Source organism: Crassostrea angulata, chromosome 9 (assembly GCF_025612915.1).
Source record: "Crassostrea angulata isolate pt1a10 chromosome 9, ASM2561291v2, whole genome shotgun sequence".
Taxonomy (NCBI): domain Eukaryota; kingdom Metazoa; phylum Mollusca; class Bivalvia; order Ostreida; family Ostreidae; genus Magallana; species Magallana angulata.
In genome coordinates this window covers 24,770,940-24,915,118 of record NC_069119.1, presented here as the reverse complement: position 1 = coordinate 24,915,118, position 144,179 = coordinate 24,770,940, and the positions used below count along the sequence as shown (strand labels likewise).

At 32.3% G+C, this 144,179-nt stretch overlaps 9 protein-coding genes and 2 pseudogenes across 9 annotated transcripts; 4 read left to right on the top strand and 7 right to left on the bottom strand.

Annotated features, from left to right (window-relative positions):
• Nucleotides 1-35,263: 35,263 nt before the first annotated feature.
• On the bottom strand, nt 35,264-42,126 carry LOC128162226 (uncharacterized). Its single transcript, XM_052825401.1, has 7 exons — nt 42,063-42,126; nt 40,483-40,727; nt 40,259-40,339; nt 38,955-39,098; nt 38,482-38,671; nt 35,582-35,602; nt 35,264-35,350 (listed from the first exon to the last, which is right to left on the bottom strand). The coding sequence occupies exons 1-7, from the start codon at nt 42,066-42,068 to the stop codon at nt 35,264-35,266; spliced, it is 774 nt and encodes a 257-aa protein (XP_052681361.1). The 5' UTR covers nt 42,069-42,126.
• A 5,151-nt stretch (nt 42,127-47,277) lies between these two features.
• On the bottom strand, nt 47,278-52,991 carry LOC128164317 (uncharacterized). Its single transcript, XM_052828109.1, has 4 exons — nt 52,320-52,991; nt 49,656-49,740; nt 48,168-48,521; nt 47,278-47,516 (listed from the first exon to the last, which is right to left on the bottom strand). The coding sequence occupies exons 1-4, from the start codon at nt 52,635-52,637 to the stop codon at nt 47,278-47,280; spliced, it is 996 nt and encodes a 331-aa protein (XP_052684069.1). The 5' UTR covers nt 52,638-52,991.
• Nucleotides 52,992-57,551: 4,560 nt separating this feature from the next.
• On the top strand, nt 57,552-61,933 carry LOC128164230 (uncharacterized). Its single transcript, XM_052827996.1, has 6 exons — nt 57,552-57,780; nt 58,337-58,465; nt 58,572-58,631; nt 59,264-59,503; nt 60,163-60,363; nt 60,697-61,933. The coding sequence occupies exons 1-6, from the start codon at nt 57,663-57,665 to the stop codon at nt 61,257-61,259; spliced, it is 1,311 nt and encodes a 436-aa protein (XP_052683956.1). The 5' UTR covers nt 57,552-57,662; the 3' UTR covers nt 61,260-61,933.
• A 153-nt stretch (nt 61,934-62,086) lies between these two features.
• LOC128164231 (transforming growth factor-beta-induced protein ig-h3-like) lies at nt 62,087-68,705 on the bottom strand. The gene is made up of 6 exons (XM_052827997.1): nt 68,489-68,705; nt 67,952-68,166; nt 67,070-67,259; nt 66,595-66,696; nt 65,651-65,761; nt 62,087-62,226 (listed from the first exon to the last, which is right to left on the bottom strand). Exons 1-6 carry the CDS (start codon nt 68,703-68,705, stop codon nt 62,120-62,122), a joined length of 942 nt encoding a protein of 313 aa, XP_052683957.1. The 3' UTR covers nt 62,087-62,119.
• A 2,527-nt stretch (nt 68,706-71,232) lies between these two features.
• LOC128164232 (uncharacterized) lies at nt 71,233-74,226 on the top strand. The gene is made up of 3 exons (XM_052827998.1): nt 71,233-71,391; nt 73,483-73,666; nt 73,764-74,226. Exons 1-3 carry the CDS (start codon nt 71,302-71,304, stop codon nt 73,871-73,873), a joined length of 384 nt encoding a protein of 127 aa, XP_052683958.1. The 5' UTR covers nt 71,233-71,301; the 3' UTR covers nt 73,874-74,226.
• A 3,901-nt stretch (nt 74,227-78,127) lies between these two features.
• LOC128162225 (ficolin-2-like) lies at nt 78,128-83,682 on the top strand (the record flags this gene model as incomplete). Its single annotated transcript, XM_052825400.1, has 6 exons — nt 78,128-78,277; nt 78,460-78,478; nt 81,288-81,370; nt 81,631-81,727; nt 81,945-82,109; nt 82,693-83,682. Coding segments are annotated over 6 exons (756 nt in total), but the record flags the coding sequence as incomplete, so codon positions are not given.
• Nucleotides 83,683-89,145: 5,463 nt separating this feature from the next.
• On the bottom strand, nt 89,146-92,834 carry LOC128162224 (ficolin-2-like). Its single transcript, XM_052825399.1, has 5 exons — nt 92,795-92,834; nt 91,741-91,826; nt 91,444-91,540; nt 90,809-90,973; nt 89,146-89,474 (listed from the first exon to the last, which is right to left on the bottom strand). Exons 1-5 carry the CDS (start codon nt 92,832-92,834, stop codon nt 89,227-89,229), a joined length of 636 nt encoding a protein of 211 aa, XP_052681359.1. The 3' UTR covers nt 89,146-89,226.
• A 5,852-nt stretch (nt 92,835-98,686) lies between these two features.
• LOC128163691 (ficolin-2-like) lies at nt 98,687-102,623 on the bottom strand (annotated as a pseudogene).
• A 1,740-nt stretch (nt 102,624-104,363) lies between these two features.
• On the bottom strand, nt 104,364-124,470 carry LOC128163689 (fibrinogen-like protein 1; annotated as a pseudogene).
• Nucleotides 115,333-116,388, top strand: LOC128163688 (uncharacterized). The gene has a single exon (XM_052827322.1). The coding sequence runs from the start codon at nt 115,333-115,335 to the stop codon at nt 116,386-116,388; it is 1,056 nt and encodes a 351-aa protein (XP_052683282.1).
• Nucleotides 124,471-130,333: 5,863 nt separating the features above from the next.
• On the bottom strand, nt 130,334-136,913 carry LOC128162223 (fibrinogen-like protein A). Its single transcript, XM_052825398.1, has 6 exons — nt 136,599-136,913; nt 136,485-136,503; nt 135,035-135,117; nt 131,715-131,811; nt 131,280-131,444; nt 130,334-130,572 (listed from the first exon to the last, which is right to left on the bottom strand). The coding sequence occupies exons 1-6, from the start codon at nt 136,911-136,913 to the stop codon at nt 130,334-130,336; spliced, it is 918 nt and encodes a 305-aa protein (XP_052681358.1).
• Nucleotides 136,914-144,179: the final 7,266 nt, after the last annotated feature.

The window sequence follows — 144,179 nt, the reverse complement described above, 5'->3', positions numbered from 1 at the left end:
CATGATAATTGGTTTGATTGACTACAAGAAACAAACATGTACATGTTTCTGGTTTATCGGAAATGCCATCAATCTGCAACTCGCATACGATGAAACCATGATAAGGCAACACTGTGCCATCTGCACACTCAAGTGTTAGCAACTTGTCAACTGACTGTAATGGAATGTCAGATAAATGAGTCTCATAAAATTTTCTACTGACCGTTGAAACTGCCGAGCCAGTATCAATTAAAGACTGGGTGGGGATACCCTGAATGTACACTTGAGCCTCATTTGATGAGCCAACGAGCGTTGATATCTGTGTTGGGTTTCTCTTTCTTTCATTAAAAGGTTGTATATCATAACCAAATCTCTTGGAATGATCTAATCTGACCCTGCACTTCCAATCAGGATGACCAGATTGACCACATCTCTCACACTGTACATCATTGACAATATTTACATTAACGGGACAATTTCCCTCTGTGAAGCTCCCAAGCTGTCCCTCATTAGAAGCTTCTAACCGTTTAAATCCTCATTGGTGCGTCTATATTGTCTGTAACCTCGGTAATAATTGCCTCGCTGTGTATTGTTTCTAAATCGTCCTGTACCAAATGATCTAAAATTCCGACCACGATTCTCTGTATTGGTGTATGACCTTGGTCCCGATTGACCATTAGATTCATTCTGGGTGAAAGGTCGACTATTGCCTCTTGACCTTTTAACCTCTTTCTCCACTTCAATCATCCTTTTGTCCATATCCTCAAGTTTCTTAAGTATAGTATTTAAAGAAGAGTCAGTATCCGATATACCTATTTGGGATATTTGCGACTGCTTTTTGTTTCCTGTGGCAGTACCGGAAGCAGAGGCGGATGTTCTCAAATCCAACTCGATAGTACGTAGTTCCCTTCGCAACTCTTCAAAATCTCCTATGGTGTCATACTTGTAACGGCTTGCGTTTCTTAAGTCTATGTCACTAAGTCCTGACCATAGCTTTGTTCTCAGCATTTCATTTCTGGAATCAGAGTTGAATGTTCCTCTGTCAATACACGTCTGTATAAGATTTTCAAGTCTCATTCCATAATCTGCGACAGTTTCTCCTTCTTTTTGTTTTGCCTCATAAAACTGTTGGATTAACTTTTCACTGGGATAAATATTTCCGTAAATACCATCCAATTTTTGTAATATTTGGTCTGGAGTTGCATCAGTTGGTAACGTTAGCAGCGAACTCCTAGCCTTTCCTTTAAGCGACGAACGTATGGCTTGTAATATCAAACTTGTTGACGCTGAGCCATCTCTTATTGCGCATTTAACGTCGTTTTTCTACACCTCAAAAGACGTCTCAGATTTTTCTTCTCCAGAAAAAATTGTAAATCGAGGCCTTACATTCGTTGCATCATATAAGACACTTGTATGTCCTTCTGTAAACTGATTCTGCATTTGCGACTGATCTTCAAATTTGACGTTACGAATTTGATCTTTTGGTCTTGCACCGCCACTCTCTCTTGCGGCTGAGGGTGTACTGTGTGCAACAGGTTTCAGTATTTGATACTCATCATTAGTCAATATCTTGTAATCGGTATGTTCCGTTAGATAGTCGATCATGCGCATAATTTGCTGTTCGTTCAATTCTGCTTTCTGATCACCTCTATTTAAATGTACACTTTGATCGCCAGTTGCCATCTCTACATGCAACTATGCTTCTAAGTACACACAGATCTAAGTCTAACTTAATAAACTAAAAAAAATTCTAAACTCAAATAAACACGCCTTATTCTAATTATTCTAACTACAACTTATTGCTGCAAATAAAATGTTTGATTATCAAGCTGCAAAAAAAATTTAATTAACTTGATAAGCTGAAAAAAAAAATTTCGGTGAGTAAGCTGAAAAAAATCCAAGATGAGTAACTCGTACTAAATCAAGGACAGGTAACTCTGCAAACTTTCAGGTGAAGTCAATCATGCGTGACGGATTTTCAGACAGCACTGGTTTCAAACTGTAAACATTTTTTTTTAAATCTAACTAATTACTAAATAAGCTAACAACAACTACACATAAGCAATAGATCCTTAATAGAATAATACAAATACTATCTACAGTTGCAACTTAGATTACCTGCGAATGTGATCAAGTTAGCACGCGAATCTACACCGCTTCTAAAAAAAACGCGTATATAATCGCTAGTTATCCGAGATTTACATGTATATATTTATTTAGATGACTGACAGACTGGTCGAACCCTGTATGATGAAATTTTTTTACTCAGAAGACTCAATGTTCTGCTATACGCTGGTCAACATGGAACAATTCAGACAACTATAGATATTTAAATGAAATTCTGAACTGAATGACACTTCTACAACAACAGACTACTCAATGGACGAGACAGACAGACACACGGTATTATGTAACCTTCAACTGTTCAAACATGTACTGTCATAAAGTCAACATCGTCTTGTATAAAACGTGCAAAGAGAAGATATTAAAGGGAAGAGTGAATTGTTAGTCTGCACTTTCAAATTCACACACCCACACGGATTTAACTATGAATTCAATCTACTTTGACAAAATGTTCCCTTACAAAATAAAATTGAGCTCACAATCATACAGTTCTTCACAAATTGTTTTTTTTTTTTTAAAGTGAACAATAAAAGGAAAAATAATAGTGCACACAGGTAAATTTGACAACCTTACCGTACGCGTACTCTATATATACTACTACATGTACTGGCCAGAAAACTTATCAAACACACTGATGCATCGAAATGAGCACTACGTCACATATGCCCCCTCCACGAGAAATCATGAAGTGGGTCAATGTTCAGCTGTTCGAATCACAGGTGTCCTTGCTTGTTAACTCGTATCGGTTCACTACTTCCGATCAGCCAGGTATCGACGGTATTTCATTCAGTTGTGGCACGCCAGTTCCACGGTGAGTTGAAGTTATGACTGCGGGGTCCCAACGTGGGCGCCAAATGAAGTAGCGTTACTATTGGGCGTTGTACCAAGAATAACAATACTGATGGTTCGGATTTTCATATATATATATTCTGTGTTAAAATGAACAACCCTGAAATATACAATGAGCGTATGCCTTATAATATGCACAACATGATAATGATATAAACAATTTATACGATGTACATAATCATATGAGTTATCGCTCTTACATAAACAATTACTTCATCCATGTAATTTCTACACGTACATATGCAATATTACTAAATCATATATTTATACATTTAGAGATATATCATATATATGCATCTCTATAATAACAACAATTAATAGATTTATTTAGGTAACAAAATATTGTAATACCTGATTGTGGATCAGGGTCCACTTCAAATAATTATGACAAATGCTGTTAATCAAGTCAGGATCCTGTTAAACAATAATGTGTGCGTATAGAACACTATTTTTGATAAATACCAACAAATAATAATTTCATTATCTGCTTTCACACTTAGCATTCTCACTGAATAGTGTTTATGTAAAAACTATAGACAATCAAAAATATTACGCTATTTAATTAGAGTTTAACTGTGAATTAAAAAGTAAAAGAACTTACAGTATGAGGTCATGTCAGAAGTCGTATTTATTTGACGTATAGTCTCAGACATATAATGTCCACCTCTCCTGAGCTCGACAAAAAACTAGCCCTCACTCGAAAACTAATTGCCGCGCACCGCGCGAAAATTCTCTCAGCCAATCAACAACCAGAATTAAATATAGAATTGACCATTTGCTATTTTTAACTTTAAGGGATAACACGTATAACACAACTTTTTAATATGAATGATTTTATTATTGTAATGATAAACGTTAATTTGTAAAGCTGAAATAAAAAATGCATAAAATAATATATACGAAATTCAACACTATCACATTTTTTCAAAGCATTTTTCAAGGGAGGTTTTATATGCATTTGATCGAGAAGAAAACCAGCATTAGTACAAGTGTACAAGTTTTTAGGGATTTTGTTGTTCTTGTGGAATTTTATCATTTTGAAAATAAAATTCATGATAAGGGACTTGCGATATGAATGTTTCTCCAGTATTGTTTCTTAGCTGTATTTTTTGTTGACAAAACAAATAATACAGTTTTGTTAACAAAACAAATTTGAAACTGTTTGAAATTTTGTTGTTTTTACATATATTGGAAACCTTGCTGAGTTTTTGTGGAAGCAAAAAAAATAATAATAATAAATAAATAAAGTTTCAGTAAGTTTCAGTTGCGGAAACACTTTGTAAAAAATATGTATCCAAACAATTTATTGAGGTTATAACTATGCAGAAACTTCAAGTTTCAGTAAGTTTCCGTTACGGAAACCATTTGGATTCGTGAACAGCCGAAGTTTCAGCACTGCGGAAACTGAATGAAACTTGAAGTTTCCAAACTGAAACCTGTCGGAATCTTAAGTAACCTTCAGTTTCTGCAAAGTTTCCAAAGGGTTTCTGCAGTGCTGAAACCAGATTTTTCATCCAGTGAGTTTAGTGATAGTTTGATTCATTTTTAGTTACCTTACAAATATAGAGTGATGTAAGAAGTTTTTTTTTTCAGTTTTTGATATGTCATTCTAAAGATAAACAAGAAATATATAATGGACACAACTTTTATTTTGACAGCATAAAATTACAGGATTTTTGGTGACCACTGTCACTTCCTGAAATTAAAGGAAGTGAATATCACAATTGGTTCAAGTTAACATTTGAAAAGGGTTAGGTGGTTGTATCGTGATGTTCTGATAAGATAAAGATCTAACCAGTTATTTTATCAGAATAATCTTATCACAACGTATACCATCGTATCTAAACGGGCAACGAAATTATGACATGTCACATGAAAAAGTCTATCGCGACCTTATTTTGAAGTTAGCAAATCGCATATAGACTTGCAACTCGCATTATCGTGTATCCATACACTGAATTATTTTAAAATCCCAGGATTACATGTAGCCACAGTTTGTTAATCGCGGTGTTCGTAACAGATTCCACGATGGTGTGAACATTAAATAATATTTGCACAGTGGACCTATAAAAAGTCGATTACGATTTTTAGACGGATGCATACACCACCGATAATTTGTTGTTATATTTAAAAATAAATAATATGTTGCTCCAGCAGAATTACATTTATCAGTTAAGAGATTAAGAAATGAATTAATAAAGCCGTATTGGCTTAATCGATAACAACTTGATTAAAATTCAAATTAACAAAAGAAAAATAAATAAATAACTAGAGCAAAGCTCGTTGCAAAGCAACGAGTGGGTCTTCCGTTAATGTCGGAAGTAAAGCTGGAACTTCCTGTAAGAAGCAGAGCTCTTAAACCAATAAGAAGAGTATCTAAGATAAAAAGATGAAAAAAATCGAATTATTCCTGGTACTACTTAACAAAACCCGAATGATTTTAAGTACGATTTAACAAAAACCTTTTTGATTTCAAGAACGACTTTAAAAAAATCCGAATGTGTTAGAGTACGACTTAACAATTATTTTTGGTACGAGTTAATTTTTCTATAAACATTACGCTATATTTTAAACCAAGGACGCGGAATTAAAATTTCCGGAAAAATCAATTTTTAAACCCCGATATCTCTGTAATGCATCGTCTGATTTTAAAACGGATTTCAGTTTTAAATTAAGCTTAATAAAAGCTGCTTTGTTGCTTTATAATAAATATCAAATTTTGGTCAGAAAAGAGTTATCATAAAAAGACTTAGTAGCCCTTGTACCCCCTAATTTGTGGAGCCAGCCCCTTTTTCTTGATATCAAATAAAAGGTCTCGCTAATATAAACATATTTTGTTCTACAAGTGTTCATGAATTGTAAACCGTTCTCGAAATATATGTACAAATGTGTTTTAAGGGCCGACCCTTTAACCCCTTACCGGGGCCACTAACAACAAAATTTTTGGTTTAATATTGTTCAGAACATTATTTTGAACAACTTTTGTTCTACACTGCTTTTTAAAATATTTCTCCTTTTTCAGATATTAATGATCATAGTTTTGAGTTCTGGCCCCTTGAAACCCCTAATTACGTAATATATAACTTAGGTATGGTAATGTATAGTTGAACAGCTGTACAATGAACATTTTTGCTTCTATAATTAATAACAAAATATTGTTCAGTAAAGAGTTATTGTAAAAAGACATTAGAGCCCTTTTGGCCCCTAATTTGAGAGGAGGCCAGCCCCTTTTTCTTGATATCAAATTTAAGGTCTTGCAAATTTAAACATATTTTGTTCAACAAGTGTTCATGAAATGTTAACCGTTCTTGAGATATCTGTACGAATGTGTTTTAGGGGCCGACCCTTTAACTCCTAAATGGGGTCATAAACAAAAACATTTAAGGTTGCATATTGACAAGAACACCATTTTAAGCAACTTTTGTTCTACATTGCTTTTAAAAATATTTCTCCTTTTTCAGATATTAATGATCAAAGTTTTGAACTTCTGGCCCCTTGAAACCCCTAATTACGTAACATATGACTTAAGTATGATACTGTATAGATAAACAACTGTACAATGAACATTTTTGCTTATATAATTAATAACAAATTATTGTTCAGTAAAGAGTTATTGTAAGAGGACTTTAGAGCCCCCTTGGCCCCTTATTTGAGGGGTCAGCCCCTTTTTCTTGATATCAAAGGAAAGCTCGTGAAAATTGAAACAACTTTTGCATTACATGTTTAAACAAATTATGTGCAAATCGAAAGGTATTACAGAAAATGTGCAAAAATTTCTTGGAAAAATTTGGTGCTAATTTTCAGGTTCAGGCGAGCTTCGAGGCCTTGAGCAATTTTCATAATTGGAAGCATGGGGGTACATCTACAGACATTCATCTACAACCCCTGAAAATTTTAAGCTTCTATCTTGATTAGTTTCGGAGGAGATGCGTGGACAAAATGACCCTTAAAAATTTACAAAATCGTCTATATCTTAAACCGGAAGTGACGTCATCATGCATAAATTTAATAATATGTAGCGACGATGATGTTCTATCACTCCTGAAAATTTCGTGCAAATCGGTTGGGTAGTTTTTGAGAAATAACGCTCAAAAAAAGTCAGAAAAAGAAAAAAAAGAATAACTAGAGCAAAGCTCGTTGCAAAGCAACGAGTGGGTCTTCCGTTAATGTCGAAAGTTAAGTTGGAAGTTCCTGTAAGGAGCAGAGCTCTTAAACCAATAACAAGAGTGACTAAAATAAAAAGATGAAAAAAAAATCGAATTATTCCTGGTACGACTTAACAAAACACTAATTATTGTAAGTACGACTCAACAAAAACCTTCAAAATTTCAAGAACGACTTATTAAAAAAAAATCCGAATGTGTTCAAGTACGACTTAACAATTATTTTTGATGCAGGTTAGTTTTACTTTGAACATCACACTATTTTTGAAACCAGGGACGCGGAAACAAAATTTGCGGAAAAATTAAATTTTAAACCCCGATATCTATGTAATGCATGGTCCGATTTTCAAACGGATTTCGTATTCAGCATAACCAACTCTACAAACCTCGTAAACATTTAAAATTGAAACGGAAAATTGCAAAATTTTAAAGCGGAAACTAAATTTCAGCCTTATGTCCAAATAAAATTGATCAATGCTTCAACACAGAAAATTCCATGTCTCTATCTTCAAGCGTTTTTGAAAAACGTCCTGGACAAAATCACTTTTTTAAAATTTTAAAATTGACGTAAAGTTAAAACGGAACTGACGTTGTTTTTACAACGATCACGAGTTATGCCTCCATGTCAGACTTACTTATGGAATGAAGTCAACGTGAACAAAGATGGTATTTTGAACTTTTTATACATTATAATAGTAGCTATTCAACAAACCCATGATGTCAAAAACTAGCTGAAAAATATAAACAATGAAAATATAGTGGAATCACAGAGGTCAACAAGAACACAGGCCAGAAATTCAAACTGTAAGTTTTTGATCTACGATATGTTATTTTGATTGGCAAGTAGTTTATAATTTGTATTTGAATGAAGCACATTTTTATAATATGATTTCTCGGGACTTTTTCGACAAGAATTTCGAGAAAACCCCTTTTGAATCATGTGGTGTAATACTTAAAAATAGAATTGATTTCATTAAAACTATGTATCGGTACTCGGAATATTTGAAAAATATTTCTGTGCTTGTCGGAGATGTACGAAAACAGCCGATGGTTGAACGAGACTAAATTGAAATCTGGCGTAGGAATACATACGACTGCATATTAAATAATAAATAACTAAATTGTTCGTACTATTTAAGCTTTGACTAATTTGAAGTTTTTATAAATAAGTTACCTTTAAAAAATGCTTCAGCGTATATTACATCGAATTTGTCTATTATTTTCAAGAACTAAGTCTTGTCAGCGGTGATGATTTGTGCTTTGGTTCAAACACTGTTTCAGTTTCGGTTTGCCAGAGTAACTGCATAGGAGAGTTGATTGTATCAACTCCCAAAAAATACATGTATAATTTATTTATGGTTCAATATAAAATCTTATTGGCTCAATTAGCCCAGGTTATATACACACTAAATCATTTTGGATGGTCCGATGATTTATTGAAGGCATCAAATTCAACCATGGACTAAATAACTAAATGCAACTTAAACAACGATAAATAATAAATAATAACACTCTAGAATGTTTAAAATAGAAGGGATGCATTTCATTCATCTTAACTTAAGATTTCTATATGAAAAGCATCCAAATGGAAACCAACAGTGATAGCAGTGTCACTGAAACATGGTTAGACCAATCACCTCTGGATAGAGAAATACCCACCATTTAATTTTCCCAAATGCATATACAATGTATCAGAGTTACATATGTATCATATGTATACTAACGATAAGTTTATATTGTTGTGCATGGTTAAATTAGCACAGTTACACATATTATTTAAAGGACCATATTATAAATATTTTTTGATGAGGTGGAAAAGTAATATCAAATTGAATTTCTGAAATTGTCAATCAAATTGGGAAGTTGTAAGCCAGGGAATTATATTTATAATTTAATATTCAAATCTGGCAATTGAGCATTATTAAACAAATTTGATTGTATATTCACATGTATGATGACCATTGCAATTTCATTGCAAAATTGGAACATTTTTGAAATTATAATTAAAACTTTGTTTAGTACAAATCTTTGATGAATAACCTTCCAACATATACAAATTAAAATACACACTCTTTCAGGTGTGATTAAGGAAATGTAAAGGGATATTTTAATATGACATTAGTTTTTTTTTAAACTGAGTAAAACAAGCTCTTCTTGAAAGAAAGCAGACAATGTTTAATATTCATTAATAATTGTCTCTTGTGCATCTTGTACAAATATCAATAATGGGTGTAGTATAATGTGACCTTGATAATGTTAATCTGGAAAAGTTCAGACAATGTATTTTTATGTTTAGATACATCAGACATTTATATCTTTAAGTACAGAGCTACAGCTTCGTGATAACTGTGAAATGTAGAAAGCCTCTGGGCTTCTATTTGTATAGAATTAGGAATGTAGACATGATCTAAAGTTGTACCACCTTCTGTTGTGAAGAAGTGCACAATTTGCCTGTATCCATTTTCTTCCATAAACGTTTGTATTGGTCCTTTTAATTTTATGTCTTCGTTGAAATCTCCGAGGAAAATGCATTTTTTGGTTTGGTCTTTCATACTGTTTATGAGAGACTTTAGACAATGCAAAAACATTGTGACGTTTAACATTGGTGGTCGATAAATGGTTACAATGATTATGTCTTCCCTCAAAAACTTAACAGCTATGCATTCTATGTTTGGGACAGAAGATTTAACTATATGTTTATCTTCATTACTGTCCTGAACGTATATAGCCACACCACCTCCCTTTGAGTTTGCCAACATCTTCACTTGATCATTGCTGTCGTTATACGCCTCCTTCCTTGAAAGATGGTGAAGCTGAAAACCTTCTAGTTGTAGATGGCAGATATCTTGCTTTGGTAGCAACCATGTTTCGGTCAAACATATAATGTCAGCTTCCATAAATCGTTTGTCGAATTTCAGTTGGCTATAATGTTTGTTTAAACTTTGAATGTTATGAAGAATGATTTTTTTGCAGTTAGCAACCGGATATTGAGTTTTTTGCTTGTCAGGAAATAGCTTTGGCATGACTTCCATTGCTGATTTGACATCTGCATCAGCATACAATTTTTTGGGTAACTTCTCGCTGTTGTCTGTTTCTATGAATAAGCCCTCTTTTGATGTTACTCTCGTTAAAGCCACATACGCTTGACCTGGCGCAAACGTTCTGTCCAGATTTACGACAACTTTATTCACAGTCATCCCCTGAACCTTATGTGCTGTGCACCCCCAGGCTAATTTTAACGGAAATTGGTGCCTTACAATTGTTGTTGATTTTTTAATAAGTATTTCTTCCTGAATCCTTTCGATTAAAACCATGTTTCCAGTTTGTTTTCGTCTTCCGGTTTTTTTCCCGACATTTTTGTTATCAAAGATAACCGCTACTGCCGACACATCATTGTCTTTTCCATTTACAAAATGAGAAATGTATCCCATTACACCATTGACAAGGCCGTCTTTGACATCACAATTTCTTGTAAGCATTACTCGAGCATTAACAGCCAACAGTAATGTGCTTGAAAGACTGTCATTTTTGGTTTGGGAAGGTTGGTTTTTTAGGCAAAGTTTTCCTGTTGTTTTATTTTTTTGATAATCTTTCGCATTGATTTCTTTCAGATCGTTGCATTTGTCCATTAGCATCTTCAAATTATGTGTATTAACCTCATCGTTAGTTGAAAACACATGGAGAACATCATCTGGTCCTTCTCTTATACAATCAATAATCGTATTCAATGTTTCCATAGCTAATGGTTCTTCCTGGGTTCTCGTTCGAAGTAGGTTTAAAGCTGTTGCAAATGGTACATCATCTCGTTGACGCATTATTTCAGTCAATTCAACCTCTTGAAATAAGTCGCACCAATAATCATTTGGATAAGAGAAGTTTTCTTTATAAAGTCTTTCATCTTTTCTTTGTTTGACTGGTGGAAGTTGATAGAAATCGCCAACAGCAATGACACTAACGCCCCCAAATGGGTCTTTGCATTTTTTGATTTGCACCAACCTTTCATGGATGTAATAAAGGAGTCTCTTATACACCATCGACACTTCATCAATAACAAGAATTTGCAAGTCTGCCAGCTTTACTCTGATTTCACTTAGAGTTTGTTCTTTTAATGGCTCGTATGGGAGGGGCAAAAACTTTGTCAATGAAAATACACTGTGAATTGTACATCCACCTATGTTGAAAGCTGCTGTACCCGTAAATGCTGTAAGTAATACTGGCAAAGCTTCTGGTGATTGCATTGTTCTTGAAAAGAGGCGGGTTGCTTCATAATTTATAGCTTTAACAATCTGACTTTTCCCCGTACCTGCACCTCCCGTGAGGAATATATGAAATGCTAATGGCTTTTCATTCACAATTTTTTTCACGCACCAGTCTCTTACAAAGTAGAATACTTTTTGTTGGGTTTCATTTAAAGTTTGAACTATGTGTATCATTTCTTCATTAGAAACACAACTCTGTTGAACTTGATACAAAATATCTGCCCCGCGCGACTCGTTCTCAATGTCGGGAATAACGGTTGTATGTTCATCAGAATTTTGTAGGGTAGATCTCTCCATCAAGCATTCATCTCGACTAACTTCGGTCTCCGGACACAGATTTGCCCATGCATCTTCAGGTTCTCCAATACTTTCATACATTTCTTGAGCCTTTTCTATCACGTTCTCATTTTCGGCATAGCGAAGATGATTTGACTCTACAATCGATTTAACTGACTGAACTGATTTCTTGCCGTATAACTTCACAAATCCGTTTTCATAAAATGTCTCGTACAAATCAAAAGCCGACGGTTTTAAGTGAGTTTGATTCCGATATGGAAGGAAAAGCTGAAGCTGAGATTGGTAAAATTTCTCTGCTGTTTTTTCTACAGAAAATCGAGGATATCGAACTACGGCTTCTTTTGTTCTTGTTCTCTTTTGAATGAATCCTTTAGAGTTTTGAAGCTCAAAGACATTTTCGTTTTTTCCCTTTGGAACCTGAGATTTTGCGAGTACGCGAAAATTGGAGCAGAATTCTGCTAGACACATGTTGTTGAAAACTTCGTTATCTGGTCTGTTTTCATATCTTTCAACTATATTTGTCATCCAGATTTCATCGTTATCATCTTCTTCTTGATCATGATGTGGGCGCCTTTGCTTCATTTGAGAAAGTGGTTTCGTCATACGTGTGGGATTATCTCCAACTGGTACAAAGATGACTTTTCTTGATGCCTCTTTCATCCGTAGATTACAAACTCTGTACACCGCTTCTTGTGCTGTCACTTCTCTATGAGTCAAATAAGCAGATCCTATTTTTTTTAGGGTATGTTTTGCATCCAGATTCCCCTCTTGTGCCTCGAGTTTAGTTTGTTTTAACAACATTCCCATATCTCTCTCAGATTTTGAGATGTATGACACTATGTATACAATGCAACTGAAAGGGTCCAATATGTATTGAATGTCCATATTTGCATTCCAACATTTAAGGAGACATGGGTTATACTGGTTTGTCCACAACTCACTTGGCTGTCTTTTGAGAACAACTGTTGGTTTTTTTGATAGTTTATTAAGAGCATTTTCGTACATTTCTTGGGACAATTGAACGTTATGTAAAAGCTCTTCTGTTGTTTCAAATTCCATAGTATTGTCTTGGACCTTATCCCAGACATTTAATAATATCTCTTTTGCCCTCGATTTCCCGAGTTCTGTATTCTCTGCAGCAATTTCAGCGTCATCGTCATTGCTGTCATCGTGCATTTCTGTTATGAATGTTCGCTGTGAAGGTGGCCTTGGAAAATTAAATCTACATTCTGCTCCATTTTTTTTGCAAGATTTCGAATGTTTTTTACTATGCTGTTGAACATCGAGTACTATTTTTCTTAGTTCAGGATCTTCATCTTCATCTGGTATTGAGCATGTAATATACTTGTCAATGAAATTGGCGACTGCCTGCTTCCCGTGAACATCAATTTTAGGGGCATTTTCAACCCAAAGTAAACAATGCATGTGTGGTGAGCCTCTTTGTTGGAATTCAACCCTTTGAAAGAAATCACTTATTTTTCCGATTGGTTCTGATGGTGAATTAATCACATCTCTCTGAAAAATGTGAAATCTGTGCTCGAACATTCTAGCCACAGTAACAGGGTTACTACGCAATATTTCATTTTTATCCGTCCAATCAAGTTCATCTGGATTTCTGTCATCATTTCGTTGTCTAAGCAAAGAACTAATTGCATCATTCCATCTATACTCTGCTGATGAAAACGAGCAAAACCAGGTCGGTATTCCAAGTTGTCGAAGCATTGCAAAGAGGTCTTTCTGAGTTGCAGACCAATATGCCGGTGTGCCTCTTATTGGCTGCATAAATCTTAATGCTTCATCGTTCTTCAACAATCTTGAGAGAATCTCGGGGTTTCGAATCATGTCAGAATTTATTTTGCCTCCTTCTTGGAATTTTGTTACGGTTTTACGAATTGATATCTGAGTTTTTTCTATAACCTGATTTAGTTCCGACATGTACTGACTGAAGAATATGTAATTTGTATCCTTTGCAAATCTATCATCCGCATTCATCAATCTGTTATTGAAGTATCGAGCAAGGGTTAATCTCTTTTCTCTTGTTTCGTCAAATGAAAATTTTCCGCTTGGGAAATGCCACGGAAATGTTTTTGCTTCGTTTCCGGGTTCTTGTAACATTCGGATAGGATTATTGCCCTCTGCTGGTGCAATGTTAAAAACATCATCGAAATAGTGGTCCAATACTTCTTGTGCAATATCTACAGGTTGAAGACAAGAGTCAATTGCTATCTGTCGACTTTCACCATCATCATCAGATGTTTCGACTTGGTCTTGTTCATCAACATCGTTGCTATCAAAACTTTTTGTGTCTCTGTTGATTGCAATATCTTCGTACCAAATGTTGTTTTGTTTCAAGTAGTCAAGAGCATTGATAAGATGAGCAGGGTTCATAAACTGGTATTCATAATGACCTTTATAGCTCAGCTTCCTTTTTAATTTCACTCGCAGTAACATGTTTTCATCAGTGTTCAAAGGCAACTTTGTTGTCTTTTTCAAATCAGAGGGAACACACACCACTGGACCATGAATATTTTTTTGACCACCCTTTGGAAGAGCCATTACTTTCATGAAAGGTATATGAAGGGAAATCAAGTGTTGTTCCAAACTGTTCAAACAAGAAAGTTCCTTCGGCACTGTCTCGAGATGCATGTTATTTGCTGCAGCTTCAGGTGGAATGTTACCACTAATTATTTTACGATGACATGTATAACATATCCATTTTGAGTACTTTGTACAATTTTCTGAACAGGAAGATGTACAATCATGCAAGAACACATCTTGAATACAGACAGCAGCAACATCGGCTGAAATTTTGGTTTTTGAATACGTGTTGGCATCACATTTTTGAACTTGATTTTCAAACAATAAACGGTGGCAGCAACAACAAGCAAAATCTGGACCCCGAACAATACTTTTTTTAAACATATTTACGACTTCTTCTTGATTTTCAAGTTTAATTTTTTTGTTCTGTCTATTTTGCCTGGAATTTTCTTTCTTTCTTTTTTGAACACACGTTTTAGAGTGGTATTGTTTCTTGCCATAATCCTTCAATTTCGATCTGAAAACTTCGTCTGTGTTGTACTTTATTGAGCAATCATTAAGAAGCTTTTCTTTAAAAGTGTCATTGGTGTGATACCTAAGCTTGCTCGTATTTTTCACATGTTTTCGATGTTTTTTATCCATACAATATTTCTCTGCACTTCTCTTTTTCACAGCTTCTTTGTGTTTTGCGTTTAACTTGTACTTTTGAACACTTTTAACTTTCATGTGTTGCTTGTGTGTTTCATTCGTTTGGTACTTTTGCGTACTTCTTGTCTTGACATTTTGCCTGTGTGATTTATCAACTTTGTACTTTTGTATACTTCTAGCTTTCACACTGCATTTATGCGCTTCGTCAATTTTGTATTTAACCGTACTTCTGGTTTTCATATTTTGCCTATGTTCTTTATCATTCTGATATTTTTGTTTACTTCTTGCCTTGACTATCTCCCTATGTGTAGAATCAGAGGAGTAATTTTTGACACTTTTGGCTAGACATTTTGACCTATATATTTCATTTTTCATGTACTTTTGTACCCCCTTTTGCTTCATTGTTTCCCTGTACTTGTTATCGGCTTGGTACCTAGCAGATGCTTTTTTCAATTGGTTTTGCCTCAGAGAGTTGTCTTTGTACATATTTTGACTTCTCGCCTGTGTACTACTTCGATACGATGCAACATTTTGATATCTTTCTTTACTTGCCTCTTTCATGGAAAATCTAAAATCATCATCTTCTCTGTACCTCTGATATGCTTTTTTTAACTTCTGGTCTCTAAATTGTACATTTTCCTTGTATTTCTTCCTATACAATTCTTTCTTACTTCTAAAATCGGTACCCTCTTTCTTCGTAATAACTCTTTCACTACACCTTTTTTCTCTCTTTACAGACTTTTCATTTTCAAAATTGTTTCTTTCAGTGTTTTCAAACAGATCGGAAATGTCAATGACTACATCATAATGATTGCCATTCATGTGATTCAAATATATTCCCCCATCTTCTGGTCTGATAGACGCACATACATTCTGCACTGAATACTTTATCCATCGATCATTAGAGTATGTGTATATATCAACACACAGCATATGCGCTAATGCCAAAATTTCCAACTCAGTTGCCCAATTTCCTTTTTGCATCATAAGTGACACGTGGCTTTGAATTGTAGAATCACTAGATCTTAAAAACGTTTTAAAATCATTCTCATATCTCAGGATATGCTTGCAAACTGCAGTGCGGATTGCATTATGATGACTTTCTGATCTGGTAAGACAATAAGATATTGCTCTAAAGTAACAGTTTCCATCTCCTGTTATTTTCTGGGTCAAACTTGGCTTTTTCAATTCCCTAAGTGTTTTTTCAATGCTTTCGCCAGTTTTTGTTTCAGAATAAGGGAGTCCTAATGTTTTGCATGATTTCTGTTTTGTACTTTCTGACATTTGACAAAAGTTTAATCTGCCGTGATCTGTGTGAAGCACTGAAATCTCATCATCACTATCAACAGTATTGGGCACTTTTGGGTCAGGGATAACTTCTTCTCTGGAGAATTGTGGGGTTTTTCTAATTGGGTCTATTGTGTTCGAAATACATCTCGCTCCTGTGAGATTACACTCGACTAAATTTGTAAATCCCATTGAACTTGCAAGTCTCTTAATATGTACAAACAATTCATTGACATTGCTACATAATATTCTTGTACTCAATCCACTTTGACTTAACAGGCCTTGAGGTGACCTTGAATGGGAGTCAAATATGAAATACATGCTATTTGTTTTCCCTATCAGAAATGTATTGCCACTAAAACACACAAAACAACCATCAGATTCCAACAATGCCATCTGTAAAGCTTCATAGAGAGGATAAGCATCAAAATCTGCATAACAGGGTTCTTCATTTGCCATGCAAATAATGCTAGCTAGGGTCACTTGTGTTGTAAATTCAAATGATCTGCCAAAACAATCAAAATACTGTGGCAACTCATCTACTAATAAGTATCTGCTGTGCATTGAGGAACTCCTTTGCAAAAATGTGTACAATTCATCACCTGTGTACAAAATGTTATTCATGTCCTCTGTGCTCCACCGATAGCTTTCCTTAACCTGTGCAAATGCCAGCCCTGCTAAACAGTTAGCAACACACTGAGTACCTGCATTGTCACCGAACATAGGATGTGCCTGATGAAATGAACCCTGAATAAATGTTGCACTGTTAGTGTTCTTTAACAAACCCTGACTGTCACTGCTGCAATTTTCCCCAACGACACTAAAGTAGTCATGAGTATTGCCAGTCTTATCATCAACTAAAGTTTCACTTTTCAGTTTTCGTTTGTTTATGTTCATGCAACTTTTGTTTGTTTGTTCAAATAAACCATTGTGTTCATTTATAGCAGTATTGTTTTCTTGTTCAAATAATGCAAGATTCACCGTGACCAAGTCAGCACTGTTTTTACGTTCAGAAGCTGTTTTTAATACTGTCTTTATTTCCTCATCTTTTGATACACTGCTGGACCCTCTTAGCACAGAGGAGTCCAGCTGCGCCTGACCTGCTGGGCTAGGCTCAAAGCCTAAATCATGCCCAGGTACTCTCGCAGGAGTACAAACCCACGCTGGGGAGTCAGGGGACGGTGCCTTTGTCACGTTTTTGACAAACAGACGACTTCCCTGAGGAGATGGCAACCTCGGGGCAGGTGGATGCATTTTCACACAAGGCGAGGCCTGCATCCTGGCCAGGGGTTTTTCCTCTTTAGGTGGCAACCCCATCGAACCAAATCCCGGAAGATTACCAGGAGGAGCTAAAACAGCTCCATCTGTTGACCCGCAAAGGTCAACAGACTCAGTAGTCTCATCTGGTGGGACATCACAGGAACCCTCCTGCTGTTCTCTACTTCGTCTTTTTCTCATCTTGTCTTTTTGGCGATTACGCCTGTTATCAACCTTAGCTCTCTTGGCCATCTACAATAACAAGGAATTTGTTAAGTCAATCGATTATTGAAATGCTAATCAGAATTGGTGGGTTCTTTTTTAATCAAAGTGGTTTTTGATATTTTCTTTACTTATTTAATTACATAATGGGCAAATAACTGTCATTTAAACTGATAAAAACAAGAGGTCCATTGGTCACATAGTTCACCCTATTTTATCATTCAATTTCCTATAAAGTTTTCTGGTAAACTTTAAACACCAGTATTTGCCCGAGGGTGATGGTTTCAACATTTTATAATCTACAATATCTACTGAATTGATGCTAGATTATTAACCTTAGCACTTGGACCTTTTCATTTTTTGAGAAAATTCTTAAACATTTTCTTATATAGTTCTATGTTAAACTTTGAAACACTCTTGAGGCCGAGTATTGGTCCGGGTGTCATGATTTGAACAATTTAAATTTTTCACTATACATGTATATACAATTTAAGTGTAAATATTAGCCTTTCCAGTTCACATGATCGTGAGATGATTTTGAAAGATGAACACCATCCTTTTTTCTCACTGTTTCATATTATCTCCCCTTTTAGAAAAGGTTTAGCCCTTTATTTCAATAATTTAGAATTCCCTTCCCATAAAGATTTGTACCAGGTTTGGTTAAATTTGGCCAGGCTGTTCTAAAGAAAATGTCAAATTTGTGAAAAGTTAGCAGACAGATGAACTGACACTCACAAAAGATAACCAGGAAAGTACGCTCTAACGTTCAGTTTAGGCGAGTTAAAACTACATATTGTTGGAAATCTATTCATGAAGAATGATTATTTACAGCAAGAGGCCATGTGTGCTAAAAATTATGTTATGGTATATTTTAGTAATTTTTTAGGTTTAACATACAAATAAATGTATATATAAGTTAGCAAATAACAAATACAAAGCATAAAAAGGACACATCTATAAATATTTTTCTAAATTTTATATAGATATTGTTTGTATCTTGACAATGCATAGGGTTTATACCCATATTTTTCTTTGATCATTGCAAACTTGCTACTATAAAATAATCAGCATTGTAACATTGATGATCTAGATCATTATCAAGATTATATAATTTGCTTTTGTTGAAATTAATGCAAAGCAAGTTTAAAGAAAGGAATTGCTAAGTGGAGCTTTATCTGACAACATGAATAAGAGATAATAGTGATCAAGCATACTGAGAGTATTGCATAAGCAATACACGTCCCCTACTGGTTTGTAGAAATTGTGAAAACAATGCACTGTTATGCAGAATAACAAACCCGAACATTAAACAATTGGAATATAAAAAAATGATTTTCTCGAAAAAATATGTCAACCAGACGCAACAAAAGTGTAAACTTGATCTGTGGTTTGACATTTTGAAGCTGTTCAGCAAATCTCATATTATTCCTCAAACGCATAAAGAAAAAAAGTGTGGAAAACTGAAGTGGGACAGACAGACGGATGGACAGACGTACTGACGGACGCAGAGGAAAGCTAAAGTCACCTCAGTTAAAAACCGGTAAGGGGCTAAAAACATGTCTCAATCCCTTGGACACCTCTGTCAAGAAAATGAATGGGAACAGCAAAAACTTTAAATTTTTCTAAGTCAAAGGGACATACCTTTGTCAAATATTGTTCAATCTATTACAATAATAAAGCTAAATTTACATATTCTTATACTAAATTTGTATATCAAATTTCATTTATATGTGCAGCATCTCCTAAGAAATGGAATGGAAACTGTATATAATTGGAATGATTCCAAGTTCAATGTGCAGAACTCTGTTGAAAATTTGTTAAATGTGCCCAAAATAGAACAGAACTAGACATGTACCTACATACTCTTATCATAAATCTGTATACCAAATTTCATTTCTGTATGTGCTCTCTCTTCGAAGAAATTAATTGAAATTGTTAATGGACAGATGGAGAGCAGCAAAGCAATATGTCCTCTCTCTCTCTGAAATTGGCATAAATTTTGCTATGGGGAAGGGAATGCATTATTTAGGAATATACATGTAATTGAGGAGAACAATTTGTTTTGTGGAAATCAGAGCATATTATTGAATCTATAAATATACCGTAACTTATATCAGCGTAAATATGACACAAGTATTTATCTTCTTTAAGCCATTTCAAATTCATAATACCTCTTTTATACCCATCCAAAAGCTCAAAACATGGATATATTGAGGGTAGGGTGGTAAACATTTACAGATTGCCACGTGTATGGCTGTACAGTTTTTTATCAGAAACAAAATACATATGCTTTAAGATTTATGATTTATCTCCCATTATTTTCATACCTTAAGCATAAATGTATTTCATAATGAAACAATATAAGTACAGATCCATTGTTCTCCAGTCTGCTCTTATGGATAATTTGAGTTGACATGTGGTTTTTGAACCTAAAGTAGTATAAAGTATGAATGAACGGCTTCTGGTAATAAATGTTGGCAATATTCATCAGTGTCTTAGACAATAATCTTAAGCTGGTTTTACTGTAAGTAATTTGGGTAATTTGCCTTAAATTTGGCTACTTGATTCAATGACAATGAGATAGATTTAATCTCCTGTTGCTTCAACTTTATAGTCTAGACTATCTCTCCATTTACTCTTCTATCTCTCCATTTACTATAAAATGTTTGATTCTTACACTTAAAAGGCCTAATTCCAAAACATATTTGTTGATTTAAACTATTTACTCAGATTTTTGGCTCACACTAGTGTAGAAGAGGTCAGCATTGTTAAGTCATACATAAAATTACTGATTGAAAACTGGAAATTTAAAGGAAATTTTAATTAATATTTGATAAATTGACATCAAAATTGATGGGATTCGTCCTTTGTACATGCCGAAGAGGTAGGTAGTTTCATAAACAGGATTTTTTAAAAAAATATTGCCCATAAGCTGAACATACATACACACTAATACACATGTACAGCAGCGATGTTATATTCGCATAACGACATGATTGTACAAATGAAAAACTGTCAATGTGATATATGCACACCTCTGATATATGTACAATTGATCTGCTAAAGAACAACTTCCTATTTTGAAAACTGTAGAAGAAATTATCCGTACAATGAGGGTACCCTATATGCAATATTTTGCCAAAAAATGACTTAGTTCAAAAGCTGGTATTTTTTTCATTAATTATCGAAAATCTAAGTCTTAGCAATATGCACACCTCTGATATATGTACAATTGATCTGCAAAAGAACAACTTCCAATCTTGAAAACTGTAGTAGGAGTTACCCGTACAATGAGGGTACCCTTTTGGAAGCCGCCCTCCCACCCGCCATTTTCACTATTTTAATAACCGGATTTTTCTGTTGGAAAACCCGGTTAAAAATGTGAGCAATCTCCCCCATTACTTCAACTAAATGGCAGGTTACCCAATAAATACCAGTAACAAAAAATTCTAAACTCAAAAGTGGAAAAATCATGAAAAAACAAGATGTCATTATAATAGGGGCAAATATAAATTCTAGCAAATGATGCATCGATCATTTGGGGTAGATATGACCCACATCAGTTATACTTTATACAAAAAGAAGATTTAATACTTGATCATTTCAATGTCTACAAATGTTTGCTCAGGGGTCAATGTTAATTTACATGTCCCAAAATCTAAGATCACTGGTACATATGGTTAAATGGTTGAGATTTCAACCATTTTCAAGATAATTGGGCACTTCCAGTTTGAGGGTCACAGGACCAATCCTGGACCTTATGATGTACATAACATTTGGTGCCCCTTAACACAATGAACATTTATGGTTCCGGGTTAGTTACCTTAATGTTTTTCAGGATATTTAAGCACTTCCTAGAATTCTAGGGGGGTCAGGACCTACCTGGGGTTCATGACCTTACAACACATACAATTACCGGTATATGTCCCTTGACACAAAGAACAAGAATATACATGGTTCAGGAGTAGGGATCTCAACAGTTTTCATGATATTTGAGTACTTCCTGTTTTTGGGGGTGGGGACCACTCCCGGGGATCATGCCCTACATACTATATGATGAACCTTGACACAAGTAACAAAAATATATCTGTTGAGGTCTCAACTGTTTTCAAGATGTTTAGCAATTTCCTGTTTCGTGAGGGGTTGTTGTTGTTATTGTTGTTGTTAGGATATACATATCATTTGATGCGACATGCCAAAACAAATAAAAATATAAATGGTTTAAGGATCACAATACAGTAACAGTCAATGTATGATTCAGAAGACCCTATGTTCTAATCTCTGAAATTTTTCAAGTTATAACTATTTATCAAAGACTACTAGATTTGCAAGCCTATTTTATCCTAGATTTAGATACCACATGGTTGTCTTTGAGAAACATGATGAACAATTTCAAGGTTTAAAAACAAGACTCTACATACAGTAACACATAAACATTTTAGAAAAATATTCTCATCTACACATTGTGTCCCAATTCTTTACAAAGTTTAGGAAAATCCTGTGCCATGATAAAATGAGTTTAACCTACAAACTTTATAAATACATTAAAAAATGGCCAAAAATTTCAGTGCAAAAAAGCCAAAACTTTTAAATAAATGTATAAAGTTGAACATTCTTGTAATATGTACAACTACACAATGTGTCCGTATATCTGTACAGAGTTAAAGGATAGTAAAGTGTTTTAAAAGGATGTGCTTACAAACTATTCATTACTAAATTCAATAAATGACCAAAAGTCGAAATGCAAAATTACAAATATTACTGGAAAAATAATCTTTCAGCTCAGACGAGATGGAAATGATTTACAAAAGGACTATGTGTGGTATGGTTAAATATCTCCTCCCGATTTCAACCATATTTTAAATAGTATCGTATTAAACTCAAATCTTCATAAATCATTGTACAGAGGATGCCTATCACTTTTATTTTGATTTTAGTCAACATTGCTCATTAGTTGTTTATTTATGACGTCGCCTAAATGACGTAATTCCTGGAAATTTGCAAACAAATGAAAATATTCTCATATTTACTTTATATTTTACATTTGTAATTATAGAGCGCAGGTCTGCTCAAGTGCGATTTTAAAATATTTTTTTCTTCAGAAAGTTATACACTTTATACTAAAAAGCAGTACTTGAGCAAGCATGCGCTTGATGTTTCCCAGTCGAAAAACCATCAAAAACACCCATATTTTGCTAATAAAACAGCAATTTATCCGAATAAGGCAATCTTCATGACGTCATTTCTACATTATGATTTCTCTAAGTTGATAACCTTTTACACCCTTACTTTCAAAATGATTTTAACTATCTTTCACCTTATTTTCAAAGTTCTTTTATAAAACTTTGATTTTGGGGGCAAAAAATGCATAAAACCGCACATTATTCTTTGTGTAACAACTATTTAATACATTACCATTTTATAAGAATATGAGATCATTATTTATAAGTGTCCTTGCTGACTTTAAAGTAAAATACTCCAACATTAATTTAAAATGAGGCTTTCTTTCTTAGAAAATCAATGCTAATACATTTGTGAGAAAAAATATACAAAGACTGCCAATTCCATGAAGGTTTAGTAAAAATATACCATTAAAGTAATTTAAAATTAAAGTAAAAGAAGCATTTTTTTTTTCTTTGTCCATTCATAATTTTGTAAAACAAATTCAAAAGGTTTTTCTTCACCAAGAAATTAAACATTGTTTAATAAATCGTTTAAAAGTTCATTCTTGTTCAGCCCTGTTTCAAAAGAGACATTATTGAATAGTACATGTAACTACGTGATATCATAATTATAAAACAGAATCAAAGGCCGGAACGGCCACAAAGGCGTCGAGCTGACATTTTTTTCTTTTATATAGAATGATACCAATAATTTGAATTTCTGTACTAATAGTCATATCAAATGATAATAATTAGACTTAGAATAGAAAGTATATGAATTATGTTTTCTGCTGCTTTAAAAACAAAAATCAGTATATTTTCTTATAAATTAGGTAGTGGTGCTTTTTTAACACAATAACTCATCATAATTGCAAAAATCGAAGAAATTTCAAAGTTCAGAAATAATTTGTTTCTTTCTGCTTCAAACAGTCTTTGAACAACTTTCACAGGTTCATAATTTGAATACATTAACAGTGTGTCCCTAATTATAATATTATAACATACATTTATTTATTTAATTCCCGTTTGAAACAAGATTTCCTATGGTATGGTTGTTTACAAACAAATCCACAACACGTGCTATCAAAAATGCTCGACCAAACTAACTGCATTATCGAGTTTATTTTTGCAACGAAATTGCTAGATACATTTATCGCTTACATTTATTTTGGAGACCGTGCCCGATAACAGATGAATTTACATCTAAAATGTTATTTCTATCGGGCACGGTCTCCAATTAAAATGTAAGCGATAAACTAAAATAATATCTAGTGAATCTTTACACTTAGCCCTGATTGTATTCATCCGCCATTTCTTGATTAAGCAAATTTATTCTTATGCAATGAGTTGTCAATCACCAGGGAGGCAAAGTTGGGTTTTTTGTACACAATTTAGTTGAATAAATGGAAAAAAAAATCTTGTAATACGTTTAATACTTTAAGGAACTTATTTCTTATGTGCATCTAAATGGCGGTGCATCGCGTGAATTTTTGGACGATTGCCAATCCAGACGATCGCTAGAAGGCTGCTGAGCATTAGCTCGACGCCTTAAAAACATATTGAAATGCATTTGTATATATCCCCCCCCCCCCATCTTTTGATTTTAAAATTACATGCATTAATTAAAAGTGTAAACCTCATGACATTATCATACCATGCAAATTGTTGACTTCCTCAAGTCAATCCTCAAAATTCTCCAACATTTCAAACCAAATCATTATATCATAAAATATCATGCAAATTGTTGACTTCATCAAGTCAATCCTCAAAATTCTCAAATATTTTAAACCAAATCATTTTATCATGAAAAAATTACCCTTTACATTAATTTGTAAATGTACACGTTACTTTTTGGTTAATAGACTTGCTATTAATATGCGATTTTAATGTTTCCGTGATTAAATAATGCAACAATAATTTTCAGTAATTGTATTATTTACTCCGTTTTAAACTCATTTTAACTATGCAAAAAATAATCCTAGATGTAAATGTATATAGAGACATTTGGGAGTAATATCATTCTTTGACAGCATTGATTCTAAAATTTGGTTTTATTTTCTTTAATCCTTACACATTTTAATTCTTCCTTGGAAAGAAACATATGTTTTCTACAGAAAATACACTTAAGGTTAAAATCCATGCTGTTCATGTTTTATCATTATATTGGGCCACATAATAGCTGCACTTCTATAAATTACATGATTTATTTCATTTAAACTCTCTAAAGTACCGGTATGTCTTCTTATCTGGTTATTGACATATTAAGCTTATTGAAGATGTATCCACACCAACTTGGCAATGGCAAGTAAGATTTACCCCCTTATTAATGCTTATAAAGCATGAAATGGCATATATGTATTGGTACTCCATATTCCAATGTATTGGAAGAAAATCATTCACATTAACAAACTCAAAAGAGAACGTAGTGTTAAATAATAAATTGAAAGTACATGTACCAAAATTTACATTTGATAAGTAGCAAAGGGCAGGTTTTTTAATAAAGAGTAACACAACACTGTAGCCTAGGGGTTTGTGTCTTTGCATCACCAGAATGTCCATTGCTTCCATTCTGCATAGCTTTAAAGTCACTCATTTTATTAACCAAACACCTACTTACTTCTGAGAAAAATTGTGTAAAATTTTCTACACCATGGTTTTTCAAAGATTTTGACCATTCATATTTTGACCATTTTCTTTCTATTTCAACTTTTTATACACCCCCCCCCCCCAAAGCTAATTTTAATCATAAAGTCGAATGATAAAGTTATACCATTTGAATACCACACCTTTACATGTCATTAACTTACCAGTCTTTAGTTTACTATGTGTCTTTCACTTATTTTGTTTATTTAATCTCCATGCTCTTAAAGTTTGTCTATCAAAATTTTCACCATTGTTTTCGTGACAGAACAAATTCGAATCACAATGGCCGTCTTATCACAAACACGGGTTGTCTTTCTTATCATAAAATGGCGTTAGATCAGAGGCCTGTTCATCAGACGGACTAATGTTACACCGTAAAACACATTAAAAGAAAGATAATCTCGATGAACAGCTGTTCTCTAATTGTTTAAAATAAATAACACAATAATATTGTGGTGTAAATCTACCATAAGCAACTAGTTTATCGTGGTTATGAGTAGCTTGCCTCCAGTTTTACACTTGAAAACTTATCAGTGACAGATTCACAAACAAACTAAACTTACGCTGATAAATAACACGCAGAGATGGCCGTGTATTTCGTTACTTTTATACTATCCCCTCCAGTTGTTTCTGACGTATATTCTAACTACATTTTCTCGATCAAATCATGGTCACAGCATATTGATGGATGACGCTTTGAAAATTGGACTTTGACCTTTCCCTTTCGGTGGAACTGGTTAATGCGTACCTAGAATAATTCGATTTGGATTTATATCCCTGCATCAGTGGCTAATACTACAAACACTAACGTCGCTTTCATGCTTGAGATAATAAAGTTATAGAACGTAGTACACATGCAAAAATGGCTAAAAATGGAGTAGCCCCCCCCCCCCCCCCACTTAATTTATAGCAAAGTTAGACAAGAGACATAAATATCATAAATTTACATATTTAATTGTATGTCTCTGGTTTGACATAACCATGAAGATGACCTTTTTTTCTTTTTTGCTTGTCATGATTTTGACAAGACTAACCCTCCCCTTCTTTTAATTTGCTTTTAATGCCACTGATTGATTTAAAATTGGTAAATATGCATGAAAATGAACAATAAAGCAAATTTAATGGTATAATCATAAATAGAATATTGCAGAAATTAATGCACCTAATAGACAGCCTAAATTAATTATTTGAAACTGTTTAAATGATATGACCACTAGCAAAACTGCTCTCAATCACACTTTTTCCTTAGCACCTTATAAAGCAAATCAAAGGAAATTAAGGCTGTGCCATCATCCCCCTACTTTCAACATCCTTGTAACAGACTAAAAAGGGAAATAAGAGCTAGGCCTGATTCATCTCCAGAATTGAAGTCTTTGATCCACTCCAGTATTAGTACTGTCAAATGTTATGACATTGTATATAGTGTCTCTGCCTCAATATAAAATATGAAGCTTTAAATTTTAATCATTATAATATGCATGCAAGTTTCTTCTCATGCACTAAAATTATCATTAGAAGCTTTTAAACTGCATACCAACTCAAACAAAAAACACCCCTCTAACTAGAGATAATCATTAAAATTCATTTCATGAATCTTTACAACATTCATAAGCCTTCAAGTACAGCAACTCTCAATTTAACAAAAATATCAACAGGTACTTTATTCGAAAATGTCCTGTGCCATGCGCGGATCTAGAGGGGGGGTCGGGGGGGTCCCGACCCCCCCTGGAAAATGAAAATTTATTAAATTTACATAGCAAAATTATCGCGAAAATATGCCTCGGACCCCCCCTGGTAAACACAATTATCCTTCGGACCCCCCCTGGAAAAATTTTCTGGATCCGCGCATGCTGTGCTACCTTTAACTTTTACACTAACATCTTATGAAAACACGTTTTGTTTTCGACTTAGAAAGCTAATGCAATTCTGAAAAAAAAATATACCACATATTGCCAAATCCATCAAGGTTTAGAAAAGATATGGCCATTTAAGTGAACCCACCATTTTTACTTTCCTCTATTCAACACAGCTTTAGGTTCTCCATAGTATAACATCTTTACCTAACCTTTTAGAGGTCAATTGTTGTTCAACCTCCCTTAGTAAGAAACTTTTTTCAATACAACATACACCTACATGATATGACCATGATAAAAGAATCACATCCCTTATCCATATACATGTACATTGTAAATTAACCGACCCCCCACATCTAATCTTTTGATTTTCATAAAAAGTCATGGTTTGAAAACTTTTACATAGTTTTATGAAACTTGTGGCAATTTCTTTAAATCATTTTTTACACATATTTGAAACCAATGATACTAAATTTTGATCTTTTATTGTTTATTGAATGATTTGTAGCATTTTAATTAACTCATAAATAGACAAGTATTCCTGCATGTGTTTTCTTTTTTTATGAAAAAAGTAAGCTAATATCATATTTAGTGAATATCTTATTCATTTTGGTTTCTGGTCTCCTTTTAACCATGATGCTAACACAGTAAGACATACAAGTTTGACATTTGCCTTAAATTAAAGTAAAATTCAGACACACCTGGGTAGTGGAGACGGAGCAGAACTCCATGAAAAATGTTCAAATTTTACATGTTTTCCTACATTTTATTTACACATATACATTAACAGGTAAAAATTTGTTGTTCCTTGTTCATTTGAAAAGTAAATATCATAGCAGATGTTTTTCAAAAGTACATTTACATATTCTACATGTAATCTTAATGGTGACAATTGGAGCGATTTTCAATTATGTAAACACATATAAATATAAAATTATAAAATACAAAATAAAAGAAATATAATTGTAAATTTCTTTAAACAGCCTTAATTTTGTTTGTCATAATTTCCTATCAAACACAAACCCGAACAAGGCATGATGCTTTCTTAAAGTTCCATCACAGTAACTGTTTATGAATTATCCGATTTAATTTGAATTACCGGTAAATAGTCTGTAGAACACAAGAATATGCATGTGGGTAGAGATGACAGGTTAACCTCAACATGTAAAAACCATGTGACCTCCAATAGCTGAAATAAAAAAAATAATTAGCTGTGTTAACATACATGTACTTATAATACATGTAGCTATGTTTATATTAAAATATGCATAGTATTTCTGGGAAATGCACTGACCATGCAGTGTAATTATAGTATGACATACTCCAATACATGACATTAACATTTAGGCAGAACAACAACAAAAACATTCATATCAAGTCATAATATATAGCATTTCAAAATTTTCTTAGGCATTGACACATAATGAATTGAGAGAGAGAGAGAGAGAGAGAGAGAGAGAGAGAGAGAGAGAGTATATTAGCCATCCGAACAGCGTCAAAGTATAATCTTTTGCTAGACCATTTCTTATAAAATGAATTCTATTGGGTGTTTTTTGCTAATAAATTTAGCGAGTTTTTTTTTCTTTCTTTTCTAATTAATTACATGTTTTCAAACAATGCTATGTTTAGTGCGCATAAAATTTCATGAACAAATTTACAAACCTTTTTATTTAGGTTGCACATTGAAAAAATGAGGGATTGACAATACATGCTCATTTTGAAATTTAATGCATTGTTAATTTCCTTTACTAGACAGAGATATTTAGAAAATGACGTTGCTCTGCGACAAACATTTTCTTTGTAATACATTTTCTTACTGTAAAAATTTAGATGTAATATGCATGTAAAGTTTACCTAAAATGAAGCAATTAATATATATAAAATATAAACTGATCTATAAAAAAATTACAATGGTTCTGTGAAATAATTAAATCTTGAGAAGAATGTTTTATACTACATTGTAATAGATATCAGGGAACATTAACCTAAAATCTGAGCTTGAGATAATATGAAGTTCTTTTCATCTTGCACTCTGTTTTACATGCTAATCCTTCACGAGCGATAACCATATAAACTGAGAGCCAGGTGAAAGATCTAATTTTCATCAGATTGAATATTTACCATGTCAAATATATTCATTTAATTAAGCACAAGCCTGCATGTCTGAGTTTTTTACCTAATAAATTAACTGAAGGCGATGTGGAAAAGATTTGCTATAGCCTATTCAAATATGTAGGGTTAAGTTATCATCATGCAAACATGCACTTTAATTACAACATTCTACTCTTGTGTACCTTGGGATTACCACCCCTTTTAATAGCAATGTTTTACAGTGTGTGATGTGTTGTTCAACATGTTCAATACACAATAAGACATACATACACATAATAATGAATAGAAATTAAAAAGAGTGATGTGCAAAAAAAAAACCCACGTGAAAATACACTGGACAGATAATATTCCGAGATTCCTCTGACTTTAACGCCCGTTTTCATATTGTGACGCACGTCAAAAGCGGAGGTTAGAGTCAGAGGAATCTCGGATTAGATTTAAAAGTGCATAAACTTTGAAAAGGAAAAGTCAAAACGACATATCCTGTATTGAAACATACCTTTATAATCTGTCATTCGTCAGTAGAGCTGAATTTTCCACTATCGACGTCTTGCAGGCCATGCTTCTTTTAAAAATGTTGACACACCGCTATCAGCTGTTCACTGGCTGTTGTTTGCAGTCAAAGCATGGTGAATCGTACGATAATTATTTCGATTAAAACTAGTAAGTTTGTGTTTAATATGTAGACCACAGATTAAAATGCATTACATTAATGCATTTATTTTCAAGTAAATAATCTCAATAATATTTGAAATCTTTACAAACTCTAACGTTATATTCAGTGATCCGATCTACATTGTTTTAAGTGTTGTTCTATTATTCAACAACTGGAAGATCCGCGACTAGGCTTAAAATATCGTGATTAACCAAATTTCAAAAAAGATTTTCGATCGCTTTTTGCTGATAGAATCGGGATCTGTGTCTTCAACTCTAGCTAGGCCCTACATAGGCCCAACACGCGGAATCAAAATGTCCGGAAAAATCAATATTTAAATCCCGATATCTCTGCAATGCATCACCCGATTTTAAAACGAATTTCAGTTTTGTCTTTAGTTTTGCATACTCTATTACATGCATATTTTTATGTCTTTTAGATAGTTTTATGATCAGTACGAATTTTTTACAGCAGAAGTTTGAATTTTGCACTATTTTTAAAACCAAGAACACGGAATCAAAAATTCCGGAAAAATCAATTTTATAACCCCGATATCTCTGTAATGCTTAGTCCGATTTTAAAACGGATTTCAGTTTTGTACTCAGCATGAAAATTACCATAAGACACGTACGTTTAGTTTTTAAAATTGAAAAACATGAAAATTCAAAAAAATTGGTTTTGCTTCCAGTTTCGACCGGAAGTGTCCGAATTAAGTTTCCAGCCTTATGTCATAAGTAAATACGTAGTTCTACCTTCTGTGTAAATCTCATACCTTTATCTAAAATCAAAACTGAGAAAAGCTCCGGACAAAATCACTTTTTAAAACGTGAAAAACGTCAATATCTGACGAATTTGATGACGTCATCAAAATTTTTTTTCATATCATAGAGATCTTTCAAAAACACATAAAACCTGTAAATTTCAAAGCATTCGATGCAAGCGTTTTTGAAATATTTGAGTTGGAAAAAAAATAAAAAGAATAATAATAATAAGAATAAGAAAAAAAAGAAACCGTAGAAAAACAAAAGGGTCTTCCGTTGGAAACGGAAGACCCTAATAAGAACTAGAGCAAAGCTCGTTGCAAAGCAACGAGTGGGTCTTCCGTTGATGTCGGAAGTAAAGCTTGAAGTTCCTGTAAGAAGCAGAGCTCTTAAACCAATAACAAGAGTAAATTAAATAAAATGATGAAAAAAATCGAATTATTCCTGGTACGACTTAACAAAACCCGAATGATTTTAAGTACGACTTAACGAAAACCTTTTCGATTTCAAGAACGACTTAACAAAAAAAATCCGAATGTGTTCAAGTACGACTTAACAATTATTTTTGGAACGAGTTAACTTTACTTTCAACATTACGCTATTTTTTAAACCAAGGACGCGGAATCAAAATTTCCGGAAAAATCAATTTTTAAACACCGATATCTCTTTAATGCATCGTCCGATTTTAAAACGGATTTCAGTGTTAGATTCAGCTTGATAAGCTTTATAAAACACATATTCATTTTTGATTTTATCAGAAAATTCATTTTTTCGAAAAATTTGTTATACTTCCGGTTTCGACCGGAAAAGACGGATTTTTATTTCCAGCCTTATTGCACATGTAAATTGCCAAATTCATAATCAGAGAAAATTTCAAGACTCTATCTTAAAGCGTTTTTGAGAAATGTCGCGGACAAAATGACTTTTTTTAAAGTTTAAAAATGACGTAACGTCAAAACGGAAGTGACGTTGTTATGGAAACTTTAACATCTTTGAGGCATTATAATTGCACATAATCCCTGAAAGTTTCCTTTAAATAAGTTGAAAACTTTTTGAGTTATGAAGCCGAAAAGGAGTCAGAAAAAAAAGAAAAAGAAAAAAAACTAGAGCAAAGCTCGTTGCAAAGCAACGAGTGGGTCTTCCGTTAGTGTCGAGAGTAAAGCTAGAAGTTCCTGTAAGAAGCAGAGTTCTAAAACCAACTACAAGGGAAAATTAAAAAAAAATATTTTGAAAATATCGAATAATTCTTAGTACGACTTAACTATATCTGAATGATTTCAAGAACGAATTAACAAAATTCTTTACAATTTCGAGAACGACTTAATAAAAAAAAACCGAATGTGTTCAAGAACGAATTAACAATTTCCGAATTCTTTTAGGTACGAGTTAGTTTTACTTTGAACATTACACTTTTTTCTTAAAGCTGCTTGGTCCGATTTTATATCAAATTTTATGCACGCTTTTAAACGATGGCTATGCTTAATATATGTATAATAATAGACATCGCAGTAGTTTTACCCGTCAATTATGCCAAATTTCAATGAAGAAAAATACGTACAAAATTTGCTAACAAAACAAACGACATTAAAAGGTACCGCGTTATTTCGCCTCATGTTAAATTTCACCCCTGGCGACGAGACGGGAATGGTTGTATTACGACTTTGACATCGCTCTAAATAAAGGTCGAAATGATCAGACAAATTACAAATAAACATGTGTACGTTTTGTTCGCTAATATTTCCAAAGTCTGCTTTCTTTACAATCGATGCATAGCATGCGGGTTGAATAACCCCAATCATTCGGGGGACGAAACCAAGCGGTTTCCTTTTCTAAACATTCCCGTGATGCATTTTGGTTTGTTTTTTCGTTTGCCCAAATAGAAATTATTTTTATTTACTTTGAATATTTCTAACTTTGAAAGGAGACTGATTCTGCTGGTGTAAATAGGAGAAAGTCCATAACTTTCTGAGATAAATGATTTGTATGGAACAAATTTTGATACTGAAATTACAAAATAAATCGGACCAAGCAGCTTTAACCAAGAACGTGGAATCGAAATTTCCGGAAAACTCAATTTTTAAATCCCAAGAATGTTTGGCTTTGCATCGTCCGATTTTAAAACGGATTTCAGTTTTAAATTAAGCTTAATAAAACCTTCTTTGTTGATTTATAATTAATAGCAAATTATTGGTCAGAAAAGAGTTATTTTAAAAGACTTAATAGCCCTTCTGGCCCCTAATTTGAGGGGTCAGCCCCTTTTTCTTGATATCAAATAAAAGGTCTTGCTAATATAAACATATTTTGTTCTACAAGTATTCGTGAATTATAAACCGTTATCGAGATATCTAAACAACTGTGTTTTAGGGGCCGACCCTATAACCCCTTACCAGGGCCACTAACAACAACATTTTTGGCATCATATTGTTAAGAACATTATTTTGAACAACTTTTTTTCTACATTGTTTTTCAAAATATTTCTCCTTTTTCAAATATTAATGATCAAAGTTTTGAATTCTGGCCCCTTGAAACCCCTAATTACGTAATATATGACAGGTATGGTAATGTATAGATGAACAGCCGTACAATGAATATTTTTGCTTGTTTAATTAATAACAAATTATTATTCAGTAAAGAGTTATTATAAGAAGATGTTAGACCCCTCTTGACCCCTGATTTGAGGGGCCAGCCCCTTTTTCTTGATATCAAATTAAAGGTCTCGCAAATATAAACATATTTTGTTCAACAAATGTTCACGAAATGTTAACCGTTCTTAAGATATCTGTACACATGTGTTTTAGGGGCCGGCCCTTTATCTCCTAAATGGGGTCATAAACAAAAAAAAATTTATGGTAGCATAATGTACAGAACATTATTTTGAGCAACTTTTGTTCTACAATGCTTTTCAAAATATTTCTCCTTTTTCAGATATTAATCATCAAAGTTTTGAACTTCTGGCCCCTTGAAACCCCTAATTACGCAACATATGACTAAAGTATGGTACTGTATAGATAAACAGCTGTACAATGAACATTTCTGCTTCTATAATTAATAACAAATTATTATTCAGTAAAGCGTTATGGTAAGAAGACTTTACAACCCCCTTGGCCCCTAATTTGAGAGGCCAGCCCCTTTTTCTTGATATCAAATGAAAGCTCGTGAAAATTGAAACAACTCTTGCATTACATGTTTTAACAAAATATTTATGCATCAAAAGGTATAACGGATAATGTGCAAAAATTTCGTTAACAAATTTGATGCTAATTTTCAGGTTCAGGCGAGCTTTAAGGCCTTGAGCAATTTTTATAATTGAAAGCATGGGGGTACATCTACAGACATTCATCCACAATCCCTGAAAATGTCAAGCTTCTATCTTGATTAGTTTCGGAGTAGAAGCGTGGACAAAATGACCCTTAAAAATTTATAAAATCGTCAATATCTGAAACCGGAAGTGACGTCAACAAAAAATTTAACTAAAAACATTTATCCCCTCCGATGTCCTATAAGTCCGGAAAATTTCGTGCAAATCGGGCGAATAGTTTTTGAGAAATAAAGCTTTAAAGAAAGCAGAAAAAGAATGTTAAGAATAATAATAATAGAAAGAAACAGTAGAAAAACAAGAGGGTCTTCCGTTGGAAACGGAAGACCCTAATAATAATAAAAAGAAACCGAAGAATAACAAGAGGGTCTTCCGTTGAAAACGGAAGACCCTAATAAAGAAAAAGAAACCGTAGAATAACAAGAGGGTCTTCCGTTGGAAACGGAAGACCCTAAAAAAACAAAAACAAAACAAAAACCAGAAAACCACCTTTAAATATGCAAATTATGCATTTATATTATCATAACGTTCTTTTTATCAAAACAATAAGGTTGAGAATTATGATCTGGTTATTCTTGAAAATAAGTAATCCTAGTGAAATAACTGCAATTGAAGTTATTTCTTCTTGGATTGAGGAATCTGCAAAATTCAATTGAAATTAAACAGTGATTTACCGTGATTCAAATTTACAGACATCCTTACAAGGGTTTGAAATTAGAACTTAATATCTTGCTAAGTTTTTAGTAATCATGACAATTGTCGAATTTAATTTTTGTATGACTAACAGTTAGTAGATAAAAATGAAGAAAAAATTCGATTTTGTCCCGCCAAAATCCTAACCACGCCCGTTAAAAAAACAAAAACAAAAAGCGTATGAGATATGTGTTACCATTAGTCAATTGAACGACGGGTCTGAAAGAAATCATTAAGGTGATTAATATGATAATACAAAAGTAACAAAACTATCTTAATTTGTTCTTTTCATAATCATGATACTTATCAAATAATGCACATTGTCTCTTGCAAGTTAGAACTCGAAAAATATCATCTCAACACTACTTTGAAACGTTCACAAATAAAAGTTTAAGTTTTAAGTAATTTTGACAAGTGTCGAATTAAATTTTTGTATGACTAACAGTTAGCAGATAAAAATGATGCCCGTTAAAAAAACAAAACAAAAAGCGTATGAAATATATGTTACCGTTGGGAATGTGGGCGATGTGGTCTGAAAAAAAATCATTAAGGTGATCAATATGATAATACAAAAGTAACAAAACTATCTTAATTTGTTCTTTTCATAATCATGATACTTATCAAATAATGCACATTGTCTCTTGCAAGTTAGAACTCGAAAAATATCATCTAAACATTACTTTGAAACTTTTACAAATAAAGTTGCTTTCTCATATCACATTGCAGACTTTTTTCTGGTAGATGATTTGATTGTATCAATTACCGATGTGGCTGTAGTTGGAGTCTGAAAGAAAAAAATATGATTTAGGAATTCATTCTAGATCCAATTTGTATAGTTATATTTTTCAGAAAAATTAGTCTTCACAAAATTGTTCGAATTCGAAGGGAAAACTTGTCATCATAAGAAATAACAAGAGGCCCAGGGGCCACATAGCTCACCTGAGCAACAATTGCCTTAATTCTGATCAAATTAGCATTACAGTATCAAAATATCTTGACAACTAAGTACAGATCTTGCTAAAAAAATTTGAAAATCTGCCGATTTTTACCACCTCTTTTTTTTGGTAAATACCAAGCTCCTTTTAATGTTGTACCTTTAAGAAGATTTTTCTCTATTCCTATATACCCCCCCCCCCCCCCCCCATTTCGTGGCCCCACTTATCTCTAGGGAATCATGGTTTCATCAAACTTAAATCTGCATAACCTGTGCTTTCACACTAAGTACTGGGTTTTTTGACCGAAAACTTTCCCAGTATATTTTTAAAGATTTTCTCTATATATTCCTATGTAAAAATTCAAACCGCCATCACGGCACCGCCCTATCACTAGGGACTGTGATTTTGCAAACTTGAATTTACACTTCCAGAGGATGCCTCTACACAAGCTTAAGCTTTTCTGGCCAAATAGTCTTTAAAAAGAAGATTTTTAAGGATTATCTCTATATATTCCTTTGTAAAAATGCATCCCTCATTGTGGCCTCGCCCCACCCCTGGACTACTATTTAAACAAACTTCAATCTATACGATTTGGGAATGCTTTCACTCAAATTTGGGCTTTCCTGGCCTTATAGTTTTGAGAAGAAGATTTTTAAAAGATTTTCTCTATATATAAAAATTTATCCCCCATTGTGGCCCCGCCCTACCCCCAGGGACCATGATTTATACAAACTTGAATCTACATTATCATTGGATGGTCACACGCCAATTTGAGCTTTCTTGGCTAAAAAGTTTTTAAAAGAATTTTTTTTATAGATTTTCTCTATATATTCCTGTACAAATCTTATCCTCCAATTGTGGCCCCACCCTACCCCCGAGGACCATAATTTGAACAAACTTTAATCTACACTATCTGAGGATGCTTCCAGTCAAATTTGAGCTTTCCTGGTTTAATAGTTTTTGAGAAGAAGATTTTTAAAGATTTTCTCCATATATTCCTATGTAAAACTTGATCCCCAAATTGTGGCCCCCACCCTACGCCAGGGGACCATGATTTGAACAAACTTGAATCTACAATACCTGAGGATGTTTTTTTTTAATTTGAGCTTTTCTGGCCTGATAGTTTTTGAGAAGATTTTTAAAGATTTTCTCTATATATTCCTATGTAAAAAATTGCTCCCCCTCTTGTGGCCCCTCCCTATCTCCGGGGACCATGATTTGAACAAACTTGAATCTACACTACCTGAGGATTCTTCCATTTTAATTTGAGCTTTTCTGGCCTAATAGTTTTTGAGAAGAATATTTTTAAAGATTTTCTCTATATATTCCTATGTAAAACTTGATCCCCCTCTTGTGGCCCCTCCCTACCTCCGGGGACCATGATTTGAACAAACTTGAATTCACACTACCTGAGGATGCCTCCACACAAGTTTAAGCTTTTCAGGCCTAATAGTTTTTGAGAAGATACCAACAAATTTTCAATAATTCTCAAATATCTCCCCTTTAAAGAGGGCGTGGCCCTTCATTTGAACAAACTTGAAACCCCTTTTCCTAGTGGTGCTTTGTGCCAAATTTGGTTGAAATCTGCTCAGCTGTTCTTGAGAAGAAGATGAAAATGTGAAAAGTTTACAACGACGTCGACAACGACGACAACGACAGACAACGGACAAATTTGGCTCTGGCTTAGGTGAGCTAAAAACGAAACGTAATGTCCTCATAAAAAAAAGGCCAGATGTTGACGGCTTTTTAATAATTCAAAATTCAAATGAAATTAAAGAGTGATTTACAGTGATTCAAATTAACAGACATCCTTACAAGGGTTTGAAATTAGAGCTTAATATCTTTTTAAATAATTCTAATCCACTGATTAAAGATCTGAGAATTAAGAAATTAGTTCTGTTGAATTCTAACATTAGATTCGCGGTGGCTCAATTTTTGTGGAATTGGTGGCTACCTCTCATCCACGAATTAACATCCTCCGCAAATTAATAAAGAAGGGCTAATGAGTCATATATCTTTTCTGTAGGTACAAGATAACACACAAAAGTCCGTTCTCATGAACCATTTTGATTTGATAAATCCATGAAAAATGGCCCCAACGAATGTTAATGATTCCAAGGAATAATGATAAAATGCTGGATGGGATTTACATTTTTTGCTCGATAAATTTTCGTAAACGGCACACTAAAGGACTTTAATAAACTTTGAAATCAATTTACTTGCTAATGAAAAAGCACGAAACCATTAACACGATAGAATAAACTAAAAAAAAACCTGTTAACACTAAACGATAAACCTGATACGATTTACGCACGATATGAATAAATGATAAACGCACGATATTTTCGACTGTTTTAATTAATAGCAAAGATTTGCTCTGTTTGTTTGCTTTTAATGCACATTTAAACATAAAAATACGCGCAATAATAACTCAAATATGACACGTTGCAAATATTAACACACGTAACTACATGTATTGTTCTCAAACCTAAGACGGATTTGTGCTTTTAGTTGGAACCTAAACTACAAGGGATACAGTTTAGGGGTTTGTACTTTGTAAATGCATGTAGATTTTCGTTTAAAGAAACAAAATCATGACAGTATTCTTTTTAATTAATTCACACAAATTAAAATGTCAATAACTTTATCTTAATAAATAAAAACAAAAACTTCTACAAAAAAGAATACAAAATAAAATATCTATATTTTATTCAAGATTAAAACGTACCGTAAGATTAGTTGTTGAAACAACACAGGGAGAAAACTTGTTGCAGGAACAGCACTGTGGAAGATTAAGTTGTATCAGTCTAAATCCAAACCTTTCACAGTAGACCCAAACGTGAAATGTCCGGAAGTTGTCTTGTAGACATTTACTCATTTCAGATTCAGATCCAGTTTCAGAGCTATTGACACACGGTCTAAAAATTTAGAAAATAGTTTGTTTTCATGAAAACATTATTTCATAAAGTGATATCACAATCTCATGTAAATCTCTAGGAAAGGCTATACCAAACTACAGAATGATATCTGTTTTATGTTTTGTGTAATTTTTTAACGACTTATGATTTCGTCTTCATAATAACCATCATTATTGTTTCTAAAGATACTTATGCATGTTTTGTTAGTAAATAAAGAAGAATATTTACACCAGATAAAAAATCAGCCCCACATTAATTTCAATTAATAAAAAAATCAACTTACGATTTTTCAGAACATTTGGCATACATCACACACTGCTTTTCGGGTTGAACGACGTAACATCTCTTTCCCAAAAATTTAACCTTTGTGGGAAAAGATAGTTCTGATGGACATGAGCTTTGAAGTCCTGGTGTAGCAAAGCTTTGTCTATGTAAAAATAAAATGGATTATTTTGATTTACGAATAATTCAATATAGATTCAATATAGATAATTATCGATATACGATTACCATGTCATACCGTTATACGAGATTTAGATGAGCTTACATAAAATCAAATTGGAGGAACTAACATGTAATGATTACAATTTAATAATTACAAAATAGATATTATAATTATGCTTTTTTTTTTACCATGATTTGGTTTTTGGAATGTGTAAAAAATACCTTTGAAATGATTCTCTCTTGGACAGTTATTTGGAATAAACCAAATAAATAGCTAAATGTGTTATGCGTTTTTCTATTACTCGGTTACCGAAATAGGGATGTGAAAACCACGTAAATTTTAATTTTGTTTCAAAGATGACGATGTGTACACATTCAATTACTGTTGAATCATCCTGGTTTGTGGGGGATCGGGCCAATATCTGTGGCTATTTTGGGTAACCCTTTTCGACAAATTTACACCCCCACGAACGTATTTGCATGTTCAAGCATTCGTTTGCTATTTATTAAAATTTTTCAGAACTTGCTACCAACCAAATTGCCTCCCCACGAAACAAGTAGATTTTAGCTACCCACGAAATTTTGCCCCTTAAGAATAAATACGCTTCCTCGATTAAAATTAGCCTATGGATGGCTAATATTAAAGCATTTTGAAGCAAAAAATAGCAAGGTGAGATATATTGAACAATTGACGGTTTTCATATAAACTTTACTTCACTTTTTTGAAATTGTAAATCTAAATACATCGCATAATATCACAAATAATAAAAGATTCGAATTAACGTGGTCAGAATCAAATTAATGTTGTTTATTTCATTAATCATATTACTGAAAAAAATGCAAAATAAATGTTTTATCATATACGCACGAGTCAAAAAATTTGTACACCACCTTTTTTCAGTGAGATTTTAAAGGATAAAAATTTCATTTTTTGCATGTAACAAATTTTGCTAATTTTGAGTTAATCTGCAGTCTTTTTTTGGTTTGTATAAGTAAAACATTTACTTTACAACAATTTGTATAACATACAATACTGAACATAATTTCTGCATCATATATTTTTGCGACGCGAATGATTAAGAATTTGATTATTGATTATTGCTAACATAACGGATAAACATTATATTCCAACCATAACCTTACCTTTGATCGCATTGACGATACAGTGACTTTATGGCATATTCATCGAACGGATTTTTGTGGAGAAGATATCTAATTATGAATCTAAGTTAGAAAAAAATACATATTCTTAATTTTTTAACCGATATAATGAAACAAGTATACTTGCATTATGTTCTTACATCGTAATAAATATTTGGCCTCATAATAAAATTGCTATCTGAAAATTGATTTTTAATATATTGAACCTGATGCCAACTGATTGGTGTTCATCACTGACAGAAATGTCCACATTGTCTGGTCCCGATTCCCAACAATCGTCCTTTTTGTTAAACTCCCCCACAACAGTTTGGAAATCCTTGTTGATTTTGGCGTGGCCCGATGACCGACGACCCATATCTAGACTCTGTAATTTGTCCTGTTGCAACCCACCTTCCTCCAGAGTATGACAGAATTGAGAAAACGTCAAAACCATTACAGCCAAGCAAAAACTCTATATAAAAATCAAGTAAGAGGGCTGTATTATTGAGATCTTAATCTTATATCTTAATGCATCAATACTGTATTTGGAATACTCCTTTACTAAATCTTAGTTCTGAGCTAATTTTATATTTCTATTGTTTTCGAACTTGTAAAGAGTTAACGGTATATTAAATGGATACTTTTTGACCATCTGGCTTTAGAACATATGAATGATGTGATGAATCTGCTACCGCTTCTCATACATTTAGCTGTTGATCATGCAAATGACGACCTTTTCATTTTATTTAGACATAAAATGCTTTCTTTCTTCTTTATATAACCCGCCATAGCTGTTCCTGTAAATTCTTTATGCAATGATCTGTACATTCATATCCCACATCAAAGAAAGAAAGCATTTTATTGTTTATATTTACATCTTTCTTTTAGGAAATTAAATTGATTGTATAAGTAAGACAAATAAACTAAGTTACTATAATTGTACATCAGTACGCTAGTTTAAAGAAACCGCCAAATCTATGGGAATTTGAGTCTGACATCCTCATTGTTTAATTTATTTTATGCAGTCCGTGATTTTTCTTACATGTAAGTCGCTGTAGGTTTCGACCGATCGATAAACGGGGCGGGTAGATTTCAGTTCTGTAGTTTCCATAGAGAGCTATGAATTTGCTAAACTTTTCGTAGGAAATAGAAGGAATCATACTGTGTAGATGTAAATATCTAAAACTGGACGCTCTTGCGATGTAGCTTTGTTGACAACTTATGATGCAAATGAAATGTCCATTATTACTTACTATAGTTTGAAGACAAATCAAATAAAACGCGCAAAAACTCTTCAAGCTTCAAATTAAACATTTTTGATTGAAAAACTATTAAATGTTAATACCTTTCTAGGATCAAATAATGTTTTCAATATCATTAGTTTTGACACCAGTACTTTTTATAGCTTGAAAATTCACGCTATAATTAAATGAGAAGTTTACATATTAACTAACTTTAAATTAACTGAATAGTACTATATTTTCCATTTTTAAAATGTTACCTTAAAAAACTAACTATATTATGATGTTGTTTTTTTTCTTTATCAATCAAAATAAAAATTTGGTCGGAAACTCCATGTAGTATTTTGTAGTATATAAAAAAGTATTAAAAAAACCATTTAAAATTTCCTGAAATTAAAGAAGAAACCATGTAATGTTTTTCCAAATAGAATGCCCTATGTAATCTTTCAATTTGAATAAGTTTAGATAACTCAGCTTTTTGGGATAAAATTCATTTTTGTTTTCAAGTTACTTCCAACAAACCTTTTTGATAATGTTAAAACAAGATAAATTTAATTCATACTCACCTGCATTTTGACCAGGGATTTTATGCACCTGTTACAATAAGATAGTCCAAGATAATTGGATTCACTTTTGTTCACTAACAAAAAAACATTTTATTGATATGTTTTTATGTAGGTTTTTAGTAATAGATAGTAATCTACAAATATTACAAAGCTAATGGAAATATAATAGCATATATCTATGCTCTATTCAATTATAACGACAATATTTACGATTTATCTTATTATCAGTATATTTATCAGAAAAATGATTTTTTACCTACAATTATATATATATATATTCGTTATATTCAGTAGTATATTCTCACTATATAACTCTATATAGACAAATAGTCTGTAATATTAGCTCGTCCGAAAAATATTGACCGGTCAACATTTTTTTGATATTGACCGGCTAGGAATAATATCTAAAGAACATTCCCTCTATTTCAAATAATCGCCTCTGATTTGTTGATTCGTAAACGATGACGTAAATAACTCTTCGCGACTCCAAAACAAGGTGACGTCACAATAGACAGTCAGTCAAGGCAAGTAAACAACGGACGCGACGGTTTGCTATCATAACGGATATAAGGATTTGCGAATTACTGTGAAATGAAATCAAGTAGAACATATGTATGTTAATTCATACGGTCGGCGGAATATCACCAGTGACCGTTTGATGATGAAAATATTTTGAACTTTGCACAAAATTGAATTCGTGAATTCTTTGTTAAGCTGAGAAAATTATGACGATCTGTTTTCAATTACTTTCTTAAATTTTGGTTTGTTTCTTCATATAACAAAACAAATATTGACTGTGTTTTCGGGCAACATTGATTATATTAGCCCCCTTTGGACGAAAATATTGCCCTCCGCTTCGCGTCGGGCAATATTTCGTCCCACGGGGGCTAATATAATCAATGTTGCCCTCAACCCCAGTCAATATTTGTATAATATATATATATATATATATATATATATATATATATATATATATATATATATATATATATATATATATATATATATATATATAATGTTATTGTAAATCGATCGATAAATTCAACTTACTGCCTCATAACAGCTGACATTTTATTTCATTTTTTTTTCTCTACAGAAAGAAAATGTTGATGATTTCCCACAATCAATCAATACTTAAATTTATATATATATATATATATATATATATATATATATATATATATATATATATATATATATATATATATATATATATATATATGTATATATATATATATATATATATATTCATTGTGACATGGTAAGATGTTTGTAAATTAAAACCGGTTTAATCGTGTGCACACACCAGGAGCATATTGCAAAAGTTGTTTATGACAAGTTATTTACAAATTGTACAGCCAAGTAAACCAACCTTTCGTGGATACACAACAAGGTTGTATCTTAATGATATGTTTATGATGAATAAGAATTAATCGAACTAGTTTAATTAAGGAATGAATTCAATATTTATTTGTTTTATACGATATAAAACGGTTTGGGGCAGTTTACGCTTTATAAACCGCGAAGCGGTTTATAAAAAAGTGTAAACTGTTTCAAACTATTTTATATCGTATAAAACAAATAAATATTAAATTCATTGCTAATAATTTTATTTTCTTTACTCTTAATTGTAGATAAAAACGGTCATTCGACCTTTAAAATGACGTTTAATTGTACAAAATTCAAACGTAACGTCAGGCGTATTAATACATTGTTGACGTTAGTCTTACTATGACGTAGGCAATATTCTTTATACGATATAAAATAATTTTTTAGCCAATCAGAAAGCGCGTTACAACCAGAATTAAATTATTTGATAATGAACGTTTTCAACCATACACACTAGAGATGAGATTAACCTATGTGGTTCGTTTTCTCCTTTTTACCCCCTTTTTTTGGATTGAAAACGTTATCATCTCATTAATTAATGATAACATGTTTGCCAAAAATTTACTTCCAATACAACAATGTTAAATAAGCAATTAACAGAAGATTTAGCTTTAATTGTAACTGTTCTTGAAAGTGAAACAAGACTTACAACGTCTAAACAGTATAGCTTTACTTCAGGGAAAAATAAACGAAAACTTAATTATCAAAAGTCAAAACAGTTGTATTCACGAGGTTCAGGTAAGTAAGGTATACTCATGTGTGTGACAAACTGTCATAAAAGAGTGATAATCGCCATTAATAACCATTTTCAACTCTTGAAGATGAGCATATTTGACTGCTTTGATTTTAATCCGTTGCTGATATAAACTTCCAACAGCATCATCATCTGCAGGTGAACGAAGCTGATTCCGTCTTGGAAACTCCAAAAATTCACCCCTGTCATGATGCAACTTGTATCCAATTGTACCATCAGGTAAGTATCTCAATACCCTTAGATCGGTCACGGTAGAGTCGCCAGCTTTGCTTTCAGGTCGAATCGGCTGGTAGTAATTTAAGGAAGTGAAATCTTTAAAGAAATCATGTGTCAAATACCGCACGGTATATGGCTGAGATGGTCTACATGCCTTCATGATGTCGACATAATTTTGTGGACATTAGATCGGTTTATTGCGAAGTTTCCTCTCAGTTACACTATGAACACTGTCCACCTCCATCTGCTTGTGTCTTTTTTCCAAAATCTTTTGAATAATGCGATTTTTTTTTTATCATGTGATACTTTTAACAAGGCATTAGCTAGCACAGCATTTCTATTTTGATAAGTACATTGTAAGAAATATGTTTAGATTATCATCTTCTCAAGAATGCAATTTTTCATTTTGTGAAATTATCATGCAAGCACTCTCAATTAGTGTAGATTCTTTATTAGCATCCTCGTGTCTTCATATCTTTATATTAAGGACACCACAGTGACCTTCTTTAGCTTTTTATAATTATGGATATTAGCTAATTTTAAAAAGCTGTTTACTTTAATATGTTGAGGCCTAGGATAAGATTGATCAGTTGATGCATTTTAGATGTCTTAGACATGATGTCGAAAAATTAGGCTTCTTTCATATGTCGTATAGTTTATTTTCGAATCTTGGAATACTTGTAAGCTGTCTTGTTTTTAAACATTTTGAAATAGAACGATGCGAGGTGAGCAATATGGCCCATGGGCCTCTCGTTTATTGGACTGATTAACCATTTTATGCTGTAAAATTTTTCCACTGAATCCTTCTACTTTTCAGAGAACTGCAATTCATATACTAAATTTGAATCTTCTTCATCTGAGGAAGATCACTTTCTTCCTTCAAGTCTTCGAAAAGAGATCATACGGTTATTAATACGTGTTGTTCGTATCCCTGTAAACTTTATTCTCGCTTTTAATTATCAATTAATATTTTTGATAAATAAATAATCTTTATTATAACTTTTTATAATGAAAAACATGACTTTTTATCAAAGTAAAATTATTATGTCATTCTTTCTACCATTTGGTTGTTAATACATAAAGCCAATTATGCCAGCTTGATAACTTAAATTTTACCACGATTATTCTTTGCGAAATATACTGCAACAATCAAAAATGATAATAGCATAATGTCCTTTAGACTAGATAAAGAAATGTCTGAATGCATGCGGCGAAAGATCATCATAGCATGGTTATTTAAAAAAAAAATCAATGTTCAATGTAAAATAAAGTGTCATCTTTATTCGAGCGTTCAGGTGTGCCCAAAAACCCGTGTATTCAGTTCAAATAAACCCAGGAGTCGGACAAATATACCCGGTGAATTTTACTTACCTGTGAAGAGAAAAGTGGTTTTCAATGTTTTCTCTTCGTTTGATAAAATCCATTGAATCGCTAAATGTACCTAGTGCAAAAAGAATTGACCTTAGTGCACTGGGCTGTTGTTGGTTGGTATACAAAGGCTACTGACCTGATGCTTTACAAGCCTGACAGTCATAGTTTGGTTTGTGTGAATTTTTTTTTATCGTAAAGCAAGCAATCCAAAGCCATCCCTTCCAAACGGGTGTACGTATGAGGCTTTGCAGAAATAATTGATGATTTATATAATATTTTTTTGTCGGTTAAAAAAGAAAATCATAACAAAAAAAATTCTGATTTTTTTTTATTAGATTACATCATAAAGTTTTAGCACGTATGATATAAAAATAAAGTCAAATGGGTCATATCCATTATCAGAAAGGTCATCTAACATATAAAGGAAAATCGTACAATCTGCATTTAAATACATAGCTAGCATTTATCGTGCAGTTGACAATGTAATACGAAAGAAACCCTGACGAATAAAATCTTTTTGTTATATTTGATAATCCGAAAATAAATGAACATTTGATTGGATATATACTGTAAACCAAAGTATATTCCCGTGCGAGACATTTTGAAGAGGTGTCTATGAGCCTCATTGTCGCTAAAGGATATCGCTGCAGTCAAGTATTTGTCTTTTAGTTGAAATTTTAAAAAAAGGGCATAAATAAAGCTTGGTCGCAAAAATTAGTTTTGCTGCGAACTAGTTTATCTCATGTAAAACTCGAAATGAAGTCGTCATGAACAATAGTTGGTTTGAATAAGAAACTAACATGTATATACTCCTTTGCAACAAGCTTTTCTACATGAAAAAAAAATATTCTTCCATTTATATCATGATGTCACTTAAATTGGTTTTTCTGAAAGAACGGATATACTAGAATGGATAATAGCATCTTTACCAATGATTTTGAACGAGATCTGTGAGAATATTTTGTTTCAAGATGAAGGAGGAGGAAAGGGTCAAAACCAGTTTGATATCATTGAAACAATTTATTATAAAGTTTGATAAATTAGGTCACCCGTCCCCTAAATCTGCACATTGTAGTAAGTAGCAGTTTACTGTTTTCAGGAAGGTTCTCTCCATCGTTCAAGTTTATATTTAGGTTATTGTTAGTGTTTCTCTCCTATTTTGGAGACCCCCCCCAAAAAAAACACAAAAAAAAAAAACAAAAAAAAAAAAAAAACACAAAAAAACCCAAAACAAAACATAACAAAAACATACAAACCAACAACAACAAAAGAAAACAAGCACTTGAGACAAGAAAAATAAAACGTTGGGGCGAACCTTGCTTGAATCCTAAAGTATTTTTTTAGAGCTGCATCGATCACAACTATTTAATTGAACATATTATAACTTGAATCTGAAAGAATATAATTCAAATGGTAATTCTTAGTGAATAGTTTAACAAACAACACAAATCAAAAGGGTGATAATTATATGTATACAACAGAGTGTTAGTATAGTCCATTTCTATATTCACACACATACGAATATTGCGCCACCGTGCATTTCTTCTCCCTCGTCTGTGGGGACATGTCGTACCAGTAGAGGCAGGTGTCGGCGGCCCCTGACAAACCGTAAGTGGTACTAAATGTGGCTCCTACGTCCCTCCCGTCAATCCAGTAGTAACTGTTGGTGGTAGTGTTGAATATTCCACCCATCCAGTGGTTGAAGGAGTTGAATGGTCGATCGGCTGTGAACAACCAAAAACTTGCACAATCAAATATTCCCCACGTTCTTTTGAGGTAAAAATTCAATCGCTTGGCTTTCTTATGAATCCTTATTGAAATTCACGTCACTGAAAATTATGTTTCACTTGTCTCACTTAAATTTAAACTCTTATTTTCGCGGTGTGATAGGGTTTGTAAAATTTCAATAATTTGATCTAATTTCTTGTGCAATTAATATGAGACAATACTCGTTTTCTGTGATGCCAGCGAAGAAAAATACTTTGAAATATGTGGCGACACAGTCACGTGTTTCTTGCAGGGAAAACCGTATACAGTATAAACACACGATAATATTACATGTACCAGATAAAAAAATCCAAATGAAGAAATCTTGGATAAACCAATCTGTACTTGTTCAATAGAGTTGTATAGTTTTATAAAAAAAATCGTCAACAAGTTGCAGAAACGATAACTTTATTGGAACAACTTGTTTGAGGCAAGTTATACAAACATTATAAATGTGTTTTAACTAATTTTTAAAAGTAATACAAATAACTGTTAAAAGAACCCGATATTTTTTTCATAAAAATAATACAAATAAAACTTGTTAACTTTTTAATTAAAAAACCCGATAATTTCTATCACTCCTAGTAATTTAACTTATCGATACTTACGATCGCTGAGTATTTTCGAAAATTTGGCGGAAACATCAATAATTGCCAGATCTGCCCCAACAGTTTGACAGGCTGCGCGCGCATTTGGCCAAGATTCTTTAGGATCGGTGGTAATCTTGTGACAAAAAGGAATATTCGGATCCCATTTATAATCCGAGGGACAGGTGGGAGCCGGAGTTGTGGTGGTTGTCGTGGTTGTCGTGGTGAATGTTGGGGTGGTAGAAATGGTAGTGGTTGTCGTGGTGACTGCTGGGGTGGTAGAAATGGTAGTGGCAGTTTGTGGTAGACTTGAAGTGGTAGTTGGTTGTGGCATAGTGATGTTCAAAATACTTGCCTTTAAGAAGGCAGTAGTTCCTGAGAAAAAAAAATAGTACTACGTTTATTTTAAATCAATTTTTGTTTCATAACAAAATAATTTGGTAATTAGGATACGAAGCTGAGCTTTTCATGAACTTTAACAACCAGACACATTTGTGTGGACAACTAGTAACAAACCTATTAGTATGAGTGCCTTGTTTTGTTAAGGATGACATTTTTGAGTATGAACACAAATTTATATTACACTTTACAGTATATGTCGATTAATTTAATGGCGATTCTATCAACTTTCCAAAGATTCATATAATTATAATTCTTCAAGATATTAATTTTATCTTAAATTGTCAAAGTACAAAGCAAAGAAAGCTGGTAATCCCATTCCACAAAATACTCTTTAAAACCTTTGTTGTATCTGTAATTGCTCGTAAATATTTGCCTAAACTCAGTTTTGATCGCTAGTTCTTCCTACATCGTCTGTGCAAATTTCCCATGTCTGGTGGCCATTGTATTTTTTTTTTCAATGTAAATATGACGCCATATGCAGATGTCGAAGTATTTTAGGACTGACAAATTTAAGATGTCTAGGAACGTAAACAAAGGTCTAAAATTGATTTTCAAAAAAAGTGGTTGCGTCCGCCATGTAGCCGTCTAAATTTTGATTCGCACCGTGTAAAGAAAATTATACGGCGTTCATGGGATTCAACTTATTTATTGACAGCACATCATTTCAGTTCGAGGCAAAAAAAAAGCATAAGCGGTAGATAAAAGTGGCGTAATGGTACAAATAGTACAGTAACTTTTCTTTTAGAAAACATGGGTCTTGCGAAAATAGGACTTTTTTTTAAACAATCTTCGTTGATCGCTAAATCAATCATTAATAAATGCGCGCCATTTTGCCATTAAAAAAAAAGAATTCTGGTTTCATTATCGTAAAACTTTCTACATACATGTTAAATAATATACAGTTGAAAGAAGAAGCCGACCCTAACTTTCACGGAGGTATTTACATTTAAAATCTCTCTATCTAGGTCTTTTTCGCATTCAAGTTTTGATTTATGTCATCAGTAAGAAGCAGCGGATATTTAATTAATATGGGGAACACATATAGTAGTTTGACTGCGGATCAAGAATAACATTCTGAATTATTTTTTTTCGTAATTGCTAACTCACCATTAGTTTCACAGAGTAATCCTCCTTTGGAGAGGGGTTTACAAACACCTTGACAGTGAGAAGTTGAGCAAACTGGCGCCAAGGTCTGCAGAGAAAATAATGAACCTATTGTATCAATTTTTTTGGCAATTTTTAAAAATTTAATTAAATAATTTTATTTTGCAAGTACATGGTTGAAATTCATACAAAACTTTGTTTTGGACATTTTTATTCTTTAGAATACCAATCAGTTGCAAAACAAAAGTACAGTCAAAACAAACAAAACCACCAAAAAAAAAGTTAAAAAAAGGAAAAGGCACCTAAACAATTAATGAAATAAACATAGTAATTGGATTGAATACCGTTTTTTTTTTTTAAAAGACGAAACAAATGTCACTTTTTTTTATCAAAACTTTAAATACGATTGATTTTATTAAATGAAATATTAAAAGTGCATCTTTACTATAATGTAAAGATATTAGATTACAATAAAACAAGTTCAGTTCGATTCTCAGGAATTTGATTCAGCCTATGGTAATAGATGTAACTTATATAAATTAATTGACATTTTTGCGCTTCATAACATCGAGAAGATTTATAAATGAACGAAAAAGTAACTTAAATCTTGGTGCTTATGGAGGTTTTTCATTTACAATATTTTTTTTCTTTTGGAGTAAAATATTTCTTGTTCGATGACCATCAATTGAATTAGGCAAACATGTTTATTGATATATTTATGAAAAATCATTGAAGGGAAAAAAAAGAAAAGAATAAATGACACTGACTAAGCATTGATATGATCTGTGGAAAATGATCATGAACTTTCATTGATTGGACAGAAAGTGGGCCACACGTAATTGTAGGATACAAATCCGGTCAGTGATGAAATAGGGTCAATTGATATTATAGATTCTAATAATTTTTAGAACTCTTGATCCAAGACCTTAGAAGTAAAAAATCACATTCATGCAATGAAACTATTTAATTAGAATAAACAGAATATTGACAGTAATGATACGTTAACATGCAACATCCAATATTTTATGAATAACTATGTCAGCTTACAATAACACTATGATGAAAAAAAAAATGCTAAATGCTTTTAGACATCGATGAATGAAAAATCATTTAGAAGTTATTTCTGATCTCTCCCAAGTAGTTTTTAGGAATTATTACTACAAAAGCTTAATGTCGGATGGAGTTTAATAAGTACATTTAAAGGAAATTTGTCAATAATATACAACACATAAAATAAATGCACTGAAAAGTTTTCATGCGCATTGAATTAAATTTTCTTGTATACAAAAAACCAACACCTGTGTATTTTTTGTTCTTCCTAAACTTATAATAAAATACACAGAAAAGATTTTAAAAACTAAAATACATGTAAAACATTTCAATTGGTATTAAACACACTGCCTGATAAATATGCCAATGCCCAGATTGCATTTCTAAACCCGTTTAAAATGCACTTTCGAAAAAATCCATATATACCAAATGACAGACCATGGTCTGCAGAGAATATATTATTCACTTTTGTTTTTAGTGTGTCTAACCTGACAGGCGACCTTGTAAAAAAATATTTCATAAGAAACTGTGTTCCCATTGGAGAAATAAGTTTTCAACAGAAAATGTAGGTTTTTTTTTAAAAATCTTAATGGAATTGTATGTCTTATAGGAAAAAAGACATACCTGCAGGACTTTGATTCAGACAGGTAGATTTCCTATAGGAAAAATAAGTTTCCTATCGGCTTTTAAAATCCTATGGAAGTTTTTTTTTTAAAAAAATCCTATAGTAACTTAAATTCCCATAGAAAGATCTTTTTATTCTGGAAGGAAATTCCAAATATCCTGCAGGAAGATTGTTTTTCCTGTTGGAAAAAAATAATTTCCTGTACTAATTTTTTTTAAAGGTATATATTTCAACTGACAGGTGAGATACATTAATAACAAATGTGCATATTTAAAGTTTTCAACAATGCAGCTTATAATTGGACGGTTACAAAATTATCCAGCACAGTTTCATTTGAAAAAATATTCCAAGTGTTATTGAGTCTGTCTATTAAATATATCATATGATTGCTCCTAATGCAGAATAACGCACCCTCTTACCATCGCCCAAACCCCTCCAAAAAATACTTAAATAAAAAATAAAAAAAAATAACATGAAAAAAATATAAAATTGAAAAGTCGTGCATGAAATCACTATTCGTATTCATATACATATCGGAGAGCATTTAAAAACAAATTTTAAAAATAAAAAAACCAATCATCAATTATTGATTCTTTCTATATATAAATCATATTATCTGATTAATCTTTGTATATAATGTCCCACATACCCAAGGATATAACATCTCACATGGAATTAGCAAGACAAATGTCGAATAGACTATAAGAATGTTGTGGGTTCATCAGACTTTTTATTATAATTTTAATATTAAAGAATATTTTTTTAATATGAATTTGAAAAAAAAAGCAAATCATAGAAATCGATTGTTTTGCTATTCTTTTTATTTTTTTAAATCTGTCCAGAGAATTAATTAATTAAAAATAGAATATTTAGTTTGAATAAGACAAAATGTCAACTAAAGCAAAAACAAAATTGTATCCAATGCATATATTTTTTTTTAATTTAGGGCGTTCAGAAGAAATGGATCCCTGGAATAGATTAAAGATACTTACCATTGGTAAGTCCTGCCTTTCAATATAAATACACTCGGAATCTGGGACAAGACCGTAAGCTCCCCCAGTTTTCACTCTGTGCTGAGTACATCTCAAATCATTCCGCCAATAATTGAGGGATAAACAGGTTCTATCCCCTAAACACTCTCGCATGCACTGTTGTAGGCCGATGGTGTTCAATGTAGAAACATCGGACGGATTAAGTGCCCCAAGATCCAAGCACTGGTGGTAGGCTGTTATTGTTAAAGATTGGACAGATTCAAAGGTTGCAATCAAAACCAAAAGAGGAAACATCGCGCTAACATGTATTATTCCCATCTCTCTCTACGTCCGATATTCGGGGTATGGTTCTCTCATTCTGCCGCGCGAAATACAGCTTGTCAATGAAATGACGCTGTGCGCATTGATTAGTTTAAATAGCTTAATGAGAATAATATTTATCCTAATAAGCGAACTAATAAGTCATTCATTTTTCTTGTTTGTACGGAGAAGCAAAACACTTCATTTACAGCATGTAAATACTTTGTATATTGTTAGTCTACCACAGCAATGGTAATATTTGCAAGTAAGGTAATTGCAAATAACTTCAATGTCGTTTTTAAAGGAATTTGAAAATACGAATGATAAAATTATGTAATATTAGTGTTGTGTATACCTTTGAAGTTTGGAAACTTGTAAAAAGATACGTTTCAAAACAAATCCGCTGTGTGAAAATTGGACCTAGGTTAATTCAATAAAATCATTTAAATATAACTGTAAAGAAGATTTGTATAGGTTAATTAAAGAATGTTGAACATTTGTATATTAATGGATTTGATAGCAATGGATTGCATTGAGAGAAATTTTTTTTAAGAGTTTCATATCCGATTAGTTTCAAAGCACAGAGCCAAAAAAATGGAACATCCATTGTATTTAACCATTTATAATGTCTGTCTCTTCTCTTATGTTTGAAGTGTGGCACTTTTTTAGCAACCTATTTGTTAGAAATACACACTGTGTCGGATAATTTTATCAAATAATACATTTGTTCTATAATAAACCACTGCATAAAAATAAAAAAAAAATCATATCTTCAAAATTTATACCTTTATGTGAAAATAAATGTACTTAAAGAAAATTAATATTCTTTTTATCATTGATTGATTGTTTTAAAACTAGAATAAATGTATTTCCTTTGGGAATTTTTACATGTGGTCTTCAATGGATTTTTTGGGAAAGATTCACCATAAACATGTGTTCTTTTGGTGCTACATATGTAACATTATTATCCAATTTAATATAAATTCTGATATACTTCCTTGTGACTTTAAAAAACAATCACTCATGTAAAAATTCAAGGCTTAACTGGTTAAGGTAGGGAATGACGACTATTTTGCATTTTCATTACTGTGAAAGTTTTTCACAAAATAACTCTGTGCGACTCGTCCTTATATAATGAATGTTTCCCCAAATAAATAATTGTATGCCTACAGAAAGTGGAAATTACATACATATACACATGAATAAAGAAATGTAGTATTTCTATAATTTTTAAGACTCGAGATATCTGTTTACCAGAATTCAGTACAAATCAAACTTCGCTCCCTTTCCAAAATCAATTAATGAAAAAAAAAACCCAAATGAAAAACGATAACAAATTGTCATAATGATAATTAAAAACATTGTTGTCGCTTTTAAAGTATTCTTAATTTACGAGCATTTTGAAGGGAATTTTATTTTTTAAGCATGATATTGCACCTTACGAAAATGACACAATGAAATAATTATTTTTAAAATATTACATTGTCCCATAGCTGTTTCAAGTTGCTGCTTTGCGACGCCTGTTGGCAATCAATACAATTCCATGACCTTTTCGGTTTAAATAAGGGATAAAAGTCCTTGCTACAGCTACATGCATAACGGAATGCAATTTGAGTTGATTGGCAACTCATAGAAAGTTTCTCTCTTTTATATTTTCTCTTTGTATCTCCAGTACATAATTCATAAGAGAAACCCTTTTTTTGCTTAAAGTCTTGGGAATGAAAATAAAATACACCTAAAGGTGCGTTGGAAAATATTGAATCTACAAACTGAGAACCAATTTGGCCGACCTTATGATTGCAGAGACCAGGTCAATGCAGATGGGTTTTATTCAAATGAAAAACTACAAACAGTAACTAATTACACTAGACTTGTTTAAAGGAACATGGATTAAGAGTCTCTATATTCATTTTATGAAGTTTCTTATGCATGACAATGTATTGATCTCATTTGGAATCCAATTAAAACACGAACAACTTTTTTTTTTCAAAAGATCGACATTGAAGCTTTAATTAGTTCAATACGTACATGTTTATTTCAATTTCATTTTGTTTTTATTCTCTCTGTACAACACCATTTAAAAAAATAATGAAACAAACAGATTTTCTATGTAAGTGTTACATTAAAAGTTTAAAATCGAAGATGTTTTTTTCTCTCTCAGATTAATCACGCAATTGAGTTTGTAACAAAAAAAAAAAAAAAGGAAATAACTAAACAAACGGAGATGCTCTCATGTGGCAAAAATGTTAAATCCTCTTGACACTAGTCTTTGATATCTTCTTCACTTAACTTTACACTTAAAATTCATTAATGAAAAAAGCCTACTTGTTAAAACTATTATTCATTGCTAAATAATTAATGTTAATGAATTAATGTTAGTGATGAAAAGGTTGAAAAAAATCTTCAAAATGAACTAATTTAATCAATTTCAAAAACATTATGATCAGTATGTGTATATTTTTGTATTTTTACTACATTTTTCAAAAAGTATGTACATGTGTATTTACAATTATAATAAGTTTTTTAAAGTTTATTTTCTATTTTTAAACCACACTTAATGTTTAGTAATTCAGTATACTAATGAGTGATCCTTGAAGAACGTCGAAAAAAAGTCCGGATGATATAAAAAAAAACGTGTATTCTCTGAGATTTACATGCATACAAAATTTCAAAAAAATTACTCTGATAATTCAGGCAGAGCTTTCTAAAACAAAGTACGGTAAACATAAATACCATTATTTATATGTACCCCTGTTTCGATACATACATTGTACGTTTATGTGTCAAAACTGTTTGTCATTGCAATTCACTTGCAACACAATTTATTATGCCTAACGATTATTCTTTCAATGTTTTAGGCCATTGCAAGTTTTTTCTTTGTTTAACGTCCACCCAAAACTCAAAAACCTATCTTTCTATCGGGAAAAAACACAAACCTTAGAAAAAAACAACACAACTTTAAAAGTTCAACAAAATAAGATTTGTTATATATTTTGAAGTATTTCTTCACTTTGTAACAAAAATAACAAATACCTACTATATGATTGCCATTTTGAATGTTGTTATATTTGATTTCTGATCTGGATTTAAAAACGCGATCCTGAGCCCGACATATGAAAAAGCGATCTAATTTTATGAACAAAAATTGTGGGTTTTTTTTTTAATTTTTACATCTCAAAACCAATCCGTCCGCGGACGCTAAACATAGAAAAAACTTGGAATGGCCTTACTGCTAAAAAAAACAACAAAACACACTCACATTTACACTTATGTAAAGCGGACGGATCAAAAACCTTTGACAAGGAAAAGGATGACTGTGTTTCCTACTGAGACCAGATAAATGTTTCGAGACAAGAGACCTTAAAAAAAGTTAATAGCGATGTCCCCCCCCCCCCCCCTTCACTCGAAAAAGATTTTTCACCTCTAACACATGGACGATATTATCAACATTACCATGGATCATTATTTCAAAGGGTATAACTAAGCCTACATTACTGCAACAGTCATTATGATTATCTATACTATCCTCTGGACTGAAAATACTGGACACCTATTGCATTAAAAGTTTAAAATCAAAGATTACTGAACTTATCTAATATTATTATACATAAGTTAATAACTCTTTGATTTTTAACTTTTAATGTAACACTCATACTATTACCATTTGTATTCTCTGTCCTCAACGGTTTGTGCGTTCTGATAAATAGCGCTCAAGAGAGATGATATCATACTCTTTTTTAATACGTACGGAACAAACACCAGAGTTATTTGAAGCCTTCTGGTTTTACCTCCACTACTAATCCAAACGTTATGACCACTTCCAGACCAAGGGTTTTTGAGGAGTCAGTCTGCATATGAAAAAAAATACCGGTCAGATCTAACGTAACATTTAAAAATAAAATTTAGTTCGCCAAAAAAAAATTAAAAGGGTATTTACATTGTAACAGCAAGATAATTCTAAACATTTGAATATTTTCTACATCATAATTCTAGAAAGAAAATAAATACACTCGATCATCCAGCTCTCACGAGAGCTCTTAGATTTCTATAAAGTCGACATTGTATATATGGCTTTTTATAGCGTCTTTGTAAGCAATTCAGGGAAACGCCCTGATAAGGGAAACTTTTAAATCCAATATTGATATCAATATTTTTTTGTCGTTTAACACTTTATATTCATGCATAATTGAATGTATTGAATAACTGGTACGTTCATCATCTAAGGCCAAATATACTTTAAATGCAAGTGTAAAATTTTATTTCAGCGGCAAGTAATGTCTTTCTTATGTTATTGCATACATATATATCGATCCATGCGGACGGTAATTTAACAACCACTGTGACACCTTAGCTAAAGGTAAATTATTGATTCCACATTACAACAAAGAAGAAGATAAATGAACGTATACACACTCAATTATGAATAAACATATCGCAAAAATATAATATTTAAAATCAATTTATTTTATTTGGTGTACAAAAAAATAGATAATATAGCAAGCGCGGATCGAGGAAATTTTCCGGGGGGGGGGGGGGGTTCCGATGAATATTTTAGAGTGGTGGGTTTAAGGCATATTTTCGGTAATTTTACTATGTAGATTTAAGACTTCCGAATTTTCAAAGGAGGGAATGGGTTCACTTCGCACCCTTCTATATCTGCACATGGGTTGTATACTTTCCACACGTATATTATTATGCATAGTACAAGGCAATGGAATGGTGATTATTGGAAAGATCAATATAGCCAAATTAAATACAGCGTGCACATTGAAATAAAGTTTTTAAATCAATTACCAATCTTTGCAATTCTTTATCTTTAAGACGTAGAGCACATAGAGTAACAGAAACAATGGTCAATACCTTATCTATATATTTACCTCACCGGGATTTAAACGGATTTAAACACATGATCGGGTCTTTGAATTGAATGCGTAAATAGAACGGTATTTTAAAAACAAGTCTTCACAATAGCTACAAATATTACGCGTCATGAAAGTCAGACATGTCTAACACCTGATTTCAAAAATAATATCGGCCCGACCTATGGATGTGTTTTCGGTGCATCACGGGAAGGCAAGGAACTCGGTTTCGCCAGGGGACGGGCTTCTTGTAAAATACCCCCGCCTTCCTCCTATCGTTCCAGTGGATGAACTCACAGAAAGTAAGTTTACCACGATAATAGTCATGCGCGGATCCAGAAAGTTTTCCGGGGGTTTGGGTTCGAGGGAGATATTTAAGTCTGCTACGTGGGGCCCTATGCACATGTTTTGTAATTTTATTTATGTAAATTAAAGAAATTTGAATTTTCTTGGGGTCTGGACCCCACTTCACTCCCCTAAGGCCCCCATCCCCTCTTCTAGATCCGCGAATAATGGTCGAATGTGTAGAAATAGTTAAGCGTAACACTGACTCCTTAATTTTAAAACAAATAAAGTTTATACTCGTACATGTACTGGTTTGGAACAATTGCTCAACAGCACCCACTGTCTTGTTGCTATGGAACTTTTTAGTAGTGAGTATATATAATACATTTCCTTGTTTCATGCATGTTTACGTCTTATCATTTAGGATAAACCGTTTGTTTGTCTTAAAAAACCCCCACACACAAATCATTTTGTAACAATTTCAATCAAACAACAGGCATAATCGAGTTTTCCCTGTACCTCTGTCATACATATACTAAAATGTTTAACGTTTTTCTTTTGCCTCAATCCTAGGAGTCGATCCACCATCCTACAGGTCTTTGTTTGAAATCGCAACGAACAATAATTCACGATCACCAATTTACCAGGAATCGCCTCCATCTTTCTGGGAGCGCCAGGGGTGTCTATGTGAGAAAAATAAATGTGAGTATTTTTGACAGTTTATGAATCCCACATTTTTTTTTCAAAACTGTTACTTTAAAATTATACAAGGTCTATTGCAATAAATCCTCTCCTTCCTTTTTTACAGGTATAAAAAACTTAAAATCGGCGCTACTATTTGTAACTGGGTTAGTTTATACGTTGCAAGGTGAGATTGTATTTTCACGAAACCTAATTAATGTATTAATTAAAATAGATCTCTTTAAAAAAGTGTATTAATTTGTTAATGTATTTTACTTACAGACAGAGTAAAATTTTGTAAGTTCATTAAATCCCAATGGAGCACCGGAACTACTATTTTAAAGTAAATGTAACGTAATGCATGGAATTTCAACTTTTAATAAGTGAACATTTTGTCGCCGTTTTAATGTATTTATTAAAACTCGCCTCTTTACAAAAGTGTATTAATCTATTTTATACAGAGACAAAGCATCAGGGGGATGGGGCGGGGGGGGGGGGCTGCCACCCCCCCCCCCCCAATTTTTTTTTTGTGCAGAAAATTTTTTTCTTAAATTTACATACCAAAAATTGAAATAACATGGAGATGTCCCATTTTTTGCATAGTCTAGATTTTTTGGATGAGTCTTGCTCCCCCTTTCAAAAACGATGCTACGTGCCTGGAGTATAATTATTGTTATTAATTTATAAAATCCCAATGGACAACCGGGGTTACTATAATGTACATTAAACGTAATCGAGTTTCAACTTTAAATAATTAATAATGATTATTTGTCGCTGATAATTAAACATAAGATCGGGCTTCCATTCTCTCTTTTTTAGGCTTTATCAACATTGATAACTGCCCCCTGGAGTCCTCTCTCCCAAAGGTAATTGGAATAGAAGGAGTCTCTCTCTTCGTCTATATGATAATTCAGACGATTCTCCATTCTCTTTCTTCTAATACTCGTCCTACTGTGAGAAGAAGTGAAGAAGATATTTACAGTAAACAGCAGACCTATTTCATGTTCACCATATTCTTCGCTATATATGTCGTCTACCTGTATTTGCTATGGATCATTGGTAAGCATACAGTTGTCTCTAACATACTTTTTTAATCATGGACTATTATCAGGAATACTGTATACAGGGTTATTATCGCCCCGTGTTATTTTCGCCCCGTGTTATTATCGCCCCGTGTTATTTTCGCCCCGTGTTATTATCGCCCTGTGTTATTTTCGCCCTTCTACAATTGCAAACGGCTTCGTTCAGTCTTGATTTCGCCCAAAAAAAAAACCCAGTTGTGTTAAAAAGGTTATGAACTGAGACACATTGGAAATTGCCCGGTCTTAAATGTGCCCACTGATTATAACGAGGGCGAAGCGGGCAAAAATAAAACGGGGGCGAATATTTCCCTGCATACAGTATGCTACATTATTTCTTTAATACTGAGTCACAACTTCTTTTATTTTAAAAAAAAACCCCATATATTTCAAAGACACATGAATTTACTAGTCTTCTATAAACACTAATTCAATTTCTTTCAATATATTATGTTATTATTATAATTATATATGTTATAATTGCATACATTATTATCATAAAAGTCGTAATATCATATGGTTAGATCAAAATATAATCCTTTCACAAAACAACCTTTAAAAAACTCTATCGTTAATCACATGTGAACTTTCTTATTTTATTTCCAACGTGACCCACCTTGAACTTTCTGTCATCCTCAGGATGTTCTCTTGTTTTCGAACTACCGGAAGACTCCATTGACAGATCTAGAAAATTGGCTGGTATAGCTTTAAATGAGAGCTGGTATTGTGACGCAACATTTTATGACTCCGCCTACTACAGCAGGATTGTGCAAACTGTAATCATGGTTTTGATTGGTCTAATCATTCTATACTACTGGATGTCTGTTAACCCCAGTGAAAGTAAGTTTGAAAATTAAAGCTGTGTAATGATGTTATATAAGGGGAATGTCTCTATGGATTTTGACAATGATTTAACTCAAATCAGGCATGCATTGCTTTTTATGTAATTTTTAAAGCAGAATATGTTGTTTTAGAAAGAAATGTAAAAACATGTCGTTCCTATCAAGAGTGTCGTTTTTCAAAATCAAACTCATATTGATATTGTTTTAGAAAAATGACAACTTTATGTATTTTTGATTTTTATTCATTATCATTTTTGATTATATAGGTTGCATATGAAATTAAATAAAGTTTCTTTATAATATACTAATTGTTTAACGACTTTTATTCCAGATCAAAAGTTTCTTAAGAATAAATGGAAAGCTTGGTTTGAAATCTTGGACCATGACAAAGATGGTGTCATTACGGAACACGACATGATGAAAACCAATGAAAAACTTGAGTCCATTCGAATATATCTACGACAAAGACATTCCCCAATTGATCCTAGAAAAGCGCAGCTGTGGTGGTTTTCGTACATATTTAGAAAAGGAACTAATGGAATATCATTCGAACAGTTTGCAAATTCTCATGACGATTTCAACTCTACATACGCAAATTCATTTGAGTTCGAGTCCTATATTCGACGCTGCATAACAGATTTTTTCGACTTTTTCTCGACCCACGAGCAAGGGAGAAATCATATCATGGAAGACGAAAAGTTTGTTAACTTTTGGCATATTATAGCAGGTATACCCGAAAATCAATCACGTGACCATTTAGTATACTTTCCGAAACTACTCACAACTGGTGACTTGATGTATGCTTGGATAGGATTTCTTAAGGAGAGTAGCCGTTCTCCAGGAAAATTCTATCAGTCTCAAGCTGTTTACAAACTTCTTAAGCCAGACAAATAGAGTGTTGGACTAAGCTGAATGCTCAATGGACATATACAATACGTTTATGATTAATGTGGTATCATTTAATTGAATTCGTGGGGGCCAATTTTCTGAATTGTGAGTTATCTGTTTATTCCTGGGAATGTAATTCCGTGGATGGGCCAGTTTTTGGTTTCAGTACCAAAACTAACTCTCTCAAACTTTTTTTGTCGAGGATGTAAATTCGTCAGGGAGGACTTCCCATGAATACCACGAAAATTGATCCACTATTGAATCTATTGATTCCACGGTAAACGGTTTTACTCGCAGTATGTGTTTTAGCTGTATAGACCAATGAGGAAAAGAATTGTTTTACTGTATCAGTGGTAACAATCAGAAAGTTATAACTGTTGTAGATGTTACAAAACCTTGCTGAACTGTTAATAGATATGTTAAGTTTCGAAAAGAAATAAACTAAATATATACAGTGTAAAGAAAGAGAAAAATATTATGCTAAAGAAATCATGGAATATATTTCTAAGATTAACAAATACTTTAAATTTAAGTTGGTTCAAAGTTTTGATGTATAAATCGCTCTTAAAAATAAACAAAAGATGTGCAGAGATTTTGTATAGATACAATTATACTACAGAGTTGACTCGGTGACATGAATTGCTGTACATGTAACCTTATAAGTGTGTCAAGTACAAAGTCATTCCATATGAATTTCCGAAACGTTTATCTTTTGTATTCATTTTTTAACATAATTATCTCAACATGATATTTTTTTCGCTAGTGAAGGCCACGTTTCTTGCATCATAATTGGAAATGTTTATTTGTGATGTGTATGTGTTAAAACACAAAACACCATTGAATTAAATTCAATAAAAAACGAAAATCTAAAAGAAATCTGCTGGAACAAAGACTTTTGTTGTTAAATGCATCACGCCATTGGTTGCCGTAAAATCTGGAAGTGGTAAGAGCGCACCACTGATGGTCACATTACCTACAAAAAGATGTATGAGTCATTCTCAAAATCCGCCAAAATTTTGGTCACGGGTCAATAAAAAATTATATCAAGGAAAAATAATATAAATTTGTACATTAATATATACCACACAATATTCTGCGGTTAGCAAAACACTTTAATTCTTTTTGCATGACATGTTTAAAGAAAATTTGCCTTTTTTAATGTCCAAATTAGCATGATTTGCTAAGTCACACACTCTTTTTGTTGCACTTTCATGTGGTTTATAAATATATCCAGTACATTTTGCTCTCATTTTTTTAAATGTATGCTTTACACAATTCTTAAGAAGTACATTTAAACAATAAAAGTTTTGTAAATGTACTTGTTTTATGAAATATCAAGACTTTAATGTGTGTCACAAGAGTTTTCGTCTCTCCTGTTATGTTAATGTAAAAACAGAAAATAGAAATATTTAGAATGACCCTTTTTGGATTCAATACTTTTCATCAGCCTTAGTTTCATTTTCATGAAGCAAAGTTGTTGACGCCATTTTTTTGAAGTTCGTTGGTTTGAGGAAAATGTCCCAAATGTAAGTATGATTTACTCAGTAGAAAAAAAAACTAGTCCTTACTGTTACATTGAAAATTGACTTAAACATGAATGTAAAATGTTTTAACTTTTCTTACAAAATAACTTAACAATTTTGTTTCAAACTACTGCATCATCAACAGTGTATGGTAGACAGGAAGGGAAACAAACAACCATATATAGAGTAATTGTCTATCCTGTTATTGTCCATCCTGTTACATGTAAATTTGTAACAGGAAAGACATTTTTATATAAAAATGAGGATTTTAAGACATTTTCATTATTTATATAGCAATAACTTTTCATAAAATATTCAATAAAGTAGTATGTACAATAAATTAACCTTAAGTAAGGATTTTTGTTTTAATAGTTTATGTTATTACATAAGAAGTGATTTTGTAACAGGACAGATATATCATTGTTACAGTACGTACAAATGTCCATAATAACAGAAGAACTATGAATATTTGTTCACTTGTCAGATCAAAACATTTTTCATATCATTTTTTGTGAACAATCACTTCATATTCTGTTTTTTATTACTTACAAATAAATTTTGTTAGTTAATGATGTCAATATACATTTTTGTAACAGGAAAGACATGGACTGTTACAGGATAGACAATTAATGATTGTTTGTTTTCTTTAAACATCATGCTGATTATTATATATAATCCATAATAAAGATATATGTTTTTTAATTATATCTCAGTTGTTTACAAATCAATTCAGCATCTAGTGATTATGTATAAATATATTAAGGCATTTTAATTCAGTGTAACAGGAAGGACAATAAATTGTTTCTCAAGCAACATAATTTTTCCACCTTTTAATCAAAATATTTGATCTGCAGTTAAGTAAACTATTTTTATTTTTAAAGAACTATATCAATTTCGTTGAAAAATGAAAGTTGTCTTTTGGTATAGGTAAAAATGGGGATGTCCAATGCTGACAGACAGAGAAAATACAGGCAGAAGAGAGATGCCTCATTCTAGAGCCAGAAAAGTTAGATGGGAGTACCCACTACAAAATCATTGACAACATCTGGAAAAAAGTAACAGAAAAGTGAGACAGCCTACAGTCCATAGTCATATATAAAGCATACAAATGCTTTAAGTACTCTGTTAAATGTAATCTTTTTATTTCACTCTACATTGTCCTTCCTGTTACTTCATTTTCTTTAAAAGTTGATATTTTCTAAGGCAAATATTATTATAGGAAAAGTTTGTTTCTCTTGTATTTTACATAGTAATCAGAAATAAATCTGTTATTTAATTTAAATATCAACATCAATTTCCACTACTGACCAGATTGTGTTATTAGGAGTCTCTCCTGTTACAGTTGTAAACATTTTTCAATTTTTATTCTATATTTTTCAATAAATTTTACTTCTTCACAAATGTCTTTATATATTAGGAACACCTTAGTAAATTTTCAAGATTTTTTATATTCAGTGTTTAATCAAATGAAGATTTTGATCTGAATGTACACAAGAAGTCCCTCCTGTTGCTTATTTTGTTCTTTCCTGTTACACTTTTTACTGTAAAGATTATACAACTTTTATCATAGTATTTAATGGTATTGTTTAAGGTTCATCTATATTTTAACAGCATATTAATTGACTCCAAACTGTGAGATTGATGCTAAGTTTACTATCAATCAACTTTAAATCAGAATTATGATTTTGTAACAAGAGAGACTTGTTTAATATAACGTACTGTCTTTCCTGTTGCGAGACTCAGTCTTTCCTGTTACAGCACCATAAATATAAAAATATGTTGCATGTGTACTGTGGTTTCATTAATTTTCAAGGGCATCAATTTTCGTGGATAAAGTGAAAATCACAGTTTCAAGGATACGTAAATTCGTGGTCAATGACCCTATCAATACAAAATGTTAATAAAAATTGCACTTCAATGAACATTTAATTTCGTGGATCAACTAAACAACGAAATCCACGTAAATTGGTATTCAACGAATATTGATGAAACCATAGTATATTTCTTTTAGGTTTGGGTCTACACATATGCTTAAAGTTTCATATCTGATCAAATATAAGCACTTTGAGCTTTATACTTATCTTTTTATTCTGTAAAATTGTGAAAATAACAAACAAAATGTTTACCTGTTTGAACATTTTCAATTATATTATTGTAATTTGTATTTTGCTTCTGTTTCATTGAAAAAATGTTAGTGGTTCTTTATTTGTCATGCTTTCACAACATTGTCTGAAGAATTTTTGGAATATTTTTTTGCTTCAATTTATTAAAATTTGTATTTTCTTATGTGTAACAGGAAGGACAACATTTAAGTATGACCAGTTCTTCGATCGTGTTTTACTCAGAAATCAAATAATCTCTAGGTGGGAGTTAAGTGTTTTTGTATTCTTCAGATATGTGTTTATTGTTACAATTGAATAAAATTATTTTTCAACACAAGAGAATTCTTGATTTTTCTTCAATTTTATTTCTGCGTTTTTTGATAATGACTCGTATATTAGCATTCTGTATTTACCCAGTAGAATGATTTATTGTGCGTTGTAATTAGAAGGTATTGTGTTGATTTATGAAAAATTAACATTTGAACAGTCTGAGTTATTTAAAAAAACAGTTAATGCGTAGTGCAATCAAATCCTATAACCAAATAAAATGTTTATAAGTATTTTTTTTATTCAGAAGTTAATAATTGATAAAGTTTTTGTTGGATATTCAGAATTTTTGTTTTATATGAATTTCAACTCTTTAGATCCCCAATTTGAATTCCGTCTGCCTTGTATTTGACACAAACATAAATTTAGTTTAAAAAGAATGATGAATGAACAGACAGACAAACAAACAGACAGACAGACAGACAGACAGTCATTGGAAATATACCCTTAATGGAATCAACTTGAATTGTCTCTCCGAGGAGGGTCGTAAATTTGTCCTTTTCTCTCATTCCTTTTGTGAAATATGTTCCCGAAACAATGTGATTTTCCATTAGACCTGGATGAAAAAGACCACTTCTTGTGTTTCATTATTTAAATTCCATAACATTAATAGGTATATTTAGCCATATTACAAAGTTGCATCTGTATGTATGAATCAAGGTGACAATTAGCTCTAGTTTTCGTTCAATTTTTTTTGCACTTTATGTATGAAATTTAATAAGCAACAGTTTAAAGGGTTTACAATTGCGTATTTTCATGGGATTCTTCTATATTTGAAATATCGAGTAAGAGAAAAAAAATCATTGGAATAAAAGTACTCACTTGAAAATGAAATATTGAAGAAGGAAAACAATTTAGCAAATAAATTTATGACAAACAGAATTTTTTTAAATAATAAATTGCTTCCCTTTAGAATGGGGGAATATAGTTTTATGTATACGTGGTCTTATATTTCTGACTAAATTAAAAACCAAAAAAATTCAAAGACTTTAAGAATTTTAACAGTTTTGAATTCCGTATTCTAACATTAAAACGATAAAATAATCTTTTTTGCAACAATATTTTTTATACAAATCGATCAGAGTATTAGCGTTTTATCAATAAAAAGTTTGAAACATCAACATTAAAACTAATAAATGTAAAATATAGTATGGTACTGCAATGTTGACCGCTGAAAAAAAGGAGACAGTGATGCAGGCATTAGTATCCCCGGCACTTAGTCTTATGCATGTAATCTTATCGGAAAATATATAATTATATCTAAGATAGATCTATTAATCTTACTAAATCTTATATCATTTTGGGTGGGGGGGGGGGGTGTTGAAATAATGAGAGCTTACTGTAAACTTATGAATAAAAAAAATCTCACAAAATAATTGTTATACTCACGTCGAATGGCAGTCTTGTTTCCGATTAGTATTTGCATAGTTTTGTTGGGTAATTGTTCGAATGCCAAGTCTGTCGGAGCAAAAAGTGTGTACGGCTCTTTTTCTATACCGAAAGGATAAAAAAGAAACTTTTATAAACCGATATCATCATCTTTTTTTTTCAAATTATTAAGACACAAGTGTCACCTTACAGTTAGCATATTAATGATTATTAAACATGCATTACGCATGCAATTGTCTTTGCAAACGTACATTCATTTGAAGTCAGAAAAAAGTTTGAAAACAGTTTTTATAGAGTATATCATAATTTTTGCTTGCTTTAACTCTAACTAGATTTTGAAAAGAAAAAAAAATCTACCAAGTCAATACGCGTATTCATCATCAAAGCATTGATATCACATTGAGAATATCACAATTCTTTTTTATATTGACATTTCTTGAAAGCAGATCAAATGAATTTCACAGTTGCCACCCACTGTTTAATTTTTCTGCTAATCCGCCATCCATTAATCCGTAACCAACATAACGTGTGATTGGAGTATACGCCTGTTGAGCGAGTGTTCCTGATTCCGGAAGCAGGTACATAACACGTGACAGGAAGTGGACGATTCCATTTGAAGCTTTTATGTCAAAACTAACAATTGGACTACCAGATGCTGTTATTATCTAAAGTAAATGAATTAAAGTTTAGACCAAAATCATTTCCATTAAAAAGAAACCGAAGAAAAAATTATAGGATGAGTTGGACTTGGAGGCTAGTAAAGAATGAAAAAAAAAACAGGTTAGATTTCCCTAAAGAGTGATTAATGATCTTGGCAAGCTTTAGACTCCTTGGGATTAAGATCCCTGAAAAAAAATTACAGTTAAATAACATGAATTTATCCTTTTAAAGATGATAAATTTTGAGAATATTATTTGTGAAATGTTAAGATAAATAGATCTGCAGAGTAATTTGTTGAACATCCAGACTTTTAAAACATATTTTCCTATGGGAAAATTTTCAAACGAAAGTGAACAACTCTTTTTCTTGTTGCCAATAGAGAAAATAAATATAGATTAATTAAGCGATGAACAATTGAAAATGATGAATACTTTTCTAGGATAAATTATGAACTGTAAGGTAGATAAAGATTATTTAATATATTAATACTAATCTTCATTCACCTTTCAGTTCATCATTTTCCCATAAGTTTTCCCATAGGAAAATATCTTTCACGCTAGGTTAACAAATAATTATAAACTCACTGTATGAGCATAAAATGTATTCTTAGATATATAGTATATGTTTCCGTAAGAGCAAGTTAAATTGTTAAATACAAAAATGCTATACTGACACATTTTTTACAGATCATTAATACCTGTCCATTATGGTAGATATTCATACGGACGTCAAGATACTTGTCCTCCATTTTGTATTCAGATTTAAATTTCGCCTCGTTTTTAATAGTGCTTTTTGGATGAAGGCCATGTATGATATGGTACAGCAATAAAGTTTTGATAACAGATAGGTCCTTCTCTTCATCTGGAATTTCTTCAAAAGCCTGGTTGGATGGAATAAACACAGTCAATGGTCCTGCAAAGTACATTCTTTTTTGTATTTAGCTGTCAACTCTAAAGTATGACATATGCTTGTTCAATTAGGATCCGATGATCTCTAGATTTGGCCAGAAAATTATATTATAAATCTTTTGAACATACATAGTATACATACCGATGTTTAGACTCCATTCTCTAAAAATTTTACTCATACTCAAGTGTCAAATATTTGTATAAGTTAAATTTTCATATCAACTCTGTCTTTGAAACTTCGTTGATTCTACCTTAAAGTTTATACAACACTCTATCCTAGTTGTTTACATAGCCAAAGCACACGATCACTGTGAACAAAATTGTACCTGGTTGAGTGAAGTTCTTCGTCAAGTTTGTTTTGTGCACGTATTCCAGAAACGTTGTAGCACCAAGTTCCTCTGCGATTTCCAACACACTGGTATTATCGTTGGTCAAAGTAATATCAGTTTTCCTCGGTGAGAGCGTTAGGCTATTAAAGGGTTTGGGCAAGAATAGACATAAAATCGACGCACATAGCATGCATTTGAGACGACAACTAAACATTTTGCGAGGTCTAACAAACAGAATAGGGTCGTAATAGTTTCACTTATCAGTAGTTTGTAATTAAGACAAGGTGTCGAGGACCGATAAGACTCGACTTACGTTTAGGTCATCTTAAAATACGTCGTGATAGTGTAGTTGAAATTTCTTTTTTTCTGTAGCGTTTAGGAAAATAAAATTCTTTGAAGGCATCATTTATGCATATATCTAGTATTATTGGGGTCATTAACGCCAATTTGATGAAAAATAAGTTTCATCCGTATGTTGTTCAAACGTAATATTATACGTTTAATTATTATACATTTATGTACTCCAGAAAATCAGGTGTTGGTATTTATTTAGTATTTTATTTTACTGATTAATATAAATTATTATTATTATTATTATTATATCCTATTCCTTTTGACCTGGAGGTTAGAAGAAAGTGTGCAGCATCATCCCCAATTTATTGCAATACTGAGATCCACCTACTAATGTAACCTAACAATAGTAGTTATTCCCCTTGAATTGGCCCTTTGGCATCCTTTTCATTTAGCGACTTGTGAATGGAGTTAGTAAATAATTTTGGGGTTTAATTTATAAACTTTCATAGCTAAAATTATTTTTCGGATGTTGGCCCATTTGACAAATTGACGATTTCTTGTTGATATATCTTATTTTAAGTGTACATGTGAGATGCTTATTTGCATAGTGAAACTTGTGTATAAAGTTTCAACAGTGCAACAAAATAGAATAGCTATTGATGTTTTTACATTGAAAACAAACTAGTGTTAAATTCATAAGTTTCATTATTTTTGGTATTGCAACACATTCTAAACACCAAGCACATGTGGTATAGAATTCTGTCTTTGTAAATATTCATCATATTTCTGTTGAAAAATAAAAATTTTAAAAATAGATAACAGTGATACATTTACTTACTACATATAAGAAGGGTAGAGTACGCTTTTATTTATCCAACAAATAGAATGCATGCTCAATTAACATGTAGATCAAGGGTATAAAACATACTACCTTAATCAATCAAAATTGAAAGTATGCATATAAATCAAGATAAAACTCTTTCACCCCTCTCATCTCTCTCTCTCTCTCTCTCTCTCTCTCTCTCTCTCTCAATCTCACACCTCTTTCTCGTCCCTCTCACCCCACTTTCACCTTACTTGATTACCCACTCTCTCGTACTGCATGGCTCATAAAATTTGTCTCCATTGTCATGAGAAATATACAGACCAAGAAAGAGTAAAATAAGTATACTTTTGCATAGTATCTATACATTCAATAATACATTTATGTGCAGGATATAAATACAATGTACTTCTGCGAATAATTATAAAGATAACATCTTCGCTGTTTCAGATACGAACAATTTAAGATTATTATCAGACACATCAAATCAACAACCACATGTAGTATCGATTAGGTAAAGATTGATATTTTATATAATTCACGTAAATCATGTTGCTTGGGTGACTCTGTTCCTCTATTTTCATACATCGGGTATACCATGCATAGCCAACAAACTGGATAATTTCCATTCACCTATTATAGTATACTATAGTATATTATACTATTCACTTGTTGAATTGAAATGCTTGGATCTAGGTTGGAGGGGGGGGGGGGTCAGGTGGGTCACCCCCCCCCTTATTGAAACTTATTTTAAAATTCAGAAATTATCAGAAATAGATCATCAAGCCTCACCCCCGCCCCCGTCCATTCATTTTCCTAAAATAATTGAATTGTAATTGAAGCAAAATTTGGAATCTATAATCATTTTGCATTGGAATTACTAGTACTTATATAACAGTTACAAATATGATATTCACCAACAGGCCCATTGATTCCATACACTAAGTCTTTCATTTAGTCGAATTAAAAAAAAAATGAAAAAAAAGTTAAAAAAAAGATGAATTTACTGAAAAATAACATAAAAAGATATATATTTATTAGTTATCTAAAGAAGTTTTCTTATTCTATGAAAGGTCGTGCTTAAAATTTCAAAATAATTCAAAAAATGTGCTTATTGAATAGTGCAACATGTATATATAAACTCTCTCTCTCTCTCTCTCTCTCTCTCTCTCTCTCTCTCTCTCTCTCTCTCTCTCTCAGGTCTGTTATCGCGCAACATGAATTGTGGCAATCAGACTACGTCGCATTATGTTTCAATTACATTGGTTTTAATTCTAAAAAAAAATGATAGAAATGGAACCAGAATAAACCGGATTTTATGACCCAGAGCTCTTCCTGGATAACAATTTGAGGTCATAAGGCAACGCTAATGAATAGATGGAAATCACCATAATAAGAAAAATCGTGACATCTCTACCAATAAGTTCAAATCAGCTAAAAGCATTTACTGTAAGGACCAACGAAGCGTTTTACGGAAGTGCAGTGTAATTTGCCGATGATTAATTTTACTCATCAGGATTTGGAAGTCATCATCTGAATCCTCTTGAGAATAATCTAATTACCCTTACGGTACAGAATAAGGTTACCTCTGAAGATCTTTGGCGATAATATTATCTAGTAATTAATAGGATATCAAAGTATTTAAGAACATGAGTTTCAAGAAAAACATCGAGGTTAAAAAGTTGAAGACCGTATGTCTATTCGGGAAATTTCCTATGTTTCAAGGAATTCTTTTGATGCAATGAAATCAACGGGATCTACGGATTTAGAGAATCCATCTCAGGTATGCTTTTTTATATTTTGTTTATTAAAGTGGCTCATTACACCTAACCTTGAAATAGTTTCTTTAATCAGCAGAGAACAACTTGTTTTTTAAATATATATAGAATGATGCATAAGAACTATATAAATTTAGTAAAATTAGACAAAAAATATGCAAAATTGTTAAAAAATTGGTGATTTTCAAAAATTTGATATATTAGATGTGAACAAAAGCTATATGTGGATTCGAACTCAAAATATGCGATTCATAAGCCCGATAATTTAACAACTGAGCAATATTGTTATACACAATTTTTCAAATCCCAATCTTGTGACACAATGTTTTAAAAAGTGTAAGTCTTGATGTAGTAAGGTGAATTGACAACATTTCATCCCAACTTTCTTGGACAACAAGCGAAGGAAATAAATCAACCTAGGATAAATCTAGGCTTCCATGACAACGACAACCCTCTTTTTATGAAACTAAATACCTGTATAAATACAGGACAGTCCCGCAGTGTATTATCTGTTGAAAGTTGAGCTGGTCGCCATAAATTCATTGAGCTAATATTTACATTCACAGACAGTTAAACAATTAATGTAAATATTTTATTAATAAAGAAGCTGAGTGGTCAATACTTTCCCCATCGAATGTGCCTTAAGGATTACGTTTACTCAGGGTTTGAGATTTTAAAAAATATTTCTACAAAGTTCAATATCTGAAGTCCAAAGTTGGTTTAAAAACACAAAATAACAACGTTATTAACAAATATCGATATTGATATCCATGATTTGTTTATTTGAGGAAGATATGCTCCGACAAAAGTAGATTAAAATTGAAACAGAGGAAATTCGGAATAATTTTTTCATTTTCTTTTTTTCTTTTAAAAACTTTCTTTTGGAGCGTAATTGCAAAATTTAAGTTTCTATGTGTTTTTTCATATCATTTTACATATTTTTTGTTTGTATTTACTCGTCTATAAATTTATATCACTGACTGGCACGAGATTGGAAAAATCTTTAAAATACATAAAATCGATTCAAGATAAAATATCTCGAAATTTTTATCATTGACCTTATATAATGTTAATGTCAATATAATACAGACAATAAAACAGTTTTAGGCAATCAATGGTTTGGAGCTCCTATTAGTCAGTTTTTTGTAAAACTCGATCAAAAATGGGTACAATTTTGGAAAATGATAGAGGAAATTCAGACTAAATTAAATTTAAAATATGAGCTTGAACCGATTTGTTCAAATATAAAATAAGTAAAGCTATTCGTATTTTATCATTTCACAACCTACAAATTGTTTTATTATTTCTAATAATTAAAAAATAAAGAAAACTTTGAAAACTGGTGGAAAATTTTGACAAATTTTTACATTTTTTTCGAAAAACATTTAGAGGTCAATAGCAGAAAAAGTAGGTCATTGACCTAGTTATTTGAAAGTGAAAAATAGCACCACAATAGTGGGGCTACAATGAACAATAATTAGTTCTTCGTTCCTATTACTGGAATTTTTTTCGCCCCTGAGTAAACGTATTCCTTAATGTCTTTTTTCCATAAACTTTCATTTACATCATCGAACAATTGATATTATGAAAAACAAACAATAGAAACATTTTAGAAATTTTTATACCTATATGTAGTATTTTAGAAGAATTTGATTCGATTCCACCTCAATTAATAAATGTTTTGGTATTCTTTTACATAATGTGACAGCTACAAATTCATAATTCAAATGATTTAGGACTGACTTCCTAAAAACAATATTATTGCTCAGTGTTATGGCAAATTTGAATTGTTAAAAAAATAAATTTCGATACAATAATTACGATCACAGGAAAATGATATTGCCCTTTAAACACTTAAAAGTCTAGCTCATGTTTAACAATAAGATAAATCTTTATCTTCTGACTTCTTTAAGAGCAATACTCTTCATAAACAAAGCGAAATCTGTCTCCAGGTACCTTTTGGCCAGTAGCTTAATATGTTTAACAACAAAACAAATATTTATCTCCTGACTTCATTAAAAGCAGTGCTCTTTACAGCCTCTGTCTGAAGGTAATGTGTTTTAATCAACAAAGTGTACCATTTTTTACCCCTACAGCCCGCTCCCACGTCGTGCACCTGTAGATGTAACCCCAGAAATACCGTCACCCGCAGGATTTCCTATTGTTCCAGGAGATGGGCCACCATTATAATATCTACCTTAGTGCTCGTAACGTTTGTGATCGTGGCAATCGTTATGTTCGCTGTCCTAAACGAAACACAAGGAAAATCCAATTCCCCAGGTAAGTTCTTTCACCGATAAAACCACTTCATACCATTACAAATTGTCATTGATCGACATGGCTTTACAAAAAAAGTTTAATTTTTCTTTGGTTTCAGAGCGTCGACCGCCCATATTCTTCAGGACAACGCCATCGGCAAGGTTACCACCAAATATCACAGATGGAATCAGCAGTGGTGAGCTTTCGAGTACTGTGTCAAGTTTGTGATTTTTAACATGTTCTGCAGTCGTTCTCTGTAATCTTACGAGTAGAGGAGCGGATCTCAAAGACACAGTTTCTACATGTAACATGTCCAAACGGTCTAGATCTGCTGGTAATATTCGTGCATCGCATCAGACTGACTATTTCTAGTGCTAAAGTCGGTTCACTGAACTTGTTTTCAAACTGAACATCTTTGGCATTTTCGTAACACCAAATTGTTCCGAGTGTATGAAAACGCATGGGCTTGTCCGTACTTGTCCAAAACGCATATCTTATTCAATAATATAATGAATTTTCTTTATTGTATGCTTCATCTTCATTTCTGGTATTTGTTATGATACACTGTATACAGATACTAGTTATAAAATTTAGATTTATTGTCAATTGTTTTTGTGCATATTGATATCTGAGAAGGTAAATTTTTCAAAGAACTGAACATTTATGTATCAGTAAATGCTTTTTTTATTCAATCAAATTCGCAGTGTTATCTGCAATGAAAACTTGATGCATTTTGATATACATTTCACAAATTTTACTAATTAATGAGAAAAGGAAAATTTACAATAAAATAATTGAAAGTCAGTAGAGGTAATAAAAGGGTCAAAACTTGTAATTAAAGGGTCAGTACATGTAATAAGAGGGTCAATACATGTAATTAAAGAGTAAGTATATGTAATGAGAAGGTCAATACATGCAATAAGAGTCAGTACATGTAATAAGAGGGTCAGTACATGTTATTAGAGAGTCAGTACATGTAATAAGAGGGTCAATACATGTAATTAAAGGGTCAGTATATGTAATAAGAGGGTCAGATCATGTAATTAGAGGGACGGTACATGTAATTAGAGGGTCAGTACATGTAATAAGAGGGTCGGTACATGTAATTAGAGGGTCAGCACATGTAATAAGAGTGTCAGTCCATATTAAAAGAGGGTCAGTACATGTAATTAGAGGGTCAGTACATGTAATAAGAGGGTCAGTACATATTATAAGAGGGTCAGTACATGTAATAAGAGGGTCGGTACATGTAATTAGAGGGTCAGCACATGTAATAAGAGGGTCAGTACATAGTATAAGAGGGTCAGTACATGTAATTAGAGGGTCAGTACATGTAATTAGAGGGTCAATACATATTATAAGAGGGTCGGTACATGTAATTAGAGGGTCAGTACATGTTATTAGAGTATAAGTACATGTTATAAAAGGGCCAATTCATGTAATTAGAGAGTCAGTACATGTAATAAGAGGGTCAGGACATGTAATTAGAGTGTCAGTACATGTAATTAGAGGGTTAAGTTCATGTAATTAGAGGGTCACTACATGTCATAAGAGGGTCGGTACATGTAATTAGAGGGTCAGTACATGTAATAAGAGGGTCGGTACATGTTATTAGAGGGTCAGTTCATGTAATTAGAGGGTCAGTTCATGTAATTAGAGGGTCAGTACATGTAATAAGAGGGTCAGTTCATGTAATTAGAGAGTAAGTACATGTAATAAGAGGGTCGGTACATGTAAATAGAGAGTCAGTACATGTAATTAGAGGGTCAGAACATGTAATTAGAGAGTCAATGTAATTAGAGTAACAGTACATGTAATTAGAATGTCAGTACATGTAATTAGAGTGTCAGTGCATGTAATTAGAGAGTCAATACATGTAATTAAAGGGTCAATACATGTTATTAGAGTAGCAGTACATGTAATTAAAGAGTCATTACATGTAATTAAAGGGTCAATACATGTAATTAAATGGTCAATACATGTAATTAGAGAATCAGTACATGTAATTAGAGGGTCAGTACATGTAATAAGAGGGTTGGTACATGTTATTAGAGAGTCAGTACATGTAATTGGAGGGTCAGGTCATGTAATAAGAGGGTCAGTACATGTAATAAGAGGGTCAGAACATGTAATAAGAGAGTCAGTACATGTAATAAGAGTATCAGTACATGTAATTAGAGTGTCAGTACATGTAATTAGAGTGTCAGTACATGTAGTTAGAGAGTCAAAACATGTAATAAGAGTGTAAGTACATGTAATTAGAGTATCAGTACATAAAATTAGAGAGTCAGTACATGTAATTAGAGTGTCAAAACATGTAACTAGAGAGTCAGTACATGTAATCTATTCTGTGGTAAGTGGGGTCCTCAATACTTAAGCATACTCAATAAAGAACCATCTTTAAGACCTGGAAGTCTTCATCTGAACTTGAAAAAGGCTAAATATTTTTTCGTGGTGACAGGAGTACCGAGACATGTAATTGTCTCAGGTAGAGCAGAAACTTAAAACCCTTGTTAAGATATGTCCGTAACCTAATACCTATCATTCTTGTACACTGTGGGGGAAACTTTGGGGGGACTTCTAATAAAAAACTAAGGCTAGTTTCACAAGATAGTGCTCTGCCAACTGATTGTTGACTGAAATGTCTGGTACAGTGACTGAATGGCATTACTATGCCATTCAGTTACCTTTCAGGCACATTTCAGTTCACTGAATGACACATGTACAGTTTCATCCTATGTTTGCATGAAACGTTTTCAATTTATTCAGACCAACTACCAACATTCAAGGGTCATTTGGTCTTGTATGCTTCCACGCATGAACTGATGCTGTTATAAAAACGCTAGTGCTATGGAATCATCATTCTTGTCCACCCAGACTGGCCTTGCGGTATGACAGCCCAATTATCTGCCATCCTCATTGTGACTCATTTTTTTCTGTGACGGAGTGAAATTGTCCAAACTAGTAAAGGCTCTTTTCCTAAAAACGCTACAGGATGTCTTGAGTTTTTCCTTAAAACGCTACAGGATGTCTTGAGTTTATCCTAACGAAGGGACATGCTTGTCATCCGGCTTAGCAAGCCTAGGTTACGGTTGTGGGTAAAATCAGCTTATATCCCCAACCTTATGGAGGCGGAGTTCCCAATCTCACAGATCAAGATCTGCGTTTGAGCTCCATAACTTGTGGCGTAAATGAACTGCACCTGGGATTAGAAAATAGCGAATGGTGTATTATGTTTACACCGACCCCTGCACCTCAAAAGGGTCAATCTTGACTTCTGCACTTTCTAGGGTCAAGGTTTAAAACCCACGATCTTTAAACTTCGATTGAATTTTGAGTGAACTATGAACTTTTGAATGAACTTTGTTTGAATTTGTTGAATTATTTGAACTACATGTATCATATTATTTGATATGCGAATTTTTGAGCACGTCCTGTCAATCAGCTTTGTAGTTCAATATTTAATTCAATATTTAAAGTGCAATGATGAAGTTTAAAATCTGAGCAAAATAAAACGTCCGATGATATTATATACTACACACTGATAAATCCATTTTAACATTTAATTTAAATTTGAAAAAATAATAAACCATTGAAATTTAAAAATTACAAAATATGTGGCCATAAAATTAACCAATTAAAAGGTAACCCAATCAAAAATTAAAGAAAATGTCAGCATGCATATGAATACGCATTCACCACATACAATAAAAGTATACAAAGAAAAGTTAAGATTAAAGGTTTCATCCTTGAATCAATTTTTTATTTAAGAAAGAAATACATGAGAGATGCGAATACCGATAACAAGATTTTTCTCAGATTTAGTAGAATTGCTCAATAATTCTTGATAATGATTTTTTGGTTTGATTTTAACCTGCAGCCGAAAAGGTGAATAAAAAGAGTATGCCTATGAACCTATTATCGATCCGTGGCAAAGTTTAAATGTATTGAATTTTTGGAACAAAATGTATTCGTAAATAACTATAAGTGATGATACAAGAACTTAAAACATTCCATACACAAAAATGTTTAAATAATAGCTCCAATCTATTAAAACTATTAACATTTTGAGATCCAAAAGCAAACAAGAATCCATTAAAATACCTTGTAAAAATATCAAGTATACACTTTTTTTTGTTTAACGTGTGCTTTTACCATTCACTTTACAAAGTTTGTCAGATAAAAAAGTACGGTTTTGTCTTCGAAACTTTGTTGATTTAAGATTTTGTAATGGTCTCATGTTTGATAAATAAAACGAGTTACCCAGCTTTCCAGAATAACTCCTTAAAAGAATTGCAACCTGGATAAAACAGTATAAAAATGGGAAACATTTCTTACCTAGTTGTTGTCATCGAAATGTTCCAAATTATTTTGTCAACCTCAGTTGAAAATGACTTTTTTGTTATCCAGTCCGGCAAAATTCCCTCTACTTCCTGTCTTTTAAATGAAATTCAAATTACAAATTCAACACTCTCTCCCTGATTACAATGTGGACTATATTGCAATACATTAACACAGTGTGTTGGGATGGATATAATTGGAAACGATCAAAATACGTGCCGCCTCCTAAATGGATTTGCTGCTTTGATACCAATGCATACAGCACCGGAGCAAGCCGTGAGATACCAGAAGGTAATAAGAAGAACCTACTTGCAAACCACGACGGTTTTATAATTAAATTTAAACTTAAATGTGGCGATTACTTTTCATTAATACTTATATAAAAAATAATATAAATTATAAATATATAATATAAAATCAAAAAATATATCAACGTGTAGATTTATCTGTAATAATAGATCAATTTTTTTTAGCTGTCGAACATCAGTATAGGTAAGAATATGTTTTATAAATGTTTAAATATTTCTTTCATTCGTCGCCAGTTACCTTCAGTTTTAAACATGAAGTTGATAAATGGTAGACATTATTAATTTATTCACTTCATCTTTATTTCTTCTTTTCGGAGATTTAAAAAAAACAATATGTATAAAAAATATTTTCAATTTGACAATCGTGTACAAGTATAGTACATGTATCTAAATAGTTAATTATAATATGGATGCAAAGTCGTCATATCATAAGGAATCATTCTTATAGTATTATGAGGTGATAATTTCCGTCGGGGCGTGGTCAAGTCCAATAGAGCCCAAAGGGCTTTATGATAGATTTGATTCCTTATTACTTTTCAGCTCACCTGAGCTGAAAGCTCAAGTTAGCTTTTCTGATAACATTTTGTCTGTCGTCCGTCTGTCCGTAAACTTTTCACTTTTTCAACATCTTCTCAAGAACAACTGGGCCAATTTTAACCAAACTTGGCACAAATTAATCTTACGCAAAGGGGATTCAAAGTTGTGAAAATAAAGGGCCTTTTTCTAGGGGAGATAATTAGATATTAATGAAAAAAATGGAGAATTTTTCAAAAATCTTCTTCCCAAGAACCATTAAGCCAGAAAAGTAAGGGGGTTGAAGTTTAAATAGGAATATGCAGAGTAAAAATCAGAAATTAATCAGCCAGGAAAGCTGAAACTTGTGTGGAAGCATCCTCAGGTCGTGTAGATTCAAAGTTGTGAAAATCATGACCCCCGGGGGTAGGATGGGCCACAATGGGGGGTCGAAGTTTGCATAGGAATATATAGAGGTAGTGTAGATTCATAGTTGTGAAAACCATGATCCCTGGGGGTTGGGTAGGGCCACATGGGGAGGGTGTTAAAGTTTTACCTAGGAACATAAAGAGTAAATCTTTTCAAATTTTCTTCTCAAAAACAAATCAGCCAGGAAAGCTGAAACTTGTTTGGAAGCATCCTCAGGTAGTGTAGATTCAAAGTTGTGAAAATAATGACACCCCCGGAGTAGGGTGGGGCCACAATGGGGAGGGGAGGGGTCGAAGTTTTACATAGAAATATGTAGAGTAAATATTTAAAATAGCTTCTTCTCAGAAACTAATCAACCAGATGATTCTTTATAATTGTTAAGACTTTGGCCCCAGGACAATTCTTCGGCCTCACAAGAAGATTCAGAGTTTGATGTAGGTTTATATCCCATATATAAACAATTGTTAAGGATCTTTTTGGGAACTGCATTACTCATCATGTGATATGACTATAAAATCATCCTGTTAGAAAAGGGACAATTGATTATACACATAAGTATAAGAATATCCAGGGGGGAAAATGGATTTTATTTATACAGGATCTACATGTATTATTGTACATTGTCCAGATAGTTTGTATTATGACTCTATTAAGCTGATTTTATCATACCTATTGTTCCTCAGGTGAGCGATGTGGCCCATGGGCCTCTTGTCTTATATATTTTCCAATTTGTACACTAGTACTTTAAAACAACATTATTTAAAACCACTATTTTTTATGTAGCACATGCAATGTATTACTACGCGGCGCAGCCAATACTGTTTTCGATAATGCTTTAAGACGCGCACAATCTGTGCATTCATGTTTAATGAAATTATTGGGTTTTAGGATTCAAAATTGATTGTTATCACATACAAAGACAGTTGATAATGTAAGTAGTTCCGTATAACCTAAGAACATGTCTTATATATCAGTACTTGGCCGCCAAAAGTGATGATGCCAGATATTACACTGTGCATTTGCCTTTAGTGCTTTGTCATGCATACCTATGAAAAAAGATAACTAAAACATTTGTCCTAAGTCATCAAACATTGTGCTTAGATGGTTGTAAATTACATTTCTAATTTATAAACTAAGAAACAAAAAACAATGCATGCATTCATTTGATCGATTCGTCTTTCTTCTTTTTACCGATATGCTGATGGTTTTATTCCTTTTTTTCAATTTTATTCCATTTACAGAGTTACTTGTTCAATCATACCAAACTCGAAAGTTGTTGAAAAATTATTATGAATATTAGAAAAAAAACATGTGCATACTAGGTAATACATGTAGAAGAATAATTTCACAACAAACGTAGACTTAAAAGAAATGATTTTTGGGAATTGATTTTAATCAAATCTCCTATGCAGTTACTCTGACAAACCGAAAGTGAAACAGTGTTTGGACCTAAGCACAAATCATCACCGCTGACAAGAATTAGTTCTTGAGATTAATTGATAAATTCGAAATAATGTATGCTAAAGCATTGTTTTTCAAGGAAACATATTTATATATACCTTGAAAATACTCAGATTCAATTCAGATATTTTTTTGTAGTTGTATGTAACATTACGCCAGAGTTCAATATAGTCTCGTTCAACTCGACGTTTGGCTGTCTCCGTAAATCTCCGAAAAGCAGAGAGTCTCTCTTGCTTGTCGGAGATTAACGGTGAAAGCCGAGCGTTTGGTTGAACGAGACGAGAGTTCAATATTGCTTGGATCCGTAAATTCTCCAGAAATATTTCTATCACTGATACATAGTTTGATTGAATTAATTCTATCTTTAAATATTACTTAACATGATTCATATGGGGTTTTATCAACATTCTTAAGCTTGTGTCGAAAAAGTTCAAAAATTCATATTATAAAAATGTGCGTAATTCAAATACAGATTAGAAACTACCTGTTTTTGTCTTGCAAAATAACATATCATGTATTGATTTTAAAATATATTAACATCGATAAAATCAACTCTTGTCAGTTCTTCGGTACTTTGATTTTTCTTATAGGCACGGATTTCTATTGCTCTGTGAACCTTACAAATGGACACATCATATCTACCATCTGTAACCAAGGGACCCACCAATGGATGGTAGTTTTTATATTTCCATGTCTTATTTTTTTTTAACAAAGATGTTTCTTAGAATAAAAATTAATACAGTTTTTGCGTTTAAAAAATTGGGTATCAATGTTAAAAAAAAAAAAAGAATTGAAAAAATATTTTGTTGCGATTATTTAATATGTACTGTATCAAATTACAGTGCATAAAAGTGTTTCCCTACGTTAATTATTTTAGAACACTCAGTATTAAGTCTGTTGTAATCCATTTAACGATTTTCATTTTTACCTCAGCTCTTTCAGAGAAGAATCGACGGGTCGGTAAATTTTAGAAGAAATTGGTTTGAGTACGAAGTCGGGTTTGGATCAAGAGAGTTAGAATTTTGGTTAGGTACGTTTACAAGGAACATACAAAACTGTAAAGGCAATGTTCGTTCTTACAATCACTTTGTGCATCAGGGTTGTTTTTTTTTTAAGACAGTAATTTTTAATTCAAATCACTGATATTAATAAACATTACTTAAAATCTAATTTATACCCGCATGCTTTAAGCTACAAGTACAACCAGCCATGTAAATAGAAAATCCGTGGTTTATTTATATATGTAGGTAACAAAAACATTCATGAGCTGACAAATGATGGCTACACTTACCTTAGAATTGAAATGATGGACCATGATTGTGTTTGGAAGTATGCAGAGTATTCGACCTTTTATGTTGAATCAGCCATTTCCAAATACAGACTGCATGTTAATGGTTATACTGGCAATGCAGGTAAATCTTTTTGTATTTAGATACATATCCATATACTAGTAAACGACTTCAAGAGGTATAAACACTACTTCTTTTTTCTGCATACTGTCTCTAATTTTTATTCACTATCAAGTTATTTTTTTTACTGTTCACATATGCTTATTTGTGCGACAAATGAACATATCTTGTTTTGATTTTTTTTCTCAAAACAAACAATAAAAAAAATGTTATGGTCCAGGGAGACGTGAAATCTTGCCACGTTATCTGTATCAAGTTCATTGTTTCTTTTTTCCTCCATATTACTTTCAAAATATGTGAAAAACATATTTTGCACGGAGTAGTATTGATAATTAGCGGCTCGTACTTCTTTCTATATTTTTTGTATCGCAGCTTATATTTGGAGCTATATGATAATATAACATCAACTTGAACAAGAAAAAAACACCAACTTGAAAATAGTAATGTGAAAGAGTCATGTTGTTAAGACATGTCGGCACACCTAGGAGTTACCATGTTCTGTAATACTGCATTTAATTACATGTAAGTCGTAAACACATACTTGGGATAAAGATCGTTAAGTGTTTAACAATTATCTCTATTGCAGGAGATAGCATGGCGTTCCATAATGGGATGTTTTTCAGTACCTTTGACCGTGACAATGATCGTGGTTCACCTTATAGCTGCGCATTAGCATGGCTTGGCGGATGGTGGTATAACGATTGCCATAGATCCAACCTTAATGGAGAGTATGGAAACACAGGTGGTTCCAAAGGAATCAATTGGTATCACTGGAAAGGGTTTAATTACTCAATGAAGGAAGTCAGAATGCTGGTTCGAAAACCCTGACCTTAAAAATATGTGAGAGTATAAAACCATATGCATTGTGTTATGGAACATACATGACGTTTTTTTTTGTACAAACTCAAAGGAAAAGTTGAGTTGCAAAATTATGAATTTTACGAATATATTTTGTGTTATTGAATTTTTAGTATGGTAATTGTTTTTTTTAATTTGCTTATTAACATAGCGACCATATAATAATCATAATGGCGCTAACGAAACTATAGCACAGAAGCAACGTACTAAACTGTCAAGCCGATACTCTTTTAAGGAAAAAACGACTCGATCTTATAAAAAATCTTAACGTCCGGTAATGTTTAAACAATCCAATTTTTTCGAGCTCTGTCGGAAGGCCTGAGAAGTTGCGATTGGAATCGTAGTGTGCTTGTTTTATTTACATTAGAGGTGAAGATGGCGGTTGTTTTCCTTTTGAAAAATCGAAGCAGTACGTTGATGAATTAAAGTGTGCTTTAGTAATGAAATAATTTATGAAGACTTTTTAAAATGAATTTTAAAATCCTTGCCATTTTTAGTTAATGTTCTTCCTCACCTATTGAGGTAACTTTAGCTGCTTTCGTGTTTTTCAACACGGCGTGACAAATCCTGGTTATAGTTTACTAATATCTGTGATCATATCAGGTGACATTTAACTGACTTAACGAATTGTAATTGTACAAGTATGGTCTAGTGGCTTCTGAACGAATGTATGGTTTATTTTTTTTTCTAAAGTAGAGGAAACTTTTAATCATTTAACAAAACTTTGGGTCAAATCATTTTGCGAAAAAAGGGGGGGGGGTGTTACTGATTTATACAGCTTCTTTATTGGTCTGTTAGAAACAATTCAATTTTTTTTCGAAATGTTTGTAAAAACAACTTGCCAAATTAGCATTTATTTCAACAATATGAGAGTATACATGTTCAAGAGACTATCAAGCAAAAAAGTAGCCGGTCAGTTTCGAAAATCTTTGTTTTTTGTTTACAAAGTTGTGTGGAGAATTTTTTTATATTTTGTTTGTTCTGTAGAAAATTAATAAAACGTTTTATTTTATTGAATAATGTCTGTAGATTTTCTTCGATAATATTTTAAAATGTTGTATATTTTTGACCCTGTTCACTACAGTAAACAAAAACGTTTAAAGGTATCAGTATCTTGGAGGTATCAATATTTTGGCATTTTAAGTGAAATTACATGTTGTTTTAACTGTTGATATGTTAATAAGTTTAGTTTGACACAGATTTCTTAAAGACTTGGTATTCATTAACAAGTTTTTTTGTAGACTTTTTTTGTCAGAAATCAGAATTGAATTGAAGAAGTCTTGTCGGTTATGTTTTACTTTGAATTTTGCATTTCAAACAACTTTTCACTTAACATATAATTTGCAACTTACATTCAAGGTAGACCTAATTCTTTATTGTATATTTCCATGGAATAAAAATTGGAAATTAAATGAAAATATTTAAATAATCATCTCTTATTTTCTTAGTTGATTTTTCCTCACTGATGTAGAATGAACTAATCCGTCTTTTTTGGTACGGCTGCCATTTTAATTCAATAGCCGCGCGTAAGATGGCGCGGCCTAAAATCTTAGCAAGGAGTCAACAATTACGTGCGTTTTAGAGAAAACATCACCCTGACGAGTGACTCTTCTATTAAGAACGAGTACATACTATTTCACAAGTATTTTGTACGTACCTGAAGAACTTTGCGAGTGAAGTACGAGTTTCAACGAAAAGACCAGACTGGCTACTGTTTTGCAATAAGTATTCTTCTTTTGATCATTGAGTACATCATTCAGTAATTTTGTCAGCTACTTACAAAAAATTGGCCAAATGTGTTGCATACCTCAGTTTAAACGTATTCCGCTTTAGAGGTCTCACCTACATGAATGCGGGTGTCGTTTACCGTACTATTCGGTAGGGATGATTTTTCTGAGCTAGAAGAATACTAAGTAAACATCAACTAATAGAGTATTGCATTATTTAAAAAATTTCATATGCACATAATAAATACTACTCAATATTTAAGACCATGAAAGGAGTTCTAGTACTACACATCTGCCGTGCGTTTCTAGTGTTCAAATATAAGCATTTACACATGTATGTAATTCATTTGATATGTATGTTGCCTTTTTATGAGTGGCGTTTAAGGTTTAAGAAAACATTATAAGTCATAGTAAGAGGAAGTACATTTTGACGTCTAATCACTCCTCGAATCATTCCATCTTTTTAAACACATATTTTAAAAACAATTCTAAAATTGTGTGCGTTAATTGTACTTCATAAGCAATCATTTTTAATTTTAATGGTATACAAGAAACCCATATTCAAACAATAAACTGTATCTGAGTTGATACTGAATAATTGCATGTCTCCTTAGATAACACGTCCCTGTTATTGGAGTAAATTACACACATAAATTGCGAGAAGTGAAATGGAAAAAAATTAACTTCACATTGAATAGAACAGTAAGTTTTTATTGAATAAGCTTATAATTAGGAAGTACTTTTATACCCTTATCACTGTATGCACGTACCAAATGCATTTGTATGAAATATATATTCTCCAAAAACTATTTGCTAACAAAAAGTTTTGGCATTTCAACTTCGGTAAATACTAATAAATCATTAATACAGACAGTCAATGTTTCGCCTCGCAAAGTACCTCTCAGCAGTGTAGCGCGGTTGTCAACATGTGACATACTACGGTGTATGATGTGCGCAAGATATTAACAGAAAATCTACTGCAAAAATTAAGGATGTTTTAAAACATGTACGCCTCGACTTTTTTGTTTTGTTTATACTCTGACTCTCTTGATCCTAACCCGTTTTTGTAGTCAATCCATTTTCTTCTAAAATTTACTGACCCGTTGATTTTTCTCTGAAATAGCTGAAGTCAAATGGAAAAGTGCTAAATGGATAACAACAGAAGCAACGTATGAAAACAATATGTATTGCATTTTCATTCATAATTTTAATTTGATCACAATAAAACCTTTCTTTCATTTATACTTTGTTCCGCAACTGCAAAACTGTAAATAAATTAATTCCACGAAAGAATGAAAAAATAATAGAAAGACAGAAATTTCAAACTACAATCCATTGGTGGGTGGCCTGGTTAAAGATGGTGGGTATGATGCTCCCATTTTTTAGTTTCACAGAGCAATATGAATCCGTGCCTTTAAGAAAAAACCCTAATAATTTAAGTATACGTTTTATGTAAGTTTATTCTTACTTTATATAATTATGTGTACACTTTTCTCTTCTGAAATTCATTTTTTAAGCCACGTTTGAATCAAATACATGGAAAGAAAAAAAAAACTGGGAAAAAGAGAATGAGAAAGTGAAAATAAATGTAAAATAAAAACAATTGAATATCAAATGATTGTTGTTATTAAATAAATTGGTAACCATGAATGTATAGTTAACTTGTAACACATGTAAAAAGTGCTGTGTCATCTCTTTCTGACGACACAAGCGTGTTCTTAAAAACTAATGTTTGTAAAATATCATTTGATGTTTAAATCACAATGGACACTGAGCTACACGTAATGACGTCGGTATGGAAATCACGTGTTTAACCTCTAGCTTATGTAAATATGCTATATCGGTACAAAAACGAATAAAGATTTATAGTATTTCATTTCTTGGTGCTGAATATTTGTGAAAGTTAACATATAGTTTTATCAATTTGAGTATACATTTACTTTATAATTCGTTAAATTCGATTCTTTAATTGATTTAAATTCTGGTTCAAGATTTCAAAATATTTATATGGCAAATACGAAAGCATGATAGAAATGTGACAGATGCCCAACTGTATCACCGTCAACTTTTTTTTTTCGATTTTCATATCTGTTTAAAATTAAAGCTGAAGCAGTTTTTTTTACTCCAATGAAAAATAGTTTGTGACAACAATACAGTATATATTTCATTCAGTCGTTGTGGTTTTACAGGTACAACACATCCTTGCAAAATGTTCATCAGTACGTCTTACTTTTGTCAAATAATTGTCTTGTTGTTTTGTTATGGTTCTCTTTCAAATGATGACATACATGTTTCATTTAATAAATGACTTTTATCACAACCAGCTGTTTTATTTTATTGAAAATAATGTAATCAAAGTAATGATACTTTATTTTAAATACAGGAACATTGCAACAAAGCAAAATGCTGAGCAAAATTATTATCGACCGCAGGAGAAACAGAGAAAAGTGCAGAGCAGTTTGATTATCAGGGGCAGACAACTGTCCTTGCGTACAAAATGACAACAGCCGTTGACTAAACAAAACGTTTTTGGAATGTATTTGGATCATACACGTCAGAAAAGAGAACAGAAATTTTGCAATGTAGACAAATTAATTATCTTATCTTTTTGAGTAATATTAACTATAATTTTGTAAGTTCCAAGTACCTTGCTTGATAGCTTAAGCCCCTTTCACAATTGGCTCACGACCACTTTACACCACTTTGCGATCGAAATTTTTGAGCTTCGCACGAGCTCTCGCATACGTTGCACGAACCCTCTCATTCGTTGCATACGTTTTACTGACCGCATCAAGTCTCCTCTGAATAGTGGACATGCACACTATTCAGACGCGACCTATCGCGATCCAAATTATCGCAGTGCAACGCACGACTATTAGTACGAACGTTTTACAACGTTTTGTGTACTCGCAAGAGTGATGCACGATATTTAAAGGTCGTAAGATGAACTGCTGCTGTATATGCGTGTGTTTTGCGACCTTGAGACTGTTGCTCAACATGTCTCATGTAATTTTGCAACGTTTTACAATCATTGCACGACTTATCAGCCTCAATATGCCACTAGTATATATACCATGTATAAGCATCTCTGTTTCAGACCACAATTGACAATATACATTCATTGCATGATGGTGGGGGAAATATGAAGATTTATTACTCCAAGAAAAATCATATTTACCGAGGGCTTCGCCATATATACATTAATGCAATAAACGTTTTATTATATCGAACAACATATGATTACTAGTAAACAAAATACGTTGATTTCTAAAAATTGTTTGACTTTTCAATAGCAATAACGCCGTGATTGTTTGATTTCCTATGTTACTGTCTCACTTTTCTTTCATAATTTCGATTCATAGTTAAGTTGGTTTTGTGATATAAAGAGAATCATAATGACTAAATATTTTTGATTTAATCATTTTTGTCTGCATCCTAGGCTCATGTCGGCTTTTTCATTCCTATGAAATCGCCCTGTCACGTGACTTTCTAGACCAATCGGATATAATAGAATAATCATTTTGAGGTATAATAATAAATGATGCTGTATCTCTGTTTCTTCTTGGGCGGCATGATTTCTCGCTTTCAACTATGTCTACTGAATAGCGCCGGAAATGGGCGGTATATACCCCCTCTGACTCAATCGCACGAGCATTCGTACCATGGAACGCATGATCGCACGTCCAATCGCATTGGCGCACGTTCAATCGTCCGATCTCCTGGTATCTCTCGCGATCCTATCGCATTATCTTTCAACAGTCGCTTTCATTGCACAACAGTCGCATATAGACGCAAGATGTGTTGCAAGGTTTATTGCGTTTACATCGCACAACGCTCGCTTAGATCGTGCGAATTTCGTACGAATACTTTTTCAAATGCGATTATTTCGGCAACAGATAACGATTCATATCTAATTTTTTCGGTCGCACGAATATTTTGTCGTCTCTAATCGTGCGCCAATTGTGAAAGGGGCTTTATGAATAATAACAAATGATGGTATACAGTACTGTGTTTAATGTCTAAGACTGTTGACATGTCTACACGCAGTTTAATCGGTAAATTCTATAAAATTAAAGATATTGCCAAAAATGTGAAGGATAAATCTATCAAATATACATGTTGCACTGATATTTATTTTAAAAGGAAATAAGTGAACACTTATTTTCAGAATTTTGACATGATTAGTTAATTTTTTTTACTGAATTTACCTTGATTATTGCAGGTTTTATACTTGAAAAAATTTAAATATTTAACTAATTCCTTTGTTGACCCTTTTAAGTTGATTCAAAAAGCTTTTCCGTAAACATTTTTACAATTTCATGTATGTCTGTAATAAAATTCTAACATATGCTTTTTATTCAAATGAAACATTTCAAAACCATTCAAAGCACTGTTATACACATTTAATGATATTCTATAATATGTAAACAAAGGCAAAAAAAACCCCCAGATATACAAGACATAACCCAATATCTGAAAAAAAGAAACGTATACTTTAAATCCATAAGAGTTGGAAATTGAGATTTTCATTGATTCTAATAGATTCCATTTTTTCGGACCATCATTCTGACTTCCTTCATGGAGTAGTAAAATCCTCTCCAGGAGTTCCAATTGATGCCATTGGAAAATTCTGCGTTTCCATACTCTCCATTTAAATTAGCCTTGTGACAATATTTGTACCACCATCCTCCGCGCCTTAATTGGGCACAGTTTTCAGTATAATTATCATTGTCATTGTCAAATGTACTGAAGAACATCTCGTCATGGTACAACAAGCTGTCATCTGTATAAACATGTACAATTGAAGTTTTTCAAAAGATATACGTTCGGGTCTAGAATATTTACAGTGGTATCTAAAACATATACAGTTGTTTATGAAAGCTGCTCATTCTTGTCTTAAATATTTACACTAGTGAATAAACATCTACAGAAGTTTCTCATCGATATACTTTAGTATCTTAAAAATATAAACTAGTGTCCAAAGAATAATTATTAATGGCCATATTTTTAAAATCAACATTAGTTGGCATCAAGCGAAAGCACGTTAGACATCACGTTTTACACATTGACAGGATTGTATGTTGAAGTAAGTTTTTAAAAACTCAATTACAGAGTTTGGACATTTTATACGCTTGGCCGTGCGTCCTTTTCTCGACCCTTTTATGCATTAAAAGTTTAGTATATTTCTATAAAAAACATTATAAACGACCAAAGTTTGGTTTGAAATTTTATGATAAAGATTTCGATATACAATGTGTTTATATGTAAACCCATTTAAAATGACAAAAATGCGATTTTGGACAACCCTCGTACATGTATGAATATTTTGTCATTTAAAAATGCGAATGCATGAATATCTATTGCTATATGTTAAATAAAGGTTGTATATTTTTATTTTAAGTTGTCCAATCCAGAGTATTTGCCGACGCATGATTAACTTGATCACCCAACACTTTCCGCAATGATGTCTATTAGTCAACATACGTTCTTAAAGAGTCTTAGGAAAGAATGTTGTAAACATTAGATTTACTTTTAATATTTTTTTCCAGTGAAAGATCAACTTATAAGTAAACTGCTGGAAGTATGTGCAAAATGTTAATTGACCGGATATTTTATCTGTTCACTCAAGTATTGCTTAGGACTCGTATAACAAATTCACTACTTTTGACGACTTTTCAGTCTTTATAAGACATGCTGATCCAATTAAAATATCTAAGTTGACTTTTCTCATAAAAACATTTAAATTTATAAGGAGATGATTATATTCACTAAGTATATGATTCCTCTATTTCTTACAGAAATTGATATAATTCATAGTTCAGTAGAAACTAACAGGACTAAATTCTACAAGCACCGAATATTAAACGAAACCTTAATTGACCTAGGAGAAGTCACGGACTGCAAAAAATAATCATGATTATGTCAGACTCATATTCTCATTTAAGACAAGTTGGATTTTTCTTTTATTCAACGTACTGACATGCATAAACAATATCATAGTGAATCTAACTTACTCTTGACGCATATTTTATTAATTTTCTAAAGAAATTAATTTGTAAAATTAATCAATAAAATGAGAGGGAGAGAGGAAAAGAGAATATGTGTGAGTGTATATACCTGCATCCCCAGAATAACCATCGATATGCAGTTTATATTTCAAGCTGGCAGATTCAACATGAAAGGTCGAATACTCTGCATATTTCCAAACACCGTCATGGTCCATCATTTCTATTCGTAAATACTGATAACCATCATCTGTTAACTCATGAATGTTCCTGTTGCCTGAAATACATAGTGAAAGCATATAATTTACTTTAAACCAACTATTATTCGCGAGTACTTTATTTCGCGATTTATCCGAAATGAACTGGTTCGCGGCGACTAGTTTTCGCGACTAAACCTTATCCACACCTGTTTCTTTTATTACAACTATATGGTAAATACTGGTCCGCAGCGAGAAATATTCGCGACAAAGAGGCCCTTGTAAACCCTGCGAAAATTTCTCACACGCAAATAAAAGTTGGTTTACAGTATCTGCTCAAATTGATTATATAGAGCGATCAGAGCTGTGTGAAATCAACTTCACCATAGATAATATATTTTTGGTATAGGGATATACTATTTCAATAGGAAGTAGGATTTTCTTAATGGATACGTAGGGGCAAATAAATCAACAACGTTAATCAAATATAACATTTTAAAACTCTACGACCATCGCGACGTGATGTATCATATACATTATCACAACTTACCAAGCCAAAACTCGGATTCCAAGCATCCAAAACCGTTTTCATAATCTGTCCAGTGTCTCGTGAAATTCACTGATCCATCAAGTCGTCTCTGTATGAGCTTTTTTGTGAAAAAAAAAAACAACAAAAAAAACCCAAAAACATAAAAAAACAAAATGTTTCCGTTTTAACAACAAAACAAATAAATATCATGCCACAATAAAATCTAAATAACCTTTGTTTTCACCAATTAGAGAGAGAGAGAGAGAGAGAGAGAGAGAGAGAGAGAGAGAGAGAGAGAGAGAGCGAGATTTGATCTACCAGCCATAGGTTGGTCCCTTGATAACAGAGGGTAGATACTTGTTGTCCATTTGTTAATTGTATTTTGCAAAAGGAACCCCATCCAGCTTGAGATTAATAAGAAATATAGGTAAATATAGGTATATTTTAGTGCTCATATATGAAAAAAAATATTTCAAATGTTCATTAATATTACTTAAGCTTACATGTACACATCCAGTTAAAAAATAAATCAGCTAATTTGATTTTTTCCATATGATGTGTAATTTTTTACGTTAAAAGCAGTAGGATTTAGATTTTAGATATATGTACAAGTATCGCAAGCTATTCTCATTTGTGTAGTAAGTTATTGAAGGAAGAAATGAAGAAATCCTTATTGTTATCAGTATGGACCTAAAAAATGAATAAGTCGATTGCACATGCAAAGTAGCATTTCGGAAAATTAAAAAAAAAAGCCGCATAAATATGATCAAGCAGCTTAAATTTGCGCCTCAAAAAGTTATTTATCACAATTAGAAAATGGGTAAAATACCTTCTCTATAAACCAGGTACTGTTTTGGTATTCCAGAGATACGTTCGGTTATATCTTATGCTTGCTGACGTTGTTTGAAGTTTTAAATATGACATTTATTTGATTTCCTCACAAAACCAATAGCATAACACCCAAGCAAACAAATAGCAGTTAGTTTTTTTTATTTCAACAAAAAGAAAGAAATTATAATACCTTTTTCGATTCCTGTTAGCTACAACAAAGATAAACAATTATCGCTATGATAACGAAATAGCAAAATACATCTTTTTGCGAACATTTATAACACAGTTTTGTCTGCTCTTTTACAATATTTATTTACTTGAAATGAAAATTAAAAAAAAAGATTGTCTACGCTTCAGGAAAAATCTTTTTTTATTTGTCAAAAATGTATGCCATAACTCAAATATATTTTAAAAGATAGATAGATAGATAGATAGATAGATAGATAGATAGATAGATAGATAGATAGATAGATAGATACCTTTTGATATCTTATTACTTGCTTCGAAGTTTCATTCGATGGTTCAAAAGCAGTACACATACAAGACAAAATACGACATCGCTCCTTTCCGATGATTTCCATTCCAATGCATCGCTCGGAAGAGCTGCACTGCAATCCACATTGCAATTTTGCAGAAGTTGATGAATTCTCTACATGGAATTCGTCTATACTGCATTCAGATGACGAAATCGTGTCAGATTGTACACGATGAAAGTTATTTACCGTAATGCTTGAGAAAACCATGGGACACAATTCCAAAAAGGAAAGAGAACAAACCAACAAACAAAACAGCATTGTTACCGTCTAACGTTTCCTTTTTTCGAATTCTTTTTCGAAAATGTATATGCTTACTGCATTCGTATTGTGGGGGTTTCAAATTCTTCTTGGAAATATGAGTAATAGGTTTGAAATATTTTATATATTCAATTTATCGAAAGATCAAATGAAATGAAATTCTATTTGAAGCATACTTCTCGTATTCCGCGCCGTTCAAAATCTTATAAAATTTTGTTCAAAGACAAATATTTTTCTTTGATCATAGTTTTGGTTTATAAAAAAGAAGGATTAAACAAACGATGAATGCATAGACAGTTTTCATAGTAAATTACATTGATCAAAGAATAAATTTGAATTTATTAGTACGTCTTTTGTCTTTGGACTTTGATTGTTTATCAAAGAAAGCTTAGACAAAACCGCAAATTACAATGCTTGTATGGATCAAGTGTTTATTCTTCAAACTATCTATTAGGTATTTGGTGCAAATTTAATCTCATCGATGAAAAAAATGAGAATAACAATCCGTGAACCATCTAAAAAAATCCATAAAACGAAATACCAATTTAAAGCAGAGCAACACGGACCTAGTTTTTTGGCTTCAGCCAAATCAAGTACATAGTCAAATGACAAACAATCAATATGATAAATATTGATAGGTAAATTCCAAAACACGCTACATCAAATTCAAGCTAATCTGTTCGCCAAATATCGTACACGCTAAATACGAAACGTTTACATTACTTGTTCTATGTTTACATGCTCTTTAACATATATTGGTGATGCTGTTCATCTATTGGACTAATATCTATTTGAGTCTTCCGTCCTTTTTTCAGAGTTATTCGAGCTTGAAAGATTATTATATAGGAGTATTTTGGATTAAAATATATACTTGCAAAGAAATAATATTGAATGATTACGTTAAGATTGTATATATTTACTGGTTGCTTATTTAGAGTAAACAAAGAAGTTAAGATTTGACAAATGTTGAATAAACAAGAGGCCCATGGGCCACATCGCTCACCTGAGGAACAATAGTTATGATAAAATCAGCTCAATGGAGTCATAATACAAACTATCTGGACAATGTACAATAATACATGTAGATCCTGTATAAATAAAATCCATTTTCCCCTGGATATTCTTATGTTTATAATCATTAGTCCCTTTTCTAACAGGATGATTTTATAGTCATATCATATGTTGAGTATTGCAGTTCTCAAAAAGATCCCTAACAATAGTTTATATATGGGATATAAACGTACATCAAACTCTGAACCTTCTCGTGAGGCCAAAAAATTGTCCTGGGGCCAAAGTCTTAACAATTATAAAGAATCATCTGGCTGATTAGTTTCTGAGAAGATTTTTAAAGATTTACCCTATATATTCCTTTGTTAAACTTTGACCCCCCCCCCCCCCATTGTGGCCCCACCCTACCCCTGGGGATCATTACTTTCACAACTCTGAATCTACACTACCCGAGGATGCTTTCACACAAGTTTCAGCTTTCCTGGCTGATTAGTTTCTGAGAAAAAGATTTTTAAAGATTTACTCTGTTTATTCCAATGTAAAACATCGACCTCCCATTGTGGCCCAAACCTACCCCCAGGGGTCATGATTTTCACAAATTTGAATCTACACTACCTGAGGATGCTTCCACACAAGTTTCAGTTTTCCCGGCTGGTTTCTGAGAAGATTTTTAAAGATTTACTCTATATAATCATATGTTATACTTCGACCCCCCATTGTGGCCCCAACCTACCCCCAGGGGTTATTATTTTCACAACTTTGAATCTACACTACCTGAGGATGCTTCCACACAAGTTCCAGCATTGCCGGCGGATTAGTTTCTGAGAAGAAGATTTTTAAAGATTTACTGTATATATTCCTATGTAAAACTTTGATCCCCCATTGTGGCCCCACCCTACCCCCAGGGGTCATGATTTTCACAACTTTGAATCTACACTACCTGAGGATGCTTCCACACAAGTCTCAGCTTTCCTGGCCGATTAGTTTCTGAGAAGAAGATTTTTAAAGATTTACTGTATATATTCCTATGTTAAACTTCGATCCCCCATTGTGGCCCCAACCTTCCCCCGGGGGTCATGATTTTCACAACTTTGAATCTACACTACCTGAGGATGCTTCCACACAAGTTTCAGCTTTCCTGGCCGATTAGTTTCTGAGAAGAAGATTTTTAAAGATTTACTCTATATATTCATTTGTTAAACTTCGACCCCCCCCCATTGTGGCCCCACCCTCAGGTGAGCTAAAAAGGTTAAGTTTACAATTCAATTAGTTGGTTTCTGGAAGAACAGACTTTGAAAATTTTCGTAATAAATATTGACAATTTTTTTTACTTTTTTAATCTTTAGCTTTTAAGATATGTGTACAAACATAGAATTGTGAGCAAATCTCTGTATCTTGCTTATGATTCGAAACTTAACACTCAAATATGGTTAGTAAATAGACATTGTAGGGTAACAAATAAACACAAGAAACATGCACTACATATATAACAAATCAAGAACACAATTTATTTTTTCGAAATGAATCATATATATACATGTATATACCTACATATTTCCGTCAGCGATATCAAACTCTATTTAAAATGAATAAACTCGAGAAAATGCCGAGCATCTCAACAAAACCTATTGCATCAATCTACCATTACGCAAAAGATAATGCCGACTTACCGATAGAATGAATTGTACTTCAGTACCCCTACATCAGATTTTGCTTAATTTGCGCAGGTAAACTGTTAACTGTTTGATTTACCGTAGTCTCTGTTTTATTTTAAACGTAAAAATCACGAAATACAGACTAAAGTTCCCAGGTTACAAAGCATAAATAATGAAAACGAAACGAAAATCAGAACAAGCTAACACCAACGTCATGTGTGAAAACTGTCAACGCATTGAAATATTTAGCCTTAATTTACTTCACAAAATCGGCACCAATATATTTTGCATGTTTCAAAAATTTCCCTTCATACGCGAACGGTTGCATAGCAAGTAAATTCATCATAGTCAGATCGACCCTTTTTCGTATAATGTCATGGCTGCTTTAAACAAAGAACCTCGTTTTAGAAGTATGGAATAAGAGTCTTGGTAAAATGGGTATGCAAACTCGGGCCGTGGCAAAATAAAAGCCGGGGCAGATCGGCAATCGTCAATTCCAAATACGCATTATTTTGCAGCAATATTTACAGCGAATACAAATATACTGGTCCATCAAATATCCCGAAATTTTAATGAGATTGGCAGATTAATACCTGCCAATCTTTTGTTTTGCTCATCCAAGTCTTGCCTACCCATTTTACCGTAGGTAATTCTTACCGTATGCCGAGCCCGAAGCTATTAAACTGATTGAAACACGCATTTCCTTTATTATTATTTTCGTAATAACTCAGATTTGAATCAGAATTAGCACTTAATTTTTGCAATTTATATTTTCCTTCCCATAAGGATAATTTATGCTTAACTACGTTGAATTGAACTAATTAGTTCTTGAGAAGAAGATTTTTGAAAATGCACCCCTCTTTTTCTACAGTTTCAAGGTTTTCTCCGCTTTGAATACAGATCGGACTTTTATTTCTGCAATTTATATTTGCCCTCCCATAAGGATGCTTTGTGCCAAATTTGGTTGAAATTGGATAAGCGGTTTTAGAGAAGAAGTTCAAAATGTAAAAAGTTTACAGACGGACAGACGGACAGACAGACGGACGGACAGACGGACGACGGACAAAATGTGATCAGAATAGCTCACTTGAGCTTTCAGCTCAGGTGAGCTAATAAAATGAGGCAATTCGTATCTTCAATGGGCGATTTTAGTTTTGATACTCATTTGCTTGCGAAGCACGATCTCTGGTGAAAGAGATACAATAAATGCCCATTCACTGGTTTGAAAAAAAATACAATAAAAACTGTTTATAGTTTTAGTCAGCTGCAAAATACAGAATTAAGACCACTAAAATGTGCATAATATCCATTTCAGTTTGGATTTTCATCCCTTACCGCTCCTCTAAATATCCAACTACCCAGTTGTTTTTTTATTTCAATTTTAAAGAATAAGTTAGGGAAAATATCCGACAAAGTATACCCAAAAACAAACCAAAATATGGTTCAACATATATAGCATTATAAAATATTAATGTGCAAAATGTTAATTCCGCGCTTGCGCGGGGTATCATCTAATGAAGAAAAAAAGGATAACACATTCATTGTCGGCTCCTTAGTGAAAAGTAAAACACTATACAGATAACAATATCGAATAGCCTTTACTGTTGAGTTAGCATACTGAATATTATTTATATTTGTATAAAGGAAGTTACACGTTCTTTCCACGAGATTGTGTTATGCTGTCAGGTTGTTCCTAAGAATATTCTTCTGATGTGCATTTTTATATGCTTTTTACTACTGATTATAGCATATACGTTTTTATTGTTCTTCTACTTCTTCAAAGTCACATGGACAATAGAATAGTAAAAAAGGTTTCCTAAAAAGTTAATTAACACATAAAAAAATATAATGTGAGATTAATCATATTACGCTCACACAACAATGATCATAATAATTTTTGCGAAGGTAAAGCATAAAATGGCCGATCATAGATAAAAAATAAACAAAAAATATATTTAAGTTATAAAGTTAAAAAAGGAAAATCAAAGTATGAAATTGTCCCCTACAATCATTTGAAAGGTGAAAAAAATATATTAAAGATAGCAATTATCTTAAAATCAATATTAGAATAAACATTCAAAATATGTATATACATGTAAATAGATGTGCCAGTTTTTTTTTTGCGCAAAAACCACGGCGACATAACTCTTTATTTTTAAATCGTATATAATATATACAACGTCTAGTATATATGAGAGGTTTTAAGAAATTTTATCATCTAGTTCTTTTAGGGGCCATATCAACATTGTAATATGCCTTTAGTAATAGCATTATCTAGCTTAGATACAAAAACTAAATTTTACTGTTATCATTGAGTTTCATCCAATTGTCTTCAAAGTTTGTCAAAATATCAAAATACACCATAATTTGCTTTTTATTTTAAGTGTTACATAAGATTTGGACTATTGATTCATCCAAATATTTAAAAATATCACCCCCATGATAAAATTATTGTATGTGTAAAATTTCAGACGCAAATACTTTTTAGTTATTCTTTTTTATTATTTTTATAACATACCCCTTTAAATATTTATTTTATCATAACGTCATAAAAGCACAATGACAACGCTCACCTTCCAAACAACGGAGAAAAAAAATGAAAGATCAAAATTTAGTTATTTAGAATAGCTATTTTACCATTGTATTATTCTTATAAATACTATTGAACAGATTTTAAACAAGATACACACAATTATACACAGTATTTTTCGAGAATACAATAAAACTAAATTTTCAAATTTAAAAGATTTTTTGACATGTCTTTGAAAGTATCCACTGAAAAGATGTTGAGTCTAACAAATTATATTGAATTAAACCCTAAACATTTTGGATACACGATTTAAAAAGATCACAAGGTTAACCAACACATTCTTAGTATACACATGGAATCACAAGTTAGTAAATCTAAATTGCTTAAAATAAAAAAAAAAGATGTCAGAGCTAATGCTAGTGATGAATTGTCAATAGCTTTCAATGTCAGGGTTTTTGAATCATTATTCTGACTTCTTTCATTGAGTAATGGTAACCTTTCCAATGATACCAGTTGATCCCTTGGCCATATTTTGTGTTTCCATACTCCCCGTTGAGATTTGAAGTGTGGAAGACATTATACCACCACGCCCCTCGATAAAATGAACCACAGTTGTTTTGCAAATTATGTCCGTCATACTAAAAGGCATTCCGTCATGGTGTAGCATACTGTCTCCTGGAATAAAAAATAACAAATTAAACTAGACGCACGTTGCGAGCTACGTCTTCCGTTTGAGTGAACCATAAAATACACTATTTGTTTGGTTTTTGTTCTATCAATTCTAAGTACGCCATCAAAGATCCATTTCACCCTCAATAAGAAACGCAATAGACATATAATTGCGCTTAAATTTTACTATAAAAAGTCACTATTATTGTGAATGAAAATTCTAAATTTTACATGTTGAATCTGATTTTTAAACAAGTGCATGAACTTCATACAATTAATATGTTAATTTTTTTTGTAAATTAGCGGTCATAAGCATACGAAAATACACCTCCTTAACCAGCAAGGTTACATAATTAAGACTGCAGAACATTAACTAGCAAGATTGGATCTATAGTTTACGTTAATTTCACCGGTAACAGTCAAAACAATTGAAATGGGAACAAATTGATGCGGACGTCTGAGAAAACATTGGATTAAAGCTGTTGTTATAGGAAGTGTATTTTCAATACACCTCAGCATTTCTAACCTGCTATATAAGTTAATATTTACTTTCATCAATTATTTAAAGTATATCATCAGCAAATTTGAGAGGATTTCAATCTGAGAGAGATTAAATGCTAGGCGATGACTCGTGATAAGTCTGAAATCAAGTTGGGGCTTATTTTAGAAACGGGGTTGATTCCTAGAGGGGAATAATTTCAAAATCCGATTTAATAAGTTAATACTGTAACCCAGATAAAGATTTCCGCTAAGTTAATGTATACAAATATGTGCGTTTGTTGTTTATCTAGCTATACACTTCCAAATAATATAAATTACTTATATCGGCTCTGTTGAATATTTCTGAGGTACGTAAATATCGTAGAAACGTTTACAATCAAATCTGTGTTGGAACAGACGGTTGTGATGCTGTAAGGGGATTTATCATATTATTACCTTTCTGACTCGGGGTCTCAAATTTTAAAATGAGAGAGAGAGAGAGAGAGAGAGAGAGAGAGAGAGAGAGAGAGAGAGAGAGAGAGAGAAATCAGAAATCGATCTGGTAAAAAAATTGATTATCTTTTTTATCTGCGTCTTTCACATATCAGTTATTTTCTTCTCTTTGTCTCAAGTTTATGGTTGACGACTAACACTGTGTGATAAATAATTCTCCTAAGTCGGCAAATAACATACATTTTACAAATGTAGAATGGTTACTTAGTTAATTATCCCCCTTTCCCAAATCCACTCGCTATCCCAGTGTTGTGTCCAAATGACCTTTTTTAAGCAATTGGTTAATAAAATAGGAAATTAATGAATTTTTGACCTCGATGCTTTATCAATAGATATAATAAATCTCGCTATTGATCAAATGCATTTGTAAATGTTTATAAACTTGAGACAGATTTTAAATGGTTATAATCCCAATGCACCATGCCGTAATGACTTTTTATCAAAAGGGAAAAAAACAACAATCTTTTTGTTTTCACAGTGTATTTCCCCGATCGGTGTTTGCATCTGTCTATTCCTCAGCTCAAACACACATACACGCGTGGTCAGTTTACACACCTTATAGCTGTCATCAGGTTTTCTTAATCCCAGCCTGACAACAGATTTTTTTCTGTATATAGACATACACAAAGAAAGAAAAGGTACACCGTCTATAATAAAACTGATACATTAGCGTTGACTTTCAAATTTTTAAATCCATATACATTTTCCTGTAAGAAGAAATAAATACGTGTGTCCGTTTTGTACGCCAAATGTACATTAAGCCTTCGGTTTCCGTTAAAACGGAAGACCTTAAAAATCGAACAATGGTTTTGAAAATGTTTTGAAAAAGTTTTTTTAACTAGTTTAATAAGTTATCGAATCAACAAAACATTAGTAAAACAAAGATAACATATAATAAAAACATGTAACATTATCTATGTGGTGTTAAGTCAGGGATGGGGTGATGGTTATTTGTAATGGTAATTAAGTGTAAATAATTACAATTTTCATAGGGACCATATAATTTTGATGGTATGCCCAATCATTTTAAGCTAAAAAATAAATTATTTTATTGGAATAATAAATGTTTCTAATTATTAATTGAATTTGATTAAAACATTCTGCTTATTTTACAAATGAAATCAATTTTATTTGAATTGTATAAACTAATATAAATTATGCTTTTTAATTGCCAGTTTGCCTAGATATATAGCTTTAGAAGGGTTTTTCAAGTTTTTGTTGCCAAATGTTAGTGGGTTTCCTTAATAACCAATAGATTAATTAATGAAATGGTAAATATATGTGGGTGTTGTAACTAAATCATTAATAAATTTTATGACAAAATTAAACGTAAACACAATGTCGACTCGACGTTGGTCAACACTGCCCTTTCGACAGTTATGATGACGTAAACAAGATATAAAAAATAAGATGTATACGTAGCTATGATGCCGACTCGATGTCGACCAACATTGTTATAATATTCGACGATGTCAACGATGTAAACAAGAAGAATATCGCATGATATAGAATCAGTGTCGACAAGGTAATGATCAACATTACGATGTCGACAATGTGTTAGAGCGTAAAACAATTTAAATTGTCAAAACTTTTATTTTCATTTAACTAATTTCTGATCAAAAATACCTACATTCCCTGAAAAACCGCTGACATTCAATCTATATTCAAAGCTTCCAGAATCAACATAAAAAGTTGAATACTCTGCATGTTTCCAGACCCCATCATGGTCTATCATTTCGATTCTGAGATGCGTATAGCCATCATTGGTTAATTCATGGATGTTCCGATTACCTAGATATGGACACAATACATCATTTGAGAAAAGCATATATATGCAAATTGTAAACTAAAAATATTTTTAATTGTGCTTGTACATGTATACGTTGATAAATTCATATTCCATGATGGAACATTCGACATTGTTAAAATTTGATTAATTAAAAATTAAATTAAAATTTAGTAAATCACCAAACCATTACATTATAACGTTGTATTATGATTTTTAAAACAAAGGATGATAATTGCCCTTTCTCTTTTAAATATGTATGTTTTTCTGCTACAAGTTTTACCATATTAATTTTTTTTCTGACAAGTATTATACCTAACCAGAACTCTGACTCTGTAGATCCAAATCTATCTTCGTAGTCTACCCAGTCTCTGGTAAAATTCTCTGATCCGTCAAATCTTCTCTAAATGAGCATTTTTTTTACAATTGATAAAACTAAATCAGAGTAAACAAAAAATCAATCTTGTTTTATAGTATGTATATTAAAGAGTGTCACACATAATTTCTAGAGAGGAAGTCCCGGAGAGAAGAAAAGAACGCAACACAGTAAAGTCTGTCAATAAATTGCTTCAGTCAAAATGTGCATTATGGCATTACAGTTTATTAAAAACTTCGAAAGTTTTTATCATTTATTTGCAAAATTGATTTAAATTAATCTTTTAACCAAAAACCAACAAATGCTATTACAATTCAGATGTCGTTTATATCATATACACTGAAAAGTAAGTGATAGGTCGTTTTCATTGTATTACAAAATATGACACCATATCCTTAAAAATGACGCATTAAGTTAAGTCATTGAGAGGGAGAGAGAGAGAGAGAGAGAGAGAGAGAGAGAGAGAGAGAGAGAGAGAGAGATGTATTTATTGATGATTCCCCGGATTACATATGGTAGATATGATTTGCCAACTCATTAATTTCACTAGGCAATACTAATTTGTTCGATCAAAAATATGTTTTATAATGGGTATTTTAATAACAGTTTCTGGACATACAGCAAAGTAATTGTTGGGGAATTAAATAAACAAAAATGTATATTTCTCCTAAAATGAATTTTAATTTCTGTGAAATTGTCAATCACCAAATTAAAAAATAAATAAAAAAAACAACAACAACAACATGGGTAGAGACACCTTCATCTATAGAATATCACGGGATTCACTTGATATTTTCAAAAGTAATTTAGAAAAAAAAGAATAAATAAAAAAATGAAATCAACATTACATAATTATCTATTTGATTGATTGTCATTTTTTCTCGTAATATAATTATAGCATTATCAGGTACGTGTTTATGTTTCGTGTATTTGTAAAATTTTCACTATGATGCGACCTTTTGTGATAAACATGTAGTATGCACCAATAATATATTATTAATGTATGATAATGTAGTTGCATTAGTAATCCGGATCCTGACCAATAATGGCATAACTTAATCATTTACGACAAAATAGCGAACAACTAGATGTAGATACAATTACACATCTTGTTATTGCAGTAGTAAATTAATTAACTTAATTTATTAATGATACAATTTTGTATCAAATAAAAAATATGAGCAACAACATGTTTCATATTATAATATTATTCTACTACAGTTATTGCCGAGATCAAAGAGATACATTATTCTCCAATATACCACGAACGTCATCAGTAAATTATCAGATCAGAAATACCTATTTGTCTCGCACTGATCATGAAAGTACAACTTCAAACCATGAAAGTTCAAAAACCATGTCAATTTCACGTGTTAGTTCCAGTCAAAACGATGTGTATTGCCTCTAATGTTTATACATACTCGGTATGCACGCCCAAAAAGAAACGTTGGTTCGTTAATTGTATCTATAGAACCACGAAAAACTATAAAATTGATAACTTCTTTAATGATTATCTCTGTAACAGGGAAACACCTTCAGTCAGTTAAAACCTATGTTTTGACTTTAAAAGATATGCTTTTTGGTACAAAAGGTTTATTTCCAGCTGCTTTGCATTTTATAAATAAAATACAATTCTTTTAAAGTTATGTTAATTGTTTTAAGTGTCAAAACAAGGACTATATTTTTAGATTAGAGAATAAATGTCTCCGCCGATTAGCAATTTGCTAGTGGGAAAGTGCAGAATGCATGAAATGAAGGTTTGGATCATTAAAAGGTTACTAAGGAATTTAAAATCTAGTTTAAAAAATCCCCAGAATAATCATTGCATAGCTGAAGACTGACATGGGTTAGCGTATATTAAAACACGCCAAATAGTCCCTATTCCCACAATTACATGTTATGTGAAGCAAAACAAATAGACATAATGTGTGTTATCAAAAGGCGATTTAAAAAGTGCAATTGTGCCCTTTAGTCAACTCAAAAAGTTTATAAATATTTTGAAGGTTGTCAACTTGAATGCTGAATAATATGTCGAAAATTTATATTAAACAATTAGAATGTTTGAAAAAATTACATGTTTATTGAGAAAGCCTTATGGAGAAAAGTGCGATCATAACAATACCATTGACATTTTACTATACAACCTATTAAAAGAAAACTCATAATCATGAATGAAAGGCAAACTTTATTGAATAAAACGTTAAACATTTCATTAAATGAACACAAGCAGAGTTTAGCTTAAACAAAAACTACGCACACTTTTAAGCTTTAGAGGAATAGGAAAAGACAAATCCTTGATTTACTAATGAATTTTCCTTTGCTCTCAAATCAAGAGCTGCTTTCGGACCATCATTATGACATCATACGTTGAGTAATACCAACGTTTCAAGTAATTTTAATTGAATCCGTCAGAAAAAAATGCTTATGTTAAGATGTGCTTTGTGACAAAAATTATCGATATTTTTATTGTTGCAAGTCTAATAAACTAAAAGAAAGTAAATGAAAATGTATTTTTTTTAAATAGAGTAATGATATCCTATATAAAGAGAATGGGTCTGACAATTTAAATTGAATTTGATTCTGATTATTTTAATGGGACGGGATTAAAAAAAAATAAACAAACTTTTACACAATTTTAAACATTAAACCTTTGAATACACTAATCGATGCGCATGTTTAAAAAAAGGGACGAAAGGCCCTTGCAGCTTTGTTCATGAAGTCTTTATAGTTTTCATCTCTATGGTTTTCGAACCATCATTCTGACTTCTTTCATTGAGTAATAGAAGCCTTTCCAGGAATACCAATTGATCCCTTCGGAATATTTTGTGTTTCCATACTCTCCATTCAGATTTGCCTTGTGGCAAAGGTTATACCACCACCCTCCGTGATATCTTGATCCACAATTATAGTCTCTATTATCGTTGTCATTGTCGTACGTAGTGAAGAACATTCCGTCATGGAACCACATACTGTCTTCTGGAAAAATACAAATTTACATATGTACATGTAAAAAATCTTTCTTTTATTATCGTCTGCGAATTACTATACATGTAATACTTTAACTAAACTGTAATTATTCGACTACGTTGCAATCAATAAAAACTACGATGACCACAGTTATTATACGCAATACTGTAAATTCCTTATATTACGCGAGCACTTAGTTCCGCAAATCATCCGTTGTGCATCAAATTGCGAGAATACGAAAAAAAATTCGTCAATTTTTGTCATAGTTTCATTTAGTTAACATCAGGCAGAAAAAAGAAAGCGAGATTTTAAAATCCGCAAGATGTGCATTGCGCGATATTACGAGGAAATTAATCCCTAGCGTTTAATTGGGAATTTAGAGTACTTCTTTAATTATACATTTTGTTTAAGGAAACATTTTACTTAGTAATATCAGCAACACATTCACGAAATTTTTACACAATTAATCAAAATATAATACCGTGTGAAAGGATCAGTTTGACTTAATCTGACCATCTTGCAATTGCTTTCGCATCAAGGTTAGGTCAATGTCGTTATATACCGTATATCAGGTTTTTCCGCGTCATGTTTTTTCCGCGATTCAGAACCTAGAACAGTATATAAAATTTACGCGAATCGAATTTTCACTATTTCAAAGTCATAGTGAAAATATAATTCAAGATTGTTTAACCCTGTGAAGTAAAGGGTAAACGTATCTAAATTGCCGCTCATTATAATAAAAAATTCGGACAAACCAGTCACACGATTTCCTTAATCCGATTTATTTCCCGAGGTGCAGGGAACAGTTAAGGGAGTTCTTTTGCCCGAGGCCACCGGATAGATCATATTGCATGAGCTGTTTCCTGCACCGAGTGAAAAAACGGGTCTATTGACTGTTCAGGCATTAAATAATTGATTTATTACCTATTTCCTATTTTAGTCTTTAGGGTATACAATTTGTATATTACAGAAGATTTTCGTGCCATTATGCAATTAACTAATATTGTTTTGATTTTTCAAATGCGTTAAAGCTGTTACGTGCATTGAAAGATATCATTAAGACTTATCAGTTTACACGTAGAAGGGAGAGTCTCAATATCATTAGATTATAAATAGTCATTTACCCTATACGAGGTTTAAAGCTGATTATTATTTGATACTTAATATTGATAATATTGAAGTAAACATCATTAGTTTTGAAAAACAGCGTCTATGTAAAGGAAACAAGCAGTTTTGTTAATGTTTACATAAAACGTTACGTTACATTCTCAGGGAACTATTGGAAGGACGCAGATCGTGAGGTCAGTGTTAATTATGACGTACAGAAAAACTACAAAATTTTATTGTAAATAAAATCATTTTTGGCAACACATTTTGTAATAATATACTTGTATGTGTTTTATTAATATCTCTTTGTAAGTCAAGCTTGTAAAATAATGTTTGTATGCATGTAAGGAGTTGCTCATTAATAACCAAGGTCAAATTACGTTGTCATGTTAAGGAATATGATTTAAAGATATTATATGAATAAGTGAAGAGTATTGAAAAAAAGAAAAGTTCTGTCGTCTGCATGTGATTCCTTTGATCGATACACATGTAAACATTACTAACAAAACTGTTGGGTATACACGGAACAGGTGTGAAAATGACCTAGATGGTCTCTCTATAGGAGAAACGATCTGTAGAATACTGGGCTGTAAGTAGAATAGAAATAAATAAAGTTCTTGTTATCGTGAATATTGCAGGATAACCTCCTTGGTCTCGAAATGTTGTTTGAAATATCAAAGCCGAGGCTTACGCCTCGGCTTTGATATTTCAAAACAACATTTCTTGACCTCGGAGGTTATTCTCCAACATTCACGAAAACTCGTTCTTTATTTCATAATTAATAATCGAGAAAATAACAATGAGAGAGAGAGAGAGAGAGAGAGAGAGAGAAAGAGAGAGAGATTGAAACAACTTACCATCCATTGATGGTTCCCCTTATAACATAAGGTAGATATGTGTTGCCCGTTCGTTAATGTTACAGATTGAAAGATTTATATATAAATAAAAGAAAGTAAAATCGTTTTTGACAGATCTTACCAATACTGATTCCGGGGAAATAAAAAAAAAATAAAACAAAATATGAATTCAAATCTTAAGAACGATATGAATAACCACCACAATAAAAAAAAAATAAGAACGTAAATTCTAGCACATGTACCTTCTCATATCTGACGGCTTCTGATGTCGTGTGAGATGGTATAAGAGCGGTAAATCCACGCAGAAGACGGCACGTTTTTGCTAAGCTTTCTATGATTAGGAATCTAGAGTACTTCTTTAAATATACATTTTGTTTAAGGAAAAAGTTTACTTAGTAATATCAGCAACACATTCACGACGTTTTCACAATAGTGATCAAAATATAATACCGTGTGAAAGGATCAGTTTGACTAAATCTGACCATCTTGCAATTGTTTCGCATCAAGGTTAGGTCAGTGTCGTTATATATATCCCAAACATGCAATGTATTGGGTGGTCTCAAAATTAAGTTATTCATGTAGCACTGACATCTATTTAAGATTTGAAGTTTTTTTTTTTCAATGGATGATAAATCTTCCCGATGTCTAACAGTATACAATTATATAATGCTTGTGCAGTCAATAGACCAGAATATTTTTTCAATAGACTCGATTTTTTTCCCGAGGTGCAGGGAACAGCTAAGTGTGTTCTATTGCCCGAGGCCAACGGCCGAGGGCAATATATCATACTGCATGAGCTCTTCCCTGCACCAAGGGAAACAATCGGGTCTATTGACTGTTCAGGCATTAAATAATTGCTTTATTACCTAATTCCTATTTTAGTTTTTAGGGTATACAATTTGTATATTACAGAAGATTTTCATTTACCATATACGAGGTTTAAAGCTATTTGATACTTAATATTGATAATATTGAAGTTAACATTATTAGTTTTAAAAACAGCGTCTATGTAATGGAAACAAGCGGTTTTATTAATGTTTACAATTAACGTTACGTTACATTCTCAGAGGACTATCGGAAGGACGCAGATTGTGGGGCCAATGATAATTATGACGTACAGAAAAACTAATTTTATTGTAAATAATTAAAATCATTTTTGGCAACAAATTTTGTAATAATATACTTGTGTGTGTTTTATTAATATCTCTTTGTAAGTCAAGCTTGTAAAATAATTTTTGTATGCATGTAAGGGGGTGCTCATTACCAACCAAGGTTAGAATACTTTGTCATGTTACAGATGGTAATTTGCATTTGGGCACAGCAGGGTCACTGGGGGGGGGGGGGGTAGGTTTCAAGATTGTTAAACATCTTGGATCAATTAACATGTCCAGCATTCAATCATCTTTTGTGATAAATTATTGTCTAATCAGAACCTGGCACATGTAAATTCTCTCATTCTTATTTTCTCTGATTTTGCTGCTGGATGTAAATTTTTCCATGAACTTTGTTTTATCGTATCCTTTCTGATCTCCACCAGATCCAAACTACAAATGTGATAATATCTTGGATGGCAGGAGGAATTGCAATGCGTAGAAGGTATAGGCCACCCATATCATCTACCTAAATTACATTTGTAACAATGGTTTATCTAGTCTAATTGTGGGTTACTCTTTCATTCATCGTTTAGAGTCATTTTAATTTCAAAATTGTAGGTCTGGTTGGTATAATTTAGGCTTCGATGATACAGATTATTCAGGTTCAGTTAGCAGCTGTTGGTGGGGGAACGCCCGGGTCCAAAATCCATTCAATCGAAACGATTAGGGCAAGTTTTTCATTCATATCAACCAAATTCAGTTTTCCTTCAGATTGGTGGCAAGGAGTGTTGATCCGGTAATCTTGGCCTTTGTGTTTCGGAAACAACTAAGGCCAAAATATGGGAAAACAGTACATCGACTTTATTAAAGTCGTGCAATCTGATATTGATTCAGGGGATCAACAAAAGATTGCTATAGTTCAAGATCAGTTGGTTCTTCAACCGAAGCCCAGACAAAACAAACTCACTTTTAAGTCACCTTTAAGCCATCTTTAAGCCACATTTAAGCATCTTTAAGACATATATCAAATGCAAAAGCTCTTTTATAGGGATGGGAGGGGGGATCCGAGTGATGATATAATTTTCAAGGAGGAGGGGGGTGTTCCAGGCGGTTTTAATTGTCGCTCCATTAAACGACAATATACATCATTTGCAATTGCCACATGCAGTAAATACGTCACCCGTAATTGGTAATATTGTTTGTTATAGAATTGATAGTCTAATCAAAGTACTGAAGAACTGACGGGAGTTGATTTTGTCGATGTTTATTTATTTTAAAATCAATGATATGTTATTTTGCATGACAAGTACATGTAGTTTCTAATTTGTATTTGAATTACGCACATTTTTATACATGTAAAATGAATTTTTGGACTTTTTCTATAAGAATGTGAGAAACCCCCATATGAATAATGTTAAATAATATTTAAAGATAAGATTAATTCAATCAAACTATGTATCAGTATTAAAAATATTTCTCGAAAATTGTATGGATCCAAGCAATATTGAACTTTAGTCTCGTTCAACCAAACGCTCGGCTGACACCGTAAATCTCCGACAAGCAAGAGAGGCTCTCTGTTCGTCGCAGATTTACGGAGACAGCCGAGCGTAGAGTTGAACGAGACTATATTAAACTCTGGCGTAGGAATATATACATACGACTACAAAAAATATCTAAATTGTTCGTACCATTTAAAATCTGACTTTTTTCAAGGTATTTATAAATAAGTTTCCTTGAAAAACAATGCTTTAGCATACATTACATCGAATTTATCAATTATTTTCAAGAACTAAGTCTTGTCAGCAGCGATGATTTGTGCTGAGGTCCAAACACTGTTTCACTTTCGGTTTGTCTGAGTAACTGCATAGGAGAGTTGATTAAAATCAAATCCCAAAAATCATGTATACAATTAAATATTTAAACATACTGGAACGGCGAGATGATCATGAAAACCGGGAAAATTGCGTAGAACTAATACCCTAATAGTTTCAATGCATTTAATAAAAGAAATGATTTCATCTTCTTCCTTGCATTTGATTTTGCTATGAATTAGATGAACGTTTATCTATAAGCTACTCGGTTTAAATTTATGTACTAGGTAGGCCTACTAGTAGCCTAACGGTTTCCATTTAGGTATAATATAATTTTTTTTCACTGAAGCGCAAGTTCTGTATTTCATTCTAAATATATGCAAGCATGTAATTTATAAATTAGATATATTTGATTGTTACAATTTGAATGGAATTCAAAACATACATATTGAATATATTGATTCAATATCCATGGACATATAGGATATAAAAACCACGTAAAATACGTAAGTTGCCCTGGCGCAGAGGAAGTGAGGTGATGCTGATAAGCGAAGGGTCCCGGGCTCAATTCTCGTCTTGGGCATTTTGATTATTTTTTTTTCATTTTATTTTCTAGAACAAAAACCGTTTTTAAAATCTTTTCTATCATTATCATACAGTTAATATATTTTGTTGGTAAATTAAGCACAATATTGAATTAAAAGATTGTTTTATGGCTTAAAGGTGGCTTAAAGGTAGCTTAAAGGTAGCTTAAAGGTGGCTTAAAGAAGTTTGGACATTAAGGACCTATAAGTTGTCCTAAAAGGTGGCTTAAAGGTGGCTTAAAGATATTCTTTAAGCTGCCTTTAAGCCAGTTTTACGCTTTCTTAAAGCCATCTTTAAGCAACACATATAGCTTATAGGTGGCTTAAAGATCGTTTTAAGCTACCTTTAAGCACCTTTACGCTATCTTTAAGGTGAACTTAAAGATGGTCATTCAACCTGTGCAAATGACGCCCAGGGCATTCTAAAGCACATGCAAACTATACGTTTGGAGGCCAATCGCAGACCTTCTTCAAACTGAATTGAGAATAACAGACAATGCATATTAAAAATGTCCAAGTTTACGTCCACTCTCTGGGGCTTAATCGATGCTGAACTCTGGCTGTTATATATGTCATCACAAGCACCAACGACCACTCAGCCTCTTTCCACTTTGAAATGTTACGATTATTACTTCAGGGGCTCTTGCACAATGTACCCATGTTTATATCAATATTCATGCATGTACAAATATTGGCCTGTTTAGTTTGGCCTGATATATATGGGACCCAGAGTTGCGCAGAGACCATACCTATCCTTGTACCTATATGGTTATGGTCAGAACAATCAGCTGCCAAAAAATAATTGATAAAAACCGACAACATGGCCTTAGTCCACATTGTCAACTCCAAGTCAAGTAAGTCTGAAAGGGTTATGTCCTTGATAAGGCATCTTGTGCTCATTTGTTTAAAGTATAATATCCAAATCAAAAACACATAAGAAGATATAACAAGAGGCCCAATGGGCCACATCGCTCACCTGAGCAACACTGGCTCTATATTGGCGTTTCAAAGGATATTGTGCCATGTGGCCCCTCAGTAGATTAACCAAAAATGAATGTCCAAATTTTCACTTATTTTTGCATATACATAATTTTTGACATATTTACCTGTATGGAATACCATTTTTACCGAAAATAAGATAATATGCAATATAAATAACTAAATTTTCAGTTGGTGTTCACGGTTAACTTCCAGTTCCCTTTATTTTAGCCCCCCACCCCGCCCCCATCACTTTATAAAACGATTACAATACATGAGAGCACAGAGGTACATTTTCTCCCTCCATTACTTACTAGTTATTGTATTTTAAAAAATCCTATATGTGAAAAAAGAAAAGTGAACCTCAATGCACCAGAATGAATGCGCTCAATTCCTCAAATTAAAAACATTGAAAAATTTAATTCGCCTTCTCCATTATAGACAATTGTCATTTACCAGGCATGAATTTGTTTTGTATGACGTTTCATATCCTTACTCACTTGATTGAAGAATAAACTTAACTGAAAAATGTTGTCACATATGTTAAAGAGCTAAAACTCAAATTTTTAATTTTTAAGAACACCGATAATGCATTTATCCTCATAAGAATAATGTGTCAGGACCATGGACACTGTTTAAAAGGCGTCATTTTCATTTACTTGCGTTCGAAAAACTATCAAAAAATTGTGTAGATTCTATACAATTCATCGTTAAGGAAGGGACACCAGAAAGTAGTTACAGCATATCATCCTTTTAGCAAGACATTTCTATTGATCAACCGAAATTGCAGCGTCAATCGTAGAATTATAAGCAAGATACATAGCTTGATTTGAGTCATGTTTTTGTTCACATAAGTTTATTACATTTAACTTAGGATTTTTAAACTTGGTATTTCCTATTCAGCATAGCTGCATTTAAAATATAAACAAACTAAAGCATGAACTCAGCTTTGTGTACAAACATATAGTAGCATTGTGCGCAAATCTCTATATCATGCTTATAACTCGAACCTTGACTCTCAGGTTAGTAAAATTATAGGAATTTGTAAACAATTAAAACAAGAGAAAACTGCAATAAAACAAAGAAAAAACTCAATTTATTTTTCATAATATATATACTTTAGTTATATATTTCTAGCAGCGAGAATAATCTCCGTTTAGATTGAAATTGCTGAGCATCTTAATAGAACATGTTGCATTAATCAACCATTACGTAGAGATCGTACCGAATTACACGCACCAACATAATTTGACCCCCCCATGGTGGCCCCACCCAGTGACCCTAGTTTGAACAAACTAGAATGAATCAACACTACCTGAGGATGCTTCCACACAAGTTACAGCTTTTTTCGCTATGTGTTCCTATGTAAAATTCGACCCACCCACAGTGGCCGCACCGTACCCCAGGATCATGGTTTGAACAAATTTGAATCTACACTACCTGAGGATAGTTCCAAACAAGTTACAGATTTTCTGCTGATTTTTGTTGTGAAGATTTTCTCTATGTATTCCCAAGTAAAAATTTCGACCCCCCATTGTGGCCCCACCTTACCCCCACGGGATCATGATTTGAAAAAAATTGAATCTACACTACCTGAAGATACTTCCACACAAGTTTCAGCTTTTCTGGCTCACTGTTTTTTGAGAAGAAGATTTTTATGATTTTTCTCTATACATTTGTATCTAAAATTTTTATATCCCATTGGGGCCCCACCGTACCCCCCGGGGATCATGGTTTGGGCAAGCTTGAATCTACACTACTTCATGATGCTTCCACACAAGTTACAGCTTTTCTGGCCAATTGATATTTGAGAAGAATGTTTTGAAAGACATTTCTCTGTATATTTCACCTCAGGTGAGCTAACAGTTATTTATGTTTCTGCTACATGTACACGCACTTAGTATTTCCATCAGCAAAATTAATCTCCGTTTAGACTGAATAGACTACAGAAAATACTGACAACTAGCCTAAAACACATTGCAGTAATCAACTATTACGCAAAGACCATACCGTATTACCATTAGAATTTGTATTTTAGGTGTTAAAGTACCGTACCTGTTAATGTATCTTATTTCCCGCAAGTAACAGTCAGCTGTCTTATTTACCGATGTCTATATTCGATTGATACGTAAAAATTACAAAATACAGGCGATAGTTCCCCTAAGTTACAAACCGTAATTCATGAAAACGAAACGAAAATCAAAACAAATTAAAACCACCGTCAAAGGTAAAAATGTCAACGCACTGGAATATTTAATCTCAATTTACTTCACAAAAACGGCATTAATGTATCTTGCATGTTTCAAATATTCCTTTCGCACGCAAACTGTTCCACAACAACCAAATTCATCTTTGTCAGATTAACCCATTTCTCAAACGTTCAAAATGGCCGCTTCAAGGAGGATTTTGAGATATGGAATACCGAACCCGAAGTCATTAACTGATCGAATCCCACTCCTTCCAATAAAATTTTTCGTAATAACTCATATTCAGAAAAAGATTGGCCCTTAATTTTTGCAATTTGTATTTTCCTCTCCATAAGGATTATTTATCTTAAATTGCGTTGAATTATGACTTAGTAGCTCTTTAGAAGAAGATTTTTAAAAATGCACCCCCATTTTTCTACAGTTTCGAGGTTTTCTCCGCTTTGAATAAAGATCGGTCTTTCATTTCTGCAATTTATATTTGCCTTACCATAAGAATGCTTTGTGCTAAATTTAGTTGAAATTGGCCGAGCGGTTTTAGAGAAGAAGTTCAAAATGTAAAAAGTTTACAGACGGACAGACGGACGGACAGACGGACGACGGACAGAATGAGATCAGAATAGCTCACTTTAGCTCTCAGCTCAGGTGAGCTAAAAATGAAGTGATATTTTTGAGAATGAACTCAACTATTAACTATCTTAAACTAGTTTAATAACTTAACGAAATAACAAAACATTAGTAAAACAAATAAAACAAGCAAGAAATAAGGCACTCAACGTAAACACAATGTCGACTCGATGTTGGTCAACATTGCGCTTTCTACAGTTTCGATGACATAAACAAGATATAAAAGATACGATGCATACGTAGAAACTATGTCGACTCGATGTCGACCAACATTGTAATAATGACGATATCAACTATGTAATTAAGAAAGAAATCGCACGATGTAGACACAGTGTCGACTAAGTAATGATCAACATAACGATGTCGACAATGTGTATAGATTGGATAACAATTTTCATTGTCACAAATTTTCATTCACTATTATCTAAACAAAATACCTGCATTCCCTGAATAACCATTGACATGCAGTCTATACGTCCAGTTTTCAGATTCAACATAAAAGGTCGAATACTCTGCATACTTCCAAACACAATCATGGTCCATCATTTCGATTCTGAGATATGTGTAGCTATCATTTGTTAATTCATGGATATTCCGGTTACCTAAATTTGGACACATTATATACCCTGAGAAAAGCATTAATATGCCAATTGTAAATTAGGAATATTTTTAATTACGCTTGTATACGTTGATAAATTAATATTCCTAGATGAAATACTCGACTTTGATTAATTTTATTACGTCACAACACTTCCGGAATCAGATGAGATGCGTACTTCGAGCCCGATTCGTCAGTGTACTTTCATTTGTCTTCGAGTGTGGATGTGGTCCACTCTCGCTCGTCAGACATAACACGTTTTAATAGATAACTACGTGGTGGTTATCATTTAAGTGTTTATAATCACGTAGTGGTTATTATTTCTTTTTCATATTTAATACGTTACGAGGTAGCGTATTTTTTATAGTTTTGGTTTGAGGCTAACGTGAGTTAGAAAATGGCGGGTGTTGAACACCGTTCGGACATTTGGAGAAGGAAAAAATGAAGTGTGAAACTTCCAAACGTGCCTCAAGAAAAACAGAGAAGAAAACTACTACCGTGGGTAGTGAAGAAGAAGGCGGTATAGCTAATGCTGCCGTAAATAATGTTCATAACAGCGAGGACCGAGCAGTTACTGGTGAAAGTAACGTGGCAAGCACGAGTTCCTCGACTCCTGGAATTGTGGAGGTAATGACATTATTAAAGTCAATGAAAGAAAACCAAGATAGTCAAGACAGAAAAATTGAAAAGATGAACAGTCGTGTGAATGAACTGTATTATGGTGACATGACTGAGTTAGAAGAAGAGGAGTTGTTACTGCCTCCTATATTAAACCAGTCTTCTGATGTTGAAGTTGAGAGGGATTCGTGTGAACCCCCGAGTAAAAAACGTAGAGAGGATGGTGAAACCTCTAGATTTAGACAACTCGGGGTTAAATATAAAGTCACAGAAGATTGTGATGAAAATGTTGATGAGGAATTGGCAGCTTTAATAAATGAACTCTTCAGGGAAGGATTGAACGATGATTATTTTAATGAACTTTTGAAGAGTATAAAAAGGCCTGAAAATTGCAAATCATTGATAAAAACTAGAGTTAACCAGGCTATGTGGAGCATTCTAAATCCAGATACACGTAATTGTGATGCAAAATTTCAGGTTATTCAATCAGCTGTAATTAAAGCATCAGTGAACTTGACAAAGTTAGCAAGTAAACTCAATGAAATGGATACTGACATTGTTGAAGGTTTGCAAAGCCTGATAACTTTAGCTACAGATAGTTTAGCCTTATTGGGGCATAAAAACAAATTGATAAATGTTAAAAGAAAAGAACTTCATAGACCTGATTTAGGTAGAGAGTATTACCATTTAAGTTCACCTTCCTCGCCTTTCTCAGAATTTTTATACGGTGATGATGTGGCAAAATCAGTAAAAGAGATTCAAGATGTGAACAGAATAAGTAATAAAGTACATGGAAAGTTTCACAGAGGAAATTTCCGAGCGGGATCATCTTTCAGAGCTCGAGGACGTCCCTATGAGAGCAAGAACCCAAAGAACTAACAGCAGTTGGGGTCGTTGGTCAAACAACTCGAGTGCCAAAGACAGTACAAAAAACTCAAAGGGGGAGCGCGGCTCCAACAAATAGAGGCTGAGGTAAGTACAAAATTAAACAGTGATGTTTTTTGTGCAGGAAGATTAAAAAAAAATTTCCTTTGAATGGCAAAAAATTACAGAGGATAAGATCATTTTAGATATTGTTAATAATTGCCATATTGAATTTGATGTAGACTTGGGTTTACCATCTCAGAGCGTGGTGCCTCATTCTGTGTTTGCAAAGTCTGAAATAGAAAAAATTAACCAGCAAATCAATGAATTTTGTGAACTGGGCATCATTAAGGAATGTGAATTTGTAAAAGATCAATTTTTATCTCCAATTTTTACTATACCTAAAAAGAATGGAGAGTTGAGAGTAATTCTAAATTTCAAAGAATTAAATAAGTACATTCCTTACCATCATTTTAAGATGGATTCTTTTGAAAGTGCTATAAAATTAGTGACAAAAGATTGCTTTATGGCATCATTAGATCTTAAGCATGCATATTATTCTGTACCAATTGCAGAAAGCCAAAGAAAATATCTAAGATTTATTTGGCTTGGAAATTTTTTTGAATTTTCCTGCTTGCCAATGGGTATTGCCTGTGCTCCCCGACTGTTTACAAAATTAATGAAACCAGTATATTCTACCCTAAGGGTTATGGGTCATTTAAGTGTTGGTTACATTGATGATTCTCTTCTGATAAGTGACACATTTGAAGAATGTGTAAAAAATATATCAGATTCAAGATGTTTGATAGAAAGATTAGGATTGGTGATAAATGAAGAGAAATCTGTATGTACGCCATCTAATTGTATTACATTCCTGGGGAATGTAATTGATTCTGGAAAAATGATTGTAACCTTAACTCAAAGTAGGGCAGACACAATTTTGGAAGAAAGTTCAAAAGTATGGAAAAAAGGAAAATGTACAATTAGATTGTTGGCTAGAGTAATTGGCTTAATTGTGGCAAGTTTTTCTGCTGTAGAATATGGTCCATTATTTTATAGAAGTTTAGAAATGGACAAGATTAAGGCATTTAAAGAAAATAATGGAAATTTTGATGCTATGTTAAGTATCTCAGAAAAATCTAAAAGTGAATTGTTTTGGTGGATAGAAAATGTTCACTCTCAGAAGAGAATCATAGATCATGGAAATTCAGATATAGTGATAACAACAGATGCTTCCACCAAAGGGTGGGGAGCTGTTTGTGATCAATGTAGTGCAGGAGGAAGATGGAGTCTTGATGAAATAGAGAATCATATCAATTATTTAGAACTTCTTGCAATATTTTTAGCATTAAAATCATTTTGTATTGATTGTTCTGATATACACGTGAAGATAATGACAGACAATACATGTGCTAAAGCATATATAAATAACATGGGTGGTATAAAGTCAGAAAAAATGAATATTTTGTCAAGAAAGATTTGGTTTTGGTGTATGAATAGAAATATTTGGATTTCTGCTGATCATGTTCCTGGTAAGAACAATGTAGCAGATAAATTTTCTAGAGAATTTAATGATTCAGTGGAATGGAAAATTGAAGTTGGAATTTTTGAGAGATTTTCTAATGTATTTGGAATCCCAGAATTGGATTTATTTGCATCTAGACTGAATAAACAGATAGATCTATATTGCTCATGGAAACCTGATCCAGATGCAAAATTTATAAATGCTTTTTCTTTTAAATGGACAGGTTATTATTATGCTTTTCCTCCTTTGAGTCTAATAAGCAGAACATTACAAAAGTTGAGGACGGACCAGGCAGAGTGTTTGATGGTGGTTCCTCTGTGGCCAACTCAGTGCTGGTATCCGGTGCTAATGGACTTGTTGATAAGGATTCCGTTGATTCTTCCGCGGGGAATTCTATCCCTACCGCATTCGAGGGAGAAACATCCACTACACAAGAAACTAACTCTAATAGCGTGTCGCTTATCAGGGAAAATCTGGAAATGCGAAAGATTTCGCGAAAAGCTTCAGACATCATCATGGCTTCCTGGAGACCAGGTACAAAACAACAATACTCAAGCTATATTCGAAAATGGATTTCGTTCACAAATAAAAGGAAAATTAGTGCAATTCAAGTTCCTGTAGACCAAGTCCTTGAGTTTATGACTGAACTGTATGACTTGGGGTTAGGATACAGTGCACTTAACACTGCAAGATCTTCTTTGAGTGCGCTAGGAATTTCTTGTGATGGTTTTTTAATAGGAAAGCATCCATTGGTGATAAGATTTTTAAAGGGCGTGTTTAATTTAAGGCCCAGTAAACCACGTTATTCTAAGATATGGGATGTTTCTTGTGTATTGAATGTATTGAGAAAATTATCACCTTGTAAATATTTGTCGTTAAAAGATTTGTCTTTAAAATTATGTATGTTGATTGCATTAACTACTGCTGCTAGGTGTCAATCCTTACATTTATTGAGTATAAATGGAATTGAGAAAAGTAGCAATGTATATAAGTTACAGTATGAAGGTATTTTGAAGCAGGATAGACCTGGGTGTCATACAAAGTATTTAGAATTGAAAGCTTATCCACCAGATAGAAGATTATTTGTGATTACTGTAATAAAAGAATATCTGAAGAGGACAAGTATTATTAGAAAAGATTGTAAATATCTGTTTGTTAGTTATGTGAAACCTCATAACAGAGTTTGCAGAGACACTTTTTCAAGATGGCTTAAAACTTTAATGAGTAAAGCAGGTATAGATATAAATAAGTTTTCAAGTCATAGTATTAGAAGTGCTGCTGTGTCAAAAGCAAAATATGCTTCTGTACCTATTGATGATATTTTGAAGGTTGCAGGGTGGAGTAGTGTTGGAACATTTGGAAAGTTTTACGATAAGAAAATTGTAGAATCGCAGTTTCATTCTGCAGTATTGACTTGATATGTATTGTGCTGATTATTTTTGTGAAAAATAATAAATTTTTGTTTGTTCATAAGCGGGCTTGTGCATTTTTTGCTTTAAAGTCTCATATGATTCCGGAAGTGTTGTGACGTAATAAAATTCCCCAATTAAACGAGACTTACCTTGGTTAAGGTGAAGTTTGATTGGAATTTTATTAGTCACATTAACACTGGAGGGATCAGATGCCCGCCACATTGACTATAATACAATAGTACCCACCCTTGAGGAAGGGATGTTTTAAAATATGATAAATGGAATTCAATTAGTATAGATTTGTGCAGAATTGAATATATTAGAAAATGCACAATCCCTTCCTTTCAAGACTGACGAACCGGGCTCGAAGTACGCATCTCATCTGATCCCTCCAGTGTTAATGTGACTAATAAAATTCCAATCAAACTTCACCTTAACCAAGGTAAGTCTCGTTTAATTGGGGAATTAAAAATTAAAATATAGTAAATCACAATATCAATACGTTGTAACAATATATTATTATTTTACAAAAAAAAAAAAAAAAATTATCGTCCCTTCTTTCAAGTTTTACCAAATCAAATATTTGTCTTTCTGACAAGCATCCTACCTAACCAGAACTCTGACTCTGTAGATCCAAATCCATCTTCGTAATCTGTCCAGTCTCTGGTAAAATTCTCTGATCCATCAAACCGTCTCTGAATGAGCTTTTTATAATGATAAAAAAATCAAAGGAAACAAAATATAAATCATTTTTTGTAGTACATGTAGGTGTTTTACATGTAAAAGAGTTACATACACTAACTTAGAGAGAGAGAGAGAATTATTCATCGATGTTTCCTCCGATTACCTATGGTAGATATGATTAGCCAATTCATTATTTGCATTAAGCAACAAGAATCTGTCCCTTCAAAAAATGTATCTTCATAACAGTTCCTGATCATACAATCAAGTAATTATGTGGGAAAATATAGAAATATATTATTTAAAAAATGTACATATTTCTTAAGATGGATTTTAATTTCTGTGAGATTGTTAATTACCATATAAAAAAAACCCTTTATAGAGACACCATTATCTATAAAATATCATCACGGAATGCACTGGATATTTTCAAAATTAATTAAGAAAAAAGAAAAGTATAAAAATATGAAATCAGCATTACATGTACATATTATTTTGATAGGTTGTCATTATTTCTAGTAATATTTAAGAAATGAATTTAATTTTGACGTATGCTGTACATTAAACCATAACTTTGGACAGATTACGCTTTATAACCCGCGAAACGGTTTATAAAAAAACGTTAACTGCCCCAAGTTATGTTATATCGTATAGCATACGTCAACATTAAATTCAATTCATATAATTTAATACATAAACAATACTAACTCTCCGTATCATTTTTATGGTTTTGTTTTAACCGTTAATTACATTTTAAACTACCCACGCATTAGTACATCCTTAGTAACAGGTGACCCTGGTTAGAACGAAGCGAGGACTAGCGGTTATATTTGAATTTGGTGTCAAGACGCTGGTTTGCGACTTAATAGTTTACTTCAAAGGTACAGTTGTTAAAAGCTGGATTAGACATAAACTCATATGAGATAAAATGTGAAATTTACAGGGACAGGTCTCTTGGGGCCGTAGATGAAGTACATGAGGCAAGTTCATGTTCGGAGATCGAGACGGGATCGGGAGCGGTGTGTGAAATAACAGAGCATGCTGAAAATGGATTGCTTCATTTTGTTGTTTAACAGTAAGTCCACTAAGAGTGTTGTTCATGTGTTTTCTCTGAGCTGTCGATTATAGGATTGTAACTTCTAACAGAGGATTCATTTTTACAGTTTATGTTTTATGCCCCGACATAATTCTTTCACAGTCTTAAATATCTTAATCAGATGGAAATCTGTTCGCTTGTATACGAAAAGAGGCATCAGTCAGCATTTTAAAACCACACCAAAATACCATCATAAACATAGATAGCTTAAAAGTAAAGCGCTTTTAGGTGCAATTCCCATTCTGGGTTAAAATTTGGAGTTTTGGTAAATTAGGCGTTAATTTTTACAATGGTAAAAAATTTATTGATATTTATTTTTCAACAGAGGTCTTTAATATGTTTTATTTTTATTATTACATAATTGTGCATTTGTTTATCCTTTACATACCTCTGCTTTGTGCTTCTTCTCGTAAAAAATTATTTTGTTATGTCTTGAAATTGTTTAAGTTCCATTTGTGAGACATTTTTATTTTTTTTTAATATGGAAAGATTGGAGCAGGTTTTTTTTAATTGAAAAAAAAAATGAATTATTACCATTTTATTTTAAATGTATTTTATGCAAACGAAAAGAAATTTTTTTTTATTCACTTTTGTATACACATGCATGCAGTTTACACGTAAAAAATGTAGTTCCGGATAAATGTTGTCAAGGGGATGTGTCCCTATACCAAGGCATGTTATACAATATAATACATGTCCCTCCATCTGTATCAGCCAATCAAATTACGAGTTACAACCAAAATTAAATTATACCATTATTCAGTAAATGTTTTTTTGTTGTGTGTATTTGTTAAAAAAAAAAAAACCTCACTATGTAGCGACCTTTAGTGAAATACACGTTAGTAATCAGAAGCATTTATAAACCATAAATAGATTATAAATGTACAAATATCTTTGAAAAATCACTCATTTATCCAATAAGTTCTACATAACGTTAGACGATAAGACACAAGTAAAAGCAACATGTCTCATATTACCATATTAATAATCTAGAAAATAGCAATACGAGAGAGACAGAGAGACAGAAAGAGACAGAGAGCGACGTAGACACACAGAGAGAGAGAGAGAGAGAGAGAGAGAGAGAACAACTTACCATCCATTGATGGTTCCCCTGATTACATAAGGTAGATATGTGTTGTCCATTCGTTAATTTTACAGAGCAATAAAAATCTGTACCTACAAAGAAAAAATAATACAAACTTAATATTTTTAAAAACCCAAGCAGTAACCTTATTCGAGGAAAATTGGAAACGTAATCGGTTTTTATAAGCCAACCTTCAGCGATGATTTGAGTAAAAGTTCCCCTATTCAACAATACGCCACATGATATAAGTATTTTATATTAACTAAAGAATATTCATTGCTGACGTCACTAACATGTTTTATACATGTAAATAAGATCAATGCCGAGAGAAGTGTTAACAAGGATATCAAAGATTAAGATGAGTGAATGTTATTTAGGACATATTCAGAATAATACGAGAATGAATATTTTGTTTCAGTAAATTAAGCAGAAGGGAATTTATATGGTTCGGCCGGCTTTTCCTCGGCCAGTGTGTATAAAAAGAGAAAAGTATAACACAACCCCACATATTCTAAAATATGAATTTTGCAAACATAAGAAGGATATGATCTAGAATAATTGAAGAGTCCTGTTAGAAACCATTTAAATACAAATTACACAGTATTTTTCATGAAATTGAAAAGTTGAGGGAGTTTTCGGTAGATAATGACTTTTTTATGCGAATAGAAATATAGTAGCAATGCTAGTAAACATAAACTAAATACTGGTCAAATGATGGTATCATACGTTGTAATGAACCCCGTGGGAATTTTACACTTTTTGATTATTTGTTTAGGTGAAATCGTGATCTATTTCTAACTGTCACGTTATGCCATGGCAAGGCAATTTCAAAGAAGGACTCGACTCCGATGCATAAATATAATTCATAAGTGAACATTTTCAATTGTTATTATAGATATCATTGTTTTTGTCTACAAAATACAATTTTTATAATGACTATAGTTACTATGATCATCAAACTTGGAGTTGCTTTAACTTTCCAGCCTTTACCGTAAATTTATTTATGTTATCTTAAATGTGATAGTGTTTATAACAGGTTTACTACGTCCACGTTTGAATCGCTTGAGTTGCAGCCTGTCTAGTGGGTTCACCTTTAATTAAGCTAGGTCGACAGAGCTTTAGTCTTTTAAACCGAATGGTCTTGAGTTCGTGCCTACTTGTGGACGTTTCTACTGTAAATATAACTCGTTACTTTTGAACCCAGCAAAATACCCACCTAAAGAAATTTGAAATGTGTGAAAACTTTTTAAGAGATTAACATCTTAAAAAAAGGGGGGAATTCGAAGAAATTGATAGCATGCATATACACTGCCACGCTCCTACTAGCGCTACATGTAACTACATTTTTATCTGTTAAGCTCAGTTGACAGAGCTTTGTTTTTTTTTTAACTCTAAGGTCTCCAGTTTAAACCTACTTGGTTTTTTTTTCGATATATTCTGTAATATTGAATTATAGAACTCTTCCTTCCTTGTTGACATTTTTAAAAATAAAATCCCAGGAAAATTACTTGAACATCCTGTAATTAATTACACAAGGCTATAACACTATTTCAAACGTTGGTTTTTGTTTGAAACAAATGTTTTTTTTTTCAAATTTTAATTATATTTTTTATTCATTCATATATTTGAACAAATTTTACAAAGATATAATACAATTTCTAATGGATGATTTAATCTGGGTTTATTTCAAAACAAAAATCAAACTACACTAAACCTTTTAATTTTTATTTCTAAGGGAGTGTGTGGAACGGCAATTCACAATCAAATTGAAAAAAGAAACATGATTTGATTAGGCAATACCATACATCACAATAAACTTATTTTCTAAACAACAAGCATTTTTAAGATTGACAAATTTGAATATAATTAACTAAAAGTAAAACAGTTTTTGAAAGATCTTACCAATACTGATTCCTGTGAACTAAAATAAAACAAAAAAACTATGAATTCAAATCTGAAAATCAATTAAATAATAAATAAGAACGTAAATTCGAGCATATGTACCTTCTCATATCTGACGGCTTCTGATGTCGTGTGAGATGGTATAAGAGCGGAAAACCCACGCAGAAGACGGCACGTTTTTGATATGCTTCCTATGTGAAGGAGCACTACAAGGCATACCACATTGTAACCGAGCGGAAACTTTCTGATTGTTTATCGGAAACTCATCGAGAATGCACGAATTTGATGTTGTGTTGCCCGATTGCACATAGCGAAATGTGTTTCCTGCTGTGGATGAATAACACATTGCGAGTTTTTCAGAAAAGGCAAGAAAACAAATTAATAAAAAGAGTTTCATGTTGTCTGTTGTCTCTTGTCTGTCCATGTGAAGTTAAGATTTATATACTATGGAACTATTCAATATTTCCATAGTTCTAACAAAACAAAACACAATTAAAACCTATTTTTAAGGGTACGATATAAAACACATTAGTTTGAAACTTTTTTAAAATATGCTGTGTCATTATATTTATTAGAAACTTTCCAGTTAACCTAAAACTATTCATTTAAAGTACATTCTTGTTTACAATTTAAAATATTGATAAACTAATAGTCATCTAATTGCGATACACGTAATAACTGTTTCGATTTAAGACATTGTGTAAGATGATCAAAGTAAAAACATAAATGTTGACAGACATGCTTAATTGGGTGTAAAAATATTGCAGGCATAAAAGTTGCATGTATACTTAACATAAATACAAAACAAGCAGCAAAAGTCAATTCCTCTCGTTAGCATGAAATTACTGATAAAATCAATTTACTTAGTTTGAATATACATTAAAAAAAATAACAGGTAGAAAAAAAGCACCCCCCCCCCTTCTTAAAAAATCGAAAACAAAAACAGAACAAAAAAGACAAAAACAAAACAAACCTAGGTTTCCGGGTAACTGATTTTAAAATGTTCATGAATAAAGAACATACCAATGCAATGAACGATGTAAAAATTATCTATTATAGTAACTTGATTTGAAGTTGACATTTTAAAAGCAAAAGAATACATGAATAACTGTCTGAAAATAGAAGAATGTCTATATTCCAACGCCAACAGCTAGGTTGTCCTTTGGCTAGGGTAGATTTTTGTCTCTTAATGCATGTAGGAATTACCATAAGGTAAAAGAGGGTAACACACTAAGAGAATGTAAATATACATGTAAAGCTGTAATTTGCAGTGAATGTATACATATGAATGTATAAAGCATTTAGTATCCGATGTGATATTTATGAGATATTCAAATGCACATTTTGGCAGAAAAGAGCAGATAAAATCTAGTGTGTGTGCATGTAGACAATATTTTTTTTTATTGAGGATGTCTTCTTTTGCGTTAAAAATACAAATGGAAATTATTTCAAAAACGTCTACATGTAACATACTCCACATCTAATAAGCTTGTAACATGTCTTAAAATTAAAATGTTAAAAAGAATGGAGTCCTTAAAATATTTAGAAAATATTCCTGTCTTTGTCATAACGGGAGCGTCATTGTCCCAATCTAGTTGGTGTGATTTGTGGAAGCTACTTGTTTCGTACAGGTACATGTATAAGTGGATTATTGAGGTTGATTGGCAAACTATCTTTGTTGTGGCAACTATTACTTAAATCTCTTCAGGACACAGAATGGCGACTAGATTTCTTAGCTAAAGCTTGTGGGATTCAGGATCTGACACAGTTTAATTAAGTTTATATTGATTTTTGGGAGTTGATTTTAATCAACTCTCCTATGCAGTTACTCTGGCAAACCGAAAGTGAAACAGTGTTTGGACCTAAGCACAAATCATCACCGCTGACAAGATTTAGTTCTTGAAAATAATCGATAAATTCGATGTAATGTATCTTGAAGCATTGGTTTATAAGAAACTTATTTATGAATACCTTGAAAGTAGTCAGGTGTTAAATAGTACGAACAATTTAAATATTTTTTGCAATCGTATGTATTCATACGCCAGAGTTCAATAAAGTCTCGTTCAACCATCGGCTGTCTCTGTAAATCTCCGACAAGCAGAGAGTCATTCTATAACAAAAGGTCGCGTCATCAAGCTATCACGTGACCTGGTGAACATTCTTGTCTGTTGGAGATTAACGGAGACAGCCGAGCATCTGGTTGAACGAGACTAGAGTTCATTATTGCTTGAATCGATACATTTTTTTGAATATTTTGATTACTTCTACATAGTTTGATGGAATCAATTCTATCTTTAATCATTACACAACACGATTCATACGGGGTTTTTCCCAAAATTCTTGTCGGAAAAGTCCGAGAATTCATATTATAAAAATGTGCGTAATTCAAAGAGAGATTATCAACTACTTGCCAAGCAACGTAACATATCGTTGATTTTAAAATGAATAATAATCGATAAAATCAACTCCCGTCAGTAATTCAGTACTTTGATTCTTCTTCTTGCTTTACAACAATTAATAATCCTATTCGTAGTAATAACATGGTTATAACATTACTCTCAATCAAGGAAATTTCGCGTATTTTACTCTGTTTGGTGCTACTGTAACATTGACTTCTACCTGAAGGTACATGAACAAAACTAAATTAATTTAATTAGTTGTAAGATGGTATTTAACATTTAATTTTATATGTTTATATCAATTTGTCACAAATCGCATCTAATTAAACAATTATTGCTGGTTTTTATCACGTTGATTAATATTCCAGAGGAGTATGATATTTATTAAACCCGCATTGACTAAAAAAAAGCATTAAGTGTATTGCAGTGTAAGAACAGAACTGGTTAACATTCTTTTTAGAAATAGTTTAGCCTTGATTTTTTGATTTTCATTACTAGAGCAGTGATTGTCATTTTTTAAAACACGCTTTAACAAATATACGCGCACAAGGCACAGTGTTCGGGTTTTTAAAATACACGAATGAGAGGCAACTTGATAGGATTTTGAACTTATATAAAGAGTGTGTAACGATAAGTGTAACAATTATTAGTCAGATTTATAGGAAAATAATGTATTTTTGTGAATATATGTCAGCTTGAATAAAACAAAACTTGCTGTATTTGTCACACCTTGACTTTTTCGTCTATGAAGTAAAAATTAGTCGAGTTCCAAGAATGATCATTTAATGTTAAAGAAATTTGTTGTTGTTTTTCTATGAAAACGTATTGATCAACAATAAAGATTTACCGTATACGCAGTTTTTCGTATTTAAGAAAGATATATCCAAACACAGATGTAGGTTAAAGCCGTATTTATTTTCTAGGATTCATTTGATTTTTTTTTTGTAATTTTGTCAAACGTTAACACTTGTGTTGGTGAATATACCAAAGTGTATATAAATGTTTAACAGTAATATTTTACTTATTGTCATAATATGATTTTCAAAAATATATTTTTGGCAACACAATTTATATCTCTCATTTCAGTCAAATTTGTTTTTTTAAAAGGACGTTCAAATTACCCAATTAGTATAAACAGCAAGTGCCTGAAACACGTATATATTGATAGATTACTTTTTTGAATTTGTACACAGCGCGGTCAGGATGTTGTACGTGTAGGTATCAAGATAATTAACCATATTATATCAAATTTTATGCACAGAAACCAATCACTCGGCAGAATCTAGCACTTGACTGTTTATCACACATTGCTATCTTATCTTGCGGCTAGACTTCTTTTTCTTTTACTTGTTATTCTCATTATACCAATTATTCATGACAAGTGCATGACTTTTATTACATGCATAGACTTGGACGTAAGCAAATAACGTTTTGTTTCTTTTCCCTCGGACTAAAATTCCACACTTTCGTTAGTCTTAACACAGCAAGTGACTGCATTGCCATCTATGAGATTGATCAACCAAATACATTCCTGTAGTCTGTCAGTAACAAACCTAATAAATCACAGTGATGCATCAATATTTGCCAGCTTTTTACCTGTCATTGGTAAGAAAAGAACGACATTTTTAGCTAACATTACCGTTTTGGAATTATTTTGGATCATATGTACATGTATCAGAAGATATAAAGTGAACACCTATTTTAAAACGTTGACAGAATCTTAACTTGTTGAGTGACATTAATTGATTGGTTCAAAATACATCAATTGAAATATTATCAATTTAACATATGATAATATACAGTATTGTATATCTGAGGGTGTTTGCATGTCTACTCGCAGATTCTAGCTGTATTTTTTTTTATAATACAAGAAATTGAAGCTAATTCCGAAATATATGAAGTGATAAACACATTAGATTTACATGTGTGTACTGATATTATTTAACAAGAAATGAATGAACACTTTTTTTTCGGAATTATGACGTCAATAGTTCTAAATCATTCACTTGAACAACCTACAGGTTTTAGGATTGAAATAATGTAAGAAATTAAACACATTTATTTGTTGACCATTTTCAGTTGATTCTAAAAGATTTTTCGTAAAAATAATTTTATAAATACATGCATTCCAACATCTGCTATTGGATCTATTTATTTTAATGAAACATTTCAAAGCATATTTTGTTATATTAATCTTTAATATACAAACAAAAAATAAAACATTTCAAAGCATATTTTGTTATATTAATCTTTAATATACAAACAACCGTTAATGAACAAATATGCAAGACAACAAGAAATATGTAAAAAAAGAACAAAAAAAAAAGTTTACTTTAGATTTCGAAGAGTTGGAAATTTTTAGGGATTGAACTAGTCTCCATTTTTTCGCCCCATACTTCCGAATTCCTTCATTGAGTAGTGAAGTCCTTTCCATAGGTTCCAATCGATGCCATTGGAAGGTTTCGGTTTTTCCAAATTATCCATTTCAGTTTGCATCGTGACAGTATTTGTTACCATCCCAACGTCAAGATTTTGGCACAGTTCACGTAATACATGTAGTTATTATTGGCTATTTAACCTTTATGTATTAAAATTATTATTATTATAAGTTATCTTCATCCTTTAAACAATTTCCCCCAAAAATTATTTCTGCAATACCTAATAAATTATGCTTGGTACGAAAACCAACACAGGAGAAGATTTATAAAGTCCTTCATCCTTTTAAAATTGCACATGATCCATTTTTGCAAACAATAAGAAAAAATCACAATTATTAAAAGGACGTTAATTGTCATATATGTATATCTATAATGAAAAAGGTTGCATTTACCAACATTGTAAAATTTAAGTTAGTTTTAATTATATGATATTCGACCATAATATAACTACACGTAACAAAGGAGCTTATTTACTCCAATAGTGGCAGATGGCATAGCCAATCTACAGTTAAACGCCTTTAAATATGCTTTTTGGTACAACAGGTTTAGTTTCAGCTGCTTTGTATTTTAAAACTACTTAAAATATGCAATTTTTAAAAAAAGTTTTGTAAATTGTCTTAAATATCAAATCCAAGAATATGGTTTATAATAAGATTAGAAAATACACGTCCACTCATGTTAGGAATTTGCTAATGGGAAACATCAAAACGCCTACAATGAAGGTTCGGATCATAAAAAAAGTTACTCAGGAATTTAAAATCTACTAGCTAAATAATTTCAAAGATAGCCCCCCCCCCCTCGACAAATGCATTTTGTATCGTTCTAAACTTATGGGCTTTTGGACCATCATCATGACTTCATTTATTGAGTAATACAAACGTTTCAAGTTATTTTAATTGAACCCTTCGGGGGGAAATGGGAATGATAAGATGTGCCTTGTGACATTCCTTAAACCATTATTTTCCACGCTATCTTCATCTACAGGTTTAAGTTCAATTTAAATTACACAATGCTATCATTTGCTAATATGATATGACTGTGTAAAAATCTTATTAATTTCGCATTGTCAAATGTGTTTGATAACGAGAAGACACATTCATTAACATAATAACAATCTTTTTTAGTTTTTATTGTTGCTAGATGGGAAAAAAAAGAAAAGTAAATGAACATGTATCATTTTTAAATGTTCGAGATATGACTCGAAAGAGTGGACATATCCTATATAAGGAGAATGAGTCTGACTGAATTTTATTCTAATTATTTTAAGTTATAAGGAGAAAAACCCAAACATTAACACAATTTGAAACATTAAACTTTTAAATACACAAATCATTGTTCATGTACAAAAATAGTCCTAGGTAAAAAAAGAACCCGGATAAGAATGATCCTCGATTTGTTCATAAAGTCTCTAAAGATTTGATTCCTATTGTTTTCGAACCATCATTCTGACTTCTTTCATTGAGTAATAGAAGCCATTCCAATAATACCAGTTGATCCCTTCGGAATAATTTGTGTTTCCGTACTCTCCATTAAGATTTGCCTTGTGGCAGTATTTGTACCACCACCCTCCGCGCCATCTTGATCCACAGTTATATCCTTTATAATCATTGTCATTGTCGTACGTAGTAAAGAACATTCCGTCATGGTACCGCATACTGTCTCCTGTAAAATATCGTTCATTTAAATTCGTTTGCGAATTTCTGTTCTAATTCAACGAAACTGTAATTAATCGACTATTTTCCAAACGTTGAAAACTTTGACCTAACAGTAGAATTACGATCACCACATTATACTCAATACCTCTTTAAAATACACATTTGGTTTAAGGAAGAAGCTATTTATTACTTACACATTCACGAAAGGTTCACACAATACATTAAAAAATAATTACATGTGAAAGGATCACTTTCATTAAATCTGACCATCTTGCAATTGCTTTCGTATAAGGTAAGATCAATATCATTATCTATAAGACTATATCCTAAACATACAATGTACAAGGTAGTCTCAAAATAAAGTTGTTCATGTACCACTGACAGTTTTTAAGATTAGAAGTTTTTATTCTTCATTCTTCATCATCATTACAATGCTTGCATGTAACACTTTATTCTTTTAGATATATATTAATACATAATGTAATCTTGATATTGTTTAGCCTGCATTATCTTTCTTATTTTTTAAAATTTAATGGTAAGAGAAAAAAGAAAAGAGAGAAAGAAACAGACAGAGACTGACAGAGAGAGAAAAATAGAGAGAGAGAGAGAAAAAGAAAGAGACAGAGACAGACAGAGAGAGAAATAAAGAAAGAAACAGAAAAGAAAGAAAAAGAGAAAGAACGTGTGCGTATTTGGGTCTGTGGGTGTGTATACCTGCATTTCCAGAATATCCATCTACATGCAATCTATATTTAGAGCTGCCAGATTCAACATAAAAGTATGAATACTCTGCATATTTCCAAACACAGTCATTGTCCATCAATTCGATTCTAAGATATGTATAACCATCATTTGTTAATTCATGGATGTTTCGGTTACCTAAACATAAAATGATGACCATGTTAATTTTAGAGAGAAATTTTTAATTATTTTTCTCATGAACTACAATAAATCTAAAAATCTGATTAAAGCTTTAAGGATTTTGAAAATATGGTTAATTAGAAATTAAGATAAAGTAAAACGCGTCAACAATACCTTATATTATGATTTTTTTGTTCTCCTATAAGAATAATTGGCAATACATTATCTTCTTACTTTAAAGTTTACCATATTGTATATTTGTTTATTTTTTTCTATCAAGTATCTTACCTAACCAGAACTCCGACTCTCTAGATCCAAAGCCGATTTCATAGTCTGCCCAGTTTCTCAAAAAAAGTTGTGATCCATCAAACCGTCTCTGAATGAGCTTTTTACACAAAAAATGAAAAAACCAAACAAAATATATACTGTGTTTATCAGTAGGTGTATGATATTAATTTTGCAATAATTAATGGAGATACATCAGTACAGGTCACGAGTATCCCGACACCCACCGTGTAAAAAACACGGTGGAAAACGGTCTGTGTCGCACCGTGTACACGGTGTGACACCGTGTATGTGTATTGGAAAATTCAAGAAAATGCACCGTGTCGCACCGTGGCCGCCCGTGTAACTCCGTGGTCACTCTGTGACTCCGTGGATATCGTTATCTGAGACGTTGATAGAAAAAGCGTATGTTTAGAAATAAATAAATTATGGCTAAACAAGGGTAGAAACATATATATCCTTTTCATATTTTAAAAAAAAAAGAATGTCGACTTAAGTTGCACGGACCCAGAAAATTGTCGGGGCTGTCAACGTGAAGTTAATTTTTTGTGATCTGAAAACTCGACGTAAATGGGTACCTTTTAATTCATTTGTTCTTAAATAAATTGAAATAAATTCACCAAACATATCTAATAATAAATTGATATATAATATGAAATTCAAATCAATTTAATTCATCGTGTTTTTTTTTCTAAACACACGCGATGTTGTAACTAACGATCCGATTAAAATGTCGGGAGCTTAAACGTCTTATTTTCTGTTATCTGAAAACACTTTTTGATTTATTGATTAATTTACAGCCTTACTTTAAATAAATGAAAACATTTCAGATCATGTTTTTTTAAAAACATGTTGATGTGCTGTAGTAAATAACAACCCCATATTACCGGTGACTCGAATAATTTGGACTTCAGCTATTTGTGTATATATATATATAGCAATAAATAAACAAAAAATCACTTTTATATTATAGATTATAAATAAATACATGTACAAACGCTTGTTAAATTATGTTCAAGCATTGTACGTGAACTAAAAATATACCTGCGTTTCATAAAATAACTTTCAACTTTATTTCCGTACAGATGGTAATGGCCTCGTGATTTCACATGAAAAAATCACTCGTACGATGAACGGAAGCTGATCAGATACACAACATTGTCTTTCATTTTGGGTTCTATACACATCAGGTGTTATTGTCTGTCTTGTTAGGTGTCATTGTAATTTACAATTAACTGTGTGTATATTTCGACGTCTGAACAGTTGTACTCGAGATGCCGTTATTCACACCTTTCCACGGACACCTGTTGGGTAACTCATCACAACCCGTCGTGTGTATGGTCTGAATATATCTTACTTCTACTTTGTTACTTCCATGATTTTTCCTAATCTCTAACAAACAAACAAATTATCTGTAGATATGTACACAAACAACTACACGTAAGACTATCGGCGCGTGGATCCGGAGAACAATTCAGCAACTCTATAAATGCGGGTATTTCACAAAGTATTAACTTGCGATAAGAAATTATTTACCGGGTACACATACATGTATGTACGAAAAAAACCTGATTGATTAAAAAAATGAATGAGATAATACATGTACCGGTAACTTTTTGCAAGCATTTAGAACAAACACAACTTTATTTACTTTATAACCAATCTAATATGTGTGATGTGAAATAGCGTCGAAATTTTAACGAAAAACCTTATTACATCGTGTACTTTACAAACTTTTAGTCATTGTGTTGAAATGGTTATCAAAACCATGGATCTAAAATAAATGAATTAAATTCATACAAATAGAATTCTAATAATTCTAAAATGATTGCACAAAAGTACAGAGAGAGAGAGAGAGAGAGAGAGAGAGAGAGAGAGAGAGAGAGAGAGAGAGAGAGAGAGATTGAGAGATTTTACAACGCAATTTTCCAACCCTCATACATGCAGTATAAGAAAGAAGAAACACTAAATACTTCATTGTTTAACATATTTCTATTTCGCGGACTTAAAAACAATAGAACGACATTTTTTCCTCATCATGGAAAGAGCACGTGGTCTATCTCGCGGGCTGATTTGATTGACAGGGATAGCACGTGGACTCTGACTGCATAGATTCTATCGCAATTTTAGGGGGAAAGGCTTCAATATAATGGAAACTATAAATCTAACTTATTACACTGAATTACAAGTAAAATGTACTTAAAATTAAACTCATACTGGTACTCTCTCTCTCTCTCTCTCTCTCTCTCTCTCTCTCTCTCTCTCTCTCTCTCTCTCTCTCTCTCTCTCTTATATATGACGATCATTAAACAATCAAACAGTAATATTGCAATACTGAGTAGTTTCTTGGAACACAAATAATTTCTAAACTCAAGTTGCTTATAAAGATGAAATAAAAAATTATCAGGTACCGATCCACGGATTCTAAGCGCTATGAATATGTACCGTGCGGTACTACATGGACAAGTACATCACACATATGTATATAAGAAAGAAAATTTAAAAATATATAAAATATAAAGCTGTATAATTATATTATTTAGAGAAAGTACATTTGTTTTCAACAACCCGTTAGATTTGTTATCGTTGAATGGAGTATAAGTGAGAAACGATTACAGTTATGATTCTATGCACTATTGAAACTGCCAAACTACAGTAACTATGATTACTACTACGTTTAAAAACGGACTGAAACAAAAACTTATGGAACCGTGTATTTGAATTTTAAAAAGGAAAAGAAAGTGTTAGTGTTTTACTTGATCAAACCTTTATGTGGGCGATATCGATTTTTTTGTTCTTAATATCAACAAAAATCAACCGTAACAATCGCATACGTCTGAAAATTGCGTGCCTATCAATTTTATTTATTTATTTCTATTTCTTTGTCTTTTTCTTTAATTCTCTTACGTACATCAATAAATATTTTATTCCTTATAAGTTTTATTCCTAAATCCTCTTTTTTCCCAGGTAAATACCGCGTGTTACACCGTGTTATTGTCCGTGTTGCATCGCGTTGCACCGTGTCGCACCGTGTTTTTTCTCGTTTCGTGGCCGTAACAGAGAACAATAGATCAAAGGTACCGACACTTCCACGCTCAGCGTGGACTTTCAAACACGGTGGTCGGTGTTTTTGTCGGGATACTCATGAGCTGTACTGTAGATAGATAGATAGATAGATAGATAGATAGATAGATAGATAGATAGATAGATAGATAGATAGATAGATAGATAGATAGATAGATAGATAGATAGATAGATAGATAGATAGATAGATAGATAGAAAAAAAGAAATAAAGAAAGAAAGAAAAAGAAAAAAATCTTACCATCCATTTATGATTTGCCTGATTACATATGGTATTTACAATCAACCCATTCGTTAATTGCACTGAGCAAAAATTATCTGTTCCTACAAGAAGGTATGTTTTATGACGACTTTTTAAGAGAAAAAAGTATATGGTTTTGCAAATATAACATTTTGAGAACAATAAACTCTTCAAATTGAATTCAATTTTTGTGAGATTGTCAATCATCATAACATTTTTAGAGACATATCTTCTCTTATCTATTATCTTTAAAATGTCACAATGAGAACGCGCAAACGGCGGCACATTTTAAAATGTAATTTAAAAAATCATATACCCAAAAGTGTTACTTTCAAAATGTCACATTCTAATCTAAATATGTAATAGAGACGAACAGACAGACAGACAGAACGATAATATTTCTAAATATTTCTAAGTTAAAAAATAAACATCTTACAAAGTACATATTAAACTTGATTCTCTCTAATATCGTTCTTTACCTTTGAAGAGAATTGACTAGTCTGTAAAATGTGATTTTTGTGTATACATGTAATTTGATCAAATGTGTAAACGATAAATACTACTTTTTTGCTGAAAATATTGCGCGAGACTATTCTAACGTCATACGTCAAAATCGATTTCCTTTGCCTACGTATCTCGACTCAAGATGAAGAAACGGAAGCATGTAAAAATTACACGGGGTTGCACCACAGCTTTTGCGATACTCAAAACTTGTCTATAAACCTCAAGGAATCGTAAATTATGAGTTAAAATTCGGTCGTTTTTGTCATAGCACTATATCAAATACATGTAAGGAGCATTGTTTGATGCTCATAAAAATTGTTCGTGATGAATCCGTGATTTACCTTTTTTTTTTTTTTTACCGTGTAGTAGTTCTCAGAGTTCGCTGCGCTCCAACAAATGACTTTCGCTTTACAAATATAAAGTGATCTCGCTCCAGCGAATAACTTTTGCCTTACAATTATAAAGTGATCTTGCTGTGGAAAACTATAACATTTATATTGAGCACACATTCTGATATTTTAGTTAGGTAGAAGGATACCGTCCATGTCTCAATATTTGATATCAAAGTATTTTATTGTTTAAAAAAATCAAATGTTATTTAACTTGTCTGCTTATTAGCTCCATACTATATTTGTACATGACACATAAATTTTCTTTTTTCTCATATGTTTGTACTACACGAACATTAAACATACTTTATGATAAGCGTTTTTCAGTTAGATGGTTGTGTTCGAACTAAAATGCATTAATTCACGACACACCCTTAATTGTCCGATTTATCAGAGTTAAATTCAATACACCTCAACAAAATACTAATTTTGAGTTATAGCGTCTTTATATTACTATTATTTCAATCGATAAATGTACATACACAGAATTATGAATAATTCGTTTGATATTTTTATAACACGCTACAGGAATTTAACGAATCTTAAACATATATTACCGATAGTTAATCCAGTGAACTACAACACAATAAAAGATCAATAAATCAAACTATTAAAATCACAAAAAAATTGCATTCGATTCATTCAAATTGATGAATAAAAGTATATTGTACCTTCTGATATCTGATTGTTTCGTCAGATGTCTCATTTGCTGGAATCAATGCAGGGAATCCAAACATAAGTCGACAGCGTTTTGGTTCGTTTCCTATGATATCCACTCCAACACATTGTAAAAGAGCAACACAATGCAAGCCACAATATATCAAAGGATCTGTCGAGTTTTCTACCGAAAACTCCTTAGAAATACATGCATTTGACTGAATTACGCCAGACTGCATAAAGAAAAAGTAATTTTCCGCTTTTGAGAAACGACTCATTTGAATTTTTTCAAGAAAAACAAGAACACAAACTATTAAAGATAGCTTCATGTTGCCTTAAAGAAAATGTCATCAGCAAGTAAGGTTTTATTTTAAGTACGTGAGAATATATTTATGTATTTATGAATTGTATAAAAAATCTATACAAAAAGGAAATCGATTCATGAATGATGTAATGAATAAAAGAGAACTGTTGAGATTTTGAAATTTTCGTATAAATAAATATGCTTCACTTAAGAGAGTGCACCTTTAAAAGCTAAATTATTCATCTAAAACGTTTTTTCGTAAATGAGAAGAAAACAAATATTAAGTAGAACTTTATGTCGCCTTGAAGAGACGCCGGTTTCTCATCAGCAGGTTTACAGAACTTTAGTATATATTTGATGTAGTAATGAATTGTTCCCAAATATTACAAAATTAAAATAGAAAAATAGATACAACTAGAGCAAAGCTCGTTGCAAGGAACGAGGAGGTATTCCGTTACAGCTTCAAGTCAAGAAAGGATTGTCAATCAGTCTTATTTAAACCATCCCCCTTCTCCTTACAATTGTTAGAGTCTGACAAAAATTGATAGGAGGTCATTTTCAGACTACCGTTAACTTCTAACCAATCAGGCCTTTAGAAATCAATTTGAACTATTGAAAATTAGTTCATGCCTTTTTTCTATTTATTAAATAATGTAACCCCACTACAGAGTATTTAAGAGTTAAAACTCTCGTAAAACAGATAAAGGCATGTCTGTGATAAGTTGGGGATATATTAAGACAAGAAAAGTATTGACTGCTAGTTTAAAATACTATTACGCACAGGGAGCTATTCCCTATAAGCAAAAAGAAAGTGGGCATGCATTTCTTCGTGTGAAGCTTTTAACTCTCATATTACGCAATATCCAAACAATACTACATTACATTTAGATTGATAAGATAAATGAAGAACAACTTTTCCAGCAACGTCAATATCATAGCATGTATCGTTTTTTAGTTATACAACAAAGACTTTCCGGGCGCCTAGATACCTAATTTAAGGAGCCAGCCCTTTTTTCTGGTCTCACATGAAAGCCCTTTAATATATGCACAACTTTTGTTCCATATGCATTTAGAAAATATTTCAAACTAAAAAAATACGAAGCAAAAATATGAGTTAGCAATTTCTAAAACATAGATTTTGATTATATAATTCAAGCGGTGCGATTGGAAAAAACTAAAATACAAAATCAGAGGACAACGTTCAAAGTGTCAATTTTAAAGATTTCTAACTTTGGATTATTTGCTACGGACTATTTCAGAGCCTTTGTCCGGAAACGAATACCCCCAAAAATTTTTTAAAGGGGAATAACTCAACCCAGATGTTACGATTTCTCATCTTTTTGTTTCTTAAGTACAGGTTCACGTAAGAATCAGGCAATATCGAAATTTTGTGATAAGTGATAAGACGCAAAATAAAACGAAATTTTACCCAGCAAGAAACTGGGATGTTTAGAATGTATATGCCAAATTATTCTGAAATATTCCGTTTCGTTTTTGAATACGGGCCCGATATATTGACAAGGCGCTCAATTTTGACGCCGTGCAAGTCTTAGTAAAATAGCATATATTTTTATCAAATTATTAAAAACAGCAAACCTTACGAGAAAAATTGATTATAAATAGTAACTAAACTCACTCAGCACAATGATTTCCAATTTTAAAAAGTATTGAAAAGTTTGAGTTTTGAGTTTAAATTGCCGTTAAAATTAGCAAATTCGAGTGAAATCTGGTTGTCTTTCTTGGTTGATTCACAATATCGTCGCTAGATGGCGCCTCGTTGCTACGTACGCTAGTGCGCGAAAATGGAAGTTCGAGAAGACTACACGGTTTCGGAACACTACTCAAACAGTTTCACAAGTCTGTATAAAGCCGATCCAGAATAAACAACTCCAGTGACCCTTTGTAATTGTTGCAGAGACATAAAACAAGACATCTGCAAAGTTTAAAACTTAGTGATGGCCGACAAACAACCTGTCAACCTATTCTCTTTTGAGAAGTGGTCAACCCAGCCACGGACAGCGAAGGAAGTCTTACCCCACATTATATACAGGTATATTATTGCATATCCACGCTAAACATGTTGAATGAAATAAGCTTTTTCAAACAGTGATATGTTAACTAACAACTGCAGTGAATTTTTCGTTTTATTGGCATATTTCACTACATGTATCGGTGATCATACTGGTTTTCCCCGAATCTATTTTTAGAACATCAAAGCGATTGATTTTGGCAATTATCCGGACACTCAAATATAACTGCATACTTTACGAATGTATGCTTTCATCTGTTCATTTACAAGTCTTATTATAAAAGGTGCGTTGTTATAACTTATATTCATATCTTGATTTGAATAAATGTACTGCAGTAGCCTAGCTTACACTGCCCTTTGTTTTCAGACACATTGAAAAATGATGTATCCCTACATGTACATGTATATTAGAAACTAATATATGTTCATGCCTCAATCAACAATTGAAACAAAACACCAGTCAATCTTGAATGAAAAGTTCCACATTGTAGGTTTTTTTTACAGCTGTTTTCATTGTGGGGTAAAAATAAGGTGGGGTTTTTTCCCTCACTAAACTTGGGGGTATAGAACACCTGTCGGTATTGATGTGGATAAAAGTATATTATAATCAAAACACTTTCACTCTTTTAGAAATTTCTTTTTAACAATATTTGACCAATAATATAATTTTATAAAATAATTGCAAAGGTTAAAATAATGATTATGTCATTTCCACCCCCTCAATATATACTGGTAATTCGCTGTGTTCCAGTAGAGATCCCCACCCCTAAATGTACGGGTACATGTAAATTCTTTGATACAGCTCATGATAAGACGTGGCGATTACTTTGGTATGATGCAGCGTTAAAGGGCCCACAACGGGGCAAAATCACTTCGGGTAAAAATAATATAACCATCTGATGAAATGTACTGCATGATATGCACTATAATGCATTTTCATGAAATTCATATTTTGTATTTATGTAATTACCATGATGGTAGCTTCATTTTTGGACTACATATACATGTATATAGGAATATTCTAATAGCATAAATTTGTATACACAGCATTTATCCAACTGCTGCACATTCATATAAAGGTATGCACTATTTTTATCCCCCCTTCGAAGAAGGCGGCCAGTCCACCAACAGTTACCATTCATTTTCTTCGCAGGGGTTCCACATTTTGAAATGAAATTTGGTATACAGATTTATCTGAATAAGATCTAGGCAAAGTTATTTTTTGGGTATGATTGAGCAGTTTTTGACCTTGGAATTAAAAAAAATTCCAATTATTTGCATTTTCTTCTCAGATGTTTCCAAAGGAGGGGGCATAATTGTTTCACAAACATGTCTTTTTTGTTCACTTAGGATTTTCTTTTTAAAAAATTGTAAACTTTTAGCCTTTCCAGGGTCCAAATTGAGGGGAAAAAATCAATATGTAATCTATTGGTTGATGTTTGATATAGCCATCTATAGTATGTGTGATACATTTTGACATGTATGGTGTCATGTATATTGAGTTATTCATGTACAACTTGTTTATTATATGTATGACTGGAAGTCAGTTTAATAAAGTGAATTTTTCGTTTTATTGGCATATTTCACTACATGTATCGGTGATCATACTGGTTTTCCCCGAATCTATTTTTAGAACATCAAAGCGATTGATTTTGGCAATTATCCGGACACTCAAATATAACTGCATACTTTACGAATGTATGCTTTCATCTGTTCATTTACAAGTCTAATTATAAAAGGTGCGTTGTTATAACTTATATTCATATCTTGATTTGAATAAATGTACTGCAGTAGCCTAGCTTACACTGCCCTTTGTTTTCAGACACATTGAAAAATGATGTATCCCTACATGTACATGTATATTAGAAACTAATATATGTTCATGCCTCAATCAACAATTGAAACAAAACACCAGTCAATCTTGAATGAAAAGTTCCACATTGTAGGTTTTTTTTACAGCTGTTTTCATTGTGGGGTAAAAATAAGGTGGGGTTTTTTCCCTCACTAAACTTGGGGGTATAGAACACCTGTCGGTATTGATGTGGATAAAAGTATATTATAATCAAAACACTTTCACTCTTTTAGAAATTTCTTTTTAACAATATTTGACCAATAATATAATTTTATAAAATAATTGCAAAGGTTAAAATAATGATTAGGTCATTTCCACCCCCTCAATATATACTGGTAATTCGCTGTGTTCCAGTAGAGATCCCCACCCCTAAATGTACGGGTACATGTAAATTCTTTGATACAGCTCATGATAAGACGTGGCGATTACTTTGGTATGCAAATGCCCGGGGGTTATCTCTTAATTATCCCATATTTTTATAATTCATTGGTCAATTTACACCCCAACCCTTAACAATTATATTTGTTGCTGGTATTTGAAGATCTATTTAATTTATGTAATGGTTTGGCAAGTATCCCCTGTTGTTTTTTCCTATTCCAAACCATTCAGTGTATCATAAATGGTCATGGGTTGAGATCCCATTGCAGAAGTTCAAATCTTCTTTGATTAATTCATTTAAGATTACATTGATTTAATAGTGTCTAATAGGGTTCCACAATTGGCCCTACCTTCAATTTTATTAACATAGACCAATCCACCCAACCATCAACTTTCCCTATCTACTGATTCTTTCTTTTCAGACTGGAATAGGAATCAATGTTTTATCTAGGCTTTATTGACATAACTGGTGTATTAATATTTATATGTTGTTTTACATTACATATGAAAAGTAACAATATTTCTAGTTTTTAAATCTTTCTATTTCAGGGCTCAGAACTTTGACAATCATAGACCCTGTCATAACATCAAACTGAACTGATGAGGCAGAATATATCTTACGGAATGTTTCAACAAGCGAAAAGTCGTAGAATGTGTTGACTCAGTGCTTAATCTGATTGCACCAAGGCAATCAGAGAAATTAAAACAATTGATTATGTTAGGACCTAAAACAACTCCAACAGATAAAGAGCTTACAAACTACATGTATATGAGGAAATAACTAACTTTGAACTTCACACTCAAATTTTTTCAATGTCAAAAAACTATGTTAATATATATAACAGTAATAAGATGTAAGTGCATATATGTATGTCCCTTTCTCACTGATTGTCCATTATACATGTATAGAAAGAAGAAAGAAATTTAATATCTCATTACTTCAAGAAAAATTATGTGTAATTAGCATTAAGAAAGACAAATTTAGCTGCATGGTTAATAACCAAGGAAGACAGAACAATAACTAATGATTAAGTTAATTGAATTTCTAATATAAAAAAAGAATCTCAGAATGTTATGATATTTATATACATGTAATAAGATAACTAGTGAAATACTATGTACTTATCAAGATATATCATGATTTCATCTTTAATTACTAATATTTGTATTTATGTAATTACCATGATGGTAGCTACATTATTTGGACTACATACAGTGTTTTCCCCAGAAAATTTTTGATGCATGGGGGGAAATTTGTCAGAGTAGGTGCACGATGCAGCGTTAAAGGGCCCACAACGGGGCAAAATCACTTCGGGTAAAAATAATATAACCATCTGATGAAATGTACTGCATGATATGCACTATAATGCATTTTCATGAAATTCATATTTTGTATTTATGTAATTACCATGATGGTAGCTTCATTTTTGGACTACATATACATGTATATAGGAATATTCTAATAGCATAAATTTGTATACACAGCATTTATCCAACTGCTGCACATTCATATAAAGGTATGCACTATTTTTATCCCCCCTTCGAAGAAGGCGGCCAGTCCACCAACAGTTACCATTCATTTTCTTCGCAGGGGTTCCACATTTTGAAATGAAATTTGGTATACAGATTTATCTGAATAAGATCTAGGCAAAGTTATTTTTTGGGTATGATTGAGCAATTTTTGACCTTGGAATTAAAAAAAATTCCAATTATTTGCATTTTCTTCTCAGATGTTTCCAAAGGAGGGGGCATAATTGTTTCACAAACATGTCTTTTTTGTGTGCAATCGTTCATTTAGGATTTTCTTTTTAAAAAATTGTAAACTTTTAGCCTTTCCAGGGTCCAAATTGAGGGGAAAAAATCAATATGTAATCTATTGGTTGATGTTTGATATAGCCATCTATAGTATGTGTGATACATTTTGACATGTATGGTGTCATGTATATTGAGTTATTCATGTACAACTTGTTTATTATATGTATGACTGGAAGTCAGTTTAATAAAGTACTTGTTATGGTGTCACACGTGTTTTCTACATATGGCTGTTTTTATTAAGTATACTACCTTGTAGTATATTTGAATAAATATCTAAAAATGTATATCTATATCTATATATATAGTATAAAGGGAGTGAAAAATGCTTATATGTTTTGTTAAATTCTGGAATATAAAGCATGCCTTTAACGATTAAACTGTATCCAATGCACATTATATAAACTAATACAGTTTGCATTTTTACATTTTTTCAACACTTTATAACATGGTGTAAATATATCGTTTTATTATGTCAAACCTTTATAACTTGATGTCATAAGTTTATGACGCTATGTCTAAACTTAATAACGTGATGTGAATAAGTCTTTGCTGTAGGTCAGTTCTCCATTTCATGATGTACATGCTCCATTACTTTAAGGTGAAACATCATTTCGTTACGCGAACACGGATACATCGGCCTTTCTATATACAAGGAAACGGTAAGCTTACCCAAATGTATCCAGGGTTTATTGAAACTTTGTGGAACAGAACGGAACCAGTAAAGGGTCATCCAATGGGAAAATAGAAATTTAAAAATAATGATTTATTTTGTTTTTATTCATTTCATTTCAAAATAAGATTGATCTTTAACTTTATTGTTTAAATTCGTTGTTTAAAGAAAAATAAACATAATTATATTACTTACTACTCTAATATTACATATTACAGTATTTTCACGGCAGAACTTACTATCTAGTTTAAGCTAGCAAAAAATATTCTCTATTAGTTAGAGATTTAAAACAAACGAAACGCATTCCAAAGCATACCATCTTTAAAATTACAATGTCAGCAGTACTTGACTTATTTGTAAGATTCTGGTTCCGTTACGTTCCGCAATATATTATTACCCCTGTGGATATTGGTATTCAACGGAACAGAACGGAATGAGCGTAAATTTCCTTCTCAACCTATTTTCACGCCTAATCTATACTTACAACGAAAATATATGTAACATGATCATACATTTAACTGTTTACAAAAACCAACACTCATGCTGT

Excerpts from the sequence above, each read along its gene's own strand:
- LOC128164317 (XM_052828109.1), bottom strand. The coding sequence starts at position 52,637 with ATGGGAATAATACATGTTAGCGCGATGTTTCCTCTTTTGGTTTTGATT. Across the intron at positions 49,741-52,319 it reads AAAGGCAGGACTTACCAATG|ACCTTGGCGCCAGTTTGCTC; the intron begins GTAAGTATCTTT and ends TTTTCTCTGCAG. Across the intron at positions 47,517-48,167 it reads TTCGAAAATACTCAGCGATC|CCGATCGACCATTCAACTCC; the intron begins GTAAGTATCGAT and ends GGTTGTTCACAG.
- LOC128163688 (XM_052827322.1), top strand. The coding sequence starts at position 115,333 with ATGAAGTGTGAAACTTCCAAACGTGCCTCAAGAAAAACAGAGAAGAAA.
- LOC128162224 (XM_052825399.1), bottom strand. The coding sequence starts at position 92,834 with ATGGAAATCATCGGAAAGGAGCGATGTCGTATTTTGTCTT. Across the intron at positions 91,827-92,794 it reads GCGATGTCGTATTTTGTCTT|CTGGATGGGGTTCCTTTTGC; the intron begins GTATGTGTACTG and ends ATTAATCTCAAG. Across the intron at positions 91,541-91,740 it reads AAGGGACCAACCTATGGCTG|CTCATACAGAGACGACTTGA; the intron begins GTAGATCAAATC and ends TTCACAAAAAAG.
- LOC128164232 (XM_052827998.1), top strand. The coding sequence starts at position 71,302 with ATGTCTATTCGGGAAATTTCCTATGTTTCAAGGAATTCTTTTGATGCA. Across the intron at positions 71,392-73,482 it reads ATTTAGAGAATCCATCTCAG|CCCGCTCCCACGTCGTGCAC; the intron begins GTATGCTTTTTT and ends TTACCCCTACAG. Across the intron at positions 73,667-73,763 it reads AGGAAAATCCAATTCCCCAG|AGCGTCGACCGCCCATATTC; the intron begins GTAAGTTCTTTC and ends CTTTGGTTTCAG.
- LOC128164231 (XM_052827997.1), bottom strand. The coding sequence starts at position 68,705 with ATGTTTAGTTGTCGTCTCAAATGCATGCTATGTGCGTCGATTTTATGT. Across the intron at positions 67,260-67,951 it reads ATATCTACCATAATGGACAG|ATAATAACAGCATCTGGTAG; the intron begins GTATTAATGATC and ends CATTTACTTTAG. Across the intron at positions 62,227-65,650 it reads TCAAGTTGATTCCATTAAGG|GTAATGTGACCATCAGTGGT; the intron begins GTATATTTCCAA and ends ATCTTTTTGTAG.
- LOC128162223 (XM_052825398.1), bottom strand. The coding sequence starts at position 136,913 with ATGAAGCTATCTTTAATAGTTTGTGTTCTTGTTTTTCTTGAAAAAATT. Across the intron at positions 131,812-135,034 it reads AGGCAAATCATAAATGGATG|CTCATTCAGAGACGGTTTGA; the intron begins GTAAGATTTTTT and ends TTGTGTAAAAAG. Across the intron at positions 131,445-131,714 it reads AGAGTCGGAGTTCTGGTTAG|GTAACCGAAACATCCATGAA; the intron begins GTAAGATACTTG and ends TTTTATGTTTAG.
- LOC128164230 (XM_052827996.1), top strand. The coding sequence starts at position 57,663 with ATGGATGTGTTTTCGGTGCATCACGGGAAGGCAAGGAACTCGGTTTCG. Across the intron at positions 57,781-58,336 it reads AGTGGATGAACTCACAGAAA|GAGTCGATCCACCATCCTAC; the intron begins GTAAGTTTACCA and ends CCTCAATCCTAG. Across the intron at positions 58,632-59,263 it reads GTTAGTTTATACGTTGCAAG|GCTTTATCAACATTGATAAC; the intron begins GTGAGATTGTAT and ends TCTCTTTTTTAG.
- LOC128162226 (XM_052825401.1), bottom strand. Across the intron at positions 39,099-40,258 it reads TATCGTCAATGCGATCAAAG|ACAAAGCTTTGCTACACCAG; the intron begins GTAAGGTTATGG and ends ATTTTTACATAG. Across the intron at positions 38,672-38,954 it reads GCCAAATGTTCTGAAAAATC|ACCGTGTGTCAATAGCTCTG; the intron begins GTAAGTTGATTT and ends CTAAATTTTTAG.